Here is a 144179-nt window from a genome sequence, read left to right as displayed (position 1 = left end):
GTAAGTTCTTTTAATGCAAAAAAGGAGAGAAGAAAGCTAAAATCTAGGCCACCTATTATTTTGGGACTATTCTTGATTTTTTGGGTGTTTTCTTACTTTATTAAGGTATAAGCTCATAAAATTATTCTTAGAATTTCGAAAAACGGGTTTCTATGGCAAGTTTTGGTATTGATCCTTGTCTTTACTTTTCCTCAATAATCACATCCGTATTATCAACATATAGGCTATATGTAGCCTCCTCTATTATATGGACAGGTTTCCCACTCTCCTCAACCTCTTACATCTTCTTTTGTGGATTCTATATATTCCCATGTGCTTGATGTTTCACAGATTTAGTTGGCAAAACACCCACTCCCTAAGATGCTATCAGTAATCCTCCTCCTTAGCAGATTTCCTTCATCGGGAACCTTTTTTTGGGGAGAAGGAGTGTGAGGAACTTTACTTAGATATGTGGTTTTGAAATTGGATCAGTTTTTAATATGTACAAGTACACTGATGCTTAATGTATTAGTCAATTCAAATTACGCTTAAACATAAAGCATTCTCCTATGGTGAAAGGACCTCCGAGTGTGAAGCCAACAATATGGGCTAATTTTTAGCATGTTTTTAGAAATAGTTTGTCTCTATTAATAGGAGAGACTGGAGATGGGAAAAGCTTGGAAAACTATTCCCAACAGTTGAAAGACCTAGAACCATTGTAAGGCCCTTGAATAGCCACATGTTTTGGTTTAAATGCTATACTTGTTCGACCTTTTGCAGACTATCAGAAAGAGGTTCTCTAAAACCATATTCATTGCATGACATCTACCAACATGTGAAAAACATTTTAATGATACCCTTGTAGTCAAAAGAGGTGGTCAGTCCATAGGTGATACCTCATGCAAGGGCTAAAAATCCTCTAAAGATAGGAATCACAAGGAATAGGTGGTGAAGGCATGGAAGGACAATGTGTGCTTCGAGTGCAATCAGGCCCAGCCATCACTTCAAGGATTGTCTGAAGAAGAAGTCTTTGGGGGCTAAGACATCAGTACACATTACAGAATACAACGTAACCCTTTGACCACTTCTCTCAAAATTCATTATCTAGATAATAGTAGTTGCGAGGGGTTTCAGATTAATGAGTCTTTGTTTGGTCTGTATGATCTCTTCCAACCTAAGGGAAGTCTATAGATGACTATCGGGTGTAGATTCTCTTTGGTCCGCATAATCTCTTCCAAGCTAAGGGATCTATAGGTGTGACCAATAGTTGGTGTCAGATAAGTGAGTCTACCTTGAGTTCACATGATCTCCTTCAAACTAATCACGTGCATATTCTATTTAAAAAAGGTTTTACTCATAATTTTATTTCTTTACATTTGTTTCAAACACTTTGGCTACCCATAGTGGAACAATTGACTTCATCATCATTGGGAAGCCCTTGCACCCTAGAAAGAGTGCAGGATCTAGCCAAGGTTGTGGGACCTTGCCTCACCACACTTGGGAGCATAAAATAGCTCAAACTAAGAGGTTAATCTACCATAACCTAGCCCACAACTGCATAAACAAGATGTGTCACTTACCTCGTTAATTTCTTGTGCACTTGGATTCTTGTAGGAGACCTTGTTATTATGCACCCACACTCCAAGCTCAACTCCAATGCCACTGCCGTACTCCTATGGAAGCTTGACACCCTCCTCTCTCACTCCAATGCAAGCTTAACCCTCCTCTCTCACTGAGCCACACACACTCACTCTCACACACACATGCAAGCAAGCACATAAGAGCTCAAACAAGCAAGAGGAAAGCCAGAAAGCAATAGCATATGAGAGTAGAGAAGAAGAGCACTCTATTGAATTAGCATAAAAGAATGAATGGTGAGTATACACAATGACCCTTATCTTGGTCCTCCATAGCCTTCACACCTTGGGCGGCCATACTTAAAAAATAGGTCCATGGCTATCCAAAGACACCAAGATTATGCAAACACTTAATATAGGAATACAATCTCCATTATTAATCATGTGGCGCACCTTTCATAGAGAAGTGGCAATCGCACACATAAAATATACAATGACGCTGTCGTGAAGTGTGCAGTACAGCCAGGAAAGTACGAAACTTCTAGCTGTGAGAGTGAATGTCAAATCCAACAAGGAAACTCACGCACAAAATTTCCCAAGGAGTATTGAACATCACTATTTCCAATGACAATTACTTGTGTCAACTTGCCTCAATACATCCTTGAATTCATCCTGATGATTGCACAGAATTGCATGAAATCCTTTGAACCATTCACATGTGGGCATAACAAGTCCTTCCAATTTTTCCAATATACATGTGACCAGTTACATCCTTAACATCCAGTGCCTTCAAAAACCATTATTTCGAGATGCACTTTATCACCTGAAAATCTGCCTTAATATTCTAACATCTCACAAGTAAAATATAGCATTTGGCATAGCTTTAACATGCTCATGAGATTTAGAAAATTCCATGGCTTGAATCCCAAAAATCCGATCGAGTAGGAAGTAAAACCAACCTTCCGGAACCTTAATGTGTTTTTGATGCTTTATTTCCACAATTCTCCAAGTCCCAAGAACTTCCCATTCTTCAAATCCTTTAAAGGTTTACCAAACATACGATTTTCCAAATCGTTGATTATAATATTCAAAGTAAAAAAAAACCCACTTAACTGTGAGTAGAGCAAGGTGAGATTTTCATCGATTTTTCTCTATTCCTCCTATGGCGGCTTCGCTGCAGACCGCGGAAGACAGAATACAAGTATATGATGAAAATCTTATCATTGGATAGCACTCATTTTTCTCTACAATTCTAACTCCTACACGTCGTAAACAGAAGCAGCCTCCTTGGAATTAAAGACTCTGGTTGGATGGACGCTGTTCCTCCTTTCTCAGAATTTTTTATCCCACTCTGGTTTCGCCGCCGTCTGCCTCCGTCCTTTTTCTATTTTTCCCCCGCGGAGAAGTCGTGCATACCACCCTTTTTCAGCTATTCGTCTGGATTTTCCAATTACAAAGGCTGCGCTCCAGAAAATTCCAAATAAAAGAAACATCTTCCCTTTTCCACGTATGCTGCTAGCCACGTATGTTGCTAGCCTTAATGCTTTGTTTCTAACCTTAGCATTAAGGTTGCAAGGCATAACCTTAACATACATTCACCCATAAGGCATTTTAGCTGATGACACTTTGAATTCTCTGCTTTGGCACAAACACAAGATTCCCAAAGCATTCTCACACCTATGAAAACATGCTTACAAGCCCCATGTTTTCTATCTCCACATTAGATAAACATAAGATACATGTACCTCTACATGATGATCCATGAAGTCCAAGTGCAGTTTTCTATCTCCACATTTCCCCCACATTCAATGAACTCTTCGGCACTGTGATGTTCATTAAATCTCCATTTCTCTTGACACCTTCATAGTTTATAAATCATCATATCGGCCCATGTGATTTATAGAATCTCCAATTGCTCATTCAAGTATTTCTCCATGCCTTCATAAATGCATTCCTTTGTGCATTGGTATGCCCTCATGCCATCATATATAACTGGATGCTTCTAACTTGCCCATGAGCTCTGAGTAACAGCAAAAACATCATCCTCCATACTCATATACAAAAACTCCTAGATCTGGCTCAGCCTCAGCTCGTCTTATTGAACCTCATTTACAATATGAACATATGTACATGGCATCATATAATGACTCGTCATGGCACTTAACCCATGCATCTGGTTGATGGCCTCACATGCACGGTTTCACATCATAGACGTGCCATGACACGACAACGCTGGAGAGGTCTCTGATGAGGGTTAACATGCCCCCCTTCCTAATGTAGATTCCGTCCTTGGAATATGTCGATGAAGATTGGTCGAGGTTTTTGTTGAATGTATGAAATGTCAAAGGTCTTGGAAGGTCTACAAGGCAGCATGGAACCACGAGTAAAGTGCATTTAATCAAAATGCAAACACCAGTCATACAATGATTGAGGAATGATAGACTAGTCAAGTTTTCTATTTAATACAAGGGTAATATTAAGATTGGTCCAAATTTAATCTAAGCTAAGAAGGAGTAAAATTATGCCTTGGGTTATGGCCTTAGTCTCGACACACTATCCTTTGTGAAATCATATGTAGCTATTATCTAGCATGATAAATGAAACTCCTAAGTGATTACTATTAGTTTTTATTTTGATTCTAAAAATAGAAAAGTAAGGCACCACCCTGCAGAGACCTAAGTAATGGTTCAGAGACCTAAGTAATGGTTCAGAGACCTCATACAAGAGTATCTAAGAACCGCAAGTATCTCCACAACGATGTTTTTTTTAAAAGCCATTTATTGATAGTGTTTAGCCACAAGGTTCCATCCCATGGAGGTCAAGGCTAAGGTCCCAAGGCTCCATAACTAAGAGCCAAAAGTCTTACCTAGATCGCACATGGCGATGGTTATCTTGTTGTAGTCTTTTTTGTGTTTTTTCTTGTTTTTTTAACATAAACTAGTTTCACTTTCACAATTCACCTAGGAGGCTCTATTCTAACTAAAGAGGGCACACTAAGGAAGGTGGAGTACTTGACATACTCTAAGGTCGATCTCAGGGAGGAAGAGTGAACTAGGACACCAGATCCCTAACCATGTAGGCATGCACTCAAGAAAACAATAGATGGAGAATCATAAAAAGCTTGAAATAAATGCAAAAGGAGAGGATGGGTGAGAATACACTTGGGCAATGAGGAAAATTCTATCCATATCGAGGTTGCATGTCCACTGCATGTTGTAATTCTTGATCTGGTCTACATGATTGCACCTAAATAACCTATAAATCATACTATCTAGCAAGCTCATTGTTAGATAACCATAGTTCATAAGCATGCTCTGATTCTTCTTCATTAGGTTGATTTTTCCCCTCACTTGGGTGTGCTCCATATTTAAATGCATCCTTTGGTCTATTTAAGCATGATCACTATTGTAAGAATAGGGATAAGAAACTTACTTGGAAGGTGTTTGAGTCACTGTCTAAAAGATAAAACTTACATAAAAATATTGAAAAATTTATTTACTAAGCTACTACAAAGGATAGTAAATTACTTGTAAGTGTCGAACAGCTTTGTTACAAAATACATCATTAAAAGGTCACAAATATCGCAAGTATATGTGATATTTTAATTATGAAAAATAGGGAAACTTACTTGTGAGTGATGGAGTCGTTTTGAAAAAGATTAAATGCTATATGGTACCAAACAATTTAAATATAGCTCCCGGATTCATACATCTTGAATTAATTAGTGTCAATGTTAAACACACAAAGCAATTAATGAATGGATTGAATATGTTCTCACATGATGTCGGGGAAGCACATCTACATGGAAAAATGTTAGATAAACAAATATAGATATATCTGATGCAATTAATAATCACAGATAAGAAAAATTACCTCAAGGTGTGATGAGTTGATATAAACCATAAAAGTGGTGTTCAAATAGCATAAAAATATAAAAACTCTTGAACTTTCGCACATTGTTATAAATATCCTGAAAATATTGTAATCTTTACATCACAAAAACAATTAGTCTGGAACAAAGAATTTAGGGTTTCTTCTAAGCCTTGAAATAAGATCTTACTCCCAAAAGTTAAAGCTTTTTGAGGTTTTCAATAAAGCTTTCTTTTCCAATCTTTTTCTTTTAAGCTTTTAAGAAAGCTTGTACGATCTGAAAAAGTAAATGATGCCTTAATTCTCTTTGGAATCGTCTGCTGGCAGTGCAGTGTGGAGAAGAAAGACGAAATTTGAGATGCTAATGCATGGCTGTGAGTGTGGAGTAGATGAGAATGAAAAACGAAACCAAGTCAGTGGTGCCGAGAGGAGGAGCCATATATATATATATATATATAAAGCTTGTTGTAAAGTAGATGAGAATGAAAAACGAAACCAAGTCACTGGTGCCGAGAGGAAGAGCCATATATATATATATATATAAAGCTTGTTGTAAAGGGGTTTATCAAAGCTTTAATATTAAAGCTTAAGAAAGCTCTTTTACTAAATCTTATAACACTTTAGTAAAGTTAAAAAATGTAGCTTTAATAAAAGCTTAATAAGCTTTTGTAAATAAAAAAAAGTCATGTGTAGCCCTTTTGTAAGCTTTATTATTAAAAGCATATAAAGCTTTTAATTAAGCTTAATAATAAAAGCTTACAATGCTTTTATATATATATATAAAAGCTTTCATTTTAAAATGTTTTAATAAACCTCTAAGCTCTCAATGGGCTGGAAAAACAGCAGGATCGCGGCCAGCTCCTGAAAGAAAAAGAAGGTGCCCAGCAGCGCGACTAAGAGAAAAGGGGAAAAATAAAATTAAAAATAAACCAGCACCCCCCCCTCCCTTGGATTGCTGTGTTCGCTGCTGCCCGTAGGAGAGAGGGGATGCATCGTTGCTGCTCGTGAAGGAGGGTGGTGGAGAGAAAATAACAAATTTATATATATGCATTTATATTTTCTAGCTTACCCACACAAGCTTGGGTAGAGAGATTTGCGCCCGGAGCTGAATGGAGGAAGAGAAAATTAAAATCCCAAAAGTAATTTTGAAAACAAATCCTCTGAACAATTCTCATCCGTCCATGACGGATTTCATGTAGTTATCTAGTTGCAGCAGTTTAACAATCTAGCTAATGGGCTCTCCATTCTCCTCTCTTTCCTCATTCAATCCATATGGACAAATTATAAAAAAGGATTAGTGAAATTACAAGTGGTTTTGTGGTTTTGGGAAACCCACTAATGGTTTTCTACCTAGTTTTACCCTTTGGATAATAGATTGATGGAGATTGGTTATCCAATGGTTAAAAACAAGCCTTCTTTCAGCCATGCATAAACATAAATCCATAAATGTGTTCTTCTTCAATTTAAATTTAAAAAATTTATCAAAATCACCTTTGTTTTTGTCTCTTTCACCTCTTTGTCCACAAGTTTTTGACCACCTTCAAGAAGATTAAATTAAACCAAAGCTATGATACCACTGTCTCACGGGACCCTTTAATCTTCTTGAAGAAATAATTAAATACTCACAAAATACATCAAAAAAATTTAAAACAAACACTTGAATTAAATTGAAATTAATTAACATAGCATAACACAAAAGCAAAGGAAAGAAAATAACATCACCATCAAGACAAGATTTGGTGCAATCTCCTCCCCCCATGCCTTGTAGCTCCACTTTCACGACATGAGTATTTAGAGATTTTTATTTCATAAAAATAGCCCAAGGAGCTAAGAATAGGTGAGAGTAAGAATTGGGCTTCCTTTTCCCACTTTTAGGGTATTGCTTTAAACATTTTTTAACCATATGAAGTCTCCTAAGGTTTATACAGATAAAAACCTTTGCCCAAATAAAACTGCTACTATAGTGGGCCTTGTTGCATAAAATGACTATGTGCACATTTACACCCATACATTAATCTTGTGCCCACTTGCATATTCTATTAAACTGAATCCTACACAAATTAAATTAAACATATTTTTGTAAGATTATTAATTCATCAAAAGTATGAATAAATATATACCTGTAAACAGAATGTGTGTTTTGTAAAAAGAATAAAGATAGTCATCAACTTCCAAGTGGATTGCTTCATTCTTTGCCTATTTCGGATGGGGAATGGACTCACATTTTTATGGACTTCATTATGGGACTAATAAGAAAAAAGCATGGATGGGATCAAATATTTATGGTGGTGGATTGACTCACCAAATCAGCCCATTAAATTGCTTCAAAGATCACTTATGGGGCCTCTCACATTGCCAATAAATTCATGGCACATGTATTCAAAAATACATGGTTCTCCACTTAACATAGTTTGTGATAGGGATACCAAGTTCATGGGTACTTTTGGGAGGACATTATATGAGAACATGGGTATCCAAATCACTCCATCTATAGCCTATCACCCTCAAACAGATGGGAAAATGGAGTGCACAAACAAATGGCTTGATACACTACTGTCATAATATGCAAACATCTTGTTATGAATGGCTCTATCTTGCTAAATTTTGCCACCACAATTTCAAGCAAGCACTTGAGTATCGGGATGGCTCTTTATGGGTATCAAGTGCATGTGCCATCTATTTCCTTTCATGAGTAAAAATTGATTAATCCTTTAGCCAAGGAAGAGTTAAAAAGGATGAGACAACTTCTTCAACTTTGCAAGAACAACATGAAGAAGGCTCAAGAGGTGAAGGCAAATGTGAATGAGCATAGGCAAAAGAAGGAGTTTAAAGAAGGTGACTATGTACTATTAAAGCTTCCTAAGATTAGTCATAATATCCTCAAAGATCTTCCAATCCAAAATTGTCTTATATAGATACTATGGTCCATACATGGTAGTCAAGAAAGTGGGTGGCTTGGCTTACAATCTTGATTTGCCTTCTTCCACAAGAATTCATAATATGTTTCATGTGTCTAACTTTAAGAGTTTTGTGGGCACTCTTCCATAAGAGATTGAAGAGCTACCACCCATGTATGAAGAATGGAAGATCATATATGAGCCAGAAAGGATTGTGGACAAGAGGACAAGGAAGTTGAAGGATAGGAACATTGAAGAATTCCTTATTACATGGAAGCAATTTCCCATGATAAGTGGAAGCAATTTCCCATGGATGAGACTACTTGGAAATCTTTGGAGTATCTGCAACAACATGGCCTACATGAGGAAGGTGTTTCTCAACCAAGTGGCATGAAGTTTATGGAGAAAATGGGCAATACTTGGGATTATATGCATGCTATAATTTCTAGACAGTTTTGGTGAGGTCCATTGTTGGGGTTGATTCTCTACTCCAACAAGTTTCAATGGTCATCACAATGGAAGAATATGATGTGGGACATGTTTGGCTAAAGTTTATACATCATTTTAGGCCTATTTCACATGAAGAAGTTTTCAAAGAATTTCATCTACAACAAGGGCTTCTATAACAGTCCCACACATATGCATTGGAGATGAAGACTTATGGACTTCCTTACATTTGCAGAGCATATTTGTGGGTCTTCACCACTTCCCATTGATTTTATTTGAGGCTGTGTTTAATTGTAGATATCTCATATGATTTTGAGAACAAAATATTTGGGAATAGATGGTTTGTAATGAAGCATAAGAAAAGGTCCAAAACATGTAAATAATGGGCCATGGAAAAGGCTACTATAAATACTAGGGCCTTGGGATCATTGTAGGGATTTTTTAGTCATTCATATCTTGGACATGTGCATGTACTCTTGGCTCCTTTCTTGGAGATGGCCTTCCAATCCTTGATAACCTCCTTCTCTACAAGCAACCTAACACAAAACCCTATCATCGCATACCAACATGGTGCCTTTCACAAATGGATCTAATGAGGCTCTAGAATGGGAGCTTTGGAATCGTGCTCTACATGTGCCTCTATACCTTTCATATTTCTTATAGAACATACCTATACTACTCATACCTCCAAGTTCTCACACTGATCAAAGGCTAGATATGTTTTTTTCCACTCCACCTTTCTTAGCTATTTTAGTATATTTAGACGATTTGTCCGTGTCATCTATGAACAAAATTGGATGGATGGATGATCAATCTTCTCAAATAATTCATAAGGAAAAAAAATTGGTTAAAAATCACATGTTTGTGATGCACATCAATTTGAAAAACAACAAAGGTTGCCATTTTGCAAGGATAGTCGAATGAGTAGAAGGCCTTTTGAGGCTGTGCATAGTGACATTAGGGTCCCACTAAAACCACTATCTCACGGGACCCTTTAATCTTCTTGAAGAAATAATTAAATACTCACAAAATACATCAAAAAAATTAAAACAAACACTTGAATTAAATTGAAATTAATTAACATAGCATAACACAAAAGCAAAGGAAAGAAAATAACATCACCATCAAGACAAGATTTGGTGCAATCTCCTCCCCCCATGCCATGTAGCTCCACTTTCACGACATAAGTATTTAGAGAATTTTATTTCATAAAAATAGCCCAAGGAGCTAAGAATAGGTGATCGTACAAATTGGGCTTCCTTTTCCCACTTTTAGGGTATTGCTTTAAACTTTTTTAACCATATGAAGTCTCCTAAGGTTTATACAGATAAAAACCTTTGCCCAAATAAAATTGCTAGTGGGCCTTGTTGCATAAAATGACTATGTGCACATTTACACCTATACATTAATCTTGTGCCCACTTGCATATTCCATTGAACTGAATCTTACACAAATTAAATTAAACATATTTTGTAAGATTATTAATTCATCAAAAATATGAATAAATATATACCTGTAAAACAGAATATGTGTCTTGCAAAAAGAATAAAGATAGTCATCAACTCCCAATGGATTGCTTCATTCTTCGCCTATTTCGGATGGGGAATGGACTCACATTTCTATGGACTTCATTATGGGACTACTAAGAAAAAAGCATGGATGGGATCAAATATTTATGGTGGTGGATTGACTCACCAAATCAACCCATTTCATTGCTTCACAGATCACTTATGGGGCCTCTCAGATTGCCAATAAATTCATGGCACATGTATTAAAAAATACATGGTTCTCCACTTAACATAGTTTGTGATAGGGATACCAAGTTCATGGGTACTTTTGGGAGGACATTATATGAGAACATAGGTATCCAAATCACTCCATCTATAGCCTATCACCCTCAAACAGATGGGAAAATGGAGTGCACAAACAAATGGCTTGAAGTGCACTTGATACACTACTGTCATAATATACAAACATCTTGTTATGAATGGCTCTATCTTGCTAAATTTTGCCACCACAATTTCAAGCAAGCACTTGAGTATCGGGATGTCACCTTTTGAGGCTCTTTATGGGTATCAAGTGCATGTGCCATCTATTTCCTTTCATGAGTAAAAATTGGTTAATCCTTTAGCCAAGGAAGAGTTAGAAAGGATGAGAACTTCTTCAACTTTGCAAGAACAACATGAAGAAGGCTGAAGAGGTGAAGGCAAATGTGGATGAGCATAGGCAAAAGAAGGAGTTTAAAGAAGGTGACTATGTACTATTAAAGCTTCCTAAGATTAGTCATAATATCCTCAAAGATCTTCCAATCCAAAATTGTCTTATATAGATACTATGGTCCATACATGGTAGTCAAGAAAGTGGGTGGCTTGGCTTACAATCTTGATTTGCCTTCTTCCACAAGAATTCATAATGTGTTTCATGTGTCCAACTTTAAGAGGTTTGTGGGCACTCTTCCATAAGAGATTTAAGAGCTACCACCCATGTATGAAGAATGGAAGATCATATATGAGCCAGAAAGGATTGTGGACAAGAGGACAAGGAAGTTGAGGGATAGGAACATTGAAGAATTCCTTATTACATGGAAGCAATTTCCCATGATAAGTGGAAGCAAATTCCCACGGATGAGGCTACTTTGGCAATCTTTGGAGTATCTGCAACAACATGGCCTACATGAGGAAGGTGTTTCTCAACCAAGTGGCATGAAGTGTTTCTCAACCAAGTGGCATGAAGTTTATGGAGAAAATGGGCAATACTTGGGATTATATGCATGCTATAATTTCTAGACAGTTTTGGTGAGGTCCATTGTTGGGGTTGATTCTCTACTCCAACAAGTTTCAATGGTCATCACAATGGAAGAATATGATGTGGGACATGTTTGGCTAAAGTGTATACATCATTTTAGGCCTATTTCACATGAAGAAGTTTTCAAAGAATTTCATCTACAACAAGGGCTTCTATAACAGTCCCACACATATGCATTGGAGATGAAGACTTATGGACTTCCTTACATTTGCAGAGCATATTTGTGGGTCTTCACCACTTCCCATTGATTTTATTTGAGGCTGTGTTTAATTGTAGATATCTCATATGATTTTGAGAACAAAATATTTGGGAATAGATGGTTTGTAATGAAGCATAAGAAAAGGTCCAAAACACGTAAATAATGGGCCATGGGAAAGGCTACTATAAATACTAGGGCCTTGGGGTCATTGTAGGGATTTTTTAGTCATTCATATCTTGGACATGTGCATGTACTCTTGGCTCCTTTCTTGGAGATGGCCTTCCATGGTCTAGGGCTCATGGCAAATTTTATACCCATCCTCATGATGGTGGTGAGAGGTTAAATCACTTAGGTCTTATGCACATACCTCCTTTGCTACATGTGCATATAGATTTCTTTTATTTTCATCATAATCTCATGTATTTCTCATATGGGTCTGCATGTACTCTCCTTCTTGGAGATGGCCTTCCATGGTCTAGGGATCATGGGGCAAGATTTATACCCATTCTCTGGTGAGAGGTTAAATCACTTTGGCCTTATGCACATACCTCCTTTGCTACATGTGCATATGGATTTCTTCTATTTTCATCGTAATCTCATGTATTTCTCATATGTGTTTGATACAAATGGATGCTAGATTTGGACTTTATGTGTTTTTTCTTGATCTTTGGTCTAGATCCATTTCATAAGCAGCCATAGGGAATACATGTCCTTGAGCATCACTACTATCACTCTGTGTGCATGGGCAACTAGAATGTAGCTGTCTTGGAAATAATCTCGGAGCCAATCCTTGATAACCTCCAACATGGTGCCTTTCACAAATGGATCTAATGAGGCTCTAGAATGGGAGCTTTGGAATTGTGCTCTACATGTGCCTCTATACCTTTCATATTTCTTATAGAACATACCTATGCTACTCATACCTCCAAGTTCTCATCATATGATCAAAGGCTAGATATGTATTTTTCCACTCCACCTTTCTTAGCTATTTTAGTATATTTAGACGATTTGTTCATGTCATCTATAAACAAAATCAGATGGATGGATGATCAATCTTCTCAAATAATTCATTAGGAAAAAAATTGGTTAAAAATCACATGTTTGTGATGCACGTCAATTTGAAAAACAACAAAGGTTGCCATTTTGCAAGGATAGTCGAATGAGTAGAAGGCCTTTTGAGGCTGTGCATAGTGACATTGGGGTCCCACTAAAACCCAACCAATAAATGGGAGTAGGTACTACATTACATTTATTGATGATTTTGGCAACACAACATGGATTTACTTCTTGAAAGAGAAGAGTAAAGCATTGAGCAAGTTTAAAGAATTCAAATCACTTGTGGAAAAGTAATATGGTCATTGGATCAAATGTTTGAGGACATATAGTGGTGGTGAGTATACCTCACATGCTTTTTATGGGTTCTTGACAGAGCATGGTATTAGATGGCACCTCACATGTAGGTATACTCCTCGGCAAAGTGGGGTTACTGAGAGAAAGAATAGAGTGCTAGGTGAAGTGGTAAGAGCATTGATGAATGAGAAGGGTATGGGCAACATGATGTGCTACAATAGTGTACATCTTGAAAAAGACACCTACAACTACCATGCATGAGATTACTCCTGAGATTAGGATTACAAGTTTTAGGCCCAACATTGAACATTTGAAAGTTTTTGGATACATTGCTTGCGTGCATGTGCCAGATGAGAAGAGGGGGAAGTTAGGCCCAAAAGTTGAAAAATGTGTGTTCATTGAGTCGACTAGTATGTCTGGTCCACATGAGACACCACTAGTAGTAGTGGTGTGAAAAATGTGGACCATTGAGTCGACTAGTATGTCTGGTCCACATGAGACACCACTAGTAGTAGTGACAATGTGAATCCATGGTCAAGAAGATTAAGACATGAGGTGAGCACTATTGAGAGTAGTGCGTTGGTGGACAAGGGTAAAAATAAAGTTGAAGGCATTGGTATTGGGAATGCAGATTATGACACATTAAGTTCAAATAGCGTTGATTATGAGTTGGGAATCCTAGTGGTAAGAACTCAGGGTGTGAGAAATGACATGTATGTACCACCACATGCTAGAGCTCAGGGAGCTTGTATTAACCCACAACCATTGAGAAGGTCACAAAGAGTGGGATATCTAGTACACAGATTCATATATGGTAGGCATGCTAAAAAAGGTAATGTATATGTTATCTACTTACATTTAAGCTCACCTATTCGTATTTTAATGTAGTCCATATGTTACCACCAAGCATATTGAAGAGAAACTTACATTTTTATTTTTGTTAAGGAGAATTTTTAGACTACCAGGGTGGACAGTTCCCCTTTCGGATCGTTGCTTCTAAAAGGACTTTTCACATGCTCCCTACTTTTAAAGCCAAATGCAACTCCTCTTTAATAAAAAGACAAGGATATCGAAAGGACCAAGGGCTCCCCCTCCACTATAGCTACCTACTTTGCAGCAGATAACCACTCTCCCTCCACCTCTAAAGCCACCTACTTTGCAGATAACCACTTCTAAGTAGCCTTAAACTATATCCTAAAAAGAACTAATCATGTTCAATTATTTTGACCAATACTCAAAACTAATTCACTAAAACTAATTCACTCAAAACTAGTTCACATATAATTACACCCATTTTACACTACAACTATAACAAATATTCATTATATGTAAATACCCTTTAACACAACGATAAAAAATAGAAAAAATTAGGTTTCTTTTAAACTTTCTCTAAACTCATTATATATTTTGAAATATTGATTTTCTAAAAAGTAGACCAAAAATCAAGAAAATCAATTATTTTTTTATTTAAAAAGACTTTCTGATGATTTCTCACTCACTTGGCATTTCATAAAATCTCTAAAACCTAACATTAATTTTTCAAACTAAGAAAAATTTATTTTCTCTTTATTAAAAAACATTTATTCAATTCTCTGTTCATAATACTAACCAATAATTCCATAAATACTCATAGCAAAACAAATCAAAACATGTTCAAACTTTATATAGAACTAAAACATGATCAATACTCCTCTGATAATCACCTAGTGGATCCTACATCCCACCAAAGCTTCGCAACACCATTCTCGCCTCCCGGTGCTTTTTTAATTTTTTTGATAAAACGGGTGTAAAAGACATCAAAATAGCCCAAAAATGAGCTTCGTGTCCTAAAAATAGAGATAAATAACCAAAATAATAAAAATGAGAATTTCCTTAAAATTTTCTAATTTTCTTGCTGAAAATAGCTAATTTTGGTAGTTTTTTACCCCAAGAATTACTAAAAATTGCTAAAATTTACCTAATTTAGCTCAAAAAAATAGGCAAATTAAGTCCCAAAACTAGGAGTTATCATTCATTGAGAAGAGTCCTAAGAAGCATTGTATCATTTCTTCAGTCTGGTTGATCCCACTGCCCCTTCCGCTCACCGAATTTCCGGTTGTTAGCCCTTGAATGTCCAGGCAGCACGAGAATAATCTGGTGGTCATTCCGAAACTGAAACCAGGAAAATTTTCCTTACCCGAAAAACGGGGACGATTCCACCTTTTTTATTTTCTAAATGTATTTTCTAACGGGGTCAAGAGGCTAAACTATTCTTTATCTGATTAAACCAGATAGAAGGAAAGCTATTACAGACTTAACTTGAAGAAATCAACGCTTTTTTCCTAGCTGAAATCAGGCACAGCCGTTGATCTATTCATTAGAGAAGTCTTCAGGTTTTGATTTAACTACTTGAGTTCTAAGCATATTCCTATTATTCAATTTCATTATTAAAACTCCACTGATTCCAGCCTAACACCATCCGGCCCATGGGTTAGCCACCACCCAACCACTGGAATTGGTAGAACCAGATAATTACTCACCCACCCATGATTGAATGTCTTTCTTAACTTTTGCTTTTGAATACGGATTCGCACACACTCCTCTTTAAAACTTAACTTATAAAACAATCCATTAACAAACAGTTAGTGGTTACAGATGTCATAACTCAAAATTTCCATCCAATCCTTGTTTCTAAAAAAAATAGTATCACTTTGGACTCTCCGTTGAGACCAACTGGTCAGCAAACGAGATCCAGGAACAGATTACAATAATCATTGGTCCATCATACAATCTTCCACGACATACGCATGGGTGTCCTAGGCACCACGAGCCCGTGCATCACCTGGTCAGAACCCTCCAGGATCCTCCTTAGGTGTCGTGGCACTTCACTCAGGGACCGCTTCGTCAACCCTCGTCCATCGTACCACCGAAAGCGCACCATTTACCGAGGCTGGTCAAGACTTGGGCACGCTTTGCCGCATGAGCTGTCCTTTGAACACTCCTTGCCAGCTGTTTGCAGCCAAACTTCCCTTAGAAAAACACATACCAAATGCTCCCTCCAACCAACATTCTAGCGTAAGAAAGTCCTTTAAGAAAACAGGGTTTCTATGCAAGTTTTCAGTTTGATTTTTCTTTTGAATACAATGAGCATATCTTAAATCAGTATCCCCAAAACTTCATGATCGAATTATTGAATTTCATAATAGAATTTCTCGAATTCTGTATCCTTGATCCACAGATCAATTCGAAGGGTCTCAAACTTAGTTTCAGATTTGGTGGGAGATTTGAGTGTATTTTTCGAAACTGGTCACATCTTCTTTCCTCGTCAAAACAGATGAAAGAGTTTGGTCTTGGTCATAGTCTGATTCAGGGTTCGAGTCTGATAAGGTTTTTCCTGAACTATCTTTCTTGAAAAGGAGGTGATATTTCAGTTACTATTTTATTGAATTTCATTCATTTAATATTCACTTAGCTAATTTCTAAATTAATCACAAATTTTGATGAGGAATAAATTAATCATTTATGTGAATATTTCTACTTTGATATATTTTCTAAATTTTCTCTTTACAATCCGAGTGAATATAAAATGATAGAAATTTCTCTCAGAGTATTTACTTTATTCATTTATCAAATACTCATAGAAATTAAACATAGAATTCAAGAGAATTCTAATTTGGATTTAAAAATTTTCTTTATGCATCTATATGCATAAAAATCAACATCAATGGGAATAACACTTTTATATAAAGAAAAATACTTTTATGCATCTATTTATGCATAAAAACCAATTTTAATAGGAATAACACTTTTAAAATAAAAAGAGTTTCTTTATGCATCTTTTTATGCATAGAAATTAAACTCAATGAAAATAACTTTTTTATAATAAAAAAATTGCCATTATGCATCTTTCCATGCATAGAATTTAAATTCAATGAAAATAACACTTTTATTATATTAAAAAATTCCATTATGCATCTTTCCATGCATAGAATTTAAATTCAATGAAAATAACACTTTAATAATAAAAAAAATCCATTATACATCTTTCCATGCATAGAATTTAAACTCAATGAAAATAACACTTTTATAATAAAAAAAATTCCATTATGCATCTTTCCACGCATAGAATTTAAATTCAATGAAAATAACACTGTTATAATAAAAAAAAATTCATTATGCATCTTTCCATGCATAGAATTTAAATTCAATGAAAAAAAATACTTTTATAATTTAAAAAAATTCATTATGCATCTTTCTATGCATAGAAAGTAAATTCAATGAAAATAATACTTTTATAAAAAAATTTCTATTATGTATCTTTCTATGCATAGAAATTAAATTCAATAATTAATACCAGTGATATCCATGCATATTCATAGGTGAATATGTACATGGAGTAAATAAGAATATTTCTTTTAGAATGCACAAACAGTGGGAGTTACTCTTTTAGAATAACATAAAAATAAACTTTCTTTTCCACAAAAGTCTGTCAACTACCACAAAGATGGAGTAATAACCTGATTGCACTGAAGGTAGTCTAGTAGTAAAATCCATACTGATACATTCTCACTTCACCTGGGGGATGTCTAATGGATGTAATTTCCTAGGCATTTTTACTCTCTCGGCTTTAACTTTCTGACAAATCAGGCATTGACGTACATGGTTAAGTACATCCTTTTTTAGTCCAGGCCAAAAGAAGCTTTTCTTTACATAGACATGTAGGTCTTGATGAAACCAAGATGTCCTGCTATAAGGCTGTCATGGGCTTCATTCAGAATTTGACCCTTAGTTCCCTCATCATTGGGAATGCATAGCCTGCTATTGTAATACATAATTCCATCATCCAGGCTGTACCCTTGAACTCGGTTCAACTGCTGAGGAGTTTTACTTTCCTACATGATCTTCTCTCTTGCTTCATTAATAAATGGATTTGACACCACTGTAATTGCAAGCAAGGAGGCTTTTCTACTAAGGGCATCTGCTACCACATTTTCTTTGCCTGGGCGGTACTTGATTTCAAAATCAAATTCCTGCAGGGTCTGCATCCACCTTCTTTGGCGCATGTTAAGACCCTTCTGGGTGAAAATCCACTTTAAGCTCTGATGATCTGTCATCAAAGTGAATCTTTGACCCAGTAGGTAATGTCTCCATAACTTCAAGGCATAGACTACTGAACATAGTTCCAAGTCATGGGTGGTGGATAGCATAATTTCTCTTATAAGATTCCTCCCTCTAGCTTTTGAGGTGTGCAGGTGTAAGAACCTTCCCTTCTGATCTTATAATTATTCCCCTCTCTAAAATAAAAGAAAGATCCTGTTTTACCATGTTTTGGCCTAGAGAGAGAAAATATTCTAGAGAGAGATTATTCAATTTTTAGATATTTTTGGATGGAAAAATATCTCTTCTTATTAAAATAAATTCCCCCGAAACAGAAGTTCAAAAAGAAATTCAGAAAGTGCATTAGAAATAAATTATAATCTGTTCATAAGACCTTAGCCTAAGGGTCAAATTTTAAATTAAGGTTTTGAGGAGCAAATCAGATTCATCAAAATGTAGGGAGGAGATAAATTGAAGAAATAAAGAAAATCCCCCCAAAAATGAGTAAATACTCACATAAGATGAAGAGTTGACTAAGGACAAGGATATTAGTTAAAAAGAAGAGATATTTAGTGAAATGATGCATTTTTGACACCTCAGTGTGGGGAAATTTCCCTCATAAAGGAGGCGCCTATTTCACATGTGTGGGTGAGTTTTAAACTCACAAATAATGAAATATTTTTATCTCTCCTCTCTCCTGCTTCAACTAGATCCAAAAAGTAAGCTAAACTGACCTAAAAATGGTCAAAAATTGACCAAACTGATCTGAAAAATTCTAGAATCAGTTTGCTTGTTAAAAGGCTCACTTTTTCCTATAAATGAAGCCTCCCCCTTTGTAAATGGATAATAGTGTTTTATGCACTGTTACTCTACTTTGAATTTATTAAAAATTCATTAGTTTTTGACCATTCCCTCTTCTAAAGAATTGGTGGCCACTCTTGTTGCAAACAAGAGTAGATCCCTCAAACCATCAAGCCAAAGGAAAGCTCCCAGAAATTCATGTAAGTTAGAAATCCTACTTTGTCTTATTCCTTTTAATGGTTTTCTAATTTTTATTGTGTTTTAAAATGCAAAATGATGCTATGCCTTGCTCGAAAGGCTTTCCCCTCTCTTCTTATTAAATTCAGCCTTTCTTTATCCTAGATAAGTAATCTAATTGTTGAAATTAAACTTTTCATATTGTTTCTCTTTTAAAAGTGGAATTTGATTACTTTAGAATGCTTTAAACCATTTGGGGATAATTTTTAAGTAACTTAAGAATAGGAAAAAATAAAAAATGGTCAGCCATACAAACGAGGTTATGACAGAATTTTCTTAAATTTTATGAAATAAGTTTTAGCTTTTATTATTCAAAAAGAGTAATCCCCATTGTTTGTGTATTCTAAAAGTGTTATTTTCATTCTATGCATAGAAAAATGCATAATATAAATATTTTTATTATAAAAGAGTTATTCTCATCAATTTTGATTTTATGCATAGAAAGATGCATAAAGAATATTTTTTTATTTCAAAAGAGTTATTCTCATCAATTTTGATTTTATGCATAGAAAGATGCATAAAGAATTTATTTTTATTTCAAAAGAGTTATTCTCATCAATTTTGATTTTATACATTGAAAGATGCATAAAGAATTTATTTTTATTTCAAAAGAGGTATTCTCATCAATTTTGATTTTATGCATAGAAAGATGCATATTGAATTTTTTTTATTATTATAAAAGCGTTACTTTCATCAATTTTAATTTTTGCATAGAAAGATGCATAAAGAATTTATTTTTATTTCAAAAGAGTTATTCTCATCAATTTTGATTTTATGCATAGAAAGATGCATAAAGAATTTATTTTTATTTCAAAAGATTTATTCTCATCAACTTTGATTTTTGCATAGAAAGATGCATAAAGAATTTATTTTAATTTCAAAAGACTTATTCTCATTTAAATTGAATTTATGCATAGAAAGATGCATAAAAGATTTATTTTTATTTCGAAAGTGTTATTCTCCTTAAAATTGAATTTATGCATAATTAGATGCATAAATGGATTTTTATAAAAGTGTTATTTTCCACTGAAGTTGTTCTTATGCATAAATAGATCTGTAAAGAATCTTTATATCAAAAATAAGAATTCTCTCACATTCTATAAATGGATGTGATGAGAATAGAAGTAATGAGAATGAGAGGTAAATAGATGTGATGCTATGTGATATGAATCAAATAGATGAGAATGAATAGAGAATGGATGTGATGAGAATTGATGTGATGAGGATGAGAGGTAAATAAATGTGATGAGATGTGATGTGAATCAGATAAATGTGAATGGATGGATGGATGGATGTGGATGTATGTGAAAGGATAGATGTGGATGTGTATGTGATAAGTATGGATGTGGATGTATGTGGGAGAATACATGTGGAATCTGGATGTAAATGTGATGGATATGAATGAGAATTGAGGCGATGAGATGTGATGTAAATTGGATAGATATGAATGATAAGGGATGTGAATGAATGTGATAGCATGTGAATCAGGATGTAAGCGAGATGTGAATGAATGATATAGGATGTGAATGAATGTGTTAGCATGTGAATCAGGATGTGAATGAATGATATAGGATGTCAATGAATGTGTTAGTATGCGAATCGGGATGCGAATAAATGATAGGGGATGTGATGGATGTGATGTGATGTGAATCGGGATGTGAATGAACGATAAGTGGTGAAGTAATGAGATGTATGGGTAGATGCAAGTGGATGAGACGTGACGAGGATAAATGAGGAAATAAGTGATGAGAAGGAAAAAGATGTGATTAGATGAGAATGGGAATGCTTATGAAATGAATGTGGATGGATGTGTGGATAATGTGGATTGATGTGGATGGATGTATGAATGATGTGGATTGATGTGGATTAATGAGTGGATGATATAAATTGATGTGGATTAATGTGGATGGATGTTTGGATGATGTGGATTGACGTGTGGATTGATGTGGATGGATGTATGAATGATGTGGATGGATGTATGAATGATGTGGATTGATGTAGATGATGTGGATTGATGAGTGGATGATATAAATTGATGTGGATTAATGTGGATGGATGTTTGGATGATGTGGATTGACGTGTGGATTGATGTGGATAAATGTATGAATGATGTGGATTGATGTGGATTATGTAGATTGATGAGTGGATGATATAAATTGATGTGGATTAATGTGGATGGATGTTTGGATGATGTGGATTGATGTGGATGGATGTATGAATGATGTGGATTGATGTGGATGACGTGGATTGATGAGTGGATGATATAAATTGATGTAGATTAATGTGGATGGATGTTTGGATGATGTGGATTGACGTGTAGATTGATGTGGATGGATGTATGAATGATGTGGATTGATGTGGATGATGTGGATTGATGTGAGTGGATGATATAAATTGATGTGGATTAATGTGGATGGATGTTTGGATGATGTGGATTGATGTGGATGGATGTATGAATGATGTGGATTGATGAGTGGATGATATAAATTGATGTGGATTAATGTGGATGGATGTTTGGATGATGTGGATTGACGTATGGATTGATGTATAGATGATGTGATTGGATGTGATTTGATTTGGGAATGATGTGATGTGATAGGGATCGATGAAGAAAATAAAATTGTGGTAAGATAAGAAAAGATGGGGTCTAATGTGAAAGGATGCGGAGGAGTAATGAGAAAAGATGGAAATATTGTTGGAACTGTATTTGTATGTGAAATCTATTTTAAATGACTGTTTTATGTCAAGAATGCTGGGAAAGCATTTTGATCGTCTTGTGAATGAGGTCGTGGAGACCTATCTGTCAAAGTTACAACTGCTGATAACGGAGAGTCATCGGAGGACGTCTCGCGTAGCAAGGTCTCGGTCGAGGTCTTGACCAGCCTCGGTTTGACTTAAATGGTGAGCTTCTAGTACAGTGGATGAGGGACCAAGGAAGCGGCCTATGAGTGAAGCGCTAGGTGACCTGCGAAGGATCCTAGAGGGTGCTGACCATACGGTGCTCGGGCTCTGGGGGTCGCCGAAGATACCCACAAGTACGTCGGGGACTATTTTGAAACAAGGAGTAAGAGTTGTTTTCTGAACTCGGGCATGGATCTGGTTGATTGACCTTGCTGGTCCTCAACAGATGAGTCCATGGATCTTTTATATGGATCCGTTAGTTGATCTTGTTGATCTTCAACGGAGATTCCATTTTGATATGTGAATATATTGCCGGTTACTACTATGAGCTAGGAACTATCGAAAAGGCCCCTGAGTGAATAGGTGGTGAGCGTTCTAGTTGCCAATGATGCCATAGGTACACCGATGAAGGAACATTTGGAAATAAGGATTCAACTAGATAATTAACGGATTCAACTGGATAATTAAAGGATTATGATCAGTGACACTATGGTTTCATTAAATGATTGTTTTAAAGATTGTTGAATCTGTGAGAAAGGCAAGTTCATATTGGGTGTGTAAGTGGTGTGACTAGTTTTATGTTTGCATGAATATCCAGCTAGGGGGACCTGGGAACTCTTTTCCCTGGTACCCGGGACAAAACCTAACCAAATTCCTAATTGGATCCCATCACTACAGTGGTTGGGCAGTTGGCTAACCCATGGGACTGGATGGGGTTAGGCTGGACTGATGGATCCGTGATTCGAGACTCAATTTTCGTTTAGTACGATAGATGAGGTAAATCCTAGAATGGAAAAGAATCAACGGGGCGGTGCCTCTCAATGAGGAAAAAAGTGTTGGTCTCTATGATCCAAGTACAATCTCTCCCTAATCCAAGTACAATCTTTCCCTGATCTGACTATTAGACTTACGGGTTTGATCAGATCAGTTCAGTTAGTTCAGGCTTTTGACTACGTTAGAAAAGTTATCCTGGAGGAATCGCCCGTGCTTTCTAGGCAAGGAAAGTTTTTCCGAGTTCGGTTTTGGAAGAACCGATGGATTAGTCTCTTGTCTGGATATCCGTGGTGGGTGAGGCCCCGCGTGTGGGACACTGCCCCGCGCAAGAAGTGCTACTTTCGCTGCTAGCACTCCCAAATTCGTTGCACATTTCACAGCGAGTATTAGAGCAAATTGGCTAATGAGGATCAACCGAGAAGCCAAAAATGTCAAAAATTTATGAAGAAGCAGTAAAGGGTTGTAATTGTGTGATAAAATTCATACAAATTGATATTCAAAGTGAAATTCGTATATTGGTAATTGAGTCTTCAGATGGAAGTACCGCAATTGTATGGAATACGTGACTTGCTTGAGGCTAAATTACAATGTGTTCATAAGGCCTTAGCCTAAGGGTCCAGATTTTCAAAAAAATTTAAATTAAGGTTCTGAGGGGCCAATTACATTCATCAAAATGTAGGGAGGAGATAAATTGAAGAAATAAAGAAAATCCCCCCAAAAATGAGTAAATACTCACATAAGATGAAGAGTTGACTAAGGACAAGGATATTAGTTTAAAAAAAAGAGATATTTAGTGAAATGATGCATTTTTGACACCTCAGTGTGGGGAAATTTCCCTCATGAAGGAGGTGCCTATTTCACATGTGTGGGTGAGTTTTAAACTCACAAATAATGAGATATTTTCATCTCTCCTCTCTCCTGCTTCAACTAGATCCAAAAAGTAAGCTAAACTGACCTAAAAATGGTCAAAAATTGACCAAACTAATCTGGAAAAGTCTAGAATCAGTTTGCTTGGTTAGAGGCTCACTTTTTCCTATAAATGATGCCTCCCCCTTTGTAAATGGATAATAGTGTTTTATGCACTTCTTTCTAAGTCCTTTCAGTAACTTAGAAGCTTTTACTAATTGCAGAGATGGGGATCCTGAAATTCCGGTTCCTTGAACTTTGTTTCCGTGAAGGTCACGGAAGGAAATGGTTCCATGTTGTGACAGTGAATGTCAGCTTGATTTTTATGGAGCCAATCCATTCCAAGGATGCCGTTGAAAACTCCCAAAGGTAGGACTCTGAATTGGCAGTCAGTTACATTCCCATCTAGATTAAACTGGCAGTCAGTTACATTCCCATCTAGATTAAACTGAATATGATCTGTCTCATGTGAGTGAAAAGGATCTTCCCACTGGTGGCCAATTCAACTTGCATAGGTTTCCCTGATTTCTGCTCTAAGACTAGCTTACGCAAGCATCCAGGGAAAATAAATGAATGAGTAATGCCTGAATCAATCAAAAGCTTAAATGGCTTACCCTTATACTCAGCTGGAGTATGGATGACTGAGAATTGACGATTTGGCCCTTGGTTCTCAATTGCGGCATAAATCTGACCTCTTTCCTCTACTTCTGCTATTGTAACTGCTCTGGCTGCTATAGATTGGGGTGGAACTCTTTCTCTTTGGTTACCCCAGTTCTGGGAGGGAGTTCTAAGATTGCTCTGAACAGAGGCAGATGGCTGAGCTGGATTCCTCCTAGGATTGCCCTGATTTTGATGAGACGGTTGACTGATATACGAAGGGGCTGGTCTCTGCATTCTGGGTCCTTTACTTCCTTGTCCTCTTGACATGGCAGGAGTTGGGCAGTCTTTAAGCTGGTGACTGAAACCCTAACACCCAAAATACCTGCTCTCACTTCTAAGCTCATCCCTCTGAATCCTTGAAAAAGGTGGGTCAAAAAGTGTTCTGAGGGAAGGGTCTTCCTTCACTTCTGAATCTACCAGCATCTTGATTCTGAATTGGGCCTTGCTGCCTCTTTGGGGGTGGAAAGTTTGAAGTACTTCCCGGGGTTTGGAACCTTTTAAAGTTTGAGAGTGTAGGCTTTGGCGGGACCTCTTCATCCAAAAGTATCTAATGGCTCGTTCATTCCTCAAATAAATCTAGCCAGCTGCTCTTCATCCAAAAGTGGAGAATATTTAAGGAGAAGGGCAAATGCCTGATGGTATTCTTCAATTGTCCAGCTATCCTACTTCAATTCCAAGAACTCATTCATTTTGGTTTCCAGGAACCCCAGAGGACAGAACCTCTTCCTGAGGTATGCTTTAAGATCTGACCAGGTCTAGGTATTTCGGTCGAGACGGTTTGTCTCGTAATGGTTCCTCCATGCGACCCTGGCCGTTTCCACAATTTTTAATCTAGCGAGAGCCATCTTGGTCCTCTCATTATAACCGGTTACATCAAAGTACTCTTCCATTGCCTCAATCCATTTTTCCACTGCTTCACCTAATTGCTCCCCTTCACCCTTGAATGGACCAGGTTGGGATCGGTGCAGGGCTTTACGAACGTCCGAATCTAACTCTTCATCATCAATAAGAGAATCTGGCTACCTAGCACAGGCCACGCACCTCATAATTCTGACAAAAACGAGATTTTTGTCAACTTAACTTTGTCATCAGATTTATGACTATTTAATTTTTGAGATTTATTTCTTAAAAAATAAATATTCCATCATAATTTTTGAAATCAAGATTCACTCTGATAATTTTGTTAACCAATATTCGCAACCACGAAAACAATTTGGAATCTTTTGCAAAACATCATTTATTATCAAAAGTTTTTAATATATACATAGAGCGTCTCGGCTCCAAAAGTCATTGCCTCAATCGCGTACGCATAAAAAGGCGATACTGGGATGGAGACATGCTATGATATGAGTTTTCAATTTATGAATTCATTTCAAATATAATCTTAGCAAGTGAAAACATTATTTCCCAAATTTACTTTAAAATTTTTGGCAATTTCAGCTGCTATTTCATAAGTTTACAACAGCGCTCTAATACCAGCTGTGAGATCCCACTGCCCCATCCGCGCACCGGATTTTCGGTTGTTAGCATGCATGTGAAAGTAGCTTCCTCTTGGGTGGGGCAGGGTTTCCCACTCGGGGCCTCGCCCTCGAATGTCCGGGCACGAGACTAATCTGGTGGTCATTCCGAAACCGAAACCGAGAAAAATTCCCTTACCCGAAAAACGGGGACGATTCCACCTTTTTTATTTTCTAAACATATTTTCTAACAGGGTCAAGAGGCTAAACTATCCTTCATCTGATTAAACCAGATAGAAAGAAAACTATTACAGACTTAACTTGAAGAAATCAACGCTTTTTTCCTAATTGAAATCAGGCACAGCCGTTGATCTATTCATTAGAGAAGTCTTTAGGTTCTTATTTAACTACTCGAGTTCTAAGCGTATTCCTATTATTTAACTACTCGAGTTCTAAGCGTATTCCTATTATTGAATTTCATTATTAAAACTCCACTGATTCCAGCCTAACCCCATCCAGCAGCCCATGGGTTAGCCACCACCCCAACCACTAGAATCGGTAGAACCAGACAATTACTCACCCACCCATAATTGAATGCCTTTCTTAACTTTTGCTTTCAAATACAGATACGCACACACTCCTCTTTAAAACTTAACTTATAAAACAATCCATTGACAAAAAGTTATTGGTTACAGATGTCATAACTCAAAATTTCCATCCAATCCTTATTTCTCAAAATAAACAGTATCACTCTGGACTCTCCGTTGAGATCAGCTGGTCACTAGCAACAAACGAGATCCAATAACAAATTACAATAACCATTGGTCCATCATACAATCTTCCATGACATATGCATGGGTGTCCTAAGGCACTGCGAGCCCATGCATTGCCTCTGGTCAGAACCCTCCAGGATCCTCCTTAGGTGTCTTGGCACTTCACTGAGGGACCGCTTCGTCGGTCCTCATCCATTGTACCGAAAGTACACCATTTTAATCGTACTGAGGCTGGTCAAGACCTGGGCAGGCTTTACCGCGTGAATTGTCCTTTAAACACTCCCCACCATCTGTTGCAGAGCCGAACTTCCCTTAGAAAAACACATACCAAATGCTCCCTCCAGTATTCTAGCGTAAGACAGTCCTTTAAGAAAACAGGGTTTTTATGCAAGTTTTCAGTTTGGTTTTTCTTTTGAATACAATGAGCATATCTTAAATCAGTATACCCAAAACTTCATGATCGAATTATTGAATTTCATAACAGAATTTCTCGAATTCTGTATCCTTGATCCACATATCAATTCGAAGGGTGTCAAACTTAGTTTCAGATTTGGTGGGAGATTTGAGTGTATTTTCCAGAACTGGTCACATCTTCTTTCCTCGAAACTGATGAAAGAGTTTGGTCTTGGTCATAGTCTGATTCAGGGTTCGAGTCTAATAAGGTTTTTCCTGAACTATCTTTCTCGAAAAGGGGGTGATATTTCAGTTACTATTTTACTTAATTTCATTCATTTAATATTCACTTTACTGATTTCTAAATTAATCACAAATTCTGATGAGGAATAAATTAATCATTTATCTAAATAATTCTACTTTGATAGATTTTTTAATTTTCTCTTTACAATCCAAATGAATATAAAACGATAGAAATTTCTCTCTCAGAGTATTTACTTATTCATTTATCAAATACTAATAGAAATTAAACATAGAATTAAAGAGAATTCTAATTCAAATATAAAAAAATTCTTTATGCATCTATTTATGCATAAAAATCAACATCAATGACACTTTTATATAAAGAAAATCTTTTTATGCATCTATTTATGCATAAAAATCAATTTTAATAGGAATAACACTTTTTAAAATAAAAAGAATTTCTTTATGCATCTTTTTATGCATAGAAACTAAATTCAATGAAAATAACTCTTTTATAATAAAAAATTTCCTTTATGCATCTTTCCATGCATAGAATTTAAATTCAATGAAAATAACACTTTTATAATAATAAAAATTTTCATTATGCATCTTTCCATGCATAGAAATTAAATTCAATGAAAATAACACCTTAATAATAAAAAAAATCCATTATGCATCTTTCCATGCATAGAATTTAAATTCAATAAAAATAACACTTCTATAATTAAAAAAATTCCATTATGCATCTTTCCATGCATAGAATTTAAATTCAATGAAAATAACATTTTTATAATAAAACAATTTCCATTATGCATCTTTCCATGTATAGAATTTAAATTCAATGAAAATAACACTTTTATAATGAAAAAAATTCCATTATGCATCTTTCCATGCATAGAATTTAAACTCAATGAAAATAATACTTTTATAATGAAAAAAATTCCATTATGCATTTTTCTATGTATAAAAATTAAATTCAATGAAAATATTACTTTTATAAAAAAATTTCCATTATGCATCTTTCTATGCATAGAAATTAAATTCAATAATTAATACCAGTGATATCCATGCATATTCATAGGTGAATATGTACATGGAGTAAATAAGAATATTTCTTTTAGAATGCACAAACGGTGAGAATTACTCTTTTAGAATAACATAAAAATAAACTTTCTTTTCCACAAAATTCAAGAAAATTTTGCCATAACCTCCTTAGGTATGGCTGACCATTTCTCAATTTTTAACATTCTATTTTCTATTTAAATTAACCCCAATAAGATATAAAAGACTCTAATCTACACAATTTTCAATTTCAAGAGAGTAAACAATAAGAAAAGTTTAATCAATTGATTTGTTAATCATTCTAGGATAAAGAAAGGCTGAATTTTTAAGGAAGAGAAGGGGATGGCCTTTTCATCAAGGCATAGCATCAGAATTCACTTTAATCAACTAAAATAAACAAGAATATCATAAAACCATAGAATTTAAGATGAAAAGTAGAAATTTTAGCTTACATGGAGTTTTGTAAGCTTTCCTTTGGCTTGAGGGATTGAGGGTTCTACTCTTGTTTGGATCAAGAGTGGCCACCAATTTCTTTGGAGTGGATTTAGTCAAAAACAATTGAATTATCAAGAGAATTCAATGTAATTGGCTCTGGGTAAGAGTAGAGTAACAATGCATAAACACTATACAGCTTTTACAAAGGGGCAGGCTTCTATTTATAGAAAAAAGTGAACCTCTAACCAAGCAAACTGATTCTAAAATTTTCCAAATCAGTTTGGTCAATTTTTGACCATTTTTGGGTCAGTTCAACTTACTTTTTGGAACTAGACTTGAATTAGGAGAGAGGAGAGATAAAATATCTCACTTAATTGATTTAAAATTAGGGAGCAATGATGAGAAAAAAGGCGCCTCCTTCATGAGGGGGAATCCTCACTCTGAGGTGTCAAAAATTCATTTTTTTAATGTTTCCTTTGGTCCTTGGTCCACTCTTCATCTTATGTGAGTATTTACTCATTTTTGGGAGGGTTTTCTTTATTTCTTCAATTTATCTCCTCCCTACATTTGGATTAATCTTATTGGTCCCTCAGAACCTTAATCCAAAATTTTCAAAAAATTTGGACCCTCAGGCTAAGGTCTTTTGAGCAGATTATAATTTATTTCTAATGCACCTTAGGAATTTCTTTTTAAACTAAATTATCTCTCTCTAGAACATTTTGTCTCTGTAGGCCAAAACAGGTAGAAACAAGATCTTTTTATTATTCTGAAAAGGGGATTGATTACAGGGGAAGAAACTGGACATCTTGAGGGGCTGGGAAGGAATCTTACATCCTCTCCCACTTGAAAAACATGAGATGTCCTCCTCTCGCAAACTAGGGGTAATCTCGCATAAGTTTGGCTTCTTTCTCCCACATGGCGTCTTCAAAAGGATAGAACTTCCATTTGACTAATAATTCTCTTAGAATTGTGTTCCTGAGAACCCTCTCTCGAACATCAAGGATTTCTTCAAGTTGAAGTTCCATCAGCCCTTGGGTTGAAGAAGTTAAGAGTTCATTTAAGCACATGATTTTGGCTCGGTACATACTTCTTAAGTAAGCTGACATGAAATACATTATGTATTTTGAGATGAGAAGGCAGAAGAAGTTCATAGGCTAAGTCACCTACTTTCTTTGTAATCAGATATGGCCCACGGTTTCTAGGGAATAACTTCTTGTACTTCCCAAGAGATAGAGAACTTCTTTTGGGGCGTACTCGAATGAAGACCATATTTGCTTCTTCGAATTTTTTGTCTAACCTCTTCTTATCTACATACTGCTTCTGTCTATCCTGGGCAGCTTTTATATCTTTGCAAATTGACTGCATCTGCTGCTCCATGTCGTCAAGCATCTGTCTGGACATCTCAACCCTAATCAATGGGTTGGACCAAGTTAATGGTGTTAGGAAATCTTGTCTATACAGAGCTTTGAAAGGGCTCATCGTGATGCTTCGGTGATAAGAGGCATTGTAGGCAAACTCGACTAGGTGCAGATAGCTTAGCCACTTCTTGGGTTCCCTGCACAGCATGACCGAAGTATATCTTCGATTACTTGGTTCACCCTTTTAGTTTGACCATAGGTCTCAGGGTGGTAAGCTGTGCTGAGATCCAAGAAAGTTCCTACTGCTTCGAAGAATATAGTCTAGAATCTTGACATGAACTTGGGATCTTGATCACTTACTATTCTCCTGGGGAGGTAGGCTATGCAATCTGAAGATTTCCTTGAGGAACACTCTGGCCACATCCACTGCAGTGTAGGTTTCTTTTACTGGAATTAGATGGGCAACTTTGGTTAGTCTGTCAACTACCACAAAGATGGAGTTGTAACCTTATTGCACTGAAAGTAGTCCAGCAATAAAATCCATACTGATACATTCTCACTTTATCTGGGGGATGCTTAATGGATGTAATTTCCCAGGCATTTTTACTCTCTCCGCTTTGACTATCTGACAAATCAGGCATTGACGTACATGGTTAAGTACATCCTTTTTTAGTCTAGGCCAAAAGAAGCTTTTCTTTATAGACATGTAGGTCTTGATGAAACCTGGATGTCCTGCTATAAGGCTATCATGGTCTTCATTCAGAATTTGACCCTTAGTTCTCTCATCATTGGGAATGCATAGCCTAATCTTGTAATACATAATTCCATCATCCAGGCTGTACCCTTGAACTCGGTTCAACTCCTGAGGAGTTTTGCTTTCCTGCATAAGTAGGGTAGCAATAGGGCCAAAGAATTTATCCTGCATGATCTTCTCTCTTGCTTCATTAATCAATGGATTTGACACCACTATGATTGCAAGCAAGGAGGCTTTTCTACTGAGGGCATCTATTACCACATTTTCTTTGCCTGGGCGGTACTTGATTTCAAAATCAAATTCTTATAGGCTGCATCCACCTTCTTTGGCGCATGTTGAGATCCTTCTGGGTGAAAATCCACTTTAAGCTCTGATGATCTGTCATCAAAGTGAATCTTTGACCCAGTAGGTAATGTCTCCACAACTTCAAGGCGGCATAGACTACTAAAAGTAGTTCTAGGTCGTGGACAGCATAATTTCTCTCATGCATTCTGAGTTTTCGGGATTCATAAAACCACTGCATGACCTTCCTGTAGCATGAGCGCACCTCCCAAGGCAAAACCACTGGCATCAGTTACTACCTCAAAGGGTAGAGAGAAATTTGGCAATTTCAGAAGAGGATTGGTTACCAAGGCGGTCTTCAGCTTATCAAAAGCACTCTGACACCTAGCAAACCATTGAAACGGGATATTCTTTTTCAGAAGATTAGTTAGGGGAGAAGCTATGAAAGCATACTTAGGCATAAAAATTCTATACCAACCAGTTAATCCCAAGAATTCTCTGACTTCTTTCACTGTCTTTGGTTCAAGCCAATCTATAACTGCTTGGACTTTTGAGGAATCTGGAGAAATTTCATCTTTAGATACCAGAAAGCCCAAGTATTCAACATGTCGTCAGAGAAAGTGCATTTGCTCTTTTTTACAAAGAGTTTGTGCTTCCTTAGAATCTCAAGAACTTTTCGGAGATGAGCTTCATGGTCAGCTGCATTCTTTGAGTCAATCAGAATATCATCAAAGAAAACAAGAACAAAATCATCCAAGTATTCTCTAAGAGTGTCCTGCATTAGGCAATTGAATGTAGCTGGGGGCATTTGTCAATCCAAACGACATGACTGTAAATTCATAGTGCCCATATCGAGTATTGATGGATGTCTTTGGGATATCTTGCTCATTAATCCTAATCTGGTAATATCTTGATTTGAGATCTATCTTTGTGAAGATCTGGGATCCACTTAGCTTGTCCAGAAGCTCATCAATTTTGGGGATATCTTGCTCATTAATCCTGATCTAGTAATATCTTGATTTGAGATCTATATTTGTGAAGATCTGTACTCCACTTAGCTTGTCCAGAAGCTCGTCAATTTTGGGGATAGGATACTTATTCTTAACTGTCAACCTGATTGAGACCTCTGTAATCCACACAGAGTCTTAGCGTTCCATCCTCCTTTTTCTGAAAGAGAACTAGCGCTCCCCAAGGTGAAACATTGGGTCTTACAAACCCTTGTTCTAATAGCTGCCTAAGCTATTCCTTGAGTTCAATGGCTTTAGGGACTGGTATTTTGTATGTGCGCTGGGCTACTGGCTGATCTCCGGGGGTCAATTCTATCACATGATCTACTTCCCAAATCGAAGGCATCTCTGTTAGCTCTGTTGGGAATAAATCATCATACTCACTTAACCATTCTAGTTCTTTAGCCTTTTACTTTATGTCTACTGGATTCATTTTGACAATGTAAATGAGCTCCTTCTTTCTAAGTCCTTTCAATAACTTAGAAGCTGTTACTAGTTGCAGACCTGGGGATCCTGAAACTCCGGTTCCTTGAACTTTGTTTCCGTGAAGGTCACGGAAGAAAATGGTTCCATAGTGACAGTGAATGTTAGCTTGATTTTTGTGGAGCCAATCCATTCCAAGGATGCCGTCGAAAACTCCCAAAGGTAGGACTCTGAACTGGCAGTCAGTTACATTCCTATCTAGATTAAACTGAATATGATTTGTCTCATGGTGAGTGAAAATGATCTTCCCACTGGCCAATTCAACTTGCATAGGTTTCCCTGATTTATGTTCTAAGACTAGCTTATGCAAGCATCCAGGGGAAATAAATGAATGAGTACTGCCTGAATCAATCAAAAGCTTAAATGGCTTACCCTTATACTCAGCTGGAGTATGGATGAGTGAGAATTGACGATTTGACCCTTGGTTCTCAATTGCGGCATAAATCTGGCCTCGTTCCTCTTCCACTACTTGTGCTATTATAACTACTCTGGTTGCTGCAGATTGGGGCAGAACTCTTTCTCTTTGGTTACCCCAGTTCTGGGAGGGAGTTCTAAGATTGCTCTAACCAGAGGCAGATGGCTGAGCTGGATTCATCCTGGAATTGCCCTGATTTTGACGAGACGGTGATTTGACTGATACAAAGGGGTTGGTCTCTGCATTCTGGGTCCTTTCCTGTCCTCTTGACATGGCAGGAGTCGGGCACTCTTTAGGCTGGTGACCGAAACCCTGACACCCAAAACACCTACTCTCACTTCTAAGCTCATCCCTATTTAATTTTTGAGATTTATTTCTTAAACAATAAATATTCCATCATAATTTTTGAAAGCAAGATTCACTCTGATAATTTTGTTAACCAATATTCGCAACCACGAAAAACAATTTGGAATCTTTTGCAAAACATCATTTACTATCAAAAGTTTTTGATATATGCATAGAGCGTCTCGGCTCCAAAAGTCACTGCCTCAATTGCGTACGCATAAAAAGGCGATACTGCGATGGAGACATGCTATGATATACATGATTCATCATTGATAAGGGTGCTATAATTCAGCTCCTAGGAATAAAGCGGCTCAGAAGTCTAAAAAATCGCAAGAAATTCTAAAATTTCGGGGTGAATGATTATAGAGTTGGACATAATGAATAACTCCTATCCTTATCAAGATAATGGCTAGCGAGATATTATGTTTGTCTCTCTGACGTTGATTGGTATTGACGTTAATACATCGCCCTCTAGAGAACCACATATGCTAACGTCGCTCTACAGGATCAAGAAAGTATAGATCCTCAAAGTGACGAGCGAGCCTCACTCTGCTTTCTCGGGTTGTAGCGGAGTTGATGAGATTTTCGAAGGCAAAGGCGATCATATCCTGACTCTGGGAAAGTCCAGGAATGCTAAACAGATTTGGGGTATCCATCTAAAAATCCAGTTCAATTTATGAGTTTTCAATTTATGAATTCATTTTAAACATAATCTTAGCAAGTGAAAACATTATTTTTCAAATTTACTTTAAAATATTTGGCAATTTCAGCTGCTATTTCATAAGTTTACAACAGCGCTCTGATACCAACTGTGAGATCCCACTGCCCCATCCGCGCACCGGATTTTCGGTTGTTAACAGAAGGCGTAAGTAGCTTTCTCTTGCGCGGGGTAGGGTTTCCCACTCGGGGCCTCGCCCTCGAATGTCCGAGCACAAGACTAATCTGGTAGTCATTCCGAAACCGAAACTGACAAAAATTCCCTTACCCAAAAAGCGGCAAGGGACGATTCCACCTTTTTTATTTTCTAAACGTATTTTCTAACGGGGTCAAGAGACTAAACTATCCTTCATCTGATTAAACCAGATAGAACGAAAACTATTACAGACTTAACTTGAAGAAATCAACGCTTTTTTCCTAATTGAAATCAGGCATAGCTGTTGATCTATTCATTAGAGAAGTCATTTGGTTTTTATTTAACTACTCGAGTTCTAAGCGTATTCCTATTATTCAATTTCATTATTAAAACTCCACTGATTCCAGCCTAATCCCATCCGTCCATCATACAATCTTCCATGACATACGCATGGGTGTCCTAAGCACCGTGAGCCCGTGCATCGCCTGGTCAGAACCCTCCAAGATCCTCCTTAGGTGTTGTGGCACTTCACTCAGGGACCGCTTCGTCGACCCTCCTCCATCATATCGGAAGCAGACCATTTTAATCATACTGAGGCTGGTCAAGACCTGGGTAGGCTTTGCCGCGTGAGCTATCCTTTAAACACTCTGCAACGGAACTTCCTTTAGAAAAACACATACCAAATGCTCCCGCCAGCATTCTAGCATAGGATTGTCCTTTAAGAAAACAGGGTTTCTATGCAAGTTTTCAGTTTGCATTTTCTTTTGAATACAATGAGCATATCTTAAATCAGTATCCCCAAAACTTCATGATCGGATTACTAAATTTCATAACAGAATTTCTCGATTCTGTATCCTTGATCCACAGATCAATTCCAAGGGTCTCAAACTTAGTTTCAGATTTGGTGGGAGATTTGAGTGTATTTTTCGAAACTGGTCACATCTTCTTTCCTTGAAACTGATGAAAGAGTTTGGTCTTGGTCATAGTCTGATTCAGGGTTTGAGTCTGATAAGGTTTTTCCTGAACTATCTTTCTCGAAAAGGGGGGTGATATTTCAGTTACTATTTTACTAAATTTCATTCATTTAATATTCACTTAACTGATTTCTAAATTAATCACGAATTTCTATGAGGAATAAATTAATCATTTATCTGAATATTTCGACTTTGATAGATTTTTTGAATTTTCTCTTTACAATCTGAGTGAATATAAAACGATAGAAATTTCTCTCTCAAAGTATTTACTTATTCATTTATCAAATACTCATAGAAATTAAACATAGAATTAAAGAGAATTCTAATTTGGATATAAAAAATTTCTTTATGCATGTATTTATGCATAAAAATCAACGTCAATGGAAAGAACACTTTTATATAAAGAAAATCCTTTTATTCATCTATTTATGCATAACAATCATTTTTAATAGGAATAACACTTTTAAAATAAAAATAATTTCTTTATGCATCTTTCCATGCATAGAATTTAAATTCAATGAAAATAACACTTTTATAATAATAAAAATTTCCATTATGCATCTTTCCATGCATAGAAATTAAATTCAATGAAAATAACACTTTTATAATTAAAAAAATTTCCATTATGCATCTTTCCATGCAAAGAATTTAAATTCAATGAAAATAACACTTTTATAATTAAAAATTTTTCATTATGCATCTTTCCATGCATAGAATTTAAATTCAATGAAAATAACACTTTTATAATAAAACAATTTCCATTATGCATCTAATTTAAATTCGATGAAAATAATACTTTTATAATTGAAAAATTCCATTATGCCTCTTTCTATGCATGGAAATTAAATTCAATGAAAATAATACTTTTATAAAAAAAGTTCCATTATGCATCTTTCTATGCATAGAAATTAAATTCAATAATTAATATCAGTGATATCCATGCATATTCATAGGTGAATATGTACATGGAGTAAATAAGAATATTCCTTTTAGAATGCATAAACGGTGGGAATTACTCTTTTAGAATAACATAAAAATAAACTTTCTTTTCCACAAAATTCAAGAAAATTTTGCCATAACCTCCTTTGTATGGCTGACCATTTCTCAATTTTTAACATTCTACTTTCTATTTAAATTATCCCTAATAAGATATAAAAGACTCTAATCTACACAATTTTCAATTTCAAGAGAGTAAACAATAAGAAAAGTTTAATCAATTGATTTGTTAATCATTCTAGGATAAAGAAAGGCTGAATTTTTAAGGAAGAGAAGGGGGTGGCCTTTTCATCAAGGCATAGCATCAGAATTCACTTTAATCAACTAAAAAAAAGAAGAATATCAGAAAACCATAGAATTTAAAATTAAAAGTAGAAATTTTAGCTTACATGGAGTTTTGTAAGCTTTCCTTTGGCTTGAGGGATTGAGGGTTCTACTCTTGTTTGGATCAAGAGTGGCCACCAATTTCTTTGGAGAGGATTTAGTCAAAAACAATTGAATTATCAAGAGAATTCAATGTAATTGGGTCTGGGTAAGAGTAGAGCAACAGTGCATAAACACTATTAAGCTTTTACAAAGGGGGAGGCTTCTATTTATAGGAAAAAGTGAGCCTCTAACCAAGCAAACTGATTCTAAAATTTTTCAGATCAGTTTGGTCAATTTTTAACCATTTTTGGGTCAGTTCAGCTTACTTTTTGGAACTAGACTTGAGTTAGGAGAGAGGAGAGATGAAATATCTCACTTAATTAATTTAAAATTGGGGAGCAATGATGAGAAAAAAGGCGCCTCCTTCATGAGGGGGAATCCCCACTCTGAGGTGTGAAAATTTCATTTTTTTATTGTTTCCTTTGGTCCTTGGTCCACTCTTCATCTTATGTGAGTATTTACTCATTTTTGGGGGGGTTTTCTTTATTTCTTCAATTTATCTCCTCCCTACATTTGGATTAATCTTATTGGTCCCTCAGAACCTTAATCCAAAAATTTTAAAAAATCAGGACTCTTAGGCTAAGGTCTTTTGAGCATATTATAATTTATTTCTAATGCACCTTAGGAATTTCTTTTTAAACTTCAGTTTCGGGGGAATTTATTTTAATAAGAAAGGATATTTTCCCATCCAAAGATATCTAAAGGCTGAATTATCTCTCTCTAGGCCAAAACAGGTAGAAACAACATCTTTTTATTATTCTGAAAAGGGGATTGATTACAAGGGAAGAAACTGGACATCTTGAGGGGCTAGGGAGGAATCTTACAACTTTCTTGAAATTTTACTCACTCATGATTGGTCTTTATTTCCAAATAGAAATACTACAAAGATGAATGCTAAAGTCTACCTCACTCTAGAAAACAACACTAATCCACTCGATACCTAAACACTACTTAAGCTATGTACGATCATGACCTTAGTCTCACTACACAATATCTCTTTGTAAAACCTATCCAAAACTAAATATTCTAACTCTATGAATAAAATTGTTAATGAATTGGGCTTATCTTAAGCATTAGCACTCCAACACTTATTATTTAATTAGTGAAACTCCCCTCTGCCCCCCCCCATCACTTTTTTTTTCTTTCACAAGGTCCTACCCCATTGAGACCAACGCATCGACTCTAGCCTCAATGTTCTCATTAAGGATGTTCCTAGAAACCTACCAAGAATTGCACATGGTGATAGTTATCTTCTTGTGTTTTTGTTTTATTTTAGTTTTCTTTCATTTCCTCTCATTGTTTGTTTTTGTTTTTTTAATCCTAACTCTTCTTTTTCTTTTCGAACACACTAGTTCACCTTCTCAACACACAATTTACCTATAAAGCTAAAACAATAGTCTTAAATGGTCCACTAAAAACATGGCACAAGTATCTTGGCATACTCCATCAACACACCTCAAAGAATTCCTAAGCATAAAGGGACTAACACTAGCCTCTAAGAAAAGATTAAAACTTTATGTCATAAGGTCATAAATAGCTAACAAGACTGCATGGGTCATAAGACCAATCAAGCTCACTCTCACATTCTCACACACTCTTACTCTTTCACTCTTTAACACTTTAATTAATCACACTCTTTCATTTCAATTAAATTATAATAGATTCTATTTGTACTAAAATAAATTATCATAAACAATATAGAATTTGAATACACCTGATAGAGTAAGTACAAAACTCTGGTTCCTTGTATCTACATTATTCTTTTGTAGTGTTTCAAATCCATCAAGAGTCAACACATAGAGTACCTTGTGGAGTAGCTTCAAAAACCCTAAATGGTCCCTTTCCAGTATATTTGAGCTTTTTATTTTCACTACAAACCCGATACATAAGTACAAGATCTCCTAACTCGATCTCAGACCACTTCTTTCTTTGGTCCTTTTTTGTCATGTTTTGCACTGCAATTTGTCTTTCCTTTGTAAGTTGTTCTAAAACAAACAACTCGTCAGCCAATTCAATACCATCAAGATTTTCACTTACAGCTACCCTCAAGCTAGGGATCACGAGCTCCCAAGGCATTACTGCCTCAAGTCCATACACCATATTAAATGGCGTACAACCAATTTCAACTTTGTATGATGTGCGATAGGTCCATAAAGCTACTATGAGCTTAGACTCCTAGTCAATGCATCGAGCCTCAAATGTCTTTATCAAAATCAAAATAACAACCTTTGTTGGTGTTCTTTGCTTGGCCATTTGCATGTGGGTAATATGACATTGACTTATTGTGTGCAATCATAAATGTGTTAGTGAGATTTTTTATAACAGTTTTTGATGAAATGCTTACCTTGATCACTCACTAGCTTAAATGGACATCCAAAGAAGATAATGATGTTCTCATAGAGAAACTTAGTAGTCACCATGGCATCCACTTTTCATGAAGCTCATACTTCATCCCATTTGGTTACATAATATGTGATAACAATGATCAAGCGTGTTTGTGTGCCATGTTCAACAAGACTAATAGGGCTAATAAAATATAAAGCCCATTTTTTAAAAGTTGGTTGACTCTAACAGGATGTAGTGGAATCATTTCATTCTTATGTAGCTTTAACATTGGCACTTGTCACATCCTTTGACAAATAGTGCACAATCCTTGAAGATAATGGGCCACCAATACTTCGATTGGAGTATTTTTCTTGCCATAACAACACCTTGAAAGTGTCCACTAGCTACCCCTTGGTGTGCTTGTCGATGATGTATAAGTATTTATCCTCCCAAGGGCATCATCTTAATCTGTCATCCTTACCACGTCTATAAGAGTTCTAGCAATCCATTGCTAAGGTTATAATTCTTTAAGCAACTTCCCTGCTAGATATTTCCTTAACTTTTTTGCTTCTGGAAAACCATTAGCTAAAAAGTTAATGATTCTCTCACTCAACTTTGGTATAACCTCCACTTTAAACAATGTAGCATCAGGTAGATCATCATCTATTCCAGTTGGTGCTTCACTATTAGGTACACGAGATAGATGATCAGCCATGACATGTTTCTTTCCAGGCCGTACCGTCACTGTGAAATCAAATTCAAGAAGAATTAACAAACACCTAGTGATTCTTCCCGTGGAGCATGGTTTCTTGACAAGGTATAGCAAGGCCTGATGATGATCAACATAGAAAACAAAATTATTTTCTAGAAGGTAATGTCAAAATTTCTTCACGGCATATACCATTCATAAACCTTCATGCTCTGTGGTGGTATAATTCATCTCATCCTCACATAACCGTCGACTGAAAAAACTTACAGGGTAGTCTAGTTTGTGTTCAGCTGGTTGGGCTAGGATGTATCCAATTACAAAGTTAGAAGCATCAATATGCACATAGAAGATAACATCCCAGTTTGGCACTCGTATTATGGGTTTCTACCCAAAGCTTGCTTTAATGTTGATAGGTTTTTTTATGCCCAAAGAAAATTCCCAATAGATATGTCCACCCCACCCCAAGAAAACAAAATAAATGAATAAGGTATGGTTAGAAACCTAAGAAAAGATAATTACAATGTGGCCACTTTCAAAAATTGAAATTAGACGTCGCCCCAACCAAAAGAAGAAAATAACACTTATATGCAATAGAGGAGGGGAGATTATGCGAGAGAAGGGCAAGATTTGCGGGAAGTGATGGAGAGAAGATTGGATTGTGTGTGAGATGGACGTCGAGAAGAGGGTCGATAAAGAGGAGAGAAAGAAGAGAGTCGAGAGTGAGTTGAAAAGAAGCCAAGAGATGCTTGGGTGAAGTAGGTATGTGGAAGTTGTTGTGACTTTTTGTTTATGGAGGAGACGATGCGGGTTTTGTTTGAATAGACTTGAGTCTCAGAGGTTGCAAAGGTGAGAGGGTCTTGTAAGAGGTGGGTTCCCTAGGACCTCTAAGGCTACAAATCTCTTGGAGCTAAAAGTCTTATTAAATGATTCTCTGTAATGTTTGTTGTGTTTGTCTACAGAGTGTAGCTACTACAGCTACTTTTTTTGTTTTTGATTCCTTGTGGAGATGAGATATAGGGTTTTGTTGGGATAATCATGTGTAAGTCCCTTGGTTTTGTGGTGCTTCTCATTTTTTCTTGTTTTATCCCCAAATCTCAGGGGTGTTGAGATTTTCTCAACTATATATACACAGGGAAGTTTTATTGTGTTGGATTGATGAAATCTTATGCTTTGGGTTTAGCTGTGTTGTTTTAATGGAGTTTGTTGAAAAGAAACAACTATGAGTGAAGAGCTGACTTGTATTAAATCAAATCTATGTCAGTTAGCTTGTGTTTGAGTTAGGAAGTTCAGACAAAGGAAACTTGGTCAGCTGTGTGTCAAGATAGGTGAGCTGAGGTTGTTAAAGTATTGTTCTAGTTTTGTTTAACACTTGTGAGGTTTGGGCTGACAATTAAAATCAATCAGAAGTGAGTCTGATAGGTTGGGGAATTGTTAGTAGTCTAGATGTCAATTGAGGAATTGTGTCAGGTCAAAAGGGAATCATCTAGGAACAACTGAATCCCAGTAGGATTCAATCGTGGATGTTCAGGGGAGTAGTTTTTGTCTCTTTGTGTTGAAGGGGAAATTTTTTTGGTCATGTCTGATAGTCAGTCAATTGCCTGTGAGCAATAAGGCAGAATCGAAGGGAAAGGTTTTCCTAAGTTAGAAGACCGTCACCACAGCAGTGATTTGACCAGAAGACCGACATCTATGAGTGTAGGGAGTTGATTCCCGATGGGTTTTGAATTGTTTAAGGGATTGGAGGTGTCAGCAGACATAGAGGAGAGGAATACTGACCCAGTTGAGTCGGCTGAGTCAGTTTGGTCAAAGTTGTCAGAATGATATCAGTTGGAGTCAACAGTGAGTCTTTGGTGTGATATATCTTTGAAATTGGAGTATCCTGAGAACTAGGGAAGGTCATAGGACCCCTGAGTGAAGAATTTTGCTTCAGTTTGAGACATTTAGGTTCTTTCGAGACTTTTTTGAACGGTTGGGTCTGTCTCAGTCAATTTAGTTAGAAGGGTGTCAATTGAGGGTCAACAAGAAGTCCACGAAGGTCCTGGGGTTGGGGATATAAGGTTAGCTGATGTTGGAGGATTGTAGAGGATCTTGGAGGACACATTTTGGAAGGAAGTGAGCATCAGCATTTGGAAACACGTATATACTCAACATTTAATCTGTTTGTGTCAGTTGAGAGTGTTTCTGAGTTGGTAGTTAGCTGAGGTTGGTTGAAGGGTTATAAGGGAAAACCAGGGTCATTAGAGATCAGAGCTAACCTAAGAGGACATCTGGAAGAGGAAACTATACATTTTGAGGAGTTTGGAGTGTGCTCAAGTGTCTGCCTATTTTAGTTAGAGATGAGGGGATATCAATTGTGTGGTCAGCTCTCCTTCCATTTGGTGTTGTTCGCTAGTGTTGTGGTGTCGGGTGGTAGTTCCCTCCTCATGGTGGTGTGTTTTAGACGGGCTATAAAGGCAGGTCTCCTTGACACATCAATGTTTCACAAGCCTGTTGGCATTTTTCTGTCCATTTAAATATAATGAGAAGCTTGTACAAGGGACCTACAATCTTGGCATAGAAGAGGATAAATGGCCTATAGTAGCCTACATGTCCCATAAACCTTTGGAATCTCTTATAGTTCATTTGTGGGGTTAATTCCAAGATAATTTCGATTTTACTCTCACACATGGAAATCCCATTTTTGAACACTATCCTAAGATGACTCCACGTTTAACCCTAAATTGGCATTTGGATGGGTAACTTTAGATATAGGTGTGATAAAGTCTAGATCGTTCAAATACCTTTCGTAAACATGATAAATACTCCTACCAATGCATAAATCATTTAAGAAAGATTTAAGAAACATCCTTAGAAAATCTTCAAAGGCAATATTCATAAGCCATTGGAATGTGGCAAGTGTAATTGTTAAGCCAAATGACATCTCTTTAAGCATAAACTCCGTGTTCTATTAAAAAATAATTTTTTCTTGATTCTCTAGAGTAATGGAAATTCACTTGTACCCTGAATACCCATCCAAGAAGCTGTATGCTTCCTTTCTAGCTACTCAGAGTACGTGTTCTGAATATGGCAAGGGGTAATGATCTCATCTTTTGACTACGTTAATCTTTTTGAGATCGACACATACTCATAATTTTCCATTCTTTTTAAGCACAACCACAATGGGTGACACCCAGTCTGAATGTTAAATTTCATAGATGAATCCACATTTGATGGATAAAATCAAGCTTTTCATAATGTTTCTCTTTGATAAGTAGAAAATGTTTACATTAGAATGATTTAAATACTCTTGGTGAACTTTAAATTAATTTTAGAGAATTAAAAATTAAAAAATGGTCAGCCATACAAAGGAGGTTATGGTGAAATTTTCTAAAATTGTGTTTTACTTTTTTATTCAAAAAGAGTAATTCCCATCGTATATGTATTCTTAAAGTGTTAATTTTCATCCTAGATATAAGAAAATGCATACTATAAATATTTTATTAAAAAAGTGTTACTTCCTTTAGAATTAAATTCTATCCATAGAAGGAAGCATATTGAAATTGTTATTTTGATTATAAAAGTGTTATTTTCATCATAATTGAATTTTATGCATAAATTAGATGCATAAAAGAAATTCTTTTATATTAAAAGAGTGATTTTCATCATAAATGATTTGTATGCATAAACATATGCATAAAATATATTTTTATATTAAAAGTGTGATTTTCATCATAAATGATTTTTATGCATAAATTAGATGCATTAAAGAAATTCTTTTATATTAAAAGAGTGATTTTCATCATAAATTATTTGTATGCATAAAAGACTTTTTATATTAAAAGTGTGATTTTCATCATAAATGATTTTTATGCATAAATTAGATGCATAAAAGAAATTCTTTTATATTAAAAGAGTGATTTTCATCATAAATGATTTGTATGCATAAACATATGCATAAAAGATTTTTTATATTAAAAGTGTGATTTTCATCATAAATGATTTTTATGCATAAATTAGATGCATAAAAGATTTTTTATATTAAAAGTGTGATTTTCATCATAAATGATTTGTATGCATAAACATATGCATAAAAGATTTTCTTTATATTAAAAGAGTGATTTTCATCATAAATAATTTGTATGCATAAACATATGCATAAAAGATTTTTTTATATTAAAAGTGTGATTTTCATCATAAATGGATTTTATGCATAAATTAGATGCATAAGAGATATTCTTTTATTCTAAAAGTGTAATTCCTACTAAATTGGATTTATGCATGGAAAGATGCATAAAGAATTTATTTTAATCCAAAAGTTTTATTCTCATCAATTTTAATTTTATGCATAGAAAGATGCATAAAGAAATCTATTTTTAGTTCAAAAGAGTTATTTTCATCAATTTTGATTTTATGCATAGGAAGATGCATTAAAAAATTGATTTTTAATTCAAAAGTGTCATTCTCATTTAAAATGAATTTATGCATAGAAAGATGCATAAAAGATTGATTTTTAATTCAAAAGTGTCATTCTCATTTAAAATGAATTTATGCATAGGAAGATGCATAAAAGATTGATTTTTATTTCAAAAGTGTTATTCTCCTTAAAATGGAATTTATACATAAATAGTTGCGTAAAGAAATCTTATATCAAAAATAAGAATTCTCTTGTATTCTATAAATAGATATGAGGATGTGAAATGAATCAGATAGATGAAAATGAACAAAGAATAGATGGATGTATGGATGTGGATGTGGACGTGGATATATGAATGTGGATGTGGATGTATGAATCTAGATGTGGATGTGGATGTATGGATGTATGGATGTGGATGTGGATGTATGAATGTGGATGTGGATGTGGATGTGGATATATGAATGTGGATGTGGATGTGGATGCATTAATGTATGGATGTGGATGTGGATGTATGAATGTGGATGTGAAAATGGATGTATCGATGTAGATATGGATGTGGATGTATGGATATGGATGTATGAATGTGGATGTGGATGTGGATGTATGAATGTGGATGTGAAAATGGATGTATGGATGTAGATGTGAATGTGGATGTATAGATGTGGATGTATGGATGTGGATGTGGATGTGGATGTGGATGTGGATGTGGATGTATGAATGTGGATGTGGATGTGGATGTATGGATGTATGGATGTGGATGTGGATGTGGATGTATGAATGTGGATGTCAAAATGGATGTATGGATGTGGATGTGGATGTGGATGTGGATGTGGATGTATGAATGTGGATGTGGATATGGATATATGAATGTGGATGTGAAAATGGATGTATGGATGTAGATATGGATGTATGGATGTGGATGTATGAATGTGGATGTGGATGTATGAATGTGGATGTGAAAATGGATGTATGGATGTAGATGTGAATGTGGATGTATAGATATGGATGTATGGATGTGGATGTGGATGTATGAATGTGGATGTGAAAATGGATGTGTGGATGTGGATGTGGATGTGGATGTGGATGTGGATGTATGAATGTGGATGTAGATGTGGATGTATGAATGTGGATGTGAAAATAGATGTATGGATGTAGATATGGATGTAGATGTATGAATGTCGATGTGGATGTATGAATGTGGATGTGAAAATGGATGTATGGATGTAGATGTGAATGTGGATGTATAGATGTGGATGTTTGGATGTGGATGTGGATGTGGATGTGGATGTGGATGTGGATGTATGAATGTGGATGTGGATGTGGATGCATGAATGTATGGATGTGGATGTGGATGTATGAATGTGGATGTGAAAATTGATGTATGAATGTATGGATGTGGATGTGGATGTATGAATGTGGATGTGAAAATGGATGTATGGATGTAGATATGGATGTGGATGTGGATGTGGATGTGGATGTATGAATGTGGATGTGGATGTGGATGTATGAATGTGGATGTGAAAATGTAGATGTGAATGTGGATGTCTTGTTTTAATCTTAAGACCAATAAATCTCATTATAAATGCATATGGGTATGACCCGTGAAATAGCAATTTGTTATTTCACGAAGTCAACTGCAAATCTTGAGTTGAGAAACATATAGTAAAATGACTAAGATTGCATTGTCCACATCTAGGCTACCCATCACCACAGATAATCTAACACACGTGCTCTTTCACGGATAAACACCTGCTGCTTCAGGGGTTAAGCCTTTCACGGCTTAAGCCCTTCATAGGTTAAGCCTTTCACGGTTTAAACCCTTCATGTGCTAACAATTCACAAACTAACCTTTCATGTGCTAACCCTTCACAAGTTAACGTCTCACGAATTAATCTTTCACGCACCACTACTTCGCACATGGCCATTTCACGGCCTACTACTGCAAGGTTTAGGTCTAACTACCGACAAACACTAATTCACACACATCCCTTCTTGATTTATTACTCACCAAACTAACACTCTTCCCATCATACACCCATGCAACGCACTAACACAAAAAAGGGGGGGAAGCTTACGAACTCCTACCAGTCACAACGACTGATGTATTTTCACATGTTAGAGATGACTTCCTCTGCCATGTTCGAACCAGAGGTAGAGGGGAACTCGGCCGTAACTCAGGCCAATACCACAGGGCCACCAGCTAAGAAGTAGAAGAGAGCACCACGTGGCACCAAGTTAACCTACCTTGGGTCGTATATGCACATACAGTCCATAGCCCTAAGTGTCTCAGAATATTAGAGGATACACATGTCAAGAACAAACTGGAAAGAGTAGGCCTTGACAGAATGGGAGATATCCTCCCCCGCATCATCAACCCAACACTATGTGCAGAGTTCCTAAAGACTTATGATAGAAACACCAAGAGGGGTACTATCACAAAGGCAGATGGGTCCACTGAACAGGTCCTCCCAAAGAAACAATCTGGCAATCTTTGCAACTCCCCCCACCCATACCAACACACGTCCATACCATCGATCAAATGCCCATGGAGGATATGCTAAAGAGGGTCTCTTTTAACTCAAATGGAGGATATGCTAAAGAGGGTCTCTTTTAACTCAAATGGAGGATATGCTAAAGAGGGTCTCTTTTAACTCAAATGGAGCAAAATACAAGGTATCTTAGATTGAAGGATATTTGGAGCCCTCTACACACATTTCAGAAGAGTTGCAGCAGGGACATGCGGTCTTAAAAGAGACAAAGGAGCTCATTCAAGAACTAAAGGGGGGTAAGAAAACAAAGAAAGGCAAAAAGATGCAGGGCATCTTACAAAAATTAGAATCCAAAACTCAACGTATGGAAGAAGGGGTGGCACTGGATATTGCATCTTTTTGCAGGGTTTGGAGCAAAAAGAGGCCAAAGATAAAGAGAACATCAGCTTGACAAAGCAGGAGCAATTTCAAAATCCACACATCAAACTCTGCCTTCCAGCCCTTCTCAAATGGTATTCACAAACCTTTCACCACTTCATGACTATGTCATCTCAGATCAGCCCACCCTAGCAAAAGTTGCTGCAACACAAGCTCCAGCAGAATAAGTGCCACAAAAGAATGAAGGCGAAAGGAATGAAGAGGCCACCTTTGCTGCACACCTAGAATCTCAAGAAGCTCAAGAAGTTGAGAAGAGGAAGAGACTCAACGAGACCACAAGTCCAAGTAAGAGAAGGCGATTGGAAGTTGAGGAAACAATTGAAGAAGGTTTGTTCTTGCAAAATCTTGACGCTCATCACTTTCTCAAAGAAACCATGAAAGGCCTCGATATGCTGCTAGTGCACCAAACAAAAGGCTTGGCCTCCACAAGTGCAGATCTTTGGACCCAAGAGCAAAGAGTATGGAGAAGTCACTTGCTTACCAATCACATGCTGCATGAAAGGAATGCTACGCTATGGAAACAGGTCCAGGAGTCTACGGACCAAGTGAAATCACTTAAGGAGCAGATAGCAGCGACGTATGCCACTCATAAGGAAGTGATCCTAAAGAGCTTAAAGGCAGCCAAGGAACAGGAGGCAAGACTGTAGACTTTGGAAAGTAATAACAGATTCATCACAGCAAGACCATAGTCCATACCACAAAAGAAAACGAGGAACCGAAGGCAAGATTAGAGCAGGCCAAGTCCACAAGCCAAGGTCCAACTGCAAAGGAAGTGGCATATACCAAGTAGAAGGAAGCACAATATGCAAGGTAACTAGAGGAAGAACAAGCCACATTCCAAGCAAAAGAAGATGGGTATACAGAACAAATCAAAACACTCTCACTAAAGCAATTACTCAAGCAAAAAATAGAATGGTAAGCCTGCAGACAGAATGAAAGCAGATAAACAAAGCACATGCTAAGAAACTAAAGACCCTTAATGAGGTGATCACTGCAAAGTCTCAAGAGATAGATCAAATATTGTTTAGCCATTAACAAGTGCTTGAGCACATACACCAGCAACTAACTATAAGCCAAAGCTTGGTGGAGGAATGGCAAAGGCTACTTGAAGAAGCTAATGTTTAGGCCACAACATCCAGGATTGTAGCAGAGGAAGCATATAGAAGACATGTAGAATTGGCTACTGCTCGAAATGTGTGGGAATCCACCATCTACACACTCCTCACCACCAAAGACTCAAGAATATAGGGTTTGGAATGCCAACTCACCCTCTAAGAAAGATCCCAACGAGTGAACCAACCAGATGAATTATGCCAACTCATCGAACGCGCATTGGAGATAGGTTCGTTGTTTGCTAATACCTCCTCAGGGCCCCTCCTCAAACTCTAACATTGTTTTTATCTATACTAACCCTCTCTCTTCTTTAATATGAAATTAACTTAACTAAAGACCTCAGTCTAGGAGACCTAACCCTCATTCACCAAAATACCGAAAGGGATGCTGACCTAACCATCATAATGGGAATCCTAGGGGGGATATAGTGCTAACTAACCCAGCTGATATTTTATTTTTCCCCTTACATCCCATAGTGCTAAACCTTTGTAGTTGGTGTTGGGTGCTACAACAATCAGATATCCTAGATGACAATGTCGATAAACTCTACCTATTTATCCCATATGATATCCCAATGACACCGGCCAACTACGAGGTGGTTGCACAAAGTTACCAATGGGTTATTAGCCATGGATGGACTGAAGTATATAATACCTATCAGCATCTAAATCTCTCTGAATCTACATTATATCATCCTTTTGGTATTATAAAACTTTATCAGAATATCCATAAACATTGGGAGGCTACGCTCACTAATGTGATTTTTAATTTTGATAAACAGCATATAGAATATCCTCATATAACCACCGATGATATAAGCGATCTCCAGGAATTTATGAAAACTAACAAGCCTAGCCTCGCCCACCCCCAAGTTCTGAAGAGGGTCAAGAAGAAACATAAGGAACCTCCTCATCTTTTACTTATCCACTGTTCTCCTCCATGGCCCGTAAGTTATTAAACCCCTTTCCTAATGTATCTCCAACTAACAAAATTGAGGCAGATTGCAGCTTCTCTCGCTTCTCTTCTCTCCCAATTGATTTTCTCACTACACTCTTGCCCCCAAGGAGATGCCAGCACCAACACTATCTCCACCAAGGCCGATCGATGAGGTACGCGGCCATCACCCTCATGATGATATCAAAGCTTTTTCTAATGAAAATATTCTTGAGTCTTTGACGGCTCCAGAATATGAGGGCTTCATCCACGTAGGCAACCCACTCTTGAAACTGAAACTCATGTTCAAGGTGCTGATGCAAATCACACCCTTTGCACCTACCAAAAGAATCCTACCGGATGCATAGTCAACCATGGAGTCCAGGAGGCAGCCTCACGTTCCATACCCTCTCCAAGGCCCAATGCCAGATTTAGAGGAGCTGTTATCGATGGGGATGGAGAAGGGACATTATGGGAAAATGTGGCTCGTCACACAAAGCTGGCCAATCCACAATTGGCTGGTTTGCTAGAAATTAGATTTGTCACATTTATGATCAGCTATTGTTTTTGCAAATGGTGGAAGCAACACCCAGTGGATACAAGGGGAGGCTACACAACTATCCACACACATGATACCAACCCCCGCCTGGCAAATGTTGGCATACAATCGGAATGGCAAAAAGAGTAACTAACAGTGCCTGAATACAGTTATCAATACCAGAGCTCCCCGCTAGCACAAAGAGTAGATCCTTTATTCATGCCACTCAAAAGACGCTTGACTCCACTACAATTGCAAGAGGCAAAGAAACAGGATTCTCATGTTTGCTACAACCTCCCACATTTCTCACCCTCCACATTCTAAGATATAGCAAGTCAAAGACAATAATTGCTCACATGGATAAGAGCATGGCGTAGAATTCCAGATCCAGATATAGTGGCTATTGTGAGATTCTTGAAGTTGATTGTAGTCCTCATCGATCAGCCAAAAGAAAGACATGATGGATTTGGCATAGATCAGCTTTGCTTTGACATGAACAAAGGGCCAACTGAAAGAGGCATGATGCTTTACTATAATCATCGAAGGTGTCTTCTAAGATACATGCATGTCACATTCGAAGACATGGTCGACACCGGGTTCTAGACTTCCCACTAAGCATTCCGAAGAGCCCTTAAAAAGCTTCAGTCCCGTCACAACTTCTATAGACCCGAGTTCGGTAACTAGGTCTTTCGACGTCGGTAAAGGTTCTGAGGACAAAACCTACATCAAGTAGGGGGGATGTTAATCCCATTTTGGATTAACAAAGATGCTCCTCCAATTGTATACATTAATAAGTGTCATGTAAAGTCACTATAAAAGTTGTACATTTTGAGATACTGGCCACCCAAGGCCTTAGTTAGTAAGTTTTGGATGCCCAAGTGTGAATAAGGACTAGTTGTATAAAAGGAAAATTCTCATAATGAAAATACACAATCCCCCTTTGTGCTATAAGAGCTCTTGCCTTATCTTGAGAGAGAGAGAGAGAGAGAGTGTACTCTAGTGCATGTTCCTTTCTATGCATGTGTGTGTGTGTGAAAGAGTGAGAGGTAGATTGCCTTGCATTGTGGTGAGAGAGACTTTACAGTGACAGCGTGGAGGTGGAGATTGGAGGAGTGGAGCTTCCAAAAGTGAGCTTGGGGAGCCTCAAGGGACGTGAGCTCGAAGCATTGGTAAGTACCCAATGATGGTTGTTGTCTATTGCTTCTTCTGATTGTGAATGGGTAGAGTTCTCTCTTGGGAGGTACGGTAGCCCATAACAATGGGTATAGGGCCAAGATTCATTAAGGTTGTCCATACCCTATTTTGGAATGCTAAGTCTAGGGTGGTAGTAAATGGGATTTTATCTGAACATTTATCCCTTAAAAGATCTATCAGATAAGGATGCCCTTTTAGCTCCCCGCTTCTCTTTGCCATTGCGGTTGATGCGCTTGGCTAGCTCTGGTAGAAGATGCCATGAGAAAGAACCAGCTTAAAGGCATTTCTTTATTGGGTGGTTAGTAGATGTGCCTTCAACAGTTTGTAGATGACACTAATAGTCTGGTTAGTAATGACATCCAATCTATCAAGGCCTTCTAGGAGTGTTTGCAGACTTTTTGTATTGCTTATCACTCAAAAACAAGGATAAAATCTCTGATCAAAGACCCTCCTCTTTTGCTATGCAAATAGGGTTGTGAGATTATCCATGAGGGGAAGATTTTCAAACTGTTGGGTATTCCTATGGGATTTGGTGTCAGCATACACCAAAGATGGGCTTGGGTGCTCAACAAAGTTAAGGCAAAATTTGATAGATGGAAAGGATTCCAACAGGGAATGGTGGTAGGATTCTGGTCTTAAAGCATATCCTGATTCCCTCTTGCATATACTTCCTCTCTTGTTAGATGCCATCCAATGCTGACATCAAGACCTTGGAGACTTTGTGAAAAACTTTCTTTCGAGTGGAGATGCAAACTCCTTAGTTCCTAAAGTTTTATGGCAAGTGTGTACTATGCCTAAAAAAGATGGTGGTCTTGAAATTCCTGATATAAAAGAGTTGGCGAATAGGATGAATGCAAAGTGGATCATTAGCCCATCATTAGAAGCCTATCTCATGTTGATGAAGAGTGGGCCATCCTCCTACACCATCACACTTCTTCCTTTTCAATGGTTGGGTTACCTAGGTGGAAGAACTTGCCATTTCACCCTATGTGTAAGTAAAGTGGCACTAAAATCCAAGGGGAGTGACCCGGTCTCAGGAACTTGTGGAATGTGTGGAATAGATACAAGAATTGGATCAATCTAACTAACAATTTCAGGTTCAAAGCTCATATATTTCATATCGACTCCATCTGGTTCTCGGTAGTGCTTCAGAGTTACATAGGGAGGGACCCATTCCCAACTGCTTAGAAGCTGCACAACAAGGGTTTGTGTACATGGAGTGATCTTTGGGAGTATAACCATCATAGATGGATGTCTAGAAGAGAGTTGAAAGAGATGTACAAGTTGAATGAAGATGATCTTGATACCCTATTTAGTAGGGTCGCTCTCTGGAATAGAGAGTTGTCTCAGTGCATCCAATTGAGAGGTCACTTCTCAATAAGGGCCATCACCTAGTCAGGGTATGACAAGTTGTTGCCGATTCCTCATTTTACAAAGATGAAGTTGCCTTTATCTTTAGCTCTCAACAAGAGATGGTTGATTAGTTGGAACAACCACTAATGGTGTTTCAGATTCAAGCATACTTGGTCTAATTTTATCCCCCCAAAAATGTCATGCCTTCTCTGGCTCATTCTGCACTGGACTAATAGTAGAGCTTTGAAGTTTGGTATAGGCAATGGCCGATGTAAAATGTGCAAGAGGGACATTGAATTCATCCCTCACATCTTTCTCACTTGTGTGAAAATTTAGGATGCCCTGCATTTTCTTGATCAGTGTATAAAACCAATCCACCTAAATACCCATTCATGATGGAAATAAATTCTTCTTGGAGAATCTCCTAATTGTTCTATAGCACTATGGAATACTATCAGAGTTCGTTATTTATGGTCTATCTAGTTATTTAAAAATCTTCATATTTTTCATAACAAACATTCCAATGTATTGGCAAGTATGAAGTTTCATATACATGTGCAGATCATAAATAGTATGAAAGAAACCAAGAAGAAGTTGGATGCAGATATCAACAAAGACCTCAAACTATCTCAACAATATCTAATGGACGTGGATAACTCCAATGATGAAGATTGTTTGGAAGTAGTTATCTTGGCTAAGAAGAAAGAAGTGGTTACATCATCTATAAAAGATAGAAACCTAGAGAAAAGAACATCTTGGATCTTGTTCAGCTTCAAACTAAATTAGATGACTAAGTTAAGTTTTTTAAATAAGCTATTTGTAACAGAATGGTGCCTTGCATAGACTTTTTGTAACCAGAAAGTACTTAAGTAACCTTTTTTTAAATATAATTTTAAGGCTCTTCTCGAAAAAAATATGGTAATTATATCACCAAAATGTGCTCTGGGGGGGTCACTCATAAATATGTCAGCGGAGCACATGGGTTCAATAGAAGGGATTTTTAAAATCCTTTTTTACCACATTTTTTACATACATAAGGGTACCATTTAAAGTGGCTATTCACAGGTTTAATAGAAAAAGGATATGTTTTATTCATCAAAAATTCATAGATAAGGGATTTTTAAAATAGGCTTTGAACGCACATGATACATAGGGTTTACTTATAGTGAACCCCATGAGAAAATACGATAATTAATAAATTTAAAATAAACACCAATAAGCATCCCAAAATCTTTTTTAAATTAATTAATTAATTCATTTGGCTTGATCCACGTGGTTTGCACTCATTGCACTCAAAATACTTGATTTGGTTGTACCCAGTTTTTTTATTTTCAATTTAATGAATTGATTCATTTGGCTGTTGCACCTACTTTGATCCACGTGTCTTCTTTCGCACACTTTGATCCACATGTCTTCTTTCGCACACTTAGAGTTTGTTGCTTGCATGTTGCTCATGTGTACGTTGATGACACGGAAGCGGTAAAGCTGTTTACGCCTTTATAGAGTGTCACACTTCCATACTCAGATACAAACACACCCAGAACACCAGACCCAAGAGCATAAACCAGATTTTATTTCAGAACAAATCCTCATCTCTACAAAGTTGGATATCCAAAATATCCTCAGAACCATCCTCCTCTAATACCCACTCATAATCTGCCCATTCCCTTTCGTCTATGTAAATTACAACTGACCAATATCCTGTATCACTATCAGAGTATACAATCTCAAACATTGAGGGATCTTTAAAATAGAGTTCGTGGATATTTGGACCCAGCTCCAGCACAAGATACATGACTGTAATAGACCACTCTCCAAGCTTCTGGCTATCACGAGTTGTACTTCAACAAGGAAAAAAAACTCTCTGGCATCACCAGACACCAGCCACAGCTAATCAACAAAACCAACACCCCTGGCCTAAGACTCTAGGAGGTAGTAACCCACAAAAAACCACACACACACTCTCTCTCTCTCACTGCTCAGCCAGCTCTGTGCAGCTAAACACAACAAACCTCCTTGTCACTAGTAGCAGCAACACTGTCATCGCTCTCCCCTTCACTGTTATGTTGCTCTCACGTTATTTTGCTGCACCAACAAACTTGCTTGAAAGAGCTTATGTTTTCATGGAAAATTATATTCCTAACAAATTAGGTGCAATGCTGGAGAACACACTACTCCGAATGATGCAAACTGGTAAATACTATCCAGCAACATCATGGATTATCCCAAAAATAGGCAATGGCATGGATAGAAATAGAGCTGGTGCAATCTAAAAAGTCATGAAAACTCTAACGCAATGCATTGATATACAGAGACAATCTTTTACATGGATGCAATAATGAGAAGGTACTCCTATGCAGAAAACAATGCAATAAATGATCATGAAAATCAACGATGTGCGGAAGGTAGCAGTCGCCAAAACCCGATTGTCGTGGATGGAGAGGAACAAAATAAAGAAGAAGACTTCAACAATACCTACTTTTTTGTGCATGAAAAAATAGTAAGATTCAAACAAGCGATTGTGAATGGCGAGGACTTTATTCCTTTGTCACATACACTCGCCAAATATGTTGGGCTCCCACCAAGACAAGACACATGTTTCTTGTAAATTATGTGTCGGCTTCTTTGTTTACGAGGTAGTGAGGAAAAAAACTTTATGTTGGATTTGTCTCCCATGTCTATATCTTTCGCTAAGTACTCAATTGAAAGGTTTTCCACATGTATAGTTATGAAATATGTTGGGCTCCCACCAAGAAAAGACACATGTTTCTTGTAAATTATGTGTTGGCTTCTTTGTTTACGAGGTAGTGAGGAAAAAAAGCTTTATGTTAGATTTGTCTCCCATGTCTATATCTTTCGCTAAGTACTCAATTGAAAGGCTACATCTATAGATGATGTTTCATCGTTATGAAATATAACGTTCTTGGTGAAATTTTAGATATTTAAATGTTGTTTATTCTTGGCTTTAACTTTAATGTATTACTTTATTATATTCATTTATTAATGCCATGTCAATGGAATTAATAAATATGCACACAAAACGTTCTCAATATGGGTGCCAAATTTCTATTTGGTATTAATTATTTTAGTGAATGGAGATAACCTTATGAGTGAGGGGAAGGAACCTTAGGAATATTAAAATTTTAAAACCTTGGTGCGTGGAGGATTCTGGAGGGTGCCTTCTGGGGGTTTCCGATGTGGACATTTTCCGGCTCTCACACATTTTTCAATTTTATAAAGTCGCCAATGGCATTTTGCTAAGGTTTTAACCTTAGTATATTAATTAATGGCTGTAGTGTGAATATATACACCTACAGCCATTAATTAATTAATGGCTGGAGCGTGAAAAATATATATGCACACAAAACGTTCTACGATAATCGATAAATTTGAAAATAAACACCATTTCAAAGCATGAACCACACACTCCGAAAAAGGCTAGGAAGTAGAAGAAGAGGATGGCAGCGATGGCGATTGCGCAATGCTGCTGCACTTCTTCTTTGGCATCTCCTCCCCGCTCCGTCTTCACTTCTACTCTGCTTGGGGGTCGCCGCCGCAAGCACCTGGTCTTCGCCTCTTCTGCCGCGGGAGAGCAACTCCAGAGCGCCACCAGCATCGACCTCCTGCCCCTTCAAGACGCCCTTGCAAAGGTCTTCTCCTTTCATTCCCTTTCATACGTTTCTGAGTTTTCATTGAAACGCACATCAAGCCTTTTGCCTTCAGTCTTTGCAATCACAGGCTTAATAGGCCATTTTGAAGAAACCTTAATCCAAGGCTGCATGGTAAGTTACTTGCAGTAGATAAGCGAGCCCATTGTATCTCAGTATGTCAAGAAAGGTTAACGCACAACTGTAAAGCCTCTAGAAAACCCCAAGTGTATCACTCAGAAACTTACATGATGTCACCTACATGATTAGGAGTAGAAGGGCATGGCTAGCTCCATATCAACACGAACCCCACTGACAATTGTAGCGCGGACTTCATGATTATCCAACAATTATCAAGAAATTAATTAGGTCATACAGCACGACGGGGAAGCAAAATGACTGCTTTGAGCACTCTTAGTGTTCTCACGAAAGTGCTTGCATTGTTTTGATTTCAATCACACAAGCCATAACATTGTCTCTCCCATGGGGTCAACATTCAAGCCAGCACAGGAGGCATCGGCATTGCACCCGGTTTGAGGATCCCTCTTCCTCTTCAAATTCCTCCATATCTTACACTTCCTAATTTCTATTCCTTAGCTTGTGGTGGCTCCGTTTGGGGAAAGCTATTATTCATTGCTAAACTAATAAAACTGAACTATTTACAAAGGATTCTGTTTTACTTGATGCAAGCTAAACTCCACACTAAGTTTTTGTGAATATTGCGAGAAACCCTCATGTAGCCTTCTCCCAATTCTTGAAATCTATTGCAATACAAAGCCTTGGATTGATTTGCGTTTGATGCTCTTGTTGGGCTAAATTTGCTACTCTTTCAAGACTTGACCTCTTCCTTGGCTTGTTGCTCCAAAAGACTTGCAGAAGAGAGAGATAGGGGTTCCACTTAAGTTGGCCAACTAGTTTGTCAACTTTGATGATTTGCGTTAGTTGCATTAACCTTTATTTTGTGTTAATGCAATTCACATTCAGCCTCTTTGGTGACTTCATAGATTATGGCTCACAACATAGGTTGCATCACCTAGCGGGCAGTCTCCCTTTTCTATTTTGGATGATGACATTTGGGAGTTCTCCAGGGATGGTGACATCATTCTCCTAGGGGACTTCAATGCTAGGACCGCCCATAACCAGACAGTATTTTATGATACCTCAGAGGAGATGTTGAGGGAGCTTGATGTTAGGGATATGGGCCTATCTAGACTCTCACAAGATGAGGAACATACTGTGTATGGGCGGTATTTGATAGACATGGGGACTGCACATGGATTGGCCATCCTGAATGGCCTACAGAGATTCCCAACAGCGGGCGGTTTCACTAGCTTTCCACATCGGCATGGTGCTAGTACAGTGGACTATGTTATGGCTCAGCCCAGTCTCATTCCCTCTTTTCAGGATTTTATGGTAGGCACTAGGCCGGTTGGAGTAGCAGTGGATCATGCTATCTTGTCCTTCACTCTCACATTTCAGTTCAGCACAGCTCCATTGGGACAGGTCTCCACACACACTCGTTATACCTTTACGAGGGAGACTGACAGCGTGTACACGGATGAGATATACAGACGCTTATGTGCCGAGGAGCCGGGACGGCCATTAGATGAGCTCACTCAGATATTGATAGAGACGCTTCATGCTGCAGCATCAGAGGCATATCCCCATAGTCAGCCTACACGGAGACGATCTGGGAACATGCCCCAGAACAGCTGGTATGATGAGGAGTGCAGAGAGATGAGGATCAGATTACAGAGAGAGGTGCTCATGGGTGTTACCACTCACAGACAATCACGGATTACCTTCCGGCGCCTAGTGCGACGGAAGAAGAGGGCTTATCTTGCTCTGTTAGAGAGGGATTTGTATCAGTTATTTATGAGTCAGGACTCAGGCGAGGCATGGAGACTATTCCATGAGCATTCACCATCACCAGCCATTACCTCCACAGAGATTTGGGGTGAGCATGCAGCATCCCTGTACACAGCACCAGGACAGTCGCCCCTGCCAGACCCATCAGAGCCATGCCCAGAGACATGTGCTTTCTTTACTGCTGAGATGGTAAGGAAAGCTATTGACAGGATGAGGACTGGGAGAGCATATGATCATGATGGTTTGGTAGTAGAGCACTTTATTCATGCCAGAGATATGCTTGCAGAGCTTATTGCTATGATGTTTAACCGAGCCATGTGTGAGGGTTTTCCTGAGACTTGGAATATGTCCACGATTGTGCCTATCTTCAAGTCAGGGGATCCCATGCTTCCTGGGAATTATCGTACCATCATGATTGGTCACACATTGGCTAGATTATATGCATCTATTCTTGAGCAGGAGTTGAGTAAATGGGCAGAGAGAGAGGGCATACGTGCATCAGGGCAGGCAGGGTTCAAGAGAGGTTTCTCCACTCTTGACCATATCTTGGCACTCAGAGCTATTATTGAGGAGGGCAGATTATATGACAGGAGGATTTATTGTTGCTTTGTGGATTTCCGCAAAGCTTTTGACACAGTACCGAGAGCCAAACTGATGCGCAGACTACAGGAGATGGGAGTGCCCACAGAGCTGATTTGGGGAATCATGGCTTTATACAGGACAGTTGTGGGGCAGGTACGTACTACTCAAGGTATATCTGAGATGGTTCTCTCCACTATTGGGGTGAAGCAGGGCTGCCCCCTTTCTCCCACCTTATTTGGGATGTATGTGGATGAGGTTTCGGACTATGTAGAGCGGGAGGGTGACAGAGGAGCACAGCTAGCAGGGACATGGATTCCGCTGTTATTGTATGCTGATGATATTGTGCTGATCTCAGATTCTCCAAAGGGATGCAGCGTCATTTGGATGCATTGCACACGTTTGCACAGGACAGTGGATTGTCTGTTAACCTTGGTAAAACCAAGGTGATGGTGTTTAACACCACAACACAGTGGGTTAGGAGGTCAGTACCCACCTTTACATATGGTCAGGAGACAGTGGAGTATACAGATGCATATACTTACCTTGGTGTGGTTTTTAGTGGCCCACTATTTCCCTTGAGGAGAGCAGCGGAGACCAGATTGACCAGAGCTTATGCAGCATTGGGGAGACTAGAGAGGATGTGTTCGCAGGTTCAGTTTCAGGAACCTCGAACAAAGCTCTTGGCTCTTTGACACTTTGGTCACTTCAGCCATGCTGTATGGAGTGGAGTATGGGGACCCTCAGTGGATCACCACAGCCGAGCTGGTAGCACTGATGGATGAAGATGTATGGAGAGGCCCTTGGTTTCTATGATTTCCCGGATGATTAGGGCCAAGGCCTCCGTACCACATGATATTATCTGTGCAGAGATGGCTACCCCCCCATTGGTAGTAGAGGCACTCACTCGATCAGTCTCCTTTATACATAGCACTTGGGCTCTCCCTAGAGACAGATATGCTCGCTTAGCCTTGGAGTCTTCACGACAGTTGGCATCACAGGGAGACGGATCATGTTGGTATGCACAGATGACAGCTTGGTTCCAACTGCATGGCTTTAGTATGGACAGGCTACCTCCATTTCAGTACTCCTTGGATGCACTCTCCCTCTCTCTCACACGGGCAGAGATTACTAGACTTATCAGGCAGGACTTGACTCAGCTGGACACTAGGAGGACATGGATACAGCCGACACACGAGCTTGGTACGAAGATGGCTTTCTATAGAGATCATCTTCTCCAGCTCACGGAGGATGGGTTTGTGATTAGACCCAGCTACATGGATACTCATCTTTCTCATGGGGTACGGTGTGCTATTGGTCAGATGCGCACATCCTCACACCACCAGCTAGAGATTGAGACTGGCAGATTCAGAGGAGTACCAGCTGAGGCCAGGATTTGTCAGTTGTGCTAGATGGAGCCAGAGACAGAGTTACATTACATCTGTCATCACTGTCCAGTATATTATGAGATACGAGGCCGTTTTCACTGCTTGTTCAGAGAGGGTTTCGGACCACTTTCTAGAGTCATGAGATACCGGGATCAGAGATGCTCGGATTATACTTGCTGGAGCTGCGTAGACATAGAGGGTCTCTTGAGAGGGAGGGGATCAGAGAGGGAGACACCTACAGAGGTAGATTATAGACTTCTTTCGGCCAGAGATTGAGCAGTCAGGCCAGCACGCATTGCAGCTAGCCCCTGAGTATAGCCGCACCAGAGGTACACTGATTGATCGGGCTATAGAGCTGGGGCGGTCCAGGCACCCCAACATGAGAGGCCCATCTCGACACCGGCGGAGACTACAACAGAGGATCAGGACCATACTAGCACGGCATGGGAGACATCCAAGTACTCACCATGGAGGACATTGAGGATATCCGCCATCGACCGATGAGAGACATCTTTGGATAGTGATGTATATGATGCTTACCTTTGTTGCTGGAGTTTTCCTCCCCAGATGTTATCCATTAGGAGCTCCTAGTACCTTACTTTTCCTCATAGTTATTGTTTCAGTTTCAGTTAGTTGTTTAGTTGTTTTAGCTTTTCTTACACAGACATTGTATCAGATCCACCAATTGTTGTCTTTTGAGGACGTTAATATCTCATTTCATTTCTCACCTCTCCCTCAAGCCTCTTGAGTCTTCTAACTTCCAAGCCTCTAGGCCTCTCGGTTCTCTCTCTCTCTCTCTCTCTCTCATTGCTCAAGGCTCAAGCCATCTTCAACCATAGCATCCTCCTCAACCGTCAATGCCTTCACTCTTTGATTGGCGTATTTAGTGTAAATTTGTGCTCATTTTGATATACTTCCAAAGTAGAATAAGTGTGGAGTAGAAAAACTTTTTAAAAAAAGTATTTTTTGAGTGCTGTTCCCTCCCCCGTCCCCGTTCCCTACTTATGGCCGTCCCCCGTCCCGTCCCCGTCCCCCGTCCCTTGTGACTATGGTGGGTATAGAACTTGGTATCAAATGCACATCAAACAATTTTGATGGGGAAAGCCAAGTAGCAAGTTCTCCAAAGATAGAACATAAATCATATCCAGTTGTGCCACTGTAACACGGGGAAGCTTTGGGGTCTTCTTTCAGCCCTAAACACCACTGGAAACAATCTGATGCAAAACGTAGACATGAAGAGCAAGTAGAGAGAGAGAGAGATATGCTGGAAATTCAGTATATTAATATGGTACAAAAGGGTACTCAGTCCACAGCCCTAGGCTGCCTTGTAAAAAGGGTGATAAACACCAAAATATGGTCCCTACTTGGACCCTAAGGATCCACTCCATAAAGGAATGAATGAATAGAATGAGGAGCAACACTTGCTATTCATAGTCTCTTAATCTTAATGGAGAGCTAGCCGACTGCTGACTGGACAATAATTCATTGCTCTTGATGCGCTTGTAGTCGCCTTTGTCTTGGTTCAGCCGACAGCCTGTTTTGTCTCAGCCGATAGCTCCCCAAGCCTTCCTTGTCCAAACTGGTTCTTTGTGCTCCATGTCCTGGCTCTACTGATGTTTTTCTTGGCTCCCCCTTCTGGATTAGCCTCTAAGAATGGTCATGGCATTTCTTGCACATGACATCCCCCTCTGCTAAACTTGACGACGGGATTCCAACTTTTTCCTTGGATGACTGGCATCATCCCACTGTATTCCCGGAGTCCCTCTGTCATCCATCCAACTCTGGCAACCCTTTTCACTGAAAACCTGGCCCGGTCTCCAAAACCACTCTGCCTCTGAATAAGATCTATGCATCTGTTCCCTCCAGTCCCCAATCCATTCCTGCCCTGACTTTGAACACTGTCTTGGTGTCTGGCACTCTCACATCACCCCTTGCAGGATAATCCTCCCTTGGGACCGATGTCCGAGAACCTATCTGGCTCACAGGACTGCCATCCCCTCTGGCTTTGTGGAACACCACCAACAAACCTCCTGGGAGCTCTTCCCGATTATGTGCTCCTTGCCTTGGGCTTTGTATCCATGTACTTTCATGTACCTTGGACCTGTACACCATCATATGGTACTGAATCAGTGTTTAGCTTTGCTGAGCCTGATGCTCTGATACCAATGTAACACGCGGAAGCTCTGGGGGTCTTCTTTCAGCCCTAAACACCACTGGAAACAATCTGATGCAAAACACAGACATGAAGCGAGAGAGAGAGAGAGAGAGAGAGAGAGAGAGAGAGAGAGAGAGAGAGGCTGGAAATCCAGTATATTAATACGGTACAAAAAGGTACTCAGTCCATAGCCCTAGGCTGCCTTGTAAAAAGGGTGATTAACAAGATGATGTCCCTCCCAGTGAAACTATCCTCAAAAGCCCCTACATCAAGGCGTAGAGATCCATTACAATTCCAAGTAGCAACTTTGAGTGTAGTCCCATAGGTCTCGTGCTGTCATGAAGAGCGCCTCTTCATAATCACCACTCTACCATCTCTATAGAAGACCACTTTCCCTTTCTCTCAGGCTGCCCTAATCTCGGTCATAACTTCTTTCATGTGGGCAAGTTGCGAGAGTGTGAGGTCATCTCCAAGAAATATTCCCGTCTTCTTGAGTGTAGGACGTCTCTTCAAGAAGTCCTTCTTCGCTTCCATGGAGGGGGAAACGAATGATAAGTGCTCTCTCGTTAGAAGACTCGGCACTACCTTCTCTCTTCTTTCCCACTCTCCATGCCTTTGTGTGCGTGGCTTTAATGCCCATCATAGAGAAGAGCTCCTTGGTTTCCCCTTCCGCATCATCACGGTCTTTTAGACCGGACACTCGTACATGTAAGACCCGGGTCTTCCTCCTTTGCTCCTCTTCAAGGGTCATGTTGATGATGGTATGGCGACGATTCTTTACCTTTCCCTTTCTTGGCGACCTCGATCCATTTCTCCGTCTCGTCCATCTTCTTTTGCGTCTCTGTGATCACCTCCACCCATGAAGATGTCTTCTCTTTATGTTGCTCCTCCTCCTCTCGAATGATCCTCCTTTGTTCCTTGATGGTATTCAGCTCTTCAATAAAGGAGGGCTGAAATTTTCCATCCTCAAGCTTGCCTTGTGAAGTGGCTTCCAACCCCTTTTTAAGGGCTGAGATTTCAGCCGCTTGACTTTTAGCATGCAATTTGGCCTCCACTAGTTCCTCCTTTAAGGCTGAAATCTCAGCCTCTTGCTTGGATGTTCTCTCTTCGAGCTCTTGGATTTTGTCAAATCCCTTCTCGAGTTTGGAGAGGCGGTTTATGATTGCGGTAATGGAAGAGTCGACCATCTTCTTGTTTTCTTTGATAATTGTGCTGAGCTTGTCCTCCACCTTCACGAGCTCCTCTTTAACTCCGGTCTTGGCCATGACCTTTTGCAGTACTTCCCACAGCCATGAGAGAGAGAGAGAGAGAGAGAGAGAGAGGGAGAGAGAGAGAGAGTCTAGATAGTAGAGAGTAGAGCCTTGTGTGAGAGGCTTGGAAGTTGGAAGTTACTAAGTTAGAAGAAGCTTGAGGGAGAGAGACTAGAGAGAGTAGATACACTCATTGAGTGTAGCTTGAGGCTTGAAAGTTGAGAGAGAGAGTTGCTTGAACTTTGAAAACTTGAAGGGGTGTGTGTGTGCTTGTAGCCTTGTAGCCTTGTTCTTATATAGATATTAGGCAAGAGAGAGAGGCAAAGGCAAGACTCGAGAGAGAGAGAGAGGCAAGGGCCAAGCCTCAAGGGCCAAGGCCCAAGGCCCCAAGGCTCAAGCCTAAAGGCCAAGCCTCAAGGCAAGAGAGAGGCAAGGGCCAAGGCCCAAGCCTCAAAGGCTCAAGGCCTTGCCAAACGGCTAGAAACGGCCAAGGCAAACGGCTAGAAACGGCCAAAAAAAAACCAGTCTGATTGCGCGCAACGGCTCCCAGCCGTCCCCGTTCCTACTGCCGTCCCCGTTCCTATTGCCGTCCCTTGTGAGGGACGCCTCCAGGGGGGCGTCCGACCGTCCCCTGCCGTCCTCGTTGCTGAACCGTCCCCAACCCGGCGTCCCTCGGTTCCAACAGTCCGTCCCTTCCGTCCCCTGTGACTATGATACCCACTATTGGGCATTGATGACGTTAGTGGGGATGTCATAGTATCTAGTCCATACTATGCATGATGGAGTTGATGGTTTATTGTCTTGTGGATGACTACCATGAGGTTATAAATTGCACTTTCTTATAAGGTGAATTTGGGCATGTTCCTAGATTCATCTAGGTATATGTATATCTGCGTGAAGGTCTGTTACCTATGCACTTGTTCGAGCCAATGGAATGGGTACCATCTAAATTTCGTTAGACTCATCCTCTTTGTTAGGTCCTCTTGCGTGTGGTCAACTGCCAAAAGCTCTCTCATCACGAGTGTATTGACACCATATGAAGTATCTAGGCTACCTCATTCACTATTTGTGCTGACCTAAAGACTATCTTTGGCATACCTTTTTAACATATTGTTATTGTTGCCACCAACTCTGGGCAGTGAATGCTTACCGATCCTTGAGAGTTGACAAGCGGCATCTCATATTGTTTAACCACTAGTCCAAACTCATGGAAAGCTTCCATACCTTGAAATTCTCTATCTATTAAGGGAACCCCTCTTGCTTAGCTTTAACCACTAGTGAAAATCTTGGAGATCTCTTCCATTTAAGTTGTGTTTGCAAACTGAACTTCCTTTTGTTGAATATGTCTCTTATATATTGCAAGCTGGTTCTCACAAAGTTTCCTCTGTTCTGCGACTTGCTTGTGTTTGAACATGATCATCTCCATCAATTGCATGTTTTGAAGCATCATTTGCATCATGTCTTCTAACGCCATCTCTTCCCATACCAATATTGAGTGCAAGGGAAAACCATGCTCTGATGCCAATGTGAGGTCCAAGGAGAAATTGTGACATCCAGAAGCCTTGACTGACCTGATCGAGCCCTAAGCCTACTGATTAGGAACACTAATGCAATAGCAATCATTAGAGAGTAGAGAGAGATGAACTGTGTTTTCAGTATATTGATATGATATAAAAAGATGCCTTCAACTGTTCAACTGTTGTGGCCTTTGGCCTTCCATAAAAGACTAATTTCTGACTTAAGGACTGACTATGGAGCTGCCCCAGGTGGGGGATCAAAATGCCTTATGATTTCTATTTAGAGGCTCATGGGAATACTCCTACAGCAGCCTGAGTGGTGTCAGCCAGCAGAGAGAAGCATTCAATTCATTTAGTGCTGCCGACTTTATCTATATGATGTCTATGACCTGGCCAACTAGTACTTGGACCTTGGGCTTGCCTGTCAGAAGTTGTTAATACCCTGAACTGATCCTACACTTACTGCCAAATCAGGGATTAGCCATGTCCACATGTGTGCACATAACATGCCCTCTTGCTAAACTTGATGACGGGATTCCATCCTTTGACTTTTGATTGGATGACTGTCATCATCCCCCTTGTCTGCACATGGACTTCGAAAACTTGTCATCCTAAGTCTGACATTGAAAACTGTGCATCTGTTCCACTTTGTCCCCTTGCGTGCAATCCTTGTCCCTTCACACAGTAATGGTCTTCTTTCCAAGGATGATCATGCCTTTGCTCCACCTTTCTTGAGAGCCAATGGTATGCCCCTTTGAGCATACAACTCCTAGGTCTGCTTTCCTGTGGTTTTACCTGCTGGCGACTAGCCCCATGACTGCTACCTTGGCTGTGTTTCTTGCTATGGATTCTGTGCACCTGCCTGGGACTTCTAATGCTTAGCTTGGCTGAGCCTGATGCTCTGATACCAAATGTGACATGAAGAAGCCTTGACTGACTTGATCCAGCCCTAAGCTTACCGATTAGGAACGCTAATTCAATAGCCATGATTAGACAGCAGAGAGAAGAGAGATGAACCGTGTTTTCAGTATATTGATATGATACAAAAAGATGTCTTCATCTGTACAACTGTTGTGTCCTTTGGCCTTCCAAAAAGGACTGATGTTTGACCTAAGGACTGACTATGGACCTGGCCCATGTGGGGGATCAAATGCCTTGTGACTAGACTGGGTGCTCATGGGAATACTCCTACAGCAGCCCGAGTGGTGTTGGCCGTCAGAGACAAGCATTTAATTCATTTTTAGTGGTGCCGACTTTATCTACATGATGCCTATGACCTGGCCGACTGGTACTTGGACCTTGGGCTTGCCTGTCAGAACCTGTTAAATGCCCTAAACTGATCCTACACTTACTGCCAGATCAGGGATTAGCTAGGGAATTAGCCATGTCAACGTGTGCACGTGATACAAATCGTGGAGAGAAACCTGCTTGATATCAATGTCAGGGTTGCACCAACGAAAGTGTGGTTCTTGAAATTTTCTTGAAATGCAAAAGCGAAAAAATATAGAGAAGAAATAGAGGGGAGAATGACATCAAAAGAGTGGATTCCTTTAAAATATGCATGCATACATATATACATACATTCATATGTACGTACGCATGTATGTATATATGTACATATGTACTTATGTACTGTATATATCGTATGTATGTGTGTATATATTGTAGGTATGAATGCATGCATGTATGTAGGTAGGTATGAATGCATGCATCTATGTAGGTAGGTATGTATGTGTACATTTGTCCAGGCGTATAGTGCCTCCCCTTTAAGGATCAAAACTTTCAAAACCCATACTGTTCGCATGTTTTTGAAGGTTCTGACAACCCTGGTTAGTCTGCAACTTGCATTAATGCCATTCACATTCATTCTCTTTTGTCCTGTTATAGAATGGGGCTCTCTACATGAGCTGATTTTTTACCAGTTCTAACCCTAACCCTAATTCTAATCGGTAGCCTAGCATGACACATGCATTCAATGATTGAGAATGATGCATGTGACATGGGGTGGGAAAGGTGGGAACAGTTATTGGTAAAGATGTAGCTGTGACATGTGTCTTTGAAATTCCTATTATGGAACTTGTCTTCTTGCCCTTTGACAGAACCTTGAAATGTGCTTGATGAAGTCACAATAGTAGCACTTATTCACCAACTGGCGGCCTGATCTCTTTGAGGGAGACACAAGAAAGCAAGGCTTCCACACCTGTCTTGTCCTTCTTTTTCCTTCGCTTGCTCTTCCTTCTTTGTGACGTACCTCCACTTGCAAAACCAAGTGCACAACAGCCAAACAACATTAGGCAACTGGCGGCCTGATCTCTTTGAGGGAGACACAAGAAAGCAAGGCTTCCACACCTGTCTTGTCCTTCTTTTCCCTTCGCTTGCTCTTCCTTCTTTTGTGACGTACCTCCACTTGCAAAACCAAGTGCACAACAGCCAAACAGCAGCAGGGCTGTTTGGGCCCCATTTTAGCAAGCTGGACACACAGAACGGATGGCTGGGCAGCCAGTTGGGACTCGGGCAGCCCATGGGCTCCCAAGATGGCCAAACAGCTGCACCCAGGCTGCCCGGGCTTGAATGCAGCTAGTGGCTGGTCGAGCTGTCATGTGCAAGACATGCACTGGCTAATCCTAGGCTAATCCTGAAGAGGCAACAAGATACAGAATAGGATCAGGACCAGATTTTGGAGCATGTACTGTTCTTCTTTGGCAGGAGTACCTTGTGGAGGGACATAGAAGGCTGTCAGCCAGTCACGAATGAGGAATATTGCTGTCAGCTGCAGCATGTTGTGGTTTAATGTGTCCAAGAGCTGGCTGACAGCAGGTTGGCCAGTTCATGAGTTATTCCAAAGGATATATAAGGCTTATGTGCTCATCGTCTAAGGCATTCAGTCCAGGAATGGGTTGGGTCATAGCTTAGGCTTTTAGACTAGGGTTTATACCTTTTCAAGGAGGCAGCCTATGGCTGCAAGAACAGTTGTACCTTTTTGTACATTATGTGATTATACTGAATACTCAGCTCTCTCTCTCTCTCTTCTCTCCCTTGTATGCGTTTTGCATCAATATGTTCCCAGATGGTGTTTAGGGCTGAAAGGAGACTCCTAGAGCTTCTGCATGTAACATTGGTATCAGACCATCAGGCTCAGCAAGGCTAAACACTGATTCAGTCCCAGAAAAAGGTGCATAGGTCCAAGGCACAGGAAAGTGCATAAGTACGAGGCACAAGGCAAGATAGAGAAGAATTCCCAGGAGGTTGGTTGTTGGTGTTCCACAAAGCCCAAGGGGATGGCAGTCCTCTAAGTCGGGTGCCCCTTGGGGCACACTAGGAAAGGCTTTCAGGCAACGGTTCCAAGAGAGGATGATACTCCAAGAAATGGAGTGAGAGTGCCAGACTCATTTCTCAGGAAAGAAGACTAGAGATAGTGTTCAGGGACACGGTAGGAACGGAATGGGGACTAGATGGAACAGATGCATAGATCTTCAAGTGGATTTGGAGATCGGGCCGGGTGTTTAGTGAAAAGGTTTCTAGAGTGGGAAGGATGACAGGTGGACTACGGGAATAGAGAATGGGATGATGAAAGTTATCCAAGAGTACAGATTGGAATCCCGTCATCAAGTTTAGCAGAGGGGGATGTCATGTGGAAGACACCGGCTAATCCTGAAGAGGCAACAAGATACAGAATAGGATCAGGACGAGATTTTGGAGCATGTACTGTTCTTATTTGCCAGGAGTACCTTGTGGAGGGACACATAAGGCTGTCAGCCAATCATGAATGAGGAATATTGCTGTCGGCTGCAGCATGTTGTGGTTTTATGTGTCCAGGATGTTTAAGGCATTCAGTCTAGCAATGGGCTGGGTCATAACTTAGGCTTTTAGACTATGGTTTATACCTTTTCAAGGAGGCAGCCTATGGCTGCAAGAACAGTTGTACCTTTTTGTACATCATGTGATTATACTGAATACTTAGCTATGTCTCTCTCTCTTCTCTCTCTTCCACATGCATTTTGCATCAGTATGTTCCTAGATGGTGTTTAGGGCTGAAAGAAGACCCCTAGAGCTTCCACATGTAACACGGGCTAGGCAATAGGCAGGTCCGGTAGGGGCAGTGGGCTGGTTGGCTGGTGTAGTAGGCCTGGTTGTGGGATGGCCAACCCCCCTGAAATTGCAAAAGGGGTCTTATAAATAGAGCTCCCAGCCCTTCACAATAAATCATTAAGTATCTGCATCTCAAGGTCTCTTCAACACTTAGAGCTACAAGGGATTGGAAGAGCAAGGACAAGATTTGGCAACCAGCATTTGCATCAGGACAACATAGTCATCTGCAACTTGGGTTGAGATCTGGTAGGGATTGATCATTCTTTGTACTTCAGGTCAGCATCCTGGTGGCCATGGAGTGTGGAATGGGCACCTATTAAGTGGGAGGTGACCTCCCAAGTGGCAAGAGGGTGGGTGTGGGCACTCAAGTAAGCATGCATGACTCTTTTCTCCCTCTCTGCAAGCTTGGTCGTCATCTCCTTTGCACACAAGCTCTCCATCATTTTTTCTCATATAGTATACTGGCTACACTCATCCATTTGCAAAACATAGCACATATCTATCCTCATCAGAAGGACAATATCCTACACCCCTCCATGCTTGTTTTCTAGCTTCTTCATGTAGGCAATTTGTACTGCTGTCACGTCATGAGCAGATTGTTGTATGGCCCATAGTAACATGGGACGGGGAATGGGGATGGGGATGTTAGAAATAATGTCCTGACATTATTATGGGCAGTGGCCAATGTATTAGGACCGGCCGGGCACTAAGTTTTGTAACAAACTTATCTTCATTATTTGAGCTCCATCGTTTTGCTGCTTGCCTCCACACGTTTTGTTCTGTTTCTTCGTGTGCTCCACACCGTCTCTCACACTCACAATTGGTATCAGAGCAGGTTGTTGTTCCTGCTCCCGCCTTCCCTACTGCTGGTGAAGCACTTTCGTCGCGAAGAAACAGGTCTATTGTGCTGGTCGCCTGCTTCTGGTGCTGAAAAACAGGTCGCCCTCCTTCTACAGACCTGGGCGACTGCTTTCTGTGTGTCTCGGGCACTGTTCTGGTGCAAAAAGCAGTGCTGGTCGTTTTTCTACAGGCCGTACAGCATCTGTGCAGCACGTGTGGCTGCTGGTTGCTGTTTTTCTGTTCGTACAGGTCTGTACGACCAGTTTTGGTGCTGTTTTCTGATAGTACAGCAGCCGTACAGCAGTCGTACAGCCCTATCTGCTGTTTTCTGTCCGTACAGTTCTGTACAGCACCTGCTGGTTGCTGTTTGCTGTCCGTACAGCCTTCTGTACCGTCTTCTGCATCAGTTCGTACCTCAGCAATCTGCAGCAGCAACTCGGGTGAGTCTACCTGCTGAATTTTGGAGCTTAACTGTGAATTTTGTCAGCAAATCAAGTCAGAAATTTGGGGCTTTTGCTGTTTTTGTGTTGCTGCACAATCTGTGACAGCTCCCACAGTTTTTTTTGTGGGAATCAGAGAAATTTGAGCCACCAGAAATTTGGGGCTTTTGTTGCTGTGCTGTCTATCTGTGTGAAACAGACAGTCTCGAGCAATATTTGTGGACTCTTGTGCAGTCAGTCTCTTTTGCAGGTTACAGTTTGCTCTCATGGCACAGAATACCGCTGATGTGTTTGGGTTTTTAGCCCAGGAAGATAAGTTGGATGGAACCAACTATTCCCTGTGGAGCTTTATGATCAGGAATCTGCTAGTTGCAAAGAATTTGTGGAATTATGTAAGTGGAGCTGAGGCAAGGCCTATGCATGTGGCCCCAGCTACCCCTCCACAACATGGCAGGCAACAGGTTGTACCACCAGCTCCTCAGGCACCTACACAGGAACAAACTAGGTGGGATTCCAGGGATGCTCAGGCACTCTCTTTGATTGCACTTTCAGTTAAGAGGTCCATTATTCCGCATATCCGTTCATGCAGGACATCTCAGGCTGCATGGGATACTTTGGAGCACATGTATCAGGCTCGCAATGAGGCTAGAGTTGCCTTTTTGAAGCGGGAACTATCACACTTGTGCATGGATGAGGGTGATTCTATGCAGGATCATCTTACGAAGATTCAGGATTTGAGAGAACAGCTCTTGAATATTGATGAAATCATTTCTGATGCTGAGATGGTCACCACTACACTTAACTCTTTACCGAGCTCTTATTTGGGTTTTCATACATCTCTTCACTTGTCCATGAGGGGTAATCCAGTCCCTCTATCCTTTCAGGATTTGGTTGGACTTTTGCTGCAGGAAGAGCAGACTCGGAAAAATGTCATGCAAAGAAGTGGTGAGCAAGCACTCTTTGCCAAGAACAAGGGCAAAGGAAAATCTGGTGCATATAAGCCTAAGTCAGAATCAGGACAGCCATCTAGTAAAGAGAAGGATGATGCACAGAAACCTAAAAAGAAGGGTAAGTGCCATTACTGCAAGAAAACAGGTCACTATATTCATGAATGTCCTAAGAGGATAGCCAAGGAAAAGAAGAAAGAGTCTGGTAATTCAGTTGAAGACTCTTCAGATGTGGATAACAAGAAAGATGATGCCACAGTCAATCTTGTGGAAGAGGATTGGTGCTTCTTTACTTGCAGCTATGATCCCTCAAATGAGGTTCATTCACTCAGTGTGAGTGAAAGTGGTGATGTATGGTTCTTTGACAGTGGTGCCTCAAGGCACATCACGTCCAGAAAGGATTTGTTTGGCAAGATGGTACCTTCTTCATGTGGCAGAAAGGTTACGTGTGCAAATAATGCTTCTTATCCAGTTCAGGGCACAGGGGATGTTATGCTTACAGCCATTAATGGCTCAGAATTTCTCCTTCAGGATGTATTGTATGTGCCTGGGATAAAGAAGAATCTTCTCTCAGTGTCTTCTTTTGCAAAGAGAGGGCTGGTTGTTTCCTTTGAGGATACTAAATGTATGGTCCGTGACAGGGAAAGTGACTTTGCTTTGGTTGCTACAGGGACCTTATGTCGCGGTTTGTACCGTCTTGATCCTTATGAGAGGCACAGTGCATGTGTTGTTTCTACCTTTACATCTGCTATGCAGGATGCAGAGTTATGGCATGCCAGGTTTGGGCATGTAAATTATGGCAGTCTCATGGCACTTCAGAAGCTGAAAATGGTAGATGCTCTACCTAATTTAGAGACTCCTCCTAGACATGTGTGTGAGGGATGTATTTTGGGAAAGATGCATCGTCAGGCTTTCAAAAAGGATAGAGTTGTTAGAGCTGTCCGCAAATTGCAGCTCATTCACAGTGATGTATGTGGTCCAATGAGGACACAATCCTTGGGAGGTCATTGGTATTTTGTTACTTTTATTGATGACTTTTCCAGATATGCCTGGGTGTATGCTTTGAAGAACAAATCTGTAGAGCTGTCCGCAAATTGCAGCTCATTCACAGTGATGTATGTGGTCCAATGAGGACACAATCCTTGGGAGGTCATTGGTATTTTGTTACTTTTATTGATGACTTTTCCAGATATGCCTGGGTGTATGCTTTGAAGAACAAATCTGATGTCTTTATGCATTTCCGACATTATGTCAACATGGTTGAAAATGCAACAGGACAAAAAGTGCAGACTCTCAGAACTGACAGAGGGGGGGAATACTTATCTAAAGTATTTGATGCTTTTTGTTTAGAAAAGGGCATAGTACACCAGTGTACTACACCATATACACCTCAGCAGAATGGTGTGGCCGAACGAAAGAATAGGTCACTCATGGATATGGCCAGGTGTATGCTGAAAGCAAAGGGATTGCCACATAAGTTTTGGGTGGAAGCTCTTATGTGTGCCACTCATGTGTTGAACAGGTGCCCTACAAAGGCACTCAGATCTGTTACACCCTATGAAGCTTGGTTTGATCGGAAACCTAGTGTTGATTATTTTCGTGTGTTTGGTTGCTTGGCTTATGCACATGTACCACAGGAGCTTCGTGGGAAGCTTGATGATAAAGCCATAAAGTGCATATTTGTTGGCTACAGCAGTCAAAGTAAAGGGTACCGTCTCTATAATCCTGTCACACGCAGGATTTTTGTGAGCAGAGATGTTGTTTTTGCAGAGAATTCAGCACAACCCATTGCTGAATTTAAATTTCAGCAACCTCAGGAGTCTTTTGATGTATTTGAAGGGTTGATACCCATTGGCATAGGAACCACAGTTGATATACCGGCTGAATTTCAGAATTTGCAGCCACCACCTCGTGTGTTTGATGCTTTAAATCAGCCCCAGGCTGAGCCTGACATACAGCAAGCAGAAGAGGATATTGTTGTACAAGAGAGGACAGCTTTGCAAGAAGCTAGAACCATTCCTCGTTGGGCTATACAGACTCTTCAAGAGAGTAGACTTGCTGCTCCATTACCAGGTAGGACACGTAGGAGTACACGTGAGGCTGAAAGCTCTCATTTTTCAGAGTCAGCTTGGGTGAGTTCTATTATGGATGAAGAGGAACCTGAGAGTTTTGAAGATGCAAGTGAAAATCAGCATTGGATGCAGGCCATGCAAGCTGAATTGGATTCTATTGTTAAGAATCATACATGGGATTTGGTGGATTTGCCTCCTGGCAAGAAGGCAATTGGTACAAAGTGGGTTTATAAGGTTAAACGCAAACCAGATGGTACCATTGACAGGTACAAAGCAAGGCTGGTTGCTAAGGGCTATGCTCAGAAAAAGGGCATAGATTATGAAGAAACTTTTGCCCCCACTTCTCGGATGACCACCATCCGTGTTGTTGCTATGGCTGCACATTATGGCTGGTTTGTACATCAGTTGGACATAAAAACAGCCTTTTTGAATGGTGATCTTGAGGAAGAGGTTTATGTGATACAACCTCTTGGTTTTGCTATGTCTGGTGAAGAGCACAAGGTGTGCAAGTTGAGAAAAGCTTTGTATGGCTTAAAACAAGCACCGCGTGCCTGGTATGCAAAGATTGATGCATTTTGACTAGCCAGGGGTTCACCAACAGTCCAACTGAAAGCACCCTCTACATCAAGAGAGAAGGGGGGGATATTTTGATAATCATTCTTTATGTAGATGATATGCTGCTCACAGGTACTGATGCGGATAAAATTTCAGATTTTAAGTCCGAACTCAAATCTGCTTTTGAGATGTCAGATATGGGTATGTTGCACTATTACTTGGGCATACAGTTCATACAAAGTGAGAAGGGTATCTTTATGTTACAGTCGAAGTATGTACAGAGACTGTTGGAAAGATTCAAATTTCAAGATTGTAAGCCTATTTCCACTCCTATGGAACCAGGGCTGAAACTTACAGTACATGATGGCAGTGAATCTTTTGATGCTATTCTCTATTGTCAGGCTGTTGGGTGCCTGATTTACTTGTGCAACACCAGACCGGATATTCAGTATGCAGTATCCCAGGTGAGCAGATATATGCACAGCCCACGGATGCTTCATTGGCAAGCTGTAAAGCGTGTGTTTCGTTACTTGCAAGGCACCAAGTCTTATGGCTTGATGTTTCCCAGGGGGGGTGACTTGCATTTACATGCATACAGTGATTCAGATTGGGCTGGTGACTTCGACACAAGGCAGTCTACCAGTGGTAATTGTTTCTTTTTGGGACACTCATGCATTTCATGGTTGAGCAAGAAACAATCTACAGTAGCTACCTCGTCTTGTGAAGCTGAGTACAGGGCAGCTTTCACAACGACAGTGGAATGTGTTTGGCTACGCAGACTCTTGGCAGATCTTCATCCTTTATTGGAGGAGCCTACTCCGATTCTCACTGACAGTCAGAGTGCTATTGCAGTAGCACGGAATCCTGTGTTTCATGCACGAACGAAACACATAGAGATACATTATCATTATGTCAGAGAAAGACTTCATGCAGGGGAGATCAGCATGATCTATTGTCCAACACATGACAATGTCGCAGACATTTTCACCAAAGCTTTACCTCGAGAAAAGTTTGAAGCTTTCCGCAAAGCTTTAGGCATACTTCCTTTTGGTGATTGACATCATGCCTTGTACCCACATTGGCACTGCAGGGGGGTGTTAGAAATAATGTCCTGACATTATTATGGGCAGTGGCCAATGTATTAGGACCGACCGGGCACTTTTTACTCACTTTAAGTGAGGTTTTTTCCCCGCGCCCAATAAGGCGCCCAACTTACCGTTATGTGAAACGGGCACCAGTTAGGGTTATTATATGCCCTAAGTTTTGTAACAAACTTATCTTCATTATTTGAGCTCCATCGTTTTGCTGCTTGCCTCCACACGTTTTGTTCTGTTTCTTCGTGTGCTCCACACCGTCTCTCACACTCACAGGGGAACGTAACGGGGAATGGGGATGGGGACGGGGATTCCTGGGAATCGGGACGGGGAATAGGGGACGGTATGGGACGGCATACAAAATAAAGTAAGCACTCATTCAAGAAACTTAACAATACTTAAACAAAGTCACTTTACACTTCCACAACATCAATATTCAGTCATACTAGCAAAAAAATGGGTGTTACAAAAAAGGAGATCGAGCACCCAGGTACCAAAGGCTAAAGCAAATGACAAGGGCAAAGGCCTAGGCCCTAACCACGTAAGTGGCATACAAAAAAGTAACTATCACTAGAGTAGTACAAATGTCAAAAAGCCTCAAGGGGCATGTAAAGTGCTGGCCTCACGATCATGGGTCCCTGCAATGCCTGTAGTCTCCATAGAGATGTCTTCCACTTGCTCCTCCAACTCCTCATCATCCTGAGACATCTCCCACTCGGTAAATGCATCAGCCTTTGCAGTTGCACTCTTGCAAAGCATTCGCAAGTTTGCACTCACAAAGACTAGATCATTTGCCCGTTCCACCCCAAGACGGTTCCTCTTCTTCGATGCAATGTGACTGTATGAGCTCCAAAGTTGCTCTAGGCAAGAGGAAATCACTGCCTGGATGAGAATGCGGATGGCTAGATGCTGAAGCTTAGGTCCATCCGAACCAAAATCTTCCCACCACAAAGCAGCCCCAACTTTGAAGCGATCATCCTGTGCATCCATGTCTCCATTAAAGCCCTGAAAGCTCCTATACCTGGACAACTGGTCACGGATCTTCCGCCTAATATTTGGGTCAGGCACAAGTCGAGTCAAGACAAGTCTCCATAGTTGGCTCACCTCTGCGTCACTTTCTTGCCCTTTACTCTGAAACTCAGGGTCCACCACATAGGCTGCTGCATGCAAAGGAGAGGAGTAGGAGTTCCACCTACGCACACATAGGGCACGGATCTCCTCATACCTGTCCTCATCTATCTCCAAATCCCTCAGCTTCTCTATCATGCTGTCCATAGCCTCATATACCTTGCCGATGCATGGCTTAATACCATCCACAAGCCTCATCAAGTGGACAATAGGTTGAACCATAGCATCAATGCGCTTCACTTTTTCCCAAAAATCAGGGCTCTCTGCTTTTTCCTTGCATAGACTCTAGAGCTCTTGTCTCAGTGGAAGCCAATGGTGAAGAAGTGAACTCGTCACTAATGAACAACTGTCTCAATGCACTACTAGTAGTTGGAGGAGCCTACAACTTCTTGATGCTACAATGCGCAACGGCTACAACTGCCCAACGGTCAGTTGACCGTCCCAGTCCATCCCGTCCCACAGCCCGAGCCGTCCCAGCGTCCCCGAAACGCTGTCCCGCTGTTACACCTCGGACTCGCATGCCCCCCATCCGTCCCCATCCCGTCTCCGTTCCAGGCCATTATGGAACGGCGTTCCCGTCCCAGGGGTCCGTCCCCCCCGTCCCCTGTGACTATGGTATGGCTTTCCTGTGCTGCCCCTGATCAGCGCTAGTTGTTGTCCGGCCTGTTTTGAGCTGATCGCCCCCTTCTGGTTTTTGGGTGTCCATGGTGCTTGTTTGTGTCTGTGGGCAGCGCTTTGTTGGAACAAATTCTTGCTCTCTTGCTTCTCACGTTGCCATGTGGCAATGTATTATCCCACATAGTGGGTTGGGGTCTAATGACTCCTTTATATAGGGCTACATAGCCCTTGGTCATTTGTGGCTAGTACATTTTAAGTGTGGACGAGCATTTTGTTCACGAGATAATCCCCAAGGACGTTCACACCTAGCTGGTTTGGTACATCTAAGCTTTTTGCAATAGTTGCATTTGATGTCCTTGTTCCCCTTTTTCCACTTGGTTACCATAGCTCTCTGAGAACTGACCCCTTTCTCAAATTGACTCTTGAGATGACAGTCTTCCTCAATCAGGATTGCAGTCATATCACGATATAACGTCTCTCGAGCTACCATCAGAAACGTTAGAACTTAGAATTTCAGAAAATTTGGAGATCTCTTCTATACTAGATAGAAACACAGCCTTCTTATCATCTTCATCCATTGTAACTCCCAAGCCGGAGAATTGTTGTAATACAAAGCCTATATTGCTCAGATGTTCACCCAAAGTTTCTTCTTCATTCATTTTTAGGCCAAATTTTTTTTTTGTTTATTAAGAAAAACTTTGGAGTTAATGATTTTATTGCCAAACAAGTTCTCTAAGTTGTCCCATACCTCTTTTTTGCTCTTGTTGAAGTCCACATGATGAATTAGGTTGTTAACAGTTAGACAACCCAAGCCCAATGATTGCCATCATGGCTTTGTCATTTCCATCACTCCACGTGTGAATCTTCTCATCTCCTTCTCTTGACTTTACGTCTGTGCCATTTGACCACGTTCCAGACACCATTTCTCATCATTAGAAGATGCATCTCCTTCTCTTTACCATCTGGCGCAAAAGGGCAGTGTGTGGGCGGCACACAAGTGCTGTGGTACGATGCTGGTGGCGAAGGGCGACTGCATTAGTAGAGGCGACTGTGTTAGCAGAGGTCATGGTGTGGCGTTGCTTGGTAGGGCAGCATGGCAGGGGCAGGCTAGCCTGGCTTTGATACCATGTAGATTGACATGGCACTAGGAGAGCATGTAGCGAGAGAGAGAGAAAATGAAATGAAATGAAATATTAACGTCTTCAAAAGGCCATAATGACCTAAGAGACCAAAAAGTTACATCATGGTGGATCTAATACAATGTCTGGATAAAAAACCAGAAAATGAAAAATAAAGATGATACTACTGGCACCTAGAAAATGAAACTGGAACTGGAAGGTACACAGAAACCCTTATAGGGTGTGAATATAGTGAGGGGGGGGGTACGCTATGGAGGTGAGTGGAGTACAGTGAGGGGATACAATATCATATGGGACGGGGGGGTACACTATGGAGGTGCCTCCATCTCATAATATGTGCCGCATCGGACGCTAGCGGATCTCCTCAATATCCTCTGTGGTCAGCACCTTGACTGGGTGTCCCGCATGTCTCGCAAGAATAATCCGAATCCGCCGCTGCAACCTCCGTCTATGCTGGGATGCCCTCCTCTGTAGTCGTGGGCGTCTGGACCACCCAAGCTCAATCGCACGATCAATCAGTGTACCGCTGGTGGGGGCGGTATCCATGTCCTGCTACTGCTGTGGTCCATCTGGCGCAGTGATGGCTGGACTAAAAAAGTCTGTAATGTGTCTCTGAGTCTGGCTCTCTGTGCGCCTAAGCAGGCTATCTCTATATCTCCGCAGCTCAAGCAAGAACAATCCCAAACACCTCTGGTCCTGGTACCCCATGACTCTGGAAAGTGGTCCAAAACCCTCTCTGAATAAACAGTGGAAACGACCACGTATCTCATAGTATGCAGTACAATGGCATATATAATGCAGCTCTGTCTCTGGCTCCCGGCATATCCTGGCCTTAGCTGGTATACCTCTATATCGGCCAATCTCAATCTCAAGCTAGTGTGAGGATGTGCGAATTTGACCAATAGCACATCGTACTGCATGAGACAAGTGTACATCCATGTAACTGGGTCTGATCACAAAACCATCTGCTGTGAGCTGAAGAAAATGCTCTCTGTAGAAAGCCATCTTCGTGCCCAGCTCCTCAGTCGGCTGTATCCATGTCCTCCTAATGTCCAGCTGAACTAAATCCTGACGGATGAGTCTGGTAATCTCTGTCCATGTGAGAGTGAGAGAGGGTGCATCCAGAGAATACTGGAAGGGAGGCAATCTGTCCATGCTAAAACCATGTGCCTGGAACCAAGATGTCATCTGTCCATACCAACAAGCCGTGTCTCCCTGTAAAGCTAACTGTCGGGAGGACTCAAGGGCGAGGCGTGCATATCTGTCTCGGGGGAGATCCCACAAGCCATATATGTAGGAGACTGATCTCGTAAGAGCCTCAATCACCAGAGGGGCAGCCGCCAGCTCTGCTCGAATAATCTCATGAGGTACCACGGCCTTGGCTCTAATCATCCTAGCAATCATAGATACCAAAGGCCTCTCCATACCTCTCCATCTGCCTGCGCTGTGATGGCCCACTGAAGGTCCCCATATCTGCACTCCATAAAGCATAGCTGATGTCACTAGAGTGTCAAAAAGCCAAAGTTTCGTTCGAGGTTCTTGAAACTGAACCTGCGAACACATCCTTTCCAAACCACCCAGGGCTGCATGTGCTCTAGTCAATCTAGTCTCTGCTGCTCTCCTCATCGAAAACACTGGCCCACTGAATACTACCCCAAGATATGTATATGCATCTGTATACTCCACAATCTCCTGCCCATATGTAAATGTGGGAGCTGATCGCCTAACCCACTGTGGCGTGGTGTTAAACACCATAACCTTGGTTTTGCCAAGGTTGACAGACAATCCACTATCATGTGCAAACTCATGTAAAGCATCCAGATGATGCTGCATACCCTCAGGGGAGTCAGAGATCAACACAATATCATCAGCATATAACAATAGTGGGATCCATGTTCCTGCTAGCTGGGCTCCTCTGTCCCCCAATCTCTCAATGTAGTCAGAAGCCTCATCCACATACATACCAAACAATGAAGGAGACAACGGGCAACCTTGCTTCACTCCTACAGTGGAGTGAACCAAAGTAGAGACCCCCTCTGGGGTGCGTACCTGTCCTGCAACTGATCTATATAAAGCCATAATCCCCCATATGAGCTCTGTGGGTACCCCCATCTCCTGTAATCGCCTCATCAATCTGGCTCTGGGCACTGTATCAAATGCTTTGCGGAAGTCCACAAAGCTACAATAAATCCGTCGCCCATGCGACCTGCCCTCCTCAATAATGGCCCGCAGAGTCAAGATGTGGTCAAGAGTAGAGAAACCTCTCCTGAACCCTGCCTGTCCCTCTGCTCGAATGCCCTCTCTCTCTGCCCATCTACTCAACTGCTGCTCAAGAATGGATGCATACAATCGTGCTAGTGTGTGACCAATCATAATAGTGCGATAATTCCCTGGCTCCATAGGGTCCACTGACTTGAAGATAAGCACGATGGTGGACCTACTCCAAGTCTCAGGTAAGCCTTCACACATTAGCACGATTGAACATCACTGCTAGAAGCTCTGCTAGCATGTCTCTCGCATGAATAAAGTGCTCAGCAACCAATCCATCATGATCATATGCTCTCCCAGTCTTCATCCTATCAATGGCCTTCCTTACCATCTCTGCGGTAAAGAAAGTACATGTCTGTGGGCATGGTGCTGGCGGGTCAGGAAAAGGTGTCTGTCCAGGAACTGTATATAGAGATGTTGCATAGCTACCCCAGACCTCTGTAGAAGTGATGGCCAAAGCAGGGGAGGACTCATGAAACAAACGCCAAGCCTTCCTTGAATCCTGGCTCAAGAACAGCTGGTATAATTCCTGCTCTAGTTGAGCAAGGAAGGCCCGCTTCTTCCTTCGCACAAGGCGCCGGAAGGCAATATGTGACTGTCGGTGAGTAGTGACTCCCAAAGCAACCTCCCGCTGCAGTCGGGCTCTTGTCTCTCTGCACTCCTCATCATACCATCTGTTCTGGGGCATACACCGAGAACGCTGTCTTTGGCCAGGCTGAGTATGTGGATATGCCTCTCTCGCTGCATCCTGTAAAGTCTCTGTCAGTATATGGGTCAGCTCCTCCAAAGGTCTCCCTGGCTCCTCTGTGTACAGACGTCTATAAATCCCATCTGTGTAGACAGCATCAGTCTCAGAAGTAAAAGTATATTGAGTGTGATGCCCCTCGAGTCCTCTGAGCTGTGGTAAAGTGAAAAGAGATGGTCAATGTCAACAATGCATGATCCACTACTACCCCAATGGGCTGAGATCCAACTGTGAAGTCCTCAATGCATGAAACAAAGCTCGGCATAGCCATAACATAATCCATTGTGCTAGCACCATGTCTATGTGGAAAGCAAGTAAATCCAGCTGCTGGAAACCTCTGCAAGCCATTAAGTATGGCCAACCCATGTGCAGTCCCCATATCTACCAAATATCTCCCATACTTTGTGCACTCCACATCCTGTGAGCGTCTGTCTAATCCCATATCCAGAGTGTCCAGCTCTCTGAGCATCTCCTCTGAGGTATCATAAAAGGCTGTCTGGCGGTTGCCCGTCCGGGCATTAAAGTCCCCTAACAGGATGATGTCTCCATCCCTAGAGAACTCCCATATGTCATCATCTAGCACAGAGAAAGGAGACTGCCCTCTAGGTGCTGCATATGTCGATGTACTAGGAGCAAAATAGCATATGGCAATATACAGGAATCTGCTTGTGTCGGCCCTCAGTCTCACCCACATATATTTGGCCTGATCATCTCTCCGAACGATGTGTAGAAGCGGTTGCAGCTCCTCCCTGAAAAGAACTGCAACCCCCCTGATCCTCTACTACTGTGTACCGATCTCGTCCCTACTCTGCAAGCTGTCTCCCATCTGTATCGTGTCACCTGTGGCATCATCTGACCAGGGGCTTGGTGAGTCTCCGAGTAGAAGACTATATCTCTATCTCTAAAGCTGTCCTCAAAGGCACCTACATCAAGTCTGAGGGATCCATTGCAGTTCCAGGCTGCCAGCTTTAATTTGGTTCCATAGGTCTCGCACCTTCATGTAGAGCGTCGCTCCACGATGACCACTCTCCCTTCTCTATAAAATGCTATCTTTCCCTTTTCTCTTTCCGCCCTAATCTCTGGCATGACTTCCTTCATATGTGCAAGCTGTGAAAGAGTAAGATCGTCACCAAGAAAAATGCCTGTATTCTTTAAAGTGGGTCGCCTATTCAAGAACTCCTTTTTCGCCTGAATAGAGGGGAAGCGAAGTATGAGAGCTCTTTCCTTTGATGATTCCCCGTTGCCTCCGCTTTTTTTGCCCACTCTCCAGGCTTTTGCGTGTGCCGGACTGTCAATCCCCATCAACACCATAAGCTCTTTCACCTCTTCAACTTTATCCCCGTCTTTAAGGCCGGTAATCCTCACATGCAAAGCACGTGTACGTCTTCGTTGTTCCTCTTCCAAAGTCATGTTAATGATTGTAGGTGTAGGGGTTGTTATCTCCTTACCTTTACCCTTCTTGGCGACCTCTATCCACTTCTCCGCTTCATCCATCTTCCTTTGAGTCTTGGTGATGACTTCCACCCATGAGGAAGTCTTTGCTTCGTGTTGCTTCTCTTCTTCCTTAATTGCCTGTACTTGTTCCTTGATAACCTTGAGCTCTTCTATCATGGATGGCTGAATTTCACCTTCTTCAAGTCCACCATTTGCCTTAGCCTCTTCAAGCTCCCTTGAAGAGCTGAAATTACGCCTTTGAGCGTGTTGACTTCCCCGTGAAGGTCTTTGACTTCTGCTATGAGGTCTTCCTTCTCCTCTTTCCACCGCTTACCCTCATTGAATACCATTTGGAGAAAGTTGGCTTTCTCCTTCCACCATCCCTCCATCTCCGCCTTCCATTCCTTCATCTCCTTTTCCACATCTGTTATCCTCTTGTTTGTGACCATAAAGGTCGCCTTCATCGGGTTGCGCAAGGGGGAAGCCATGGAAGAAGCGCGAGAGAGAGTTATGTTGCTGCCTTGGGGGCCTGAGCAAGGGTGGGTGGGGAAACGCGAGCCCACACCCTATAGGACAGAGAGAGAAAGCGGCAAACAGGGCAGCCGGCGGGAGGGAGGGCAGCAGGTTGGAAGAGAGAGAAAGTTGGGAGGGAGGCGACAGGTTCGAGGAGAGAGAGGGAAAGGCGAGCCCACACCCTATAGGACAGAGAGGCGGGCCAGCATATTTGAGAAAGGGTGGGTGCCAGCAGTACTGTGTGGCGAACAGAGAGGACGGCTACGAGAGAGAAAATGGCGAACAGGGCAGCTGGCGGGAGGGAGGGCAGCAGGTTCGAAGAGAGAGAAAGTTGGGAGGGAGGCGACAGGTTCGAGGAGAGAGAGGGAGGCGAGCAGTGAGGGGGCGGCGAGCAAGGCGAAGAGCAGGCGGGAGGCGACAGGTCAGCAGGCGAGCAGTGAGAGGGCGGCGAGGGGGCGGCGAACAGCAGGCGGGCAGTGAGGGGGCGGCGAACAGCAGACGAGAGGGAGAGAGAGAGAGAGAGAGAGAGAGAGAGAGAGAGAGAGAGAGAGAGAGAGAGAGAGAGCTATACCCTGTACGGCCAGTGCAAGAGGGTGAGGAGAGAAAGAGCTGTACGGCCAGTGCAAGAGAGAGAGAGAGGGAGAGAGAGAGATCAGCTGCAGAGAGAGAGAGTGTATTGATGACTCAATGACTATTGATTGATTGATTGATGTGTTAGCCTTCACCAAGTACAATGCTTTTATAGGCATGTAGCCTTATCTTTTGACCCAAAGATATCTCTCTCTCTCTCTCTCACACACACACAGTGGATGAGTGACACATGGCATGCTTATCCTATCCACAGTTAAGGGTGGGTTCAAAGACACATACACACTCATATGGAGTGTTCACACACACAAGCCTCCGAATCCCAAGACCTTTTTCAACACAATGATGCGATGCATTGGGGACTTTTTGTTAACTACAATTGGGTCTCTAGGAAGTCTAGAGGAGCACATGGTCCATTTGGATTACCAAGGATATAAGGTTTAGCAAGGAGGAGTATTTGAGGTATTTGAAAATGTAGCTTTTTGGCTTGATGGTGTTATGCCGCCATTTGATGGAGCATTATGCTTGGGAGGCCACTTTCTAATAGATACTATATTGAAGGATCGGGTGTCTAGCTGGAGCCTGGACTTCAAGGGAGCAGCTTCATGTATTCATCTTCCTGATTTGGATCCTACCTCTCTAGGTGGAGGAATTTATCCCAAAGAGTTTTGTGAACTTAACTGCATTGCAAATAATGACCATTGTTCTTTTTTGGACCTCAAGATTTCTCAATCTTGTGTTGGTCTAGATGTAGATATATATGATAAATGTTTACAACCCGAGTATTCCAACTTAAATATCATAAGAATGCCTCACTTCACTTCTAACATTTCTAAAATAACTAAATATGGTGTTCTCTTCTCATTTATTTTGATTCTCTTGTATTTGTTCAAACAAGTTTGCTTTTATTACTCAAGTTTGCCAACTCATCAATTTGCTTGTGCAAAAGGATTATTGCTTTAAAAAGGTTTTAAGCAAAGTTCGTTGTTTCTTGAATTGAAGTAGATATATCTTTGAGATTTTTGCTTTTGGAATTATAAGTAATAAGTTTCACAAAAATGGGGAGCTTAAAGTCCATTTTTTGTTTAGGTCATTTTAGCTCTTAGTTGTTATTTATCATTGCTTCTAGTCTTGCTTAATCATCCCTTTAATAGGGAAGTGATTTGTTTTTGCTAGTCTAGTTGTAAGTGCTAGCCTTCATCATGGCTGAGTTTGCCCTTCACCTCTGGAGAAGTGATAGAAACTCAGCTTGTTGGTCTCTGTATAAAAATTGTGTCCTCTTGGTTAGGACAAATTTTTAATATATGTAAACTTGCACCTACTCTGGGGTGCTGATGACGTGAGTAGGGATGTCGTAGCACCTAGTCCATGCTATGCATGATGAAGTTGATGATCTTATACTTCACGATTGGACAATCTTTTAGGTAAAGTTTGTACTTTTTGTATTCTTGTCTTTACTTGTTTTGTTTTAGTGAATTAGTCATTTAAAGTTTGTTTTGCTAATTAGTCATTAAAAATTTGTTTAATGTGTTTGTTAGAAATTCTTTTGTTGTGGTTCAATAAAGAATTTGTGTGTGTGTATGTGGGCGTGTGTGATTTAGTTATGTATTTGTCTATTTTTGCAAGGTGTTATTATTGATATTTTTATTATTTTTTCTTGGGTGTCTCTATTCAGCCTTTTTTTTAATTTTATTTATTTTTGTTTGTTTTTGGTGATTCTCTTCTTTCTTTTAAAATTATTCGCAAGTTCAGATTCATCTGGCCTTATGACGGTATATATATTTCATTGTGTTTTGCAAGGCAAGTGGCGGTCTACAGTTTGAACTAAAATGTCTGGCTATGTCTAGTCTATTTGGTGTTAAGCCATTTGTAGTCTCTTTGGCATGCAATGTGGGATTATGGTGCAATGAGATGATGTTGATGTTTGTTGCAGAAAGATGGAGATGCTGTAGTAGAAGCTATGGAGCAACTACGTCAAGCTGGATGGGCGAAATTGTGGAACTCGCAACCTTATGTTTCACGTCGCACAGTCTCTCTCTCTCTCTCTCACACACACACACACACTTACACTTTTTTTAAGTAAAAAACCAGTGTTATATTACCAAGGAGCAATGCACATGGGGAGGATGTTCTCTCTTTCACACACACACACACACGCACTCACACATGCACAGACACTCTCAGAGCACACATGTACACTTGTTAGACTATTCTCATGCATGAGCTGGTGGGCAAAGGTTGTTTAAAGAAAGATACATGGCTACAATTTCTCATGTTGCAATTTACTAAAGATTGCGACTGATTGATTGGCCTCAGACATTTATTCGTGAGCTGACCACTCTAGGCATCAAGAATGCTGAAAAGCTTGGGATACCAAGTGTGAGAGATGATGTAAGTTGGGTGGATTAAGGTCCTTGCTGCTCATTTACATTCTGGTTCTGTGCATGCAGTAATGCCCAATTTGCAGCTCTAATCGATTCATGGTGCAGGCAGAATTCTTGTAGATAATAGTTGTAGTAATGCGTCTGTAGTCACCTTATTTTGCAGCTCTGATCGATTCTTGGTGCAGGCAGAATTTTTGTAGATAATAGTTGTAGGTATGCTAATGTATTCACCTTCCATTTATCCTGCATGCAGGCAGCTTTCTTATTTACGGTAGTCGGCACTACAGGCTTCCTTGCTGTACTTGCTGGCCAGCTTCCTGGGGTATGCTCTTGGAGTTCTCATATGATATGTAGATCACAAGCTTAGTGAGAAGACAGAACTTAACTAATACAACAAATGCTCTTATCATCTTAGGCCCTTTACGGACTTGCATACGTTTAGTCTGGTGGGCTCATCTTGACAGCCCTTCGACGGGGTATTTTGATTAGACATTTAGGGCATTTTCATGAAATCCAGGATTGGGGATTCTTTGTACCTTATCTAGTAGGGAGCATCTCTTTGGTTGTTCTAGCGGTCGGAAGCATTGCACCGGGGTAATGTTTTACTCTCTTTGAGAAGACATATTTAGCAAATGATTGCTGCTATTTTCCTTCTTGTAGGTCTTTTAAAACCTGACATTTGGAGACTGTTTGGCAGTCTTCTGCAGGCAGCCATTGTCAGCTTCTCTTCGCTTTTTGAGGATTACCAGGATCGGGTTCTTAGACACGAGGCGGCTCATTTTTTGGGCATGTCACTGGACTCTCTTTCTTTTTAATGTAATTGGATATCTGTGGTGTGTATGCGTGTGCGTTTCCCCCCTGTCCATGATCTCCCTTGTAGCCAAGCTGAGCCCGATTGCCATCAGAGGATATGCCTTGATGCCGCAGAGTTGGTGTTTTTTTTTTTGCAGTTGCATACTTGCTTGGTGTACCTATAGTGGGATATTCTCTTGATATCGGGAAGGAGCATGTAAATCTGATTGATGAAAAAATACAGAAACGTATTTATGAGGGTAAAATCGACTCTAAAGATTTGGACAGGTAGATAAAATTTAACTATCCTCCGCATGCAGTGATATAGTGTTTTTTTTCAAAGTGAGCTCGTAGCATGCTTAGACTCGCAACAACTTGTCTTATGTAGGCTGGCGGTTGTTGCCATGGCTGGCTTGGCGGCTGAGGGTTTGAAGTATGATAAAGTTACAGGTCAATCAGCTGACTTATTTTCTCTTCAGGTATTGGGTTTTTCCCATTTCAGTCTTCTTGATGCACGGCTTTGAGTTGAGTTGTGTTACGCGTTGAATGAAATGATCACCTAGGTTTCCTTTATCACAGAGGCTTATCAATAGGAGCAAGCCTCAACTGAGCAATGACCAGCAGCAAAATCTTACCAGATGGGCGGTATGCATTTTTTTTTCACAAACCCCCTGATAGTTTATGGTTTCACTAAAACAGTTTGATTTACAAGTCTCTCTATGTCATGTTGATAGAGGGCAACAAATCTTTGATCCTCATACTATATAATCTGGTGAAGAGAACCAAAGCCCTCATGGAACATGTGTTGGAACTTGTCTCTGATCGCATAGTAGGCATTGCAGTATGGCATTTTCTTCTGTTCGGCCTCTTGGATGCCACACTCTGCATATCTGCAACTTTTAGCATTTCTGGCTGTTTCCTTATCTTGTGAATGCATATTTGCTTTGGAAAGGTAACAAACTATTTCTGGAGAGCCTGAAAGCGGTCATTCAGTGCATATCAACAATAATCCACCTGCTGTGAGGCTAGCTGCATAGAGCAGGTTGGGGGCGAGCAAGGCAGTCACTGTCTATGTTTTCAAGTATTCCGAAAACTGCATACTTTCTGTATGTGACCAGGTGAAAACGGGTTTGTGAGGGGGGGTGGCTGCAAATATGATGTGATGTGGGTTGGAGGTTTGCTTGTTTATTAGCAGTGAAAACGTCATGAACATGTAGTCTCTTCACTTGGCTCTACTCCAAGGAGATCTATCACCCGAAATGGCCCCAAATTAAACCCAATACATAGTCCATGGATGCTGGCCTAATCATAATTTGAATACGAGCCTTTTCAGGTGAAGTGCTGAAAAAGTGATTGAAAGCAGTTTCACTGTGAATGTGTTTTTGATGCAGTGCCTCTTACTAAATCTGACAGTCACATGCATTAGCGATTCAGGTCCAACCCTTAGATGCATGTGTCATGCTAGGCTACTAGTCACGGTTAAGGTTAGGGTCTGGTAGAGGAATCAGCCCATAAGGGGACATGAGAGGCTGGCAAGGGGTCCATACTGCGCAACAATAGGCTGCCAGCAAAGTGAATACAATCCACACACATAACGTAAGTTTATGCAACCAACACAAATTAACCCAAAGCTAGCCGGCTAGTTGGCCAGCTTAGCCTACTTTTTTGAATAGGACCCTCTCCACATTTTGTATACTTTCTACAAGTTTCATGGGGTGCTGAGGCAAGGGGGAGAAGATTAGTCATGGAGAGTAGCAGATTCAGCCCAAACAACAGCAACCAAACAACACAAAGAAGAGGTTGAAGGAGAGTCTTCAGCACCATCAACAGCAAACCAAACAACAGCAGATTTAGCCCAAACAACGGAAAGCAGATGTTAAAGGAGAGTCTTCAGCACCATCAATGGTGTCTATGAAAGATATGGTGTTGGCACCATCAGTAATGCTTGAAGACACGATTTTGACTACTAGGTACACACAAGAAGACTTGTCAGAGAATGAGCCTTGTTAGACAAAAATTTAATTCGTGTTCTGTTGGCTGGTGACAAGTGTGTGTGTAACATGACCTTCATCCATATGCACGACCACAATGTTGATGGACCATATTTTGGTCAAGCATCAAGTTCCACAAAGATAAAACCAAAGTCAGATCCAATTTCAGTCACACTTTAAGAACTTTAATAGTACCGATTCTAATTGATTCATATTAAGATCTAGATGGAGCATCAGGGATCGCTACCCTCCCACTGTTTCAAGCTAAGTAGGAGAGGATGCCACATGCATTAGCTCCAAATCTTAGATGCATTTGACGTGGTAGGCTTGTAGAAAATATGAAAGCAAGAGCAAAACTAGAAATGAAACAAGAACAAATGAAAGACACAGAGTTACCTTGAGATGAGTGTAGACAAGACACAAGATTGATACTTTCATTGATGTGACACCTACAATTTATAGGTGAGAAGTACAAGATTGAGTAGACTCACTTATGGGATAAATGTAGAGGTGCCACATGGCACTAGACTCAAGACACAAAGACTCAACTGAAACTAGACTAGAGAAATAGTACACCTAGTGTGCACTTATTTTCAACACCCTCCTTAAGTGGACACTAGGAGGAAGACAAAAAGACAAGACTAGAAGACAGACATAAAGACTGATAGACTGAGAGACAAAAGATCCTGAGACACCTCTCCTCAAGTGATATCCTCATATGGGTCCACAAGGATAGAGACAAGATGGATCTAAAACAAGACACAGTCAGATTGATAGACAGATAGACAGACAACAGATAGACAGATAGACAAGACTAGATAGACAGAAGACTGACTGTAGACAAACAGATGGACCTTGAAGACATCCCCTCCTCAAGGGTAATCTCTGCCTCTTGGGTAGGGACAAGAGAGAGGTCAAAAAGCATAATGAGTAAGACACTAGAACCCCTTGACCTACATCATCGGTGGTCAAAGTGGTAGACAAGAAAGGTGAAGTAATCAGAAAGCCCATTCCTCATCATGTGAGGAATGAACAACAAGATCTGCTGATGTAGATGCTGCAGCAACATGGGCTGAGGTAGATGCAGGGGCTGATGTAGAGGTTTTAGAGTAGCAGTCCTTCTCCCGGTGATTATCACGGCCACAAATGGTGCATGGATGAGCCTTGAAGCAGTCCTTCTCCATATGATTAGTTTTTCCACAATGGGTGCAAGGCTTTCTTACCTTAGAACCTCCTTTCTTTGCTAAAAATGCAGTGTCAGTTACCTTTTGTTGTTTTGTTCTTTCCTCTTCTTGGAGAGCATTGATGATACCTTCAAGAGTAGGATTATTGTGATACTTGAAGGTAGTGACAAGAGTAGCATAGGTGTCAGGTAAGCTTTTGAGAAGCACAGCAATAGCAATATCTTCGGAGATGGGGGACTTCACTGATGCAAGCTGAACCATAAGACTGCGAAAATAATTGACATGAGAGGCTATAGTAGCTCCCTCCTGCATATATAGATCAAAGAATGAGATCATAAGTGCAATCTTAGAATTTTTAGAGCGGGGTCCAAAAAGGGTATCCAAAGTGATCCATGCTCGAGAAGCAGACTGTATGTCGGAGATGTGATGAATGTAATCATCTCCAAGACCGAGCAAGATGATAGCATAGGCTTTGTCATTCTTGGCAGTGGGAGCATAAGTGATAACTTGCTCAATGTCGGAATCTTCGGGAGCAGCATGGTGAACAACATCCCAAAGACTTTCTTTCATAAGATGGCACTTGATTTTGATTTGCCAAGTATGAAAGTTGGACCCATTGAATTTGTCGATAGACATGAGAGAATGAGTAGAAGAGGCCATGTGGGAAGGTCTTACCTCTTGCTAAAATGCAAGGGCAATGTCTATTCCCTTACAAGATTGCATAAATGAATGAAAGAAGAGATCCAAACTGTTTTTAGAAGCCGGCTCTCTCACCACTTGTCAAGGCCATAGCATGTGACAGCCCATCGAAGCATGAGGAACTAGCAGTTTGCAGATATGAGGATAAGAAAAGGACTGACCAGCAAACTGAAGGAGACAATGCACAGTACCTTGTAGACTCTTCAAGAGGAAGCGATGGCAGAACTGAATGCAGCAAATAGCTTGTAAGGAGGAAAGTTGATCTGCAGCTGCCTTTAGATGATGCGCACCCTTGAGTCAATGAAGAAGGTAGCCAAAGGAGAGCTGCAACAGTACAATGGACAGCAGCAGCTCCAAGATAGAGAACAGTAGCAGCTCCACGAAAACAAGAGGAGTACGCAGCAGCTACTGGAAAACAGGCCGGCGCAGGGCGGACAGCAAAAAAACTGGCGCAGAAAGTTCAGGCTAGCGCAGCCTGTGCAGAATGTGAATAGGCTGGTCCATGTAACAAGCTAAGCGCAGCTAGAGAGATGGTGGCCTGAAGCTATGGGGGGCAACACAGGGCAGGAGCAGCCTGCTCTGATACCATGTAGAAAATATGAAAGCAAGAGCAAAACTAGAAATGAAACAAGAACAAATGAAAGACAAAGAGTTACCTTGAGATGAGTGTAGACAAGACACAAGATTGATACTTTCATTGATGTGACACCTACAATTTATAGGTAAGAAGTACAAGATTGAGTAGACTCACTTATGGGATAAATGTAGAGGTGCCACATGGCACTAGACTCAAGACACAAAGACACAACTGAAACTAGACTAGAGAAATAGTACACCTAGTGTGCACTTATTTCCAACATTCCAGTTATAGCTAGGGTCAGGGTTTTGTAGATGAATCAGCCCATGTTGTGGGATGCGGAGAGATGGAATCCCGGCTGCTTGTGCGAGGGCCGAGGCAGCGGTGGGGGGGACTGCATCACTCTCCCAATGGCACCACCAATCACTGGGAGAAGAGGAAGGTATTCCTTCCCGAGGCCTAAAAGCAGACTGTCACGGGAAAGCATGAAACTCCAGCTAATGGGTCGGATGTCAGGTCGAAGCCGTGTTGCCATCGTGCAAAGAAGGCCTGGGCCGTACGCAGTACAATGGGGCTCAGCTGCATGACAAGATTAGACGCCACTGGTGAGGCGAACTCAACCTGGTAGTAGCCGTGCCCCAAAGGATGAATATTTGCGATCTTTGTAGGCGCACCTAGGAGGCTAGCCTAAAGAAGATCTTTGAGTTGGCCATGTGCGGGGCGGCTACCGACAATCTTGCATACCAGAGTGGAGGCCTCTAGGGATGCGACAATCGTAGCGAGAAGCTGCAAGTCCGCTTCAGAAAACGAAAGGCTTGTGACGGCGGCCTCGGTTGGGGGAGACTGAGCAGTTGCCATGGAGTTCTCTTGGGGGCGAAGACCAGAAGAGGCCGAAACTTGCTGAAAATAAAGAACTGCCCACAACCTGAGGGCGCTCCCGAAGGAACAAGGATGCGACGAAGAAGGGGAAGCGGAAGGGCTAGAGAGCGAAGGGGAGAGTGGGAGGCGAGGCTAGAAAAAGAAAAAAGACAAAAACGGGCAGAGGGACAAAGGGGCCGGCGGAAGAGGGGGGGGGATGTCATCTCTTCATCTATTTCCAAACTTCCCAAGGAACCCATCCTAGATGGGACCAACTACCTTGATTGGTCTTTGCAAATGAAGACTTTATTCCGGTATCATTGGCTATGGGGTATTGTTACTGGGGCCGACACCCAGCTAACCGCAACTTCTCCTTGGGTTGAGATTGATGCATGGCTTGATAAGGATGCTCGGGCACACGCATTCCGCAAAAGAATTGTGGGATGCCATTCAAAGGTGGTATCATAGAGAGAACTCTACTCAGAAGATTTCCTTGGAGAATCAGCTTGCCAATATGAAGATCTCTGATATTGCATGCATCATGGTTTCCATCACGGAGTTTGTTACCATCTAGAAGCAGTTGGTCCCTTTGGGGAGTAGGACTACTAATGAAGACTTTGATCATCGGCTCCTCACCAAATTGTTCGAAACTTTCTTATCTTTTTGTGTACTATTTCACTTCTTCGATCTGCATATTGTTGTTGGCATGCTTCAAGATAGAGCTACGAGGAAGAAACAAGCCAGGGTGCTTTCGAGACCCTTCTTCAGGTCAAGGGCAAAGGCAAATGGCAGTCTAAGGGTTCCACCAGCAACAAAGTCAACTGTAACATGCGGAAGCTCTGAGAGTCTTCTTTCAGCCCTAAACACCACTTAGAACATGCTAATGCAAGAACATAGACATAAGGGGGAGAGAGAGAGAGAGAGAGAGAGAGAGAGAGAGAGAGAGAGAACTGGAAATTCAGTATATTCATATGGTACAAAAGGTACCCCTAAATCTGCAGCCATGGGCTGTCCTCCATGAAAAGGTGGAAACACCCAAAACAGTCCTACATAATGAACCCACTCCATAAGGGAGTGAATGAACACAACAATGAGCAAACATGCCTATTTATCGGCCTCTTGGACAAATAGAGTGCTGGCCGACTGGACATAAAACCCATAAACACTGCTCCGCCTGTTCTCCATGCAGCCGACAGGTCCTTCCGTGTCCTGCTCCAAGTCCAACACTGCCACATCTGCACTTTATGCTCCAAATCCTGGTTCTAGTCATCTTTTTCTGGCTGCCCCTTTTGGACTAGCCTCAGGACATGTCCACGGGCAAAACTTGCACATGACATCCCCCTCTGCTAAACTTGATGACGGGATTCCAACCTGTTCTTGGATGACTGTCATTATCCCATTCTATTCCCGAGGTCCCTCTGTCATCCATCCATCTTTGGCAACCCTTTTCACTGAAAACCCGGCCCGGTCTCCAAAACCTCTCAAACTCTGAATGAAATCTATGCATCTGTTCCATCCAGTCCCCAATCCGTTCCTGCCCTGTCTCTGAACACCGTCTTGGTCTTCATTCCTGAGAAATGAGTCTGGCACTCTCACTCCACCCCTTCGAGGATCATCCTCCCTTGGGACCGTTGCTCGAAAACCTTTTTGGCTCACAGGATTGCCATCCCTTCTGGGCTTTGTGAATACCACCAACAAACCTCCTGGGAGCTCTTCCCGATCTTGTGTTCCTTGCCTTGGGCTTCGGACCTGAGCACTTTCCTGTACCTTGGACGTGTACACCATCATATGGGACTGAATCAGGGTTTAGCCTTGCTGAGCCTGATGCTCTGATACCAATGTAACACGCGGAATCTCTTATAGTCTTCTTTCAGCCCTAAACACAACTTAGAACATGCAGATGCAAAAACGTAGACAGAAGGGAGAGAAGAGAGAGAGAGATAGCTGGAAATTCAGTATATGCATATGGTACAAAAGGTACGCCTAAATCTGCAGCCATGGGCTGCCTTCCATGAAAAGGTGGAAACACCCAAAACAGTCCTACATAATGTAAGGGAGTGAATGAACACAACAATGAGCAAACATGCCTATTTATAGGCCTCTTGGACAAATAGAGTGCTGGCCAACTGGACATAAAACCCATAAATGCTGCTCCGCCTATTCTCCATGCAGCCGACAGGTCCTTCCGTGTCCTGCTCCAGCCACATGTGCACTTTATTCTCCAAATCCTGGTTCTAGTCATCTTTTTCTGGCTGCCCTTCTGGACTAGCCTCAGGACATGTCCATGGGCAAAACTTGCACATGACATCAACTCTAAACCTGCTAACAAACTTGCTCATAAGGATCTTACTTGCCATTATTGTGGTCACAAAGGTCACATTCAGCTTGACTGTCGCAAGAAGAAGAGAGAAGGTGGTTCTGCAAAGAAGTCCACCAATCAAACCTCTCCGTCTACCAACCAATCCCTGAGTCCTTGTTCCACCAAGGAGATTGTCTTCATCGGCATGGAGGAGCTTCTTGTGGACTCACCTATTCCTGCCACCTTATGGACTGGGTGGTTGATAGTGGGTGCACTACTCACATGACTCATGACAGGTCCATTTTGCATGATATTCGGCCTAGCTCTTCAAAGGTGTCCATTGGCGATGCTTCCAACCTTGAGGCCTCTTGTGTGGGTAACGTGTGACTTAACTCTTCTCCTGGTTAGCCTTCTACTATCCAGGACATGCTTTATGTTCCCAACCTTTCTAGCAATCTGCTCTTAGTGTTTCGGATTGTAGAGAAAGGCTACGGTGTCTACTTTGACAGTTCAGTTCTTGAGTAGCACCTTGCAGATTGTTGCCAAAGGTGTGTCTTTACAGGTTGAAGGACTTTGGTGGCTCTTTGAATGAGTCATAGTCTCATTTGCTACAACTTCTTCAAAGCTATCATGCCTTGGTAGATTAGGAGGATACATCGTTGTGGCATGCTTGCTACAGGCACTTGAACTATGCTTCTCTTCAGCAACAGTTGTCTTCTCAGTAGTAAGATGGTTGAGGGTCTTCCGTAGCTGAAACCCTCCCACTCCACTTGTGTGGCTTGTTTGCAAGGCAAGCAACATAGAGAGCCTTTCCCCCACAAGGCTACTCATTGTGCTTCGAGCTTATCCATACGAACTTGTGTGGTCCCATGCAGACTACTACCCAGGGTGGTGCTAGGTACTTCATGCTTATTATTGATGATTTCTCATGTAAAGTTTGGTTGTATCTCTTGGCAAAAAAATCTCGGGCTTTCTCTTGCTTTCAAGAGTGGGTGGCTTTGGCTTGTACCATGCTTTCTTCTTCCAATCAGAGCCTCCAGGTTTTCAGGTTTGTGGACACGAGGGTAAGGTGTACACATTGCACAAAGCCCTTTATGGTTTTTAAACAGGCACCCAAAGCATGGTATGAAAAGATTGATGCATTTTTTCTTTCCCTTGGCTTCCAGAGATGCTTTGCAAACAACAATCTCTATGTCTTTGCTCAAGATGCTTTGATTTGTTTGATCATCTTATATGTTGATGATTTGTTGATCCAGCTCTCATCTTGCCAAGATTGAACAGCTCAGATCAGATTTAGCTCTCACTTTTGAGATGATTGATTTAGGACTTCTCCACTACTTTCTTGGTATGGAGGTCTATCAGAATCTTGATGGAGTTTTCCTTGGTCAGTACAAATATAGTACAGATATCTACAATAGCTCCTGCTCCTGGAGAGATTTGGGATGACAGAGTGCCATCCTCTTTCTTGTATGATGGATCCTAACTCCAAGCTTTCCCGAGAAGATTCTACTCCCATCTTTGAGGACAATACGCAGTACCCGAGGCTTGTGGGTTCTCTTATTCACTTGACTTATGCCAAGCCCGACATTTCTTAGAGTGTCATTGTTCTCAGTTAGTTCTCTTCCACTCCTCGACATTCTCATTGGCAGGCCGCTCTTAGGGTTCTTCGATACTTATTTGGTACCTTAGACTATGGTCTCTCTTTTAGAGGAGGCACTGAGCTTGACGTTGGTTGGGCAGGTGATCAGGATACCAGGCGTTCCACTTCTGGTTCCTGCTTCACTTTACGTTCCGGCCTCATTTCTTGGAGATCCAAGAAGGAGACTATATTTTCTCTTTCTTCCATTGATGTTGAGTACGGTGCTTATTTGGATACTTGTTGCGAGCCATTAGGGGTGATGCAGAGATGTTGAGTAATCTTAACGTTCTTTCGAACTCTCCCATTTGCATTCTTATTGACGGCTAGAATGCCTTGGCATTTGCACGTACTTCATCTTTTCATGGTAGGACCAAGCACATTGAGGTTTATTTTCACTTTGTTCGTGAGCTATTCGCTAATAGCATCATTTCTCTGGAGTATTGTCCCTTTGAGGACAACTTAGCCCCCCTTTTATTCAGCATATTTATCTGATATTTTTGGGTATTTTTTCCACCTTTTATTAGGCCTTTTTCCTAGTTGTGGACTTTGTCCTCAGTCGTGGGTTTTTATGATGGCTGACTAGCCCCTTCATGATGTATATAAGAACAGGCTTTTTGCAATGTAATTCATTCATCATTTTTTCTGGAGTGCTGGATCATGGGTGGCTGCTCCAAGTCTCTCCTCTGCTTCAGCTTGCTGCCTTCAACTATTCTCTCATCCGGGCTCAATGCTCGCCAATGAAAACTTCACCATCTACTATTCCACCCAATAAAAGGTCTTGCTCCGACTTGAGGCTAAGGTAAGTCACCCTGAACTGTCAAATGTCTCTCCAAGAGAGGTGGCATCGTCATCATTGGTGAACCCCCCTAAACAACAAGCCTCGCCGACAACTAACATTTCTAACACCACCTCAACCATTAATGTCATGTGCAAGACATGCATGCACTAACCTCAGAGCTAATCTTGAGGAGAACAACGAGATAAAGAAAGATTAGAACCAGAGATTTGGAGCAGGGTGTTGCTGTTTTGGCAGGGATTTGACTAATTGTGGACTTGGAGGGGCTGTCAGCCAGCATTTACAGAGTTTTCTCCAGTTGGTTGCAGCAAAGGTCCATTAGTTTTCCAGTTTGCTGGCCGACCAGCAGTCGGCCAGTTGGTTGGGTCGTATCCAGCCTATAAATAGCACTTTTGCTCATCGTTTTAGGCATTCAGCCCCTTGCTTGGCTGGATCATAGGATTAGCCATAGACTAGGATTTGATTAGGTATTCTACCTTTTCCAGAAGGCAGCCTATGGCTGCAAGGACACTTGTACCTTTTTGTACTATATGATATACTGAATTCTCAGCTCTCTCTCTCTCTCTCTCTCTCTCTCTCTCTCTCTCTCTCTGAGGTATACCAACTGAGGCCAGGATATGCCGAGTATGCCATGGGGAGCCAGAGACAGAGCTGCATTATATATGCCATTGTACTGCATACTATGAGATACGTGGTCGTTTCCACTGTTTATTCAGAGAGGGTTTTGGACCACTTTCCAGAGTCATGGGGTACCAGGACCAGAGGTGTTTGGGATTGTTCTTGCTTGAGCTGCGGAGACATAGAGATAGCCTGCTTAGGCGCACAGAGAGCCAGACTCAGAGGCACATTACAGACTTCTTTAGTCCAGCCATCACTGCGCCAGATGGACCACAGCAGCAGTAGGACATGGATACCACCCACACCAGAGGTACATTGATTGATCGTGCGATTGAGCTTGGGTGGTCTAGACGCCCACGACTACGGAGGAGGGCATCCCAGCATAGACGGAGGTTGCAGCGGCGGATTCGGATTATTCTTGCGAGGCATGCGGGACACCCAGTCAGGGTGCTGACCACAGAGGATATTGAGGAGATCCGCCAGCGTCCGATGCGGCACATATTATGAGATGGAGGCACCTCCATAGTGTACCCCTCCGTCCCACATGATATTGTATCCCCTCACTATATTCCACTCACCTCCATAGCGTACCCCCCCCTCACTATACTCACACCCTATAAGGGTTTCTGTTTACCTTCCAGTTCCAGTTTCATTTTCTAGGTGCCTGTAGTATCATCTTTATTTTTCATTTTCTGGGTTTTTTTAATCCAGACATTGTATCAGATCCACCATGATGTAACTTTTGGTCTCATAGGTCATTATGGCCTTTTGAAGACGTTAATATAACATTTCATTTCATTTCATTTCTCTCTCTCTCTCTTCTATTAGCGTTTTTGCATCAGCTTGTTCCAGGATGTGTTTAAGGCTGAAAGAAGACTTCCAGAGCTTCCACATGTGACAACTAACTTGACTGACTTTGCAGAAGAAGCTCACCTTTATACATGGCCTTATATGTCTCAAAGGAAATCTCAGATTGTTCTTTGCGGCGGCCTTGGTCTATGAGAACTGCAATCATCTCATCATAAGTCATTTCCCAGGGCACTCTTAGTATAGTCAAGGTTTAAGAGATTTTTGTCACGTGCATCTTGCACTTGGATGCCACATGGACATATTTGTACAGTAGGTGCACGACCTGGAGTGGAAATTGGTCCCCTGTGAGTCTGAGTCCAGGATGAGCCAATGAGGGTTCCAGGGTTAGGTGTACAAGTCCCGAGCATGGTCTTAGTCAGATGTGCAAGTCGTGCACATGAAGCAGTGCTAGTTCATACTGTGAGTCGCCCTTTGGAATGATGATAGTTGTTCCAGGCATTAGGCTTTTAGGAGTTGAAGTGATTGAAGCTGTGCACAAACATCAACTTCAGCAGAGAATTGAAGAAATTGAAGCCGGGGCCAGACGGCAACGAGAAGAACTTGTGGCCAAATGGAAGCGGATGGACAAGGAACTTTGTCGACGGGTGGATTAAACAGGACAAGCATGGCCCCGATAGGAGGCGAAACACATTTAGAAATTTAAGGGAGGTTGCAGCGGAGGTAAGAGTGGAGTCCATGATAGATGGAGCAAAGGTCAAGATGGAATCGCCTAGGGCTTAGTTGCAGGCTGCAGCCCAAGGCTGAGAACGTCGATCCAAGTAAAGGAGAGCTTCGAAGATAGGAGCAGCTCCTAGGAGACGCGATGACAAAAGAAACTTGAAATACGAGATTTACACCATGTTGTAGAGAATCGTCATGAATCTTTGGTTATGTGAGAAGTATAGAATGATGGAAACCGCACTCTATGGTGGAGCTTGAATCTCCCGACCATCCGCTCGCGGTCGCGGTCGCGGTCGCATAAATCGCCCTCCGCAAAGGCCTGATCAAATTACATGTAATCATAAAATCTTTGAAAAATGTGCTAATCACAATATAATCAGTGATTTATGTGCTTATCACAATATAATTAGTGATATTTTGGAAACGGTTTTCTTTGCTCTTTTTCCCTAGCCAAGCATCCATGCAAGTGTGTCCAACACCACACTTTGGAGAGGCTAAACGAGAGTTCACGTAAAATCTGCATGTGTTTTTAAAAAAAATGACACTAGAAAAATGTCCTTGTTCTTCTGAAGCGCGTCTCTCCCAAATAGTGGAAAAATACCCTCAAGGCTTCTGTAGCCCTGTGAATTCTGCACATTTTTGTTCTTGAGGTCTTTATGCCAAAAACATTCGTCTTTGGTCCAAAACTCACCTGCAAAATTGTGGCACGAAAAACTATGAAAATAATGAGCTGTAAATGAAATGTGTACTAGTTTGGATGGCAAATATGGGCACATAGAGAAACGAATCAGGCCTAGGTCTATTTTGCAAAAGTTTTCTACTCTAAATTATCTACAAAGTCTCTCATACGAACTTTCTTCTAATTCTGACTCTAAACTGCTCAAAAACAGCCCACAAAACAACAAAATTCACTCTCGGGCACAAATTAAAAATTCTTCTTGTTCCTAGAAGCATCCAAATAAGATCCTAGACTTCTAAACTCTAAAGACGTGATATTTCTTAAAATTATTTCAATTCCAAAAATTGGAGCATTATGTTTTGGGCCTCTTCACTGTAGACCAAGATGCCTTCCAAGTTATCATTATAATGGGCAATGGACAGTGTATAATAATCTCAACCTCGCTTCTCTTGAGGTGGTAAACCTTATTAGAAGGTGGGGGCTTCTATGCATGCACCACCCATAGAGTTGGTGGGGTGGGCGCCATGTGTGAAGTAGCCCTTCCCCCTTAGCCACAATGGTGGACACACACCTCGGCATGCAAAAATGGGTATTCACCTCCTTTCACACACTTTATTATGAGATTGGTGCTCCTTATTTATTATGTCTTCCTCCCATTCAAATGAATTGTGAACCTTTTTTTTTTTTTTCCGGAAAAACGATCCTTCTATTAGTTAATGAGAAAACGCCATAAGGCTACAAAGCTCACCTCGCAAGGAGGGATAAAAAACACAGTGAACACCTGAGCTCCACCCCCGTGGCTGGCCGCTCTCTGGGGGGGGCTACCTAGTAGTACATGTGGGAGGTGAGAAAAGCCAAACTGGAGGCCTGTAGTGCCAAGTGACATCCTCGCCCCTCGCGGTGAGGAAAGGGCCAGGCTGCCAAGTGCGGAGGAAAGCCTTGCGGCGCCCTCTCATGCGATCCGAGTCGCCCTGGAGTTTCCCCCAGTGTCCTCTCAAGGTGTGAATGATGTCCACCCAGAGGGCCTGTATGACCTCCGCCGGTGGAGTCGCCTGGCGGTCAATGGCCTCCCTGCATCGGGCTCTCCATATGTGCCAAGCCGTCATGCTGCTGATCATCTCCCATCTGTGCCCGACCCCCTCCTGAGGGGCTGCCGAAGAGAAGTCTGGCGTCGGAACCACCGCCATCGCCCTGTCAGAGACCTGGATGGTCGCACTGCCAGGGACGTCCTCATATCCAAGGGCCGGGCCGCTGTCCGTGGCCCAAGCCACCGCACCCCACGTCACCAGCATCTCACCTGGTGAGCCTGCAAAAACCATCCTGAGAGCGCGCTGCCAGACCTGCTGTGCCTGTGGGCAATCCCATAAGCTGTGCCGCTGCGACTCCTGTGCATGGCCGCACCGAGGGCAGGACGCTGGGTGACTGCCAAAAGCTAGCCAAGCCCCCACAGCCAGTCCTGTATGCGCTGTGAGCCAGAGAAACAGCGTCACCTTCCGGGGCCGGAAGCTGGCCCAAAGGCGCTGCCAGAAGTCCCTAAGAAAGGCAGGGGAGAGCCCCTGTCGCCGCCAATGCTCGGCCGCTGCCGGGGTGCTCGCTATCCTGTGTCTCTGAATCCGCCGCCCCAGCCTCGCTGTGTACTGAAAAAAGGGGATGCCTGGGCTGGTAGGGGCCAAGTAGGGATCTCGCCAAAACCACTCACCTGGATCCCACTGAAGGCGAATAAGAGGCCTGCTGTCCCAAGCCCATAATCTCCAAGAACAGTCCTCCCCTATCGAGGCCGGTGAGGGGTCTACGTGCCACTGTCTCTGATGAAAGCCGACCACCCGCACCCTCTGAAGAATACATCCCTGGAGCCCATCCAAATCTAGTCGTGTCCTTTGAAGCTGGCCACCCTCTCCCACCTCGAAAGTGAGTGGGGTGACTCTCTCCGCTGTGCCGCAGACCGCTAGAAGGATCTCATGCCGAGTAAAGACACCCATCCACTGTGGAGGTGGAGGGTCCTGTACTGGGGTCCGCCACTCCCGGGGGATGGCCGCCTCAATGTCCTGTCTCATCAACGCTCTGCCCCTCATCCCACTGAGTCTCCTCTCTTGAGCCTCTAGAGGCAGCTGCTGAAAACCTATCCAGTCGTCTAGGGACTGGGCTGGGCCAGAGCTCAGCGGGCCCCACGACACGTGAGACCGCGATCCAACCATATGGCCACTAGGGAGTCGAATCAAGGGGTTCCAGATCAAAGGCTGCCTCAGGCGCTCCTCATCGGTGCCCGGGGGAGTCTGGAAGAGTGACGGCCTCAGATGCGCCCAGGCCCTCAGAAGGCTAGCTGCAAAACGCTCCTCGAAGCCAAGGCCCACTCCTCTGGATCGCTGCTCTGTAAAGATCCACCTGATGCTGGGGGTCCAGGGGCCGCTAAGAGAAGGGGTGCGGCTGAGCATCCTGGAAACAAGAAACTCCTTCCACGGCTCAGCGCCTGGCAGGAGGCCACGAACTACCAACTTGCCAAGCAATGCTCGGCTTTGGCAAATAGGATCAACAATGCCCAGGCCGCCTCTCTCCCTCGGCTGAGTGATCACCGCCCATGCCACCTTGGCCCTGGCGGGCCGCCCGTCGCCACCGGACCAAAGAAAGTTCCTGATGAGCCTCTGCACCTGGCCAATGCACGCCCGAGAGAAGGCCCAGCAAGAAGTGATGTACCACATAGTAGCAAGCAGAACCTGGTTGGCCACAACTACTCGGCCAGCCAGAGATAAACGAGCGGTGCTCCAATACAGAAGCTTCTTCCGAATGCTCAGAAGAAGGGGGGCTATCTGCTGCTCCGGAGATATGTCAATGCCCACATAGCATCCCAAATAATGCACTGTAGTGCCGGGGGGCAGCCACTGAAAACCATCAACTGGCCTCCAAGTCGGGGGGGGGGGGGGCATAGAGCTGACCCACAACCCACACGACTTGTGCCAGTTGATCAAAGCGCCCGAAGCTCTGCAAAACCTGTCCATGGCTAAGGCGAAGCGGCGGAGGTTCTCCTCACCTCCCTGAAGATAGACAGCAGTGTCATCCGCAAACTCCGAGTCTAGGAGCTCCTCCGAGGTGCGGATGGGAAGCTGGAGGCCCCGCAAACCTGTATCCTGTGCCGTCAAAAAAGTGCTCATGGCCTCCGCCACAAAAAGAAAAAGAAAGGGCGCCAAGGGGCACCCCTGCCTCACCGAGCGCGAGAGCTGGAACCTCTCTCCGCGCACGCCCTGTATCAGCACCTGGCTATGAGCCGATGTGTAGAGTGCAGAGACCCCACGGATCCACTGAGGGGGGAAGCCCATCCTCTCCATAGTGCCTTCCAAGAAGGCCCAGTCCACCCGATCATATGCCTTCTCGAAGTCGAGAAGGAGCACTGCCAGATCCTCCTGTGGAAATCTAGCCAGAGCCGTAGCCTCCCAGAAAGAGAAAATGTTATCCAGAATGCTCCTATCCTGGATGAAGCCTGTCTGCGTGGAGTGGATGATGTCCGGAAGGTGAGGCTGAAGCCGCCTGCTGATCGCCTTAGCTAGGACCTTGTAGGCCGTGCCTAGCAAGGTGATCGGTCTCCACTATCTAATCTCCAGTCTGTCTCCTCCCTCTTTGGGGATCAAGTGGATCAACCCCTCTGCCATGCTGTCCGGCATGACTCCTGAATCCATAATCTCCTGGAATGCCAATCTGAAGCCCCTATGTAAGAGGTCCCAGTACCTCTGGAAGAAAGCCATCGAAAGACCGTCCTCTCCTGGGCATTTGCCCCGAGGTAATGCCTGAAGAGCCTCCTCCAGTTCCGTATCCGAGAAGGGGGAGAGAAGGGAGTGCTGCAAATGGGCCGGCACAACCGGTCTCGTGAAGCTCCAGACTGCCTCCCGAGCCTCTCTCACCCTGTCATCAGCTGGCTCAGCAGAGAGAAGATCCCTGTAAAAATCTGTGGCTATAGCCCGAACCCTGGGGGGATCCACCACAACCTGGCCATCAGCCTGCCGAAGACGCCTGAGACCCTCTCGTCTGAAGCGAGGCCCTGTCGCCTCAAAGAAATCTCGAGTCACTCTGTCTCCAGCCTGTGTCCAAAAAGAAGCCCGAGCATGGAATCGGAACTCCACCCTCCTCTCCTCGATGGATCTGATCTCAGTGCGAGCTGACTCCATCTGCTCTGAGATCCAAGGGCTCGTAGGATCCCTCTCCTGGAGTCTCTGGAGGGACGCTAGACTCCTCCATAGGCTCCTCTCCTGCTCTCTGAAGGCCTCCAGCCGGTCCAAGGCAGCCTGTCTGAGCATCTGGCTAATCTCCTGCAAGCCACTGGCAAGATCGCTGGCTGCCGATCCTCTCCTGAACTGCAGCTCCTGCCAGACCTGCTCAACTCTGATCGCAATCTCGGGCTCCTCTATGAGACAATCTGGAATCCGGACGCTCTGGCCCTGCTCTCCTCTCGTGGGGTCCTCGATCTGGAGAAGCACTGGAAAGTGGTCTGAAAACGAGGAGCCTGCAAGTATGCCCACAGTGCCACCTCTATCACAGGCCCACTCATCAATGTAAAACCCGTCGATGCGGGAAAGGTTAACTCCTGTGGCCCGTCTATCCGAGCGCGAGAAAGATAGACTCCCCTGCAACCTGCCAAACTCCGGGAGAGTCCACGGATCCTGGCCTCTCACCTGTAGCACTAGTTCCTCCCAGGCAGCGAGCTCCGGCCCATGAATGGTCTCCTGGCTGCCCCCCATCCTGTCCTCTGCATCCTCCAGCATGTTGCAATCCCCTTCGAGGCACCAGTGGTCTGCCAAGGGGAGGGACTGCCTAATGGTGCTCCAGAACTCGGCTCTCCCGGTCGCCCCATTAGGGGCGTAGAAGTTGAGGAAGCCAATGCGGTCTTCCCCAACCCGAAGGATGATCCACTGCGCACGACCCTGGACCAGAATGCCAGAGTCCACAACCTCGGATAGAAGCTGCTCGCTAACTGAGATGCATACTCCACCCTGGTTCCCCTGGGAGCCATATGCCGGTGACCAAAAAGTGTGACTCCTGCCTGGCAAGATCTTCCCGCAGGTGCGGGTACGCCCGGCAGAAAGGTGGTGCTCCTGGATGAAAAGGATATCTATGGGTCCTCCAACGAGAGCCCTCTGGATCTCCTGGCGAAGTCTGCTCCGACCAATGTAGCAGCGATGTCCACCGAGACCCTGGATGTTCCATGAGAGGATCCTCATGGATGAGCTATGGCAAGTGAAGCAGCCTCCACTGGCTCACCCCTCTCAGCCGGCCCGGATGATCTGCCCTCCACTCTGTGAGTCTTGGGCGCCGGCTTGGAGGGAGAATAATCACTGTCTGTCCGGGTGCGGAGTCTCTCCAAAAATAGGGTGACCTGTCTCTGTGTCCAGCCCCACTCCGCCTTCGCCCTGTCCAGGGCATAGGCGTGAGACCAATCCTCTGCATATATGTATCTAAAGGTAGGCTGCACCCTCGGGGCGGCATGGAGGAGAATCAGAAGCACCGCCTCAACTGAGGTGTGGACCGGATCCGCGCGCCAGTCTCCTATACCAAACAAGCTCATGCGGGCTGAGTGTAATCGGGTCTGCAATAGGTCCGTGAGCCCCAAGTCACTGAAGTGGTGAGAAAGCTCCAGTATCTGATCACGCAAAACTTCCTCTACAGAGTTGCAATCCCATGCTGTGTCTGGGGCAACACTGAGAGGAAAGGAGAAAGCCACCATGCTGCTCACCACTGAGGGAGAACGAGAGGGATGGCACACCACGCAAACTCGCAAGGGCGCGACCAGTGTCTCGAACGGGCCAGCATCCAGCTGGAGGCACCTGAAAAAACCGTAATCCACTGGTAGCCCCATCACTCGCGGGGGCCCCCCAGGGGAGGCTGGAGAGAACTCTGTGGCGGGCGAAGCAAGGATCGCCATCTCCACCAGCCCGGAGTGGCGGTGGAACAGCCGCTGGACTGAGCTCTGGCCTACCCAGCTGCGCTGCCCCGGGGCAGTGGGTGGTCTGGCGAAGTATCCTGGAGAGGCCGAGGGAGGGATGGGGGCTCGCGGCGAGGAGGGGGGAGAGCGAGGAGAGGATGGAGAGGCATCTGCCAGAGGATAGGTGTCAGGGGGGGCCGCCGGGGGAGGCGGGAGGGGGGGGGGCTGGGGGGGGAGAGGGGGGGGTGGAAGGAGTGCTCTCCGGGTGAGGGGAAGGGGAGCCGGGGGTCGAAGAGTGCGGCCCGGGATCCTCAGGAATCTGCTCCAAGGAGGGGGCGGGGCCCCCCGCGGGGGGAGGCGGGAGCGGGGTCTCCACGTGGGAGGCTCCACCAGCGGCCTCAACGGGCACTGAGTCTGAATCCTCGTCCATCGGGGTGGGACTTGCTGGCCGCCTATCCCTGACTGGAGCATAAGTGCGGGTAGGTGCCTGTACGCCAACCGGAGTCGCCTGTCCGCCAACCTGTCCGCCAGCCTGTGCTGCCTGCTGGCGTCTGCGACGGTCCCTGCGGGCCGGGCGTTTCCGCCGGCGAACCTCCTGCCATCCGCCAGCCTCCTGGGTCTGCGCGGCATCCTCCGCCGGGGCCTGCTCGTCAGATGATGGCGCCTGCTGTGGCAAGCCAGGGATGTCCGGTCTCTGAGGTGGATGGCCACCCCTCGGGTCTCCTGCAGGGGGTCCAGAGGCGGCATAGCGTGAAGGATGAACCCCCTTGCGGGGACAGGCGCGTGCGAGATGGCCCATCTCCCGACATGTGTAACACTGGCCGGGGAGGCCCGAATACTCCACGCGCTGTATCAGATGTCCTCCAGAAAGACAAGGGAGAAGGATCGTCTTCGGGAGGGACTCCGGTGACGGAACCACAACTCGAATGGCCGGGAGTCCTGCTGCCCGAGCAATCACTGAAGCCGCTGTCTGAGGCGTCTCCACCACCTGCCCGAACGCCTTGCCAATGGATGACAAGAGGGGCAAGTACTCCCTACTACGGAGTCCAGGAAAGCAGATAGTGACGGGGAAACCTGTCGCGCCTGCTAGCGGGTCAGAAGCGGGGTCGAAACCATGAGTCCATCGCGCCAGGAACGCCCGGGATGAGCGGAGGGCAATGGGGCTCCGAGCCAGCACCATCTGAGCTGCCTGTGGGGACTCGAAATCCACCTGGTAGTAGCCACGTCCCAAAAAATCTACGCTGACGATCTTGGCGGGCACGCCAACAAGGCTGCCTTGCAGAAGGTCGCGAAGCTCTCTCCGCATCGGACGGCTACCCACTATCTTGCAGACCAAGGAGGAGGCCTCAAGAGCGGAAACTGTGGAAACAAACAACTGAAGATCTTCAGCTGTGAACTCCAGACGGAGACCGGAATCGGCAGGGTTAGTCGGAGCGGCTTCCATGGAGTCCTCCGGAGGGAAAAGGCCAGAAACCGGGGTCACCAACGGGAGGGACACAGCCCTGCGAGGAAAAAAGAGAGGCGGAGGGCTACAGGATAGCGGGGGCGGGGCGGGGCGGGGGGGGGGGGGGGGGGGGGGGGGGGGAGCTGAGGCGGGGAGGAGCTAGCGGTGGGCGGAGGGGTGAGACGGAAGGGAGGAGAGGGAGAAGGCGGAGGGGAAGAGATGCGCAGCGGAGGAGAAGGTGGAGGGGGGAGAGGGGGCGGGGGAGAGGGGAGAGGCGGGGGAGAAGGAGGCGAAGGGGTTAGAGAGGCGGGGGAAGAGATGACGGGGGAAGGAAGCAAGTGGAGGGGGGAATGGCGGGGAAGGCAGCGTGGAAGGTGGCGAAGGAAGAGAAGGCGGGGGGAAAGAAGGCGGGGGAGGAAACGAGGAGGGAGGCGGGGGAGCGAAGGCGGGGGAGGAAGCGAGGCAGAAGGCGGGGGAGAGAAGGCGAGGAGGGGCGCAATGAAGGAGGCGGGGGAGAGGACGGAGGAGAAAGCGGTGGACTGGCGGGGGGGGGAGGGGGGCGCGACGGCGAGAAGCAGCGGGGGGGGGGGGGGGTGGGGGGCGGAGCTCGTAGGCGAGGTCGTCAGTCGCTCGGCACTAAAGCCGTTTTTTGAATTGTGAACCTTTTAGCTGTAGACTTAAAATAAAATGAAGGTCCTTTCCTCCTGTTCACATAGGTGATCCCAAGTCAGAGGCCCATCGGGGGGCTGGTGATCTGAGGCATTCTGGGGCCTCTGGCCTTTTTACATAAAGTATTTGGAACAATCGTCCATTCTGAGTAGTTTGTACTTACCATCTTGGCCTTAGCCATGGGTGGGAATTAAATTAAACTCTTTAGGAGTTCACTCAAAAACCAATAAGCAAGGAGTTCTATGTAGAACACTTGTCGTGGAATCACACATACAACACATGAGAGTCCTAAACTATTGCTTTGTATTATGTACAAGAAAGAAGTAATGCAACTGAAATTCAAGTACAAGATGTGGCTGAGAATGAAGATGTCAAATCACAGTCCACACTGCGTAATGTCTCTTTGATTGGCTTGTATCGCAGAGAGACGCTCTATAGGCTCTGATTGCTATTGAGGAATGCAGATGAATATGATGATTTTGCTACTCACGTATCTATGTGCGCTGGTCGGCCTGTCCTACCTCTGTCACGTCATTGCCACCACATCATTGTTGCCATGTCATCACTGCCATGTGGCACTTGCGCTGTCTGACTCTGCCCAAGGCTGGCTGACCTGTATAATAGGTGAGGTGTATCACATTCTTCGTCCATGTGGCCAGGCCTCCACGAGGAGGACCGCAAGGGTCGTGTGCTTCAGGTCACTCTTTTGGATCACTGCCACTTCTGCCATCGTGACTCTGTGGCACCCTGGACCCTGTAGGCCCACACTGACCAGCAGTGGGATCTCATTAGCAGCATCACAGCAGGGCATATCTGCTGACAGGCGTGATGCAGCTCTTTGAAGGCTCAGCTTCCCTGTTGGCGCAGACCATCTGCTTTATCTGGGCGGACCTCGTCAATACCATGAGGGGATGGTTGGAGTGCTGCACGGGCGATTCGGAGCTAGACAGCAACGCCAGGTTGTCCTCCTTTGCACTTGGAGCCCGGGATCCTTCCTCACCAAGAGCAGCCAGCCACGGAGGGAGCCCCCCCCTCTTTTTGCTACGTTGTACATGTTACCTCCTTGGAGGGTTGCAGTGCGCTCATGAATGGATGCTTCTTTTTTCCACTGATTAAAGGATCCTTTCTTGACAAAAAAATTACATCATTATTTGTATAAAAGAGATTAGGGTCAGTGTATGTGCCAATGTGGAATGTTCCCAACTGTGTGAAGCTTATAATTTTCTTACATGCTTTTGGGAAGTATTTCACTTTTGAAGTTGTTTACTTCTCAACCCTTATATCCCCAAGTATGTGATTACATGGGGGATGACCTCTTGTAAAGCCCCATGCTGGAATGTGTGATGACACTAGCACTGTATCCAGACTTAAATCATATGGCAAGCTCTTTGAATTGGGCTGAAGCTGGCTTAGCCCAAGCGTCCACTCTAAAACTTTTCAAAAATGAGTTCCCGCCACTCGAATACCAAGGTTGTATTACGATACTGGACAAATTAGCTTCCTCAACTTGGTTAGTAAAGCCATGCAGATGCAATCTAGAGGGTAAAAAAACGTCCCATGTCTCACATGTATAGACTTCTCAGGTTATCCTGGCATTCCTGCAGTCCTGCAGCTGTTCATGGCTTGTTGTAGACACCCTTCCCAAACCTTAGGTTTTGTAAAGACCACTCGTGTAGGGTTGATCTCTTATTCCAGTAGTTTTCTTAAAGGCACTGGTGGTCAAAGACATCGACATGGGCCTTTTCCTGTGCAAAGACAGAAACCTCAGAACAATCTTTGAAGAAATTTAATTTGGGATAGAAGCACAACAAAGATTCTCACTCACTATGTCAAGATTTTCATTGGATTGTCTTTCTGTATTTGATTCAGGTTCTCTTCTCTGCTTCACTTTTGAAAAACAATAGCCAAGTTCATGAGGCATTGATGGCGGTCATGTCAAAGAAAGCTTCTATCTTGGATTGCATACAGGCAATTGAAAAAGAAAGCCAGACAGGTTAAGACTGCATACCTTAGTGAGGGATACAGTGCCCACCTTCTGGCCACGCTTTGTTGTTGGAAAACTGCAGATTTGAGGTGCTTTTGGGATACAAGTAGAATCATGTTGCCAGGTTCTAAGTCTTAGAACTGATGAGCCTATCTATAGTTGGTATCATGAAGGCGACATTCTGAGGCATGCCTGCTATGAGGCTGCAGTCTGCAGTCTGCAGCAGGCTTTGGTTACATCCAGAGGCACGGGTGCTATGAGGCTGCAGCCTGTGGCAGGCTTTGGTTGCAGATGCTATGCTGACATATGAATGGTCATGTAAAAATGTGAGTTAGAATTTTCTTTGGTAAGTTAATGTTAAAACTGATGTAATGCCCTACATGGACGTTATCAAGGCTGCAAAATTAAAATGCTGTTACAATCACAGAAAACAATTAGGTCAATGGTCAGAAATGAGCGAGAGAGAGAGAGATCCATGTTCAATACCTACTCTCGCAAAAAAAAAAGAGGGGGTCTGTGAGACATCAATACACATTCAAAATATGCATAATGCATGTAGGATGAAATAAAAAAACCAAATTTTGACAACTACATTCGGCAAAGTAGTCTTAAAGCGTTCAAAGCTCGACCCTTGGGTGTGTATGAATGAGAGAGGGAGAGAGAAAGAAAGATTTTATTAACGTCTTCTAAAGGTCCGAAAACGGCCTATGAGACAAAACCTGTATACATCATCATCATGTCTCAATGGACATCAAAAGGATACAAAAGAAAAAAAAGGTACAAAGTACTCTAAAATGTGGAGATAAATCTCACATAGGGCTTTGGTTAACTACTGTGGGTTGGGTGGGAGCGAGGGGGGGTAAATACATCCAATAAAGCATCTAGCTCCAACCGGTGCCAAATGACTGGGTGTAGGATGTCATACATCAAGAGAGAGAGAGAGAGAGAGATCTATGTTCAATACCTACTCGCAAAAAAAAAAAAAGGGTATGTGAGACATCAGTACACATTCAAAATATGCATAATGTAGTAACATGAAACTTAAAAAAAACCAAAATTCGACAACATCTGTCAAAGTAATCTTAAAGAGTGCAAAACTCGAGCCTTGGGTGTGCATGAATTCTCATCATATCCTCATTGTGAAGTACCTCATAATCAAGAGAACGCACTACAATAATTGGTATGGCTACTTGGACAATAAGTTCCCTTGGGTTGGAGAATAGGGCATGAAGTAGTAGCATGTCGATGTCACAATCTGGCTACTTTGGGGGTTTTTTATGCCTCCAGGGGGTGTGGTGACTATGACTTGGGCAGAATTATCTATCCTTATATTGTGATGGAGGCTCCAAACCTTGGTGGAACAGGCAATGGCATTGTGAGGCTCCAGTTTATACAAGTAACACAACATGGAGAAATTTTAGAAGACAGTTTTTCAGAAAGCATTGGTTGCACTTGTTTCCATACAAGTATGGGTGTAACCAGACATTTTGTGCCATGTAAACCCCTGCTCGTAAAACAAAAAAGTATATGAGTGTACAACTGCACTAATGTGAGCTCAAATTTCCTGCCACCTCGAAGCTCACTCATTCCATTCTCTCGTTCTCACTGTAAGTGGAATTTTCAATGTTCAGATGGTTGCAATGATTTTGCTCATAAAGACCATGGAATCCCTAAGAATAGAATCTGTAATTTTGTGAATTGTCATTATCAACTACCAAGAAAAATTACCCAAAAAACAGATTTTGGGGAAAAGAGTGGTACTTTTATACTTGAAATAAGTAAGAGTAAACAGTGGTACTTTTATACTTGAAATAAGTAAGAGTGCAGCTTTTGATTTGCTTTTTTCTTGTATATTCTGTAATTTCTGTGAGTTGAAGTCACACGCTGAATCATGGTCAAGAAGGTGAACCTCTCGGTGATGAGTAAGATCAGCATGCGGGTGCACCAAGTCAGGGTTTTGAAAATCTATGTTCTCCTAGAATGCATGCAGATAAATTTTTGGATATGCTCCTAAAATGAATGCAGAAAGAAATAGAGCAATAAAAAAATAGAAGATCCAATAGATGCAGCTGTAAGATAAGCCTTCAAAAGAGCTATTTTTTTTGTTTGATGGATCCACCACATTGATATAAAGAAGCAATTGAATGCAGAAAGAAATAGAATAAAAGACAAATAGAAGATCCAGTAGATGTAGCCCTAAGATAAGCCATCAGAAGAGCTAATTTTTTTGTTTGATGGATTCAGCACATTGATCTAAAGAAGCAATTGAATACAGAAAGAAATAGAGTAATAGAAAAATAGATGATCCAATAGATGCAGACCTAAGATAAGCCTTCAAGAGAGCTATTTTTTTTGTTTGATGGATCCGGTACATTAATCTACAGAAGCAATTGAACCCATGATACCATCCATGCACAAACCATGTGACTAATACTTTTCATGTGCCTACTCTATGATCCTAAATGCCTCTACATCTTCACTTTTTCCTCTGTAGGAATGGATGCTGAGCTGGTTCTCGGCTTGATTTTTTAGCCCTAAGGAAGATTTGATACCGGTCTAATTTCCCTAATAACCTAAGGAAATGTGCCTGATTATGATTGAATGGAGAGAGTAATAGTAAGTATGCTTAAAACTCCATAATATAGTCATGTGGTCTCATTTATTTACTTGATTGAATGGAGAGAGTAATAGCAAGTATGCTTAAAACTCCATAATATATTCATGTGGTCTCATTTATGATTGAATGGAGTGAGAGTAATAGTAAGTAATGCTTAAATCGCCTTTAATCTATTATTGCATGGAGAGAATAGTAATGCAAGTATGCTTAAGACGACATCAATCTACTCATAAGATCTCAATTATGATTGAATGGAGAGAGTAATAGTAAGTATGCTTAAAATGCCATCAATCTATTCATAAGATCTCTCACACAATGAGAGCCTTATGCATAAGAGCTCTCACACAGAACAACGAGAGCCCCTAATACATTGATATACGTCCAATTGCATTCATGCTCACACGATTTGGCTAGCACAAACCATTTGACTGGCACTTTTCATGTGCCTAGTCTATGACTATAAATCCGATTAATTGTTAAAGAGCCAATGATTGATGGTTATGAGGAAGGAATGCTTATTACTAAGTCGTCATCTATAAATGTGTTCTCACTGCAATAGAGTTAAGGAAGCTCACACACAAGCATCCATAAATGATATTTCCTTGGAAGGAATTTAATCTTTGATTTTGGGAGTAGTCATTATTTTCTCTCTCCTAACGTGAGCAAAACTTTGAATTTGAGGAGACTAATTTGCATGCAATATATAGGAAACTTCTACCATGAAGTTAATAAGAGAAATTTGCCAAGGTTTTAAGACTTTACAATTTTTGTAAAAAATGTAGAAGAGCCTAACATCATGTAGCAAGATAGTAAGCTACTATATGTTCAAAAGCTAGTAGATGAATATTACTAATGTATCTTTAAAACCTACCTACCGTGCCCCCTCCTAGATTGCTAGATCTTGTTATAGAGCTTATACCTCGGGCTATAACATCCCATGTAAATGATCTATATAAATCTATTGTACATAAGCACACAAGATTATAGCTCCAACACAAGCACATAGGATTATAGCTCCAACATGACAATTTACTTCAGAACGGATTAATTAGACCAAGTTTCTCTCCTTATTTTTACACCTATGTTAATTCAAGTTGTACTTAAATGTATGCATGCAATTCAAGAACTAAAAAGGCAAACTATTAAGAATAAATATCCATTGCCTCACGTAGGTGATTCATATTGAGCCAACTACCCAGAGCCAAGATCTTCTGTGAGATAGATCTAATGCTTGATTATCATCAAATTTAAATTAAGTAAGATGACATTTCTAAGGGTGCATTCAAAACACGTTATAAGAATTATGAGCTTATAGTCTTAACTTTTTGTTTAACTAATTCTCTTGCAATATTCATATCTTAATGACTAATGCATTTTATGAATATTTGAACAATTTCATTCTTGTGTTCTTAGACGATATCTTTGTTTACTCTAAAAAAAGAAAAGTCGAATATGAGACCAATCTTTAAAAAACTTGCAAAAGTTTAGAGCAAAAGCATCATATGCAAGAGGAGGTCAAAGCGTTCCTTCATAAAAGGACAAAATTGTCTATGTGGGAAGTGTGATTTCCAAACAGGGAAAACACATGGATTGAAAAATTAAGGCAATTCTCAAATGGCTTACCTCTCAATATTATGAGAAGCTTTCTAGAATTAGCCCATTATGAGATAAGACACCTAAGACACTTCTCTAAGATATGTCTTTGGTACCATGCTAGTTTGCGTGACGCCTTTATAACTTTGGGTCTCGCTTTGTTGTCTGTCTATGCTTCATCTTTATCAATCTACGGTTCATTGGTTTGGATGTGCATGTCTGTGTGGCAGTCTTCTTGCTTTCTATTTGTTTGTGTGGTGCTAGGTGTGCAATGTTGCTTTCTATCATTGTTGGGGTGTCGATGGGTGTGCCGTGTTACTTTTTGTTTGTTTGTGTCTGTGTGTGTTCCTTTGTGTCTATGTGTGTTTCTTTCTATGTGTTGGTATGTCTACTCCTAAGCATGCTAGGCATCCTCCTCTAGCCATTATCAAATGTTGTAGTGGCCTATGAGGATGTCACCAGAACTTCTACAAATCCAACTATTGCGATGCATGCTTTTCTGTGTATTCTTACTCCACTTGATGGAGAGCAGTTTGGGAATTTGCATCTATGAGCAAGTCTAGGTCATCAGCATCAACCCCAAGTGTCAAGAATACTCCTTTGAAGAAAAAAATCCTAAAAGTCTCTATCACCATCGATGTGGGCAATGGTGACATGGATCTTGTTTATTGGGAATCCTTGGAGCAATTCATCCATACCGAGTGCATTAGTGGGCGTTTTGCATTGGAAAAGGGTGGCACATTGAGTCATGTGCATTTTCAAATTGTTCTTCAGGTCATGGACCCCTCCTTGCTAATAAGTATTGGCAAGCTCATCAAGGAGTACATGGGTTGGGATGTGTCCAAAGTGGGATGGCAATGTCTAAGGGTCTTAGGCAAGTTCACTTGCACACTTATGAAGGCATGCGAGGAAATTGTATGAAGGATTTTCATAAACCCCACTTTATATTCTTTTGCGACAATGTGATTGCCGAAGAAATCACAAGGGGTTGCGAGAGTAATATGCACTTTATGGACAAGGTGATATAAAAAACAAAGTTTCTTCATCGCCTATCAACTTGTTTGATTGGACATATGTGTACATGGAAAATTACATACCAATAGGCTTGGTGCAACCCTTGACTCGACCTTGTTGTGCATCCTTCTTAGTGGGAAGTACTACCCCCCTCTCTGAATTAGATTATCTTGAAGATAGGCACTGGCATGGATAAGACAAAGGTTGCAGCTGTGGAAAGTCATGAGCATGCCGCATGCATAGATGGTGATAAAATCTTCTATTTTAAGAATGTTCCTTTTAGGTACTTCAAGGATGGTCGTGGTCTTGGTAGTGAAGAAGTAGAAGGCTAAGAAGAAAAAGAAGAAGAAAATAATGTGCTTAGTAGCAAAAGTAACCCAATCTCCTTGGATAGTGACGATGAAGAAGCTTCTTGCCTGACTACCCCAACAAATATTCTTCCATGAGGAAGAAAATCCACCTAGCAAAGCGTATTGTCGAGTCTCATAATTTTGTGGCTTTTATGTCTAGCCGAAAAGGTAAGGAGGTGGTTTTTATGTAAAATGTCTCAAAATATAAAGTTATTTGTCATTGGACCTCACTTTTTGGGCTTTGGTGTAAGCACATCTTTACTTAATATATAAGGTTTCCCATGTTGATCTCTTAAAAAACTATTTCTTTTAATCTTCCATTTTAGATAGTTTCTTTTAGTAATTCTAAATTTAATTTTTTAAATCTTTGGCAAAACTCTTAAAAAAAACTTTTATACTAATGTTTCAAACACAAAAAATTTTAGATTTTGTTATAATTTAAATAATTCTAAATGTGAAACTTTTTTAATAATGACATATAAACCTTAGCAATAAAGCCTTACACTTTATTCAAAGCTTAGACTTTATTTGAATAGGATGATCTCACAAAAAATAACTAATTGAAAAGAGTGAATAGGAGACCCTCACAAAAATATGCATTAACACCATCTTCGACAAAAATATTATCATTAGTGCTTCAATTGGCACATGATTCTTCATCACCATTGACATATTTGGTGATTGAAATTTATGATTCATGTGCTTTGGCAAGATGAGACTTTTGCTCCAAGATTACACGTTGGAAACACAAGCTCACAATTCTCCTCAGTCATGGAGGAGAGAAACATTTCTTTTAGTCCTTGTGAAAGAAAAAAATGCTTTTAATCCTCACCCCATTGTATTTTATAGGATTATTGTTTTTGCACATGTGGTTGAAAGGATCACATAGACCATTAGGCTGATGTGTGTAAGCATTGGAGGTATGGTGCAATTCCTTCTTAGTGCAACTATGCTATAGGGTATGTGAAGTAAAGGATCTAGGACTAGTAGACCAAGGGAGTGTTGAGAAATTGATCTTGTAATTCTTGTATAGATGGAGGGGGAGTGTATTTTCTTTGTATTTTTTGTATTTAGTTGCAACTCAAAGGCCACATTAGCTAAAGGTTATTTGTTACATTGATGAATGTAATGAATAAAAATGAAAAGGTGAATTTGATGACATAAGCAATGGTAAAGCTTCACATGGGAGGTGGGGACAATTGGTGAGAATGCATCTTAAAGATAAGTGATTCTTGGAAGTTATCTTCTTGTTGGAAGGTGGTAAAACATTTTTTTTTTGCATCTTGCCCATTCAAAGAGCCTAATGCAATACAATGTGTGAGAGATTTGATGTCGTGCAATGATTTAGTTTAGAGTCTCCTTATTGTCTTAAGTAAGACCTTGAATTAGCTTAAGTAAGTATTAATTATATTTCTTAATTAATCATGAGTGTGCATTCATAGTGTTTGAGCCTCCTTAGATCCAACTTTCATTGTTTTGAGCTAGGAAGACTATAATAAGGTAAATAAAATAATGCTAGAAATTAGCATAATAAGAACTGAGATCTATCTCGAAACTACATGAGAAGGTAGATTAGATAAAATAGAGAGGAAATCAAAAGTAGCATTAAGTTATATTTTCCTTTTATACAACTTCTTTTTTGGATTCCTAGGGGTAACATAGAGAGTTAGAATGTCGGTGTGAGGAGTGAGCGCATCGAGAATGGCAAAAACGAAAGAAACAATTAGATGCTATAAGATGTTCTTTAGACTGCAAATCTTTCAAAACTATAAAACCTACAACAACCAAGCATTGATCCAATGTTCTTTTTCTTATGAGGGGAGGTAAAGGAAAAGGAAAAATTTTGATAGGCTTTGTGGAATATCATAGAATCTATATCACCAAATTTCTAATGTAAACCTAGGAAAGTCATTTGTAAGATCCACATTGACTAGGCTAGGTATGGTTATGGGGAGTTTTTATAGTATAGCCATCCTTGCAAATGTGTACGTATTTGATAGGTGTTTTAATTATGATGAAAAATGTCCATCCTCATTGGTCAGATTCATAGATTGTCATCCTCTTTATAACTATTGCTACACCATGATAGGTTGTAAAAGCATTTTGTATGAAGGGGATGATTTGCTACATACTAAAAGAGTACACAAGTGTTTTTTTTCAAAATAAATACTTGCATTCATAAACACGTGTTATAAATTTTGCTTCCCTCATATTTTCCTCCTTATGTTGTGGTGGAGATAAAGATAGAGCCCCTTTAGGTGAAATGGGGTGTTTTTTTAAAAAATTCAAAGTTTTATATACCTATACATGGGAACAAATCAACACTGTAAAAGCAACAGCTTATGATAAAAGAGGTTGATAGGCAGGTGCTAAAAATAGAATACATTTATTCAAAGTTATTTATTTAAGAAAGAGAGAGATATTTTATATTTACAAAATGTTTGGCCTTGTAGAACCAACACAACAAAGGTTACAAGGCTACGTAGTCAAACTAACCACGCTTAACATCATCTTATTGCTCCATATTAGTGCTTATTGAACAAGATAGTTGGCCACAAACTCAATAAGCTCATACTCTAGTTTATTTTGCATTTTAGAAATGCAATTATGTAGTCCATTGCGCTATGTATTTACAATTTCCAAAGCCTGCATAACACAAATAAGCAACAGTCCAACAATAATTTATTATATTTGTGGGAAGTAGTGTCAATAAAATGAGAGTTCATGAGGTAGGCATAGATTGAGAATCACTACTATTTTTTAAAATTTTTGCTTAGTTGTTTTAGCCAAAGTAAGGGAAAAACCCAATGCATTGTTAAACAACCTTTAGGGGTATACAATGCTAAAGGATACTCTAATTATGTAAAGTGAACACCATAAAAAATAAACAAGATGGTATACTAAGGGAATGATAAAACAACAAATTTGATTACACATTCATTATGGGAGGCCATGCATTGTTTGTTAGATAGATTTTGAGATTATGCAACCATCACAAGGGCAATAAAATCAACAATTTTCAACTTACATAATATAAGACAAGTGAGGGTTCACCATAGGCTTACCTTTTGTATTAGGAGCTTGCTTATAGAGGGTATAGAGTAAAGGGGGTCTACCAAGTTAAGTATTTTAGAGAAGAGTGAAGAGAAGAGAGGGGGGACTTGGGGTGGGTGCTAACCTAAGAAGATGAGGGTATGGGGCTATCCACTTATCAATATACAAGAGAGAGGAAGGACTTGGGAGTTAACCTAAGAAGATTAGGGTATGGGCATATCCACTTATCAATATACATGAGAGAGGAAGGACTTGGGAGATAAAATAAGAAGATTAGGGTATGTGGCTATCCATTTATCAATATACAAGAGAGAAGGACTTGGGAGTTAACCTAAGAAGATTAGGGTATGGGGCTATCCACCCTATACTCTATACATGAGAGAGGAATGAGGAGGGAACTGAGGGCTTCACATGTGTGCATGTATTCTAAAATGGTGAAATACTTGATTTTTTTTGGTTAGTAGGAAGGTGGATTACTCCATCGGCTTACAACCAACCTCCGTCGCATGGAACCCGGGCTCCCATAATGGGACCCAACCGTTCTAGTCCGAAAGTAGAGAAATACTTGAATTTTTTTACTTGTATTGCGAGGAAGGAAAAGTATGTGTGTGTGTGTGTGTATATATATATATATATATATATATATATAGATAGAGAGAGAGAGGGGTCTTACTAGGGTCAGTGAAGACCACGAGGCCAGTGTTGTTGAAGTGGCAGTTCCACCAGTTGCGTCCATTTTTTTGGTAGTAGAGGTTCATGGCATAGGATGCATGCGCGATTGGGCTGTTGGGGAGATAACACGCTCCTCCTGGTAGAATGAGCCTGCAGTCCACCTCTCCTTCCCCACATGCATAGTCTATGTTCCCTCTTAGATACAAGTCCTCAGCAGCTGGCTTCCCCACACACCATACCTTTTGCCCCACGTTATCCATCCCCACTACCGCTTCTTCTTCTTGTGCCTCCTATCCATCATTCCCACACACACCATTGCAAAGAATTCAGCAAATTATTCTCAACAAATAAATGCAAAACAAAACAACTACAAACAAAATAAGTGTCAATTATGCAATCCTTCATATTAATCCTAATATTGATTTCCAAAGCTAAGGTAGCCAAGGTCTAAGACCCCTCTCTCTCTCTCTCTCTCTCTCTATATATATATATATATATATATATATATATATGTATGTATGTGTGTGTGTGAAGATAATAATATTATGAAGTCCTTATTGATGCAAATGTTGGGTGTGTATATACGTATGTATGTATGTGTGTGTGAAGATAATAATATTATGAAGTCCTTATTGATGCAAATGTTGGATGTATATATGTGTGTGTGGAGATAATAACATTATGAAGTCCTTATTGATGCAAATGTTGGGTGTGTATATATGTGTGTGTGTGCAGATAATAACATTATGAAGTCCTTATTGATGCAAATGCTGGGTGTATCTTCCATTCCTCTTCCATGGAGGGGCTCTCTAGGGGGTTTTGCCTCCCTTGCTTGATGATGTGAAAAGGTTCGTAGTTTAAAAGAAATCTTGCAAGTATATTTATCATGCTACTATTTGCATTGCTTCCTCAGTTGAAATCAAATTAGAGGTTCAATTATTAAAAAAAAAAGATCACTCACTTTCATTGTATGTCATGCGTAGTCCAATGCAAGTGATGAGGATGCACTTAACAAGTTAAAGAATGTGGAGCATGGTTTTCATAATCACTTGTAGCAATATGACATTTTTTTGAAAGAAGTGGGAGTCTATAAGTATATTTGTCATAGACACTAATGATAATGCTTTGACATTTGACAAATTTGATATCAATCTAGTCCACTAGGCACTTCAGTATTTATCATACAATGACAAGGGCATAATGCATTCATTGTACTTTCGATTATTTCTTTAAACTTTCAAAACTTGACCATCAAATTTCTAGCACACATGCATGATCTTCCCTTAGAGGTAACAATATATTAGTGTATCAACAGTGGAGCTATTCATACACAAGAGAAAAACGTGCATTTTTTGCCACACCAATGGCATAAAAACCCTCACATATGGCCCTATATTGGGTCCTAATGGCACGAAAATCCTCACATGTAGCCCCATGTTGGGCCCTTTTACATTATCCATTAGTACATTGGGGACGCCAGCCACCACCACCGATGGTACGAGCCCATGAACATCTTAACAAGTAAGGGCAAGAGGCCTTAACAAGTAAGGGCAAGAGGCCTTTACACCAATCTTATCAAAGGGGATTTAGAAATTAAGCAAGGTGAAATTTTATTAACACATGTTGTCACGTGTGACTCTCTCTAGTATCCCATTTCCTCTCTTCCTCCTCTAGTCACCTGGTAGTCGTGTATAAAGGGGCAAACTGTGCACAGGTGAAGACAGTACCACATCAACAATGCGTGGGTGCACATAGCCACAGGAGAGTAATGTATAAAGGGGCAAACTGTGCATGGGTGAGGGCACTACCGCATCAACAATGCACGGGTACAAATAGCCACGTGGTAGTAGTGTATAAAGGGGCAAACTATGCACGGGTACAAATAGCCACGTGGTAGTAGTGTATAAAGGGGCAAACTATGCACGGGTGAGGAAAGTGCTGCATCCGGGGATGGAAAACTAGCGGTGTAGGTAAAGCACAAGAATGCCAAAACTTCATTAAAAGTGAAAAGAGCCCATTAATAATTGAGACCACTTATTAGAGATTACTAGAAGTGGATTACCAAAGGCTCTACGTTTCTTGATGACACGTCCGCGTGAAAGGCAGGATAATTTGAGTAATAAAATCCTCGTGCTGCGAGCAACGGCAACATCGCGATTAGACTAAACAATCACGGTAAGAATGATTACGCCGTATAAGCCTACTAATAATGATGTGTTTATTATGCCCTGATGACTAATTATAATTAGGAGAACAAATCAATCACATTTAATAAGAGGATGAATAGAAGAGAGCCTGTCACCTGAGGCGCCATCAGCAATGAAAGCTAAGCAGATGGCACAAAGCCACATCATTGTTAAGTGGGTGGTTGCCATTGATCAAAGCCCCCCCCCAAAAAATACAAAGGAATGCTTAGAAATTGAGCAAGGTAAGAGCTCCCCCATGGTATGCCCCCCTTTATATCTTGGCTTGTCCAAGGAGTTTGCTTCCAAATCACTACTTCCTTACTTTAATTGCCTTCCAATTTTCTAATATCAACATATCCTACATAAATAACCTAAAGTTGTCCTTACAATCTACATCTACTTTTAATAGCATGTAATCATTATTAGCTCATTCATTTGCCTACATTCCATATCTGCTTTTAACAACATGTAATCCTTCTACTTTTAATCATTATTGGTTCATTAATTTGCTTACAATCCATATCTGCTTTTAATAGCATGTAATCCTTCTACTTTTAATAGCATATAATCATTATTAGCTCATTAATTTGCTTCCAACAAAGAGCTACCCACTTTCACAATTTCTCAGTGCTTAAATGTCGGCATCCATTTGTGTAAAGGTGGGTCTAGCAATATTCCTCAATAATTACAAATAGCACCAAATTCCCACAAAGGGTGTACCTAGAGAACTTTCCATGCATTTTTTTAACTATACTTTGCAAAATTCTCTTCCAATTTGCCATGTCAACCTTCATGGTGGGAGAACAACATGTTTTACATTTTTTAGATCTTTGTTAATTAAGGTCCAAAATATATAACGGCAAAGAACACCTTTCTTTCCTTGCTCTTGAGCATCTTCGTGTCTCTAAAAGTGTGCATTGATGAACACTTTTGTCCATTGTTGCTTGTAAAGCAACTATCTATCTTTAAATTTTGTAAACTTTCGTAATAGCTTCTCTCTACCCTCATAATGAAAGTTCACAAAGTCTACCTACATCTTAGTCTAAAAAGATAAATCATCTAATTTATTTGAATAGTAAAAGAAAAAGTGTGCTAAAGTTAACACGTCTTCTTTGTAATCATGAATGTAGTATTAAGTTACTTAGTGCAATTATGATCTTGAGTATTTTTTGAATCTCATATCATCTTAGAATGATAAAAATTATAGCTTTAAATGCATCACAATATTTCATTGTCTCATGGATATCCTTCCTCGATCATTAGATCATTATCCTCCTTCATTAGATCATTATCACATCATGCTTACTCCACATATTCTTCATACCAAACAAGGAAAAATCCCATGTTTAGGAGCACTTAAATTTCAATGCTTGAATATTGCCAAAGGGTGCAACAAGTAAATTGTTTTTTAAAAAAATTCAAGTCTTGGAGCCACAAAGAGGCATTGTGGCTTTTATCAAGGTCATCTAGGAAGAATAATTCTTCATTATTCACCCATTTTTTTAGTATGAGAAAGAAAAAAAAATCTACCTTAATGCAACATCTAAAAGTTATGCTTAGAACTATAAGCTTTATAATATTATGTCAAAACACAATAACAATTTAGACTCGAATTGGGCCCTTTCAAGATTTCTACACATTCTCTCTCTAAAATAATGGCCTCATGGTGAAATTTTTGTAAATCAACTCAAAAGTGAGCAGATTTTGGACATTTGGAATCTAGTCTTTGAGACCTTTCCAATGATATATAATAGGATGTGAAATTTTGCATATTCAAAAGTCTCCAAATTTTTTGACGATGTGGCACGTACTACTCTTCGAGAGCTTTCCAATGATATATAGCACGATGGGCAATTTTGCATATTCAAGAAGTCTCCAATTTTGCATATCAAAGAAGTCTCCAAATTTGGTGGATGGTGTGGCACGTACTACTCTTCAGACCTTTCCAATGATATATAGCATGATGGGCAATTTTGCATATTCAAGAAGTCTCCAAATTTGGTGATCAAAAATTTCACCATGAGCCCATTTTTGTAGAGAGAGAATGTGTAGAAATCCTTAAAGGGCCCAATTTGAGTTCAAATTTTTCCTAATGTTGCATATTTTAGTACTTTCATATTTAAAATTATAGATCTATCTATGGACTAAAATGGGTGATGTGGGTTTTACTACCTTGTGTGCATATGTGTATGATACACAACTCTAAGCATGTGTAGCTACTAGTGCTCATGAGATTGACTCTCTTCCATAGATAATTACATACATCTACCACTTCTATGCATGAGAATACAAGGAAAAGAAAGTGAGTGCTCTAGAATATGAAATAGAGTCTATAAAAACTAAAGAGTCCATGTTAGTATAAAAAGAGAACTAAAAAAGTTAAAAGAAAGGGACTTATTTTTAGTAAGGTGAATATGTGCTAAAATCATGTTATTTCTAGGAGTGAGAATAAGTGAAACCAAGCATTTATTGCTTATTGTTATAGCCTAACATTGAGATTTTGGGAGAATCTTACTATGACGATGGTACTTATGTGACTTGGAGTTGTTTGGGAGATAGTATTATACACTACCTTGACCTCGAATTGTGTACTTCAGTGTAATCTGTATAGGCTAATAAGAGATACCATACCCCCCCCCCCCCCCCCCGGCGACAAAATTGTGATTTGTGGGGAGGATCTGAGTTTATATGTGAAGTCTGAGTATATGACTAGACTTGTAATAAAACTTCATATATATAAAGATTTTTCCTATTTGCAAATTACTTTTCATCTTGTTTTCAAATTGTCTTCTTGTGGAAATGTTTAATTAACTAGAGAAAAATTATAGAATCGCCTAGTGAAAATTGCCATTTCACCACATGACTATGAAGTTGTGAGCGTTGCATTTTTGTACATGGCAAGTGATGACAAGGAAAGAATGATTGCTCATTATCTTAAGTTTAAAAAGTATTCTTTTGGCCCAACCATATCATGAGCTTTATATGTGGCCACATCATTGGATGAATGATGAAGAGAAGTTTGTTATAGAAATCAATTTAGATTTCCTTTCATTTTATGGTTTAAATCTATGCTTAGCCATGATCATGGAGAAGCTTGGGTTAGTTCGAGAATATAGAATTAACGATCGAAGCCAGTATTCCCTAGATGAATATATGTCTAGAATGACTCACCTTAGTTTATATCTTCCATGGAGAAAGTTTGTAATTGTAGAGCAACCCATATGCTTTAGTATATATTTGAATCCCAGAGCTAAGCTTTAAACTAATGTGATAATTTTCAAAGTAATAGAAATATCTTTTACAAAGAGATATTTTTTTGAAATATGAGAGAGCTTGTCCTTTCTTAGTTAATGAAAAAATCACTTCAATTTTCAGGAAAGGAATCATACTTCATTTTATAATTAAAGAAGTGTTGGACAATTACGTAAAAGCAAAATTGTATAAGTATGAGAAGGCTCTTGATAAAGGTAGCAACAATAAGTATGAGAAGGCTCTTGATAAAGGCAAGAAAAAGATCAGGTGCAACTATTGTAAGGCAACTGATCATGTCATTAAGAATTGCCCTAAGCTAAAGGCTAAAGAGGCAAAGAAGAAAGAGTCAAATGCAGCCACAATAGCGGATGCTTCTACAAATGCAGATTTTGCAAATGTTGTGCAGGATACAGAATGGGCGTTTAGCGTGTATTGCCAGTATGACCCATCTGTACATGATGCATGTTTGGCAGTTTCTGTTGACTCTGATGTATGGTATTTTGACAGTGGTGCTACAAAGCACATTACCTCGCATCGTGATATGTTCACTTGTCTTGAGGCTGTCCCTAATGGGAATACTGTCACATATGCCAATAATCCTTCTTACCCAGTGAAGGGCATTGGTAAAATTATGCTTACTGCTCTGCAAATGGCAGCGCTTTCACACTTTCAGATGCTTTGTATGTGCCAGGGATAAAGAAGAATCTATTGTCTGTCTCTGCGCTTGCTAGACTTGGACTTGTAGTCAAATTTGTGGATGACAGATGTACTGTTCATGATTTGACTTCTGGTGATACGATTATTGTATCTGGCACCTTGTTTCGTGGGCTGTATAGGATCAATTCTTATGACAAGCATGTGGAAGTTTTAGCAAATGCAATTTTTGGATGAAAAGGCAGTTTCAGATGCAAAACTATGGCATGCTCGTTTTGGTCATCTGAACTTTGCTAGTTTGCTGCTTTTACAGAAATTTGATATGGTTGCTTCATTGCCCCCTCTTGAGGCACCATTGAAACATGTTTGTGAAGGCTGTATTTTGGACAAAATGCAGCGTTCTGCATTTCCAAAGGATGGTTCTGTGCAGGCCACTCGCAAATTGCAACTTGTACATAGTGATGTATGTGGGTCTATGCAAACTCCATCATTTGGTAAACACTTGTACTTCGTGACTTTCATTGATGATTACTCAAGGCATGCATGGGTATATCCACTGAAGGCAAAGTCTGAAGTGCTTGTGCTTCAAACAGTTTATGCTTATGGTGAAAATGTATCCAATTGTACTGTGGGCACCCTCCGTTTTGATCGAGGGGGGGAGTACATGTCTAAAGAGTTTGATGCATTTCTGGCTAGTCGTGGGATAAAACACCAATGTACAGTGCTGTATACCCCTCAGCAAAATGGTGTTGTTGAGAGGAAAAACAGGTCACTTATGGAGATGGCACGATGCGTTTTGGCTTGAGGCTATCATGTGTGCTGCATATGTACTCAACAGGTGTCCCACTAAGGCCTTGCAGTCTATTACTCCATACGAAGCTTGGCATGGCAGGAAGCCTTCTATTGGTCACTTGCGTGTCTTTGGTTGCTTGGCCTATGCTTTAGTGCGTGTGCAACAACGCACAAAATTGGATGATAAGGCCGTCAAATGCATTTTTGTTGGTTACAGTGCTGAGAGCAAGGGTTACAGATTGTATCATCCGCAGTCAAAGCGTATCTTGATTAGTCGAGATGATGTTTTTGTGGAAGATGCTGTGCAGCCTTTGTTATCATGTACCACGGGATGTATTTGATATGTTGTTGCCTCTATTTACAGGTGGGAATTCAAATGTAAGTCCTAATGAGGCAAATACTCAGCATGCAGATTTCAAACAACATCATAGATCCGCCTACTTCTGATGCAGATTTACAGGATGTAATTCATGAGGATAGGGCTGAAAATGAGCAGACTAGAGGTATGCCTAAATGGCTGGTGCAAACCTTGCGTGATAGTAAAATTGATGCACCTATATCTAGTCATACTCGTTCAGGTTTTCAGCATGCCTCTTATGCATCAGATTGTTATGCTTTGGCTGTGTCTAGTATGTGTGAAGAGGAAGAACCTCTTTCATTTATGAGGCACAAAAATCAAAAAATTGGTTGGCTGCAATGCAAAGTGAATATGATGCTATAATGAAGAATGGTACATGGTCTTTGTGTGATTTGCCTATTGGTAAAAAGGCCATTGGATGTAAGTGGGTTTTTAAGTTGAAACAAAAGCCAGATGGCAGTGTTGATCGCTATAAAGCTAGACTTGTTGCAAAGGGTTATGCTCAAGAAAAGGGCATTGATTTTGATGAGACCTTTGCTCCCACTTGTCGTATGACTACCATTCGTAGCATTTGTGCATTGGCAGCTCATAATGGTTGGAATGTACATTAGTTGGACATAAAGACTGCGTTCTTGAATGGACATTTGCATGAGGAGGTGTATGTATCGCAGCCTCGTGGTTTTGTTCAAAGAGGGCAGGAAAACAAAGTGTGCAGGTTAAAAAAGGCTTTATATGGTTTAAAGCAAGCTCCACGAGCTTGGTATGAAAAGATACATGCATATTTGACTGCACATGGTTTTCAGAATAGTCCAACGGAAAGCACTTTGTATGCTAAACGTGTGGATGATGTACATCTAATCATTGCTCTCTATGTCGATGACATGCTGCTCACAGGACCAAATGAGAGTCATATTGCTAATTTTAAGGCTGATTTGAATGCCTCTTTTGAGATGTCAGATTTGGGGCATTTGCATCATTATTTGGGGATACAGTTTAAGCAGTGTGATGGAGGTATTGCTTTGTGTCAGACAAAGTATATTGAGACATTGTTGCGGAGATTTGGCCTTGAAGACTGCAAGCCTATTGCTACACTCCAATGGAGACAGGTTTGAAGTTGAGTCTTCATGATGCTGGAGATCACTTTGATGCCACACTCTATCAGACAGCTATTGGTTGCCTCATTTATGTATGCATTACGAGGCCGGACATCCAGTTTGCAGTCTCACAGGTGAGCAGGTTTATGCATAGCCCAGGGTCTCAGCATTGGAAGGTAGTTAAATGCAATTTTTGCTACTTGAGTGGCACCATACATCTTGGGTTGTTTTATCCCAAGGGGGGATCGTTGCCGCCAGATTTGCATGCTTTTTTGGACTCAGATTAGGCTGGTTGCTATGACACAAGAGTGTGCACAAGTGGTTTTTGTTTCATGCTCGGTAGCTCATGCGTATCTTGGTTGAGCAAGAAGCAACCTACTGTGGCCACTTCTAGTTGTGAAGCTGAGTACAGGAGGGTAGCTTTCACAGCTATCTACGGTTGAGTGTGTGTGGCTCAGACGGCTTATGGTGGCTGACTTGGGTGTTGGACAGGAGTCTGCCACCTCTATCTACACTGACAGTAAGAGCACATTGGCAGTTGCGAGAAACCCAGTTTTTCATGCTCGCACAAAGCACATTGAGGTGCATTATCACTATGTCAGGGAGAGACTCTCAGCAGGAGAGATCAGCTTGGTCTATGTGCCAACATAGGACAACCTCGCTGATCTTTTCACAAAGGCGCTTCCTTGTGAGAAGTTTGAAGCTTTCCGCAAAGCTTTGGGCTTGCTCCCCTTTGTGGACTGATCTGCTTCGGGCATGGCACTTCCCTATACATGAGTGCTAGCTCTTGTTCACAGCATCACTCCCAGGGGGGGATTTGTTGCCATATATATAGGCAGTGATGTGTATGAACACACTTAGGACTGCCGGGGCACTTTTTCCCTCTTTAGGAGGTTTTTTCCCTTGGCTTGTATATACGCCCATCATTCTAGGGCTAACTTATCTTTTGTACATTGACACAATCTAATACATTGTGTGTTGTGTGCATTCTTGCTTCTTCTTCTCCAAGCTTTGTGTGCTTTCCTGCAACCCTAATTCTAACACACTTTCATGTAAAAATTCATGCACTTTCACGTAAAAGCTGTTCACACTTGAGCCTTTCATGGCCAGAGCAATTCATGAAAAAATTCATGCACTTTCACATAAAAGCTGTTCACGCTTTTGAGCCTTTCATGGAAATTCACGTAAAATTCCTACACTTTCACGTAAAAGGTATTCACGCCTGAGCCTTTCACGGCCAGAGCATTTCACGGAACAATTCCTGTGCTTTCATGGCCAGAGCCCACGCTCGCCTGAGCCTTTCACGTGGCGGCCAGAGCATTTCACAGAATAATTCCTGCGCTTTCACGGCCAGAGCCCTTCACGCCAGAGCCTTTCACGCCGCCTGAGCATTTCACGCTTGAGCATTTCACGCTGAGTATTTCACGCCACAGCCTTTCATGCGAGAGCCTTTCACGCCTGAGTATTTCACGAAAAAATTCATGCGCTTTCACAGCCTGAGCATTTCACGCTTGAGCCTTTCACGCCCAAGCATTTCATGCCTGAGCCTTTCACGCCATAGCATTTCACGGAACAATTCCTGCACTTTCACGGCCAGAGCCCTTCTCGATAGAGCATTTCACGCCTGAGCATTTCACGCTTGAGCATTTCACGCCTGAGTCTTTCTTGCCTGAGAATTTCACGCCTGAGCATTTCACGCCTGAGCCCTTCACGTCAGAGCCTTTCATGCCTAAGCCTTTCATGGAAACTCTTCCTGCACTCACGTCCTCACCTTTTCACGGCCTACACATTCACGTACTAACTCCTACTCTGCCATGAACTGACTATTAAAAGACCAATGGATTGTACATATGCTAACACTCTCTTCAACCATACTAACCTATTCTCACTATTGTACATATACTAACACTCTCTTCAACCATACTAACCTATTCTCACTAACTTACTTACAAAAAAAGAAGAAGAATGATATCAACCCCACTAGTCATTCGATTGATCTTATGTGCCTGATATAGATGTCGGCCTCGGAGTGTCTGAAGCCCACGAGAACCCATCAACCACTCAAGCAAGTAGTGCCACTCGATCCCCAGCCAACTAGCAATGATGGGGGACACAGAAACCAAAGCTAAATTTCTTAGGTCCTTATGCCCAACTGTTCCATGGGACCCTCATTCGAAAGGAAACTGTTACAGCCCATGGAAAGGTAGCTCTCTAGTACCATAGTCCGGAGTGTCTACAGATACTAGAAGATGCTGAAGTGAAGGCCAAATTAGACAATGTCGATCTCAGAAGAATGGCAGAGATACTCCCCCGAAATATCGACACAGGAGTCTGTGCAGAGTACTTGAAGACACATGACAAGCATACCAAAAGAGGGAGAATCACCAAGGCAGATGGCACTACTGAAGAGCTCCTCATCACAAAGAACTTAATAAGAGAAGCTCTGCAACTTCCAGCTGCAATCAAGGCCCACATACACAACATTGACAAGATGCCTTGGACATTCCGAATAAGAATTCTTTTAACTTGAATGGTGTAGAATATAAAAATATCCAAGATGAAGCTACGTAGAAGGCATGCAGGGGCAATGTCCTTAATGATGTAGATAAATCCTGTAGATAGATACAACAGAGTGGGTCTCAATAGAATAGCCAAAGTACATGAAGAGAAGGAAGAATATTGGGCATTCTATCTACATAAGGAGATGGAAAACTATTTAAAGGCCCACCAATCTAAGATATCTAAACCTTACCTTCTCACATAGGTGCTCAATCATGTCACCCACCAAAAGACCCCTCAAGGAGCCTGAACCGGAGGAACACATGTAGTTGGCCCTGCTATCAGACCAGCCCACATTAATAGCTGAAGATGTACAAGAAGGGCAGGCCATCTTAATGGAATCCAAGGATATAATCAAGCAAATGAAGAAAGGTCGAAAGAAGAAAATAGATAGAAGGATGAGGGGGGTAATCACCGTTGTTGTAGCACAGTCACAGAGACTAGAGGAAGAAGTGGCCACCACCGAAATCCGTACATTCCAGGAGGCACTAAAGGAAAATATTCTCAGTTAGATAACATAGGAACTTTAGCAACATCCTACTCCTCCAACAAGCCCTACCCAACTTATATTTACCGACTTATCTCCTCTCAAGGATTCTAGTCTGGTAGACACACCAATAGAAACAACTCCTGAACCAGCAACACTCATACAAGCTGAAGAAACAAGATATGAAGAGGTAGCACAGCCCAAGTACTAGAACCTGAGGCAACCATGGAAGCAAGTAAGTGTCAAAGAACTCAAGAGCTGTTAAGTCCGAGCAAAAGGAGGAGATTTGAGGACGAAGAAAGACTGCCACAACTTGCCTCCCTCCAAAACATCGATTACCAACAATTCTTGCAGGAGAATGTAGAGGGACTTGACGAGCTGCTCAACCAACCACCAACAGGGCTGGAGACAGAATGGAGACAGAATCAAGCACCGATGTAGTGTGGAAGGAGCATAAAGTTTGGTGATGCCATCTCCTAAACAACACATATGCTCCACGACCGCAACAATGCATCAGCACAAGTGCAAAAGTCTGGTGATGCCATCTCCTAAACAACACATATGCTCCACGACCGCAACAATGCATCAACACAAGTGCAAAAGTTAAAGGCAAACCTAGAAGCAGCTGAGTCAACCCACAAGGATGTCATTTTAGAATAGTTTGAAGGCTACAAAAGAGCAGGAGAAAAGGTACACCTCACTGGAGGATCATAACCTTGTGTTAAGCCAAACAATAGTACAAAAGATCAAAGAGAATGCTGATCTCAATGCCAAACTGGAACAAGCAAAAGAACAACTCTAGAAAGAAGTAAACTACACAAAAACTCATGACACTCCATGAGTAGAAACCATGAGTAGAAAGTACAAGACTTCCAAGACAATGCCAGGGCCAAAGAAGCAGCATTGCAAGACCAAATTACGCAACTAACAGGCAGCAGCAGAGGAGGACAAGACACTACATCTACGACATGAAAGAGAAGAGACCAACAAGGCCCATGTTGAGAAGGTCAGAGGTCTCAATGAAACAATAACTGCAAGACAGGTCAAAGCACACAGAAGTGAGTTGGCACAAAAGGAAACAATGACATAGCTCACAAAACAACTTCAAGACACTGAGAGGTTAGCAACACAAAGATTACAACAGATCACCGACTCTCAAGCAAGGGAAGCAACAGCTCAGCGAGCCCAAGAAGAAGCCACTCGAAGATTTGAAGAACTGGATGTTGCGCGGATGGTCAGAGAAACAACAATATCAAATCTCATTAGCAACACAGAGTCCTGCATGCAAGAATTGGAGCACCAGCTCGCCATACAAGACAAAAGTCAGTGGCCAGAACCCAATGACGATCTCCGTCTAGTCCTTGAGCGTGGGCCTCCCAGTTGGGACAATTGCCAATAACTCCTCGGGCCTCCTCACACTCTCTCTTTGTTTTTTTCTACACTAACCCTCTCTTTACTTCAATATGACATAAATCTATCCGAAGATATAAGCTTAGGAGAGCTAACCTTAATTAAAAAAAAATACAGAAAGAGATATTGATCCCACCATAATCATGGGAATTTTGCGGGGTGACTTAGTATTGACTAACCCCCCTCAAGATATCTTTTTCTATCCCCTACATCCTATCGTCTTAAACCTTCGTAGTTGGTGCCACATGCTCCAAAACTCAAAAATTTTGGACGACAGTGTCAAAAAATTAGACCTGTTTGTCCCAGATGACATTCCAAAGATGCTCGCCAACTATAAAGTCGTAGCACATATACCAGTGGGTCATAAGTCACGAGACGGCAGCAGCTGGTTAGAGGTCTATAACACTCACCAACATCTAAACCTCTGTGATTCCACTCTCTATCATCCTTATGGCATTCTAAAACTCTACATGAATATTTACAAACATTTAGAAGCCATGCTGACCAGTGCACAATACAATTTTGATGTTACCCATATAGAGTATCCAACTATAAACGAAGAGAAAATTCCAGACTTTAGGGAATTTATTAAGTCTCATAAGCCTAGTCACCCACCACCTAGCACAAGGACAAGGTCAAGAAGAAACTTCTTCTTCATTTTCAAAATCCACTTACCCTGTCTACGCTAATGTCGCTCTAGTAAACTACTTAACCCATATCCTAACTCGCAACCTACTAACACCTCTCAGGCAGAATGCATCTTCTCATCTTTTTATCCTCCTGAGATAGATTTTCCCACTAACACTCTTGCCCCCCGACGAGGAAATACTGGCACCTACCCCATCTCCAACGAGGCACGCTCAAGAGGTAAGAGAAACTATCTCGCAAGATAATCTTGAACCGTTTACTAATGACACAATCTTGGATTCTTTGTCAGCACAGAATACGAGGGACTCATAAGAGCAGGCAATCCTCCTTTTGAAGCCCAAATTAATGTTCAAGGTACTAATGCAGATTATTCCCTTTGAGCCTACATGACGGATCATGCTTGAAACATACTCAGAGGTCACTCCAACAAAGCAACATAATGTACCATACCCTCTCCGTGTCCCATGACCTGATTTAGAAGAACTTCTTCCATTGGCCAGGAGAGGGCACCTTATGGGCAAATGTGGCCAAGCACACTAAGCTTGCCAATCCGCAGTTTAGCTGATTTACTGGAGATAAGGATAGTAACATTTATGATCAACTACTATTTTCGTAGGTGTCAAAAAGTAAACCCCGTGCACACAAGAGGTGGCTACGCCACAATCGTAACTACTGAAGAGCACCCCAGCCTGGAGGATTTCGGAATTCAACTGGACTTGAGGAAAGAGTACTTGGCGATTCTAGAATACAGCCAAGTGTACATGACCGCGACACCAACATTGCAGGTTGATCCATTGTACATGCTAATTAAAAGAAGATGGACACCGCAAGAAGCTAAACGGCATGACTCTCATGTGTGCTACAACTTCCTAAGCTTTGTACCAGCAACCTTTGGCCACATTCAGAAACAAAGACAATAGATATTGACATGGATCCGGGCATGGCACGACATTCCCGACCCCGCCATTGTAGCTAGTGTTAGATTTTTGAAGTTAGTGGTCATACTCATAGACCAACCAAAGGACCATTATGATGGCTATGAAGCAAAAAACTCGAGGTTCGACATGAACCAAGGCCCATTAGATATAGGGATCATGCTCTATTACCATCGTCTTCGATGTCTTCCAGGATACCTGCACATCACTTTTGAAGACATGGTGGATACTGGATTTTGGAGATCCCATTCGGGTTTTCGAGATGTACACTTAAGAAGCTCCAATCCAGGAGAAATTTTTATCGACATGAGTTCAGTGACCAGGTCTTTCATGCAAACAATGTGTAATGTGTCTGGAATGAGTGTGTAAGGACAAGCTATGATGGTCTCTAATTCATTGAGTTATATTCCATATAATCCTTATATGTCAACATCCTCATATATTGTCACGTAGGCTGTAACGCCTGTGACCGACGGCAGACCGGATGGCTATATCCGGGGTTCAGTGGGAGAGGACGCCCATGCGGAGTCATGGGCGGCCAGGCTAGTGTGGACGGCAGGCCACACACTATATAGCCTGGGGGATGAGGGGCAATCCTCATTCTTCCTCTATGGCTGGGTGGTGAGCCAGAGGCCGTCCCCTCTCGTGGTAACGCCCGTAGCGGCGTTACGGATATCTAACACTGGTATGAGAGCATGGTTCGAAGGGATCGTGAGAGTCCGCGCGTGAACGGGGGACCGGAGCCCACTCGGTGGTTTTCATCCACAATCTCCTTACCCTTATCTACACAAGGGAATGTGTGGAGGAAGGAGGACCAAGACTTTTGAAGGGAAGGGAAGAACTCTTTCTCTCTCTCTCTCTCATTCTCTCTCCCCGTCACACAGCATCGAGGTAAGCAAAATGTATTTGTTTTCATTTTTTTCTGCGTTGAATCGATTTGAAAAACTGTGCGTTGAAGGTTTTCAAAAAAAAAAACGCCTGTGTGTTGAGGTGGGGGGGGCGCAGACCAACCCCACGAAACCTGTGTGTGTGGGGGGTGGGGTGGCGAAAACCAGCCAGCCCCAGCAAACCTTGAATTGTGCGTTGATAGCTACAAATGCTGCGCAAAACTGTGTTGACTGCGTTGAATGGCTGGGCGGCGAAACCCATGCACGCGTGGGGTGGGGCGGCGAAAACCAGTCACACACTGTGTGTGGGGGGTAGGGAAAACCAGCCAGCCCCCAGCAAACAAGGCAACGGCGGGACGGTCATCAAGGCGCAGGGCGGACGGCGAAACCCACAGCGAAACACGTATCTAGTCGTGTAGAGGGGGGGAGGCGCTGGCTTGCGTGAGCGTTGAGGCGTACCCGTTGAAGGGGGACGTGTGAAGGTAACCGGCGCCTAGGCCAGCCAGGCCCAGGCGGCCAGCCAGGGGCGGCGGCGCCAGCCAGCCAGCGGCGGCCAGCCATTGCGGCCACCCAGGCGGCGGCGCCGGCCAGCTAACGGCGCCAGCCAGCCAACGGCGGCGGCCGGCCAGGAATGGCGCCAGCCAACCCACCAAGCAGCCGGCCACCAACGGCCTGAAAAAAAAACATTTATTTTTTTTTAAAAAATAAAAATAATTTTCATTATTCATTTTTGAGAATTATATGAGAAAATTCAAGGAACCCTCTTTCTCGGCTGGGGAAGAAAATCATTCCCGCAAGAAATAATCCCGGCAAGGGATAAGTGTTTCCGGAGTTAATTTTTGTTATGAGCTGCAGGCATATTTTCTCGTGGATCGGAGCATCCCGGAAGCGTCCTTGTAGAGGCTCGCAACGCAACAACTCGACAGGCGTCCGTAAAGGGGGGTGACTATTATTCTCTCTCCACCATTGCTCATTTTTATTAGCGTTTTTTTTAAGTTATTTCCGAGTTCTCGCATTATTTTTTGCAAGAATTAAAAATGTCTGCTAGGCGTAGTGTGTCTCCACCGCCTTCTACTTCTCTAGGTTTTTCCAGTCTCTTGTCCTCGGTCGCGGGTTTGACCCCGACCGAATTGTCAGGCCGTACACGCCCGACCGTTGTTCGGTTCGTAGCGCGCTTATCGATCACTCGTGATCCGCCAGCGCCCTCCTCGTCTATTGACCCTGTCTTAGGACCCAGCGAGCCCGCAGCGGCCGCATTGGCTGATGACCCCTTTCTGGCCGATGAGCCAGAGGACATGAACACTGACGTCGCCGAGGGGACCGAGGAGGACCTCTTGGAATATGACGACGATGACTATGACCTACTAGACCCTGCTGATGTCCTGACAGAGACGGAGCTCTCTAGTGGACTGTTTAAATATCTTAATGCCAAATTGAACACTATGGGTAAAGTCCAGGCTGATTTAGTCATGATGTTACAGAGCATCTCCACACGGTTAGATGCACTGACAGCCGCCTCGGCTAGTACTCCGACTCCTCGTGGTAGCTGAGCTCCTACAGCACGGGTGAGCGTAGCCTCGCCAGTGGTTGCAGGAGTACAGGCCGATGCACCTGCAGGGCCGTCCGTAGCGACAGCTTCGTCGTTGTTAAAAGACTTAAAGCCGCCTAGTTTTGGTGGCGAGGAAAAGGAGAGAAACAAGGACTCAGTCAATATGTTTCTAGCGAAGTGGTCAGATTTGCACGCGCTGCGACAGCAGCCTAGCCGTATACAGCCCGTAGAGGCTAGCCTCTCTTTAACCAGCAAAGCGTACAAGTGGTGGATGAGTCTGACAACTCGCCCTGCCACTTGGACGGAATTTGAAACAATGTTTCGAAAAGAATTTTTGCCTGTTAATGAGGCAAAGAGAAGCTGGGAGTTATGGGACAAGTGCTCGATGGAGAACAAATCCCTAACTCAGTACATCTCAAACTACAGGGAGATAGTACTCAAGTTAAAAGGAATCGATGCATTCCAAACATTGCGGGGCTTTAAGAGAGGCCTCAAAGATGATTACCTTGAGTACGTAGAACCCCTACAGCCTAAGGACTTAGCAGAGGCAATTCAATATGCACAGATATTCGATGACATCAAGCGCCGTAGTGCGCGTGGTGGTTCTAGCAGGGCCGAGGGTAGTGAAAAGAGGAGGTCAGGCCTCAAAAGAAAAGGGTTCCGCAGTGAGAAACAAGGGGATAGGACGGACCAGGAAGGACAGGGTGGTCATTGGTCTAAAAAACCGCGACCATCCAGAAAAAAAAGAGACACTGAAAACCAAAAGAAAGAGCAATATATTAAAGCACGAAAGGAAAATCGCTGCTTTAATTGCAATGAAGTAGGACACACGAAGGCTGAGTGTCCAAAGCCTAAAGCCAGCACGAGTGGCAACGAGCCCAAAAAAGATGGTAAATCTTCTAGGCAGTTGCATAGAGTGCAGAGACTCCCTCTCAGTTCCGCAGAGTTCAGAGAGGTGACAGTGTGTCATTGTGATGAGCATCACGCTTGTTCAGTGACACCAGCGATGTGGCAGCCTACTGTAGGTCCGCATGACATGGTGCGCATGTATGGCACCATAGGTGGCCGTAGAGTCACAGTTTTTATTGATGATGGAGCTAGTCACAACTTCTTGAACTACTCGTTAGTCAAGAAATTGGGATTGACTGAGACCCGGAGTGATCATGAATATACTGTTGGCCTAGCCAACGGATATGACAAAACGGTATGGAATACCGTAGTATTGGGGGTCCCATTATCTATGCAGGACTACAAGGCTCCGCTTGACTTTCAGGTCATGCACTTAGCCAGAGCAGACGTATATCTAGGCAGGAAGTGGCTGTATGGCTTGGGCCCTAGTCTAGCTCGGAATTACTTACATAACACGCTATGTTTTGAGCATGGAGGTAGAGTCATCACCCTGCAGGGCGACCGTACTGTCCCTGCCACACCACTTATTTCCTCCATGGAGTTGTGTACAGCGGTCCGCAGAGACCAGATAGCAGAGGTATATGCTTGTTACCCTCTTTTGAATTCTGTTTCCGTAGATGAAACGATAAATGATGTTTGGGTAGACAAACAAGAAAAACAAAATACCCTTGGACGCGACCCACTGTTTGAAAACCCTGTTTGGCATGCATGTGATTCAAACAAGAAAAAATCCAAGGTGAATGAGACATTAAAAAAAAAGTACGTAGATACTTTAACGAATTTATTAGAGGAATTTCAGGATGTTTTTCCTGATGATTTACCAGATGGTTTACCACCATCTAGGGAAGTAGACCATGGCATCGAAGTTATGCCAGGATCAAAACCTATAAGCAAACCTGCTTATAGATTAAGCCACTCCGAAGCACAGGAGGTGGAAAAACAATTAACGGAATATTTGAACAAAGGCTTTATTCGGCCTAGTTCAAGTCTGTGGGCATCGCCTATTCTTCTGGTAAAGAAGAAAGACGGATCTATGCGGATGTGCATAGACTATAGAGCTCTTAATCAGATAACGATTAAGAACAAGTATCCGATGCCACGCATGGATGAGTTGTTTGATCAACTCTATGGATCGAGATACTTCACAAAAATAGACCTGAGATCTGGGTATCATCAGGTTAGAATAAAAGCAGAAGATGTTGCAAAGACAGCATTTAGGACCCGTTTCGGGCATTTTGAGTTTTTGGTTATGCCATTTGGGCTAACCAATGCTCCAGCGACGTTTATGACGCTGATGGACAGTATTTTACGTCCATATCTGGGAAAATTCGTAGTAGTTTTCCTAGATGATATTCTTGTGTACAGTAAGACACAGAAAGAACACATAGAGCATTTGCGTCTAGTGTTCAAGTTGTTGCGAGAGCACAAATTATTTGCAAAGAAAAGCAAATGTGAATTTTTTGAAACAGAAATTCACTACCTTGGCCATATTATATCCGCCGATGGTACGCGGATGGAGCCAGAAAAAGTAGAGGCTATTCTTAAATGGCCAGTGCCGAAGAATCTCGAGGAACTGCAGATTTTTCTTGGCATGTTGGGGTTCTACTGACAGTATGTGAAGGACTACGCGAAGATCGCAGTCCCGTTGACGGACCAATTACGGTCAAAAACAAAGAACATTAGTTGGGGGGACGCCCAACAGAAAAGCTTTGATAAGCTCAAGGTGACCGTAGCAGCTGCACCTGTTTTGACAATTGTCGATCCAAATAAGCCGTTTGTTTTGGAAACAGACGCTAGTAATGAGGCCATTGGGGCCGTACTAATGCAAAGGGGACGCCCAATTGCATTTGAAAGTAAAAAGTTAGATCGTGCGCAGCGTAACTACTCAGCTTACGAGCGAGAGTTACTAGCGATAGTTCATGCACTGAAAAAGTGGAGACACTATTTATATGGTGCCACTTTTGAGGTCCGGACGGACCATGAAAGTCTGAAATGGCTTTCAAGTCAAAATGAACTGAAGGGTAGAAAAGCTCGGTGGGCGGAGATTCTACAGGAGTTTGACCTTCAGATACGTTACCAGAAAGGTAAGTATAACGTGGTGGCAGATGCACTTAGTCGCATGCCACAGATTAATGAACTTAGTTTCACAGTCTTCAAGAATGATTTCTTGGAGTCCCTACGTGGTTTATGTGAGCACGATCCATCTTTTACAGAGGTCTGGCGCGCTGTACGCGTACGCACTTCTTCACAGACGCGACCACCTCCCTCGTTGGCACGTATTGCTAGTCCGGAGAGACTGGCCGAAGGTGCAACGGGAAGGGAAGCGAGAGTTAGTCCGGAGAGACTAGCCGTGTCTTCTGGGTATAGTTTGGAACCGGAGAGTTCTGACGTAGGCCCTTCATCACCTTTGACTGCCATGGCTTCAAAGGGGAGTGATAAACTTCGTCGGGGGGAGAAATATGCTAATTACTCCATTGACGACGGGTACTTACTCTACAAGGGTAGAATATGTGTACCAACTATTGGTGACTTTCGGGCCCAAATTCTTAAAGAAAGTCATGATAGTCCAAGTGCGGGTCATCCCGGGATTCAGAAGACCTATGCACTAGTAAAAAAACAGTTTTATTGGCCTAGTTTGTTTAAGGACGTCCAGACTTATGTGCTGAAATGCAATAAGTGCCAGGTCAATAAACATGAACGTCTTAAGGTTGGAGGACTACTCCATCTGCTGGAGATTCCTCAAGGGAAATGGGAAAGCATTTCCATGGATTTCATTACTGGTTTACCCAAGACGAGTCGAGGGAATGACTCGGTGTGGGTGGTAGTGGACAGGTTAACTAAAATGGCAAAGTTTATTGCCACGAAGAAAACTGTTAAAACGCCAGAGTTGGCAAAACTCTTTATTGAACATCTCTACAAGCTATATGGCCTGCCCGCAGATATAGTGTCGGATAGAGATAGAAAGTTCAACAGTCATTTTTGGAGGGAAGTCTTCAAAAAGCTGGATACTACTCTGAGTATGAGTACGACAGATCATCCGGAGTCTGATGGTCAAACTGAAAGAGTTAACCAAATTCTAGAGGATATGTTGCGTTCTTATGTTAGTAAGAAGCAATCTAATTGGGAAGAGTACTTACCCTTACTGGAGTTTGCCTATAACAGCTCCAAACACTCAGCAACTGGATTTACACCATTCATGTTAATGTATGGATTCCAGCCAAGATCTCCAATGGCTGTAGGCCTAGAAAAGGAGAAGATTCAATCTGTCAAGGATTTCCTTGAAGATATGAATGATATGCTCAGAGCCGCACGTGAGAGCATTCGTAGCGCTCAGGATCGCGCTAAAACTTATGCGGATAAAGGACGAAGAAAGGTGACCTTTGCAGAAGGTGACTTTGTATTCCTCAAGGTTCCTGCGCAGTCAGAAACCATGAAAACGGGAAAGTGTGATAAACTTTCTCCGAGATATTGTGGTCCTTTTAAAATCCTTAAGAAGATTGGGGACGTAGCATATAAACTTGAGTTACCGGAGAGTTCTCAAGTCCATCCTGTCTTCCATGTCAGTAAACTGAAGAAATCAGTTCACGGGTTAGAGAACGCAGTTTCTCCAGAGATTTTGGTGGACTTGATAGAGCCACCAAAGATACCACATGAACCTGAAAAGATTCTACAGTATCGTGATAGACAGACCCGACATAAAGTGTACCAGGAGGTACTTGTTAAATGGACAGATAGGGATGAGGAGGTAGCTACCTGGGAACGCCGTAGTGCAATTTCCAGAAGGTTTCCCCAGTTTGTTTTCGAGGACGAAAACTCTTCTTAAGGGGGGGTAATGTCACGTAGGCTGTAACGCCTGTGACCGACGGCAGACCGGATGGCTATATCCGGGGTTCAGTGGGAGAGGACGCCCATGCGGAGTCATGGGCAGCCAGGCTAGTGTGGACGGCAGGCCACACACTATATAGCCTGGGGGATGAGGGGCAATCCTCATTCTTCCTCTATGGCTGGGTGGTGAGCCAGAGGCCGTCCCCTCTCGTGGTAACACCCGTAGCGGCGTTACGGATATCTAACATATATGGTTCTAAAACAAGCACTCCTTAAGTACCTTTGAGTGAGGCAAAGATCACAGAGATAGGAGCAAATTCATTATGGAAGTTTAAAGAAGAAATTTTTAATGCAGTGCATCTATAAGAGAAACTCTTAATGATGTGCACCTGTAAGAGAAAGGGGTATACATTGTGGCATTGCAAAATGCGACAAATACTCAAAACCCACTGAGATAAAATATTTGGTGTGGGAAGTGCCATGGATATGGCCATTTAGTAACTGAATGTCTAACAATATCAAGGATTGTTCCATACCAACCATGAACTCTCCTTTGCGATTATTTTTTATGAAATAATCATGATGAATACCGGTGTTATATCAAGTGCAACCATCAGCAACACGACAAGATCAAGGGTTGCAAACTAATTATAACTCATGGACATAACAAATACTAATCATAAGATAGACCTACCAACCCAACCTTTTATGCAAAGAGGATTTCCTACACAAGGGCAACCTCCATTACCTAGAACCTCATATCCTAACAATAGTGGAAATATGTGGAGAGGTTCTCCTTTCAGAAGAAACTTTGGAAATCCTAGAGATAGTGGAATGAGTGTTAATTACTTTAGGCCACAAGGCCCCATAATATGCTATTGTTGTCAATAAAAGGGGCATAATATAGCGGCTTATTACCCTAACTAAATGAAGCACCGAGATTACACTCCCATAAGTAGAAATTGTAGTGGGAAAGGCCATTATAAATAAAATTGACCACTAAAAACTGCTGAATATAAGGGTAAACAAGTGGTGAGTGAAAGGCCTAGATCTTTAACAAATCTTGTAGAAATAGAAAAAGAGGATCCCTTCTAGATCATTAAATCGAAATTCATGCATCCTGAAGTAACCTTTGCAATAGAACCAATGATTAGCATCGTGAATCGTTCACAAATAAACTAGAAAGGAGTAGAGAGAGATTTTTCTCAGTTAGATGAGATCGTGCCACCTACTGAGCTTAAGAAAGAAAGTGTGGGGGAAAATGTAAGACACAACATTGAACTAACAGAGTATGAATCCCAAGGACAATCTTTAGATCATCTTATCTTACCTATCCCCTTGCAAAACCCATAGATACAGGTAGTGGCACCCTTTCTTGAATGATTAGTTCACATAAAAAGGATAATACCCCCCCTCAATACCAACTATGAAAGAATTGGAATAGGTGGTATTGGACATAGGTTGCCTTTATAACATTAGGCGTACAAGGTTAGGAATATAGGTGTTGTTACATTGAGATTTAAAATAAGTGCTCAGAGGAGTTAGAGGTTGATACAAAGTTAGCCTCTGACTCTTTGTTAGGACATTTAAAGTGATATGTCCCATTTGTTTACACTTGTTACATTTCATCTTGTTGGGATATTTGATCCAACAATTATTTACAAAATGACCTACCTTTTTGCAATGGGTACACCTTACTTTGCTCACTTTGATGTGACAAAGCTTGTTCGATATTCAATGGAATCGATGGATTTGAAGATTCAGCTCCTCCCTTTGGCCTCTTTTCTTCATCAAGACAAGATTGAATGACTCCTTCAAGGGTGGGATTAGGTATGTTCTTCAGGGTGGTGACTAAGGTGGGGTACACCTTCTTTGACTACTTTTAGCAAAACAACCACTGTATCATGTTCATCCATTCTCGCATTCACTGATGCAAGTTGAGCCATAAGGCCCTTCAAGTGAGAGATAAAGGCTCCAATGCTGTCTCCCTCTTTGAGCTCCAAGCTAAAAAATTCAATTTTAAGTGAGATCTTGGAATTCTTACCACGAGCTCCATAGAGCTTGTCAAGCTCATCCCATTTCTCCTTTTTGCAGTCGGAAGCTGGTCCACATGGTGAATAAGAGCCTCATCAAGATGAAGCATGATGATGGCTTGTGCCCTCATTAAGATGAAGCATGATGATGGCTTGTGCCCACTCATCATCTTCAATATCTTCAGCCTTAGTTCGATTAATAACCTTAGTGCCCAGAGATGAATGGCCAAAAACCTTTGGACATCATCTTGTACTTGACAAGAACTTGCCAAGTGTGGAAGCCCTCTCCTGAGAACTTCTTAATTTGGGTGTTTTCCTTTGACACTGGGTATTGAAGGGAGATTACAAGAGAGTAATGGGCTGATTTATGAAGAAGAAAACCAGAAAATTTGTGATGTTTTGGCTTAAGTAGAAAGAGAAAGGCTTATGAGAGTGCAACAACCCTTAATCAAGCCAAGGATGTTGCATAAAAAAGGAGATTAAGATGGTGAAGGTTATGGTTTAGCACTTAGGGTTTGTGCCCAACCACTAATTCTGATGGAGAGAGCTTCATTAGTGTCAAGGAACACTTTCTTTGGTGATTAAGATCACCATTAGTGTTTAGCAACACTATTAGTGCTTAAGAGCACATTTTTAGCATCAAATGACACTTGTATTGGTGATTAGATTCACCATTAGTGTTTAAGAACACACTTAGTGTTTAGAAACACTTTGAAATGGCTCCCCTTTGTTGGATTAGTAGAATCATTAGTGTTAATCAACACTATTAGTGTTTATGAACACTATTATCAAGCTCTTGAGCAAGCTTTCATGGAGAAAATCAGTAGAGCTGCCTGGTCTTTTACCTCCCACAGTCGTTTCACGCAGCCATTGGGGCTGAAACTTCAGGTAGTAGGCCCTTAGGTCATGGGATTTAAAAGCCCTAAGCTCATTGCCCACAGTCGCCTACACACGGCGAATGAGCTGTATGACAGCAGTGATGCAGAAAAAGTGCGCTGGCCTACTCAGGGCGCAATGGAGCGGCAGAGAGAGGAGAAAACCAGCAATTGGCAGTATGAAGATGAACGCTTGGGGGTCTTTTACAACTTCTTAGTTGGACTCAAGACAAGATATGGCCTCCACAAGCAGCTGAGAGGCCTCCACTGGCTAGGGGTTCTTCTCCACAAAAAGTGAAATGTGGATAACCTAGTCTACACCAACCAAAATGAGACCTAATCTACCCAAGCTCTAGATACCATGTTAAGAAAATGTGGTGCTCATGCTAGATCAAGATATGTGGAGGAGAGAGACTCACAAAATACAAGAACACATCTTGTTTATTAAGTTGCTTACGAATATAACTTGGCCTTTGCTCACACACTAATGCCTTCTAGCTTCACCTTTAAAAATAGGTGAGCTAGTGGACCATAAGTCCATTCACCCACACACCCTTCTCCTACCCTTTTTCATGGCCTTAGTCTTTTAATAAATATGACAATTCTTGGAGCATAGCTAGATGGAGGGGTAGTTGTTAACTAAATGACTGAGTAAAGTATGGAGGAGTTAGGGTTGAAGGATTTAGAACCTACTAGTTTAGTCTTGTGGTTGGCTGACCAACGAAGAGTTAAACCCTCAGGGGTGTTGCAAGCCCTAAATACCACTATTATAGGACTTGAGTTTCCAAGTTGTGGTACTTCCTACTTCTTATGTCATGTCATACCTTGTTTTATTGAGATGACCATGGCTTTCACAAGCCTTTTGTGCACTAAAGTTGGCACAAAGGTTTGATTATGCTTGGTCCTCGGGATGATCAAGTTAGAATAAGAGTAGTGCCTAATGAGTGGCTTAAGGAGATTATTAAGGAGGATACTATAGATTATGGAGGGGATGTCTCCAAGGGAGAGGTAACAAGTGCAAGTGAGGATAAGCTAACGGAGGGTGAATGTAGTGTATCTACATGGTAGTTAATACCGTGCACCAACAAAACTATGCAAAACAAAATGGGTTAGGAGAATATGAAGCGCATTATTCCTTTAGGAAATGACTCAAATAGTGACATCATTGATTGCTTGTCTACATTTGAAGAATGGACGATTGACTACCTAATGATAGAAAGTGTCATGGAAGATTGAGAGAGTTTTTGTGAGTGTTAACCCTCATTGGACACCTCTCTAGCATT

The 144179-nt window shown here is 41.8% G+C and overlaps 2 protein-coding genes across 2 annotated transcripts; one reads left to right on the top strand and one right to left on the bottom strand.

The window, feature by feature from the left end:
* The first annotated feature begins 55619 nt into the window (after window positions 1-55619).
* Window positions 55620-109553, top strand: LOC147608545 (uncharacterized). Its single transcript, XM_086789081.1, has 10 exons — window positions 55620-55870; window positions 85029-85124; window positions 85412-85486; window positions 85733-85801; window positions 85997-86073; window positions 86177-86265; window positions 86430-86559; window positions 86660-86750; window positions 86851-86916; window positions 109029-109553. The coding sequence occupies exons 1-10, from the start codon at window positions 55679-55681 to the stop codon at window positions 109155-109157; spliced, it is 1014 nt and encodes a 337-aa protein (XP_086645207.1). The 5' UTR covers window positions 55620-55678; the 3' UTR covers window positions 109158-109553.
* A 7563-nt stretch (window positions 109554-117116) lies between these two features.
* Window positions 117117-120903, bottom strand: LOC147608544 (major pollen allergen Ole e 10-like). Its single transcript, XM_086789142.1, has 4 exons — window positions 120746-120903; window positions 120506-120576; window positions 118445-118733; window positions 117117-117363 (listed from the first exon to the last, which is right to left on the bottom strand). The coding sequence occupies exons 1-4, from the start codon at window positions 120816-120818 to the stop codon at window positions 117323-117325; spliced, it is 474 nt and encodes a 157-aa protein (XP_086645268.1). The 5' UTR covers window positions 120819-120903; the 3' UTR covers window positions 117117-117322.
* Between the last annotated feature and the right edge of the window lie 23276 nt (window positions 120904-144179).

The sequence above is a fragment of the Cibotium barometz genome, chromosome 53 (genome assembly GCF_041138505.1).
Source record: "Cibotium barometz isolate CiBa-2024 chromosome 53, ASM4113850v1, whole genome shotgun sequence".
NCBI classification, from domain to species: Eukaryota; Viridiplantae; Streptophyta; class Polypodiopsida; order Cyatheales; family Cibotiaceae; genus Cibotium; species Cibotium barometz.
This window is presented reverse-complemented; position numbering and strand designations above follow the sequence as displayed.

Bases quoted from the DNA above. Each gene is read 5' to 3' on its own strand.
- LOC147608545 (XM_086789081.1), top strand. From the start codon at position 55,679: ATGGCAGCGATGGCGATTGCGCAATGCTGCTGCACTTCTTCTTTGGCA. The intron at 85,487-85,732 runs GTAAGTTGGGTG...TCCTGCATGCAG, and splicing joins TACCAAGTGTGAGAGATGAT to GCAGCTTTCTTATTTACGGT. The intron at 86,560-86,659 runs GTAGATAAAATT...TGTCTTATGTAG, and splicing joins GACTCTAAAGATTTGGACAG to GCTGGCGGTTGTTGCCATGG.
- LOC147608544 (XM_086789142.1), bottom strand. From the start codon at position 120,818: ATGGCAACCACCCACTTAACAATGATGTGGCTTTGTGCCATCTGCTTA. The intron at 120,577-120,745 runs GTGACAGGCTCT...CGTTGCTCGCAG, and splicing joins CATTGCTGATGGCGCCTCAG to CACGAGGATTTTATTACTCA. The intron at 117,364-118,444 runs GTAAGACCCCTC...TGTGTTATGCAG, and splicing joins CGTGGTCTTCACTGACCCTA to GCTTTGGAAATTGTAAATAC.